The following is a 104284-nucleotide window of genomic DNA, read 5'->3' on the forward strand; positions in this document are numbered from 1 at the left end:
GCAGCTGTCCAACCACAGTTCCCCCAAGGGAATCAATCAATAAAGGGTGCCATTAAGACTGGATTATGGTTTACATTACATCTGCATACATTTAGCAGATTCTTTTATCCAAAGCAATTTACAAGTAGGGTACAAGAGTAGGCAGGGTAAGCATGAGGAGGTCTTACCTAAGGACCCCTACTGGTGGTAGGCCACGGCTGGGGGAGTCTCCCACAGTCTCCCACATGGGAGACACTAAACTAACCAGCCGCTAAAAAACTGGATTATGATTCAAGACTGGATTATGATTTATGACTGGATTATGGTTTAAAACTGGATTATGATTCAAGACTGGATTATGATTCAAGACTGGATTATGGTTTATGAGTGGATTATGGTTTAAAACAGGATTATGGTTTACGACTGGATTATGGTTTAAAACTGGATTATGGTTTAAAACTGGATTATGGTTTAAAACTGGATTATGAATTATCGTTTAAGACTGGGTTATGGTTTACGACTGGTTTATGGATTATGGTTTAAAACTGGGTTATGGTTTAAAACTGGGTTATGGTTTAAAACTGGAATATGATATGTGTGTGTGTGTGTAGGCTGGTTGGATGAAGGAGTACCGATCCCGCTGCCTGAAGGGCTTCATTTCACTCGAGGAAAGATTATTTATCATAAAGTGAGTCTACTCAGCAAAATTCTTCTCTCTCTACTTCACAGTACTCCACTATTAAACTGTTCTGTATTTCATCACGTCATTCTTTGATTCTACCTGTTTGTGTGTGTGTTGCAGGGTTTCGTGGTGGTCGGAGGAAATCTGGACTTTGGATTTGGCTCATAAATATATGAACGTTTATCTGTTGCTGTTCAGTATAAAAATAAAATTATTCCTATGAAATGTAACAAATCAGATTAAAGAGAAACAGCAGCTCAGCGATGATCCTGTTTTTCCTTTGTTCCACTTTCTACTAATGCTTTTTCATTTCAGTCTCTTATAGTTTTGATACTTTAGTAGCAGTAAAAGTACCAGTTAAGCAATGTGAAAGTATTGATACTAGTAAAAGTCCTGGATTCTGCTGCAGCCTCTTTGAGTCTTTGTCTGCAATAAAACGCTTCAGTATCACAGAGGCGGATGTTTTTAACACTGTCTGTGATGCAGCAGAGACGTGAGGGGAGAAAACTCATCACAGCAGATTCACCTTTATGTTAATTCTAATCAAATCTGAACAAGATTATCTGAAGCAAATAACCTTTTCTTTTACAGTCCCATAACTAAATACATGGAAGATTATTGGTATGTAATAGGTAGTTACCTCATGTAATAGTTATTTAAAGAAACCTATTGAACTATTAAGAAAAATCGCCACTATTGCTCATCAACAGCATTAATATTTATTTTTAACAATTCAGTGCACTCAGGCAAATGATCCAGCACCACGATTACATCTGAATTGAAGACTAAGAAACTTTGTGACATCTAACTTTTCAAAGAGGACTAGCAGGACTCTAGTTCAGAAGTCTGATAAGGGTCATCAGCCTTGACAGGGACAAACAGCTGAGTATCTACTAATAAACTAATTCCATGACTGTGTATAATTTGGCTGAAATGTGAACTGGAGACAAGTGAAGACGGAGAACAGCCCTGTATGTCATGCTAGGAAATGTTGATATATTACAATAAATAAACAGTTGTTTCAGGTAAATAGGATTTTGTCTGAATAAGGATAATTCCAGAGACAAAAAAAGTTGCCAGTCTAGTGTGTGGGTGTAGAGTACATTGATCTATGATCTACGAAGTATAGTTTCAGTGGGGAGAAGTTTCCACCTTGTCACTGCAGCAATGATTAGTGGCGGCCACGGAAATGTTAAATTGGAAGTAAATGTAGTTTATTGAATTGTTCTAATAACTTTACTGTCGTCTAACCAACTCTCTTGGTGCTCCTGCACTGTATCAAGAAGATCCAGTTGCAGCTCAGTTTGCTTGGTTAATCTCTACCAGCTTCTCACACCTGCGTTTAGTCTGTTTTTCTGATCTCCTCTGACAGATCCTCTCAATTCAATTCAATTCAATTCAATTCAATTCAATTCAATTCAATTCAATTCAATTCAATAAATTACAAAAAATTATAGAGAAAACCCAACAATCCCATTTGAGCAAACTTTAGGCAACAGTGGAGAGGAAAAACTCCCTTTAGAGGAAGAAATATATAGTGGGCGGCCATCTGCCTCGGCTGGTTGGGGTGAGTGGAAAGAGAAGAGAGAAAAGAACAGCAGGCAATAAAGACAACAACAAGCATCAAGAACATTGGGCAGATGAACTGGATTCTGGAGATGTACAGCTCCAGGCCGAGGATACCTGCAGAAAAGTACAGAGAGAGGGAGACAGAGAGGAGGAAACACAACTACAGGAGAGAGAAGACACAAAGTTAATGACATGAAATGGTAGAATTAGAATGGATAGAGGAGAAAGGAGAGAGGAGAGGAGCTCAGTTTATCAGTAGAGGTCCCCCAGCAGACTAAGCTATATCAGCATAACTAAGAGATGGTTCAGAGTCACCTGATCCATCTCTAACTATAAGCTTTATAAAAAAGGAAAGTTTGAAGTCTAGTCTTAAATGTGGAGAGGGTGTCTGCCTCCCAAATCTGAACTGGGAGCTGGTTTATTATTAAGCCTGATTATTAAGGGATTTATAAGTGAGGAGAAGAATTTTAAATTCAACTCTGGATTTAACAGGGAGCCAGTGGAGAGAAGCTAACGTTGGAGAAATATGATCTCTCTTACTAATTCCAGTCAGAACTCTGGCTGCAGCATTTTGGATTAACTGGAAGCTTTTTAATGAGTTATTGGGACATCCCATTAATAAGGTATTACAATAATCCAGTCTGGAAGTAACAAATGCATGGACTAGTTTTTCAGCATCACTTTGGGACAGGATGCTCCTAATTTTAACTTTAATGTTTCTCAGGTGAAAAAAGGCAGTTCTAGAGATTTCTTTGATGTATGAAGTGAAGGAGATATCCTTCTCAGGCTCCGGCAGACAGGATGTGTCTGTCACAGATGTTCTACATGGTTTAAGTCCGGACTGAAGCCACTTTAGTGTTGGCTGTTGACTGCTTGCTGTGGATTATTATTGCACTGAAAGGAGAACATCAGGAGCAGAGCGCTCTGTATTTAGCTTCGTTCATCCAGAGAAGGATTAATCCCAAAGCGAGTTTCAGTCATTCATCCTTCTCTGGATGACTCTGATGAATTCAGACACTGGCCTGATCTGTGCCTCATCACACAACTGGGGAGGTCTACGAGACATTCCACAGGTGGCTTCAAGAAAAGACTAATGGAAACCTGATGATGAAGATATGATGAAATGAGAAGTTTCAGTTTTAAAAGGTTATCAGAAATGTTTCATTATGTGGAGATGGATGTGCAAATTCTTCTTTGTTATTTAGAGAACTCTGTGAGCATGTCATGGATGGATCCTGTGTTGATTTATGTTCAGTTCAGTACAGGTCGACCTATCGAGGTGCTAAATGAAAGCATATTTATCAAAAATTCAGAATTAATGGGTTTTTTTGTCTAGAATTCGAGGTTCTGAGGCAGATAAATAAATACAGTTGAACATTTACATATTTAGAGTTTCAACTAATAACTTCTCACTCAATGGACTGTGTTTGAGGATATAAACTGTGTTGTGTTTTAGTACTAGTCAGCTGGTGGAGACTCAAACCACAGGTAACTGTTGCAGAACTGAATAGTTATTTCTAAGCAGATATTCCCTGTAATCACCTGTGCTGTGTCTGCAGGGCTCTGTGGTGGTTGGAGGGAACCTGAACCGGACTCCAGCTGAGAGCAAAAACCTGAAGGTGGTGAACAGTGTGAGCAGAGAAACACCTGAGCTTTAAATCTGACCGTCCAGCTGCACAAGAATCTCTCTGCTCTTCTGAAACCTTCTTTATGTTTTAGGCACTGACATTTTTCAGACCAAGTGTAAAAAGACTAAATGGTACAACTGAGATTTAAGGGAAAGAGAAGCTCAGTGATGATCCCGGGTTTATTACAGGATTCTTTCCATGCAATAAAAAGCTTCAGCATCACAGTCTCCAGGCTTTTTTTGTCTGTAACAGAGATGTTAGGGGACATAACCAATTCAGTCCTCAGTGAGAACCTGAGTGCACACGGGGCAGGAGACCTGTATGTGTGAAGGCACCATTGACTGATGGGGGGTTGATGAGATTTTAGAGAGATGTGTGTTCAGAAGCTGATCAATTATTTCACTTAGAAAACAATTAGTCGTTTCCCAAGGAGCAGGAGTAAGTGAAAGGAAAAGGAAACATGACTCAGTCCCAACTTTTTTTGTGTTGCAGCATCAAACTGTTGAGTTGAAGTGACGTTCAGACCATGTGCTTTCTGTCAGACTTTATTGTGTTTCTGTTCTACAGATGTTCACTGACACTCAACACATGACTGAACTGACAGAAGGTGCCTAGAGAGAGAAGCTGAAGGAAAAGTAACATGATCGACTAGACTAGATTCATCTCTTAAACCAGAGCTACTGAGGAAACTGGGATTAATTGTCATGGTTTCGGCCTGGCCCCGGCCGGTCTTGGATTTTCCTCTCGCTCTCCCTCTGGACTCCGCCCACCAGCCACTTCTCTCCCTCTGCTCTCAGCAATCAGCTGCATATTGGACTCACCTGTGTTCCCCTCAGACTACATAAGCTCTCCTCAGCCCTTTCTCCACTGTCAGATCGTCGTTGTTCCCCCAGCTGTTTCCAGCATCGCTCCCAACCTGTTTCTAGTTTTTTCCCATGCCTGCTCCTGTTCAACCCTGCCTGTTTCATGTCTCATCCTGTTCCCAGCCTGCTCCCAGTCTGCTACAACCTGCTTGCCACCACCTGACTGTTCCCTGCCTGCTCAACCCTGCCTGCTCCTGCTCAGCCTCCTCAGTCCTGTTTGCTTCTCCCCCCTGGAGTCTCTGTGTTAGAGTAAAAATGATTTACTCAGTGATAATTATCTAATTCTCTTATTACATTTTTGTTTGATTATTGTTTCTTACTTCTTGTCATTATGAAGGATATTTGTTTTTGATGTTTAATCCTGTCAGCAACAGGAACATGTTATACTCTGCTGATGCTGCACTCTGCACACAGACATAAAACAGGACAGGTCAGAAAAAGGTCAGCATTCTCAGAGTTGACCAGTTCTTGTTGCTATACACCTATGAGCAGTGTTTTATCCTTATATGGAGTTCTTTTTCCTTGTAAAATGATCATCCTTTAACCATACCAGCCCCCATCTGTGACTTTAGGGTGTGTCTCATTTGTAATAAAAAGCTTGCACAAAGGGGGAACGGACGGAGTTGGAGATAGGAAATCCTGGGTGAAGCATTTATGATGCTAAGACCTCAGGCCGGCTCCCCTTGCAAGTAAAAAGGCCAAGTGTCCTTGTTGTGCTTTATTGTCTCCATCTCTTAGTGTATGAAACCTGTTGTGGTAATTTTGGACCCAACACTCTGGACTTGGTTTTTCCCCCTCTGAACTTTGGACATCATTACCTGTGTTCCCCGTAAGTGTTTTCCTGCCTTTGAGCGGTGGTTTTGTTTTGTACTTTGGTTCCTGATTTGTTACTTTGTCCTCATGTTTTTGTCTATTTTTGTAGTGTCGGTTGACAGCCCCCTTAGTTTTCCTGGTTTTTGTAATTCTCAGTAATAAATCCTGTGTTCAGTTCATTCCTGCCTCGTCCCCCCTTTAATTCATGACATTAATGGTGCTTGAGGAGAGGAAAGGTCTGAGTTTCTTCCTTCAGGTGTTGCACACTTAAACCTTGAGGACAGGTTACTAACCAGAAACCAGTAACCAACTGGTTCTGGTTCATTTTCTTTCTGGCTGAGTTGAGAGAAACTGTAACAAGGCAAAACGATTTCCCTCTGGGATTAATAAAGTTTTTTGAATCTTGAATTGAATCTTCTGGTATGCTTCTGTTTCTTTTACCTGAACATCGGTAACAAAAATCATTCACTTTCATTTTCAGATTTGTTTGAGTGACAGTGAGAGAAAGTTGAAAAATGTAAAAAAAAAAATATATATTTCATCCAATTCTTATGAGTAAGAATTTTTATTTATTAGAATTATTAGTATTATTATTAGAATCTGCCAGAACTGGTCAAGAACACTGACACTGGTGTGTCTCAGATTATTGCTACTATAACCTTTGTTGAAGGGATCATTTGCAGCTCCAGAGATTTCCTCTGTGTGTCACGCCCCCTTACATAACATGAGCCGAAAGGTAATCGGCACCAGTCTGCGCCACAGCTGGACAGAACCATCTGACGCCTGACTTCATCTCGGCTGCTGTGAGTCGAACACGTTTGTTTCTTACTGTTTAGTGGTGAACAGCTGATTACAGCTGTGTTTTAAGAAGTCTTTCAATAGATTTTTACAGATTTTCAGTGTAGTAAATGTTCAGAAGGAGAAGCTCACTGGAGAAGCTTCCCAGTCTTAACTTCTTGGTAAAAACATGTCTCAGTATTTCTGAAAAGCAGAAACATGAGAATCATTAGAGCTGCAGATAGTCTGACCCTTAAAATGAAAGTTAAGACGTTGCACTTAGAGACCCTGTTGAGGTACTTGTACTTAAACGTCACTGTTCTACATCAGACAGGACTGTGATGATCTTTCTGCTGAACAACTAGAACTGTCTCAAGGCTGCAGCTCATTCAAAAGCACTCTGATGAACCATCCGATGATCTGTGACCAGTCATTACGGTTTCCTTCTTTAACCTTAAATATGTTCTCTGTATGTTTTCTGACATTTTAATTTCTCTGTCCAGGTTGAAGACACCATGTCAATCCCAACGCATCGTCAGTGCACTGTTGAGCTTCAGAATAAATGCTCTGTGTACACCCTGTGTAACCCTCAGTGAGTGCTTGTTCTATTTTCCATTTCCCTTCTTTGAGCTGCTAGGCTAAAGAATAATTTCATATACTAATATCTACATTCTGATGTTTCCATTCAGCTCATGTTACATTTTTATTATGAGCCTATTTCAACCAATTACTCACATTTATATGATTTAACAGACACATTAGGTGAGCTTAGCTGGGAGTTAGAAATAGTGGTTATGACCCAGGTTTTGGGGAAAGGAAGGTATGTAGTTCATCTACACACAACTCATCTAACAAGACTGTTCAGGGCAGCGGAGTAGTGAAACTAACATGGAGGATAGTTTCCACAGACTGATAAATGTAAAATTACTTAAAAAAACGAAGGTGCCACTCAACAGTACATTTACACTATAAATCAAAGACATATTGTTCGTTCAATGCATCATTACAGCAGTTTCCTGTTTATTGGACATGGAGCAGTCTGAATACTAGAGCCTCAGTATGATGGTAGAGTGTTGTGAGGGGCCAGATTAGTCTCTGCTCTGTGAGAGAGGAAATAACAGCGGAGTCTGTGCACCTCCTGCCGAGGCGTTGGCTTCCTGTGGTACTTCACAGGAAAAACAACAAACCCAAAAACATGTTTGGCAAGATAGAGGTATGAAGGACCAGAGCATAAAAATGAGAGTTGTATTCACAACAACTGAAACTTTAGAGCAAAGCAGCATAGAAATATAAATTCAGACAAAGGTAAACTCTGAACATAAAGAGACAATAAAACACAGATACAAAAGAGAGAGTCAGAGAAGACGCTAAGAGTTTTGACTCTCCACTTTCTCAGCTGATTCATTCTGTGTAACAGTCAAAATAAAGACAGGAAGCTGCTGATCTTCTTTTACAGACCAAGTCCTTGTCGATCTAACTCACTGATGGAGACTTTAGACCAACCTGTCACCAAAACCCTCATAACGGCCAATTGGCTGCTACATGCAGGGCTCACTACAGCTAGCTCGCTGTGCACCAGCAGTGAAATGTGGCGTGACGTTCCTTGTGTCGTTTCCATTAGATCTTTCTTTTTTCAGTGTGCACACCATCAGCGGAAGGTGCGACAAACCTTTGCCACCAAGTCTGAGTCCCTCTGAATCTGGCAGCGCTCTGTTCATCAAGACTCCTCACACAGCCTGTGGATCTGTTGGAGTCTTCACTTACGACCTCCACAACGAGTCAGCAGACAAATCTGAGGGAAGAATCGCTGTGATGTTCTCTGTTCCGTATGACTTCAACTTCTACTCTAACTGGTACGCCGTGGGAGTGTTTGGGCTGGACAAGCAGTGTGGGAAACATCTGTTTGAAGAGATGTACAATTATACCGAGAGAGGGTTTGTCCGAGGCAAAGCTAAAGGGCCCAGTCTGACTCACAAAGGCGGAGTTGTCACCGTCAGAGCCACCATGTCTGACAGTTACCAACCTGTCCTCAAGGTTCAAGTGTGCAACACCTGAAGGAAAGAAACTCAGACCTTTCCTCTCCTCAAGCACCATTAATCCCAGTTTCCCCAGTAGCTCTGGTTTAAGAGATGAGTCTAGTCGATCATGTTACTTTTCCTTCAGCTTCTCTCTCTGTAGGCACCTTATCACTGTTAGTTCTGTCAGTTCAGTCATGTGTTGAGTGTCGGTGAACATCTGTAGAACAGAAACACAATAAAGTCTGACAGAAAGCACATGGTCTGAATGTCACTTCAACTTCACAGTTTGATGCTGCAACACAAAAAAAGAGTCATGTTTCCTTTCACTTACTCCTGCTTCTTGGGAAACGACTAATTGTTTTCTAAGTTAAATAATTGATCATTGATTAGAGACACAGGTCTCTCTAAAATCTCATCGACCACCCATCAGTCGATACAGGTCTCCTGCCCTGTGTGCACTCAGGCTCTCAGGTTCTTTGCTAAATATTCTTCATAAGTGAATTGAGGTAGAATTTGTAGCCCTGTCCCATTCAAACTTAAAAATCCAGTCACAAATCATTATTTTTACAGGTGTGGACTTAAGACTTATATTAGTTGAGACCTGTCAGTGACCTGCGTTCTAAAGATCACCTGGATCCAGGTTCCGAGCAGAACAGAGGATGAGGCCTGAGCATCAGCTTCATCAGAGCTGTGGTCACATTTATTTCAGCTTCAGAACAAAAACAAAACATAAAATAATGTTTTACTTCTCATTTAATTCTGTTCTCTCTCCCTGTGTTCATTTACTGTTGGGCTCTCTTACTGAGCCGGGGAGGACGACTCAGTGCTGCTTTTACTGACAGTTACGAACAAATCATAATCTGCAACATCTGACTCTCATGACTGACTGATTCTTACTGTTCAAGTAAGGAGGAGACAAGTGAATTTGCGGCGAATCAGCGTGAAATTGGCCTTGGCTTGCTCATCAGGGACAATCTGATTATTATTGATTCATACACATTCACTGTTCATGTAAACTTCCATAGTTTCTTTGCTTGTGTAAAGCTGCTTTACGACATTGACAATTGTTAAAAGCGCTATACAAATAAAATTGAATTGAATTGAATTAAAATCAGTCAATACAGCAAATTTCATATTTCCATCAATAAATACATAAATAGAAAAGTTCTGAATACATAAATACAAAAATAAAGACGTTGTGTCATTGCTGTGGAGCTGGTTCAGAGCGCCCCCTGATCTAGACCACCAGCAGGTCCAAATGGTCCAGGTGTCGCTTAGTTTCCTTCCTGATCAGCTCCCAGGACCCAGAACTCCACCCCTGTACAAACAATACTGGAGTTATTACTACATCCCTGTACATACAGTACTGAAGTTAGTACAACAGTACAATACTTGTACTTACAGTGTGGTACAGAGTTTTTTTGGCCAGTCTCCTGTAGTATTTTCTTAGTCTGCGATCTGCTCGTTGGGTATGAGATACCTGCAGAAATACTAGAGTAAGTATTTGTGGTTTTATTCAAGATTCAACGGTTCAAAAGATTAAAACAAACTTTATTAATCCCACAGGGAAATAGTTTTGCCTCATTACAGTTGTTCTCATATGTGAGATGAATGGAAACGGGTCAATACTTATGTGAAATGACATCAATTATAAGACATCAATTGTCAGTTCCCCCACCCCTTACAGAGGGGGGAGGAATTGTAAGGATTGATGGTCTCAGGTAGAAAGGATCCCCTGTGGTTCTCTGTGGACTTAATGTTAATAAGTCTTTGGCTGAATGTGTTCCTCTGTCCAGCCAACACACTGTGTAGTGGGTGGGAGGGATTGTCCAGCAGCATGGTGCTGCAGACGTTAAAGGACCCGAGTCTCCTCAGAAAGTACATCTGACTCTGAGCAGTGCTGCTGAGTTCTTAGTCCAGTCCAGTTTGCTGTCCAAGTACACTCCCAGGTATTTGTACTCGGATACGACCTCCACCTCCTCCCCCTGTATAAAGAGAGGGATGACACGACTCCCAGATTTCCAGATTTCTGCTCTGTTATTTAAAGTGAGAGGTGAAAGGAGTTGATTTGTCTGAAACAATCAACAAATCTTCTCTGCAACACTTCTTTGTGACTTTTTCTAAATTTTCTTTTTTTTTGGTTTCTGGTCAGACTGAATAAGGGTTCCAGTACTTTTCCTTGAAATAAGGCATTTTGGACCACACCTGTCCAGAAGGCACAGCCAGCCACAGCTGGTAGTGGTGTCAGCTCATGCGCAGCCACTGAAGCAGTTACAGTGGGAGCTGAAGTGAAAACACCAAGAGCAGTTGAAGTGTGATGTGTTTACTTACACACTGACTGAGTTCGTCTGTCTGTCTGTGGATGCTCTGCAGGAAGGGATGGGTATGGTTAGTGTCCCAGGCAACAGAGGACAAGTTGCCACGATGATAAAGTTCAAAGATGTGCTTCAGACTGTCTCTGACAAAAACCAGCTGGGTCTTCACCTGGACAGAGAGAGACAGGTGTGAATTGCAGCTCTCTGATTGGCCGACAGAGCTGTTGTTTATATGTTTGCATGTAAACATGTCATAAAGCCTGTCAAAGTAACGTGGAAAATAACATACAAACATCAGTAACACAAATACAATATTATCATATTGACTGATTGATTAATTAAGTGATTGATTACCTCATTGGTGTTTCGTATGTCTTTGTAGAATTTGTACGGAAAGGGAACTGGACTCATGACGTCCATCAGTGGACCCCCCTGAAACAGAAAGAGGCCACTTCATTTCCTTACATTTCCACTGACCAAACCACCACAGTACTGTAAACATAATTCAAGGTAGTCATTTTATAAGGCTGATTGATTAGGAGAAAAAACCCTTTTGCAATTGTGTTGCTCGGCTGAGAACTGTTCTTCTAATGGAGAAAATAAGGAACCATGGCATTCTTTAGGCCCTGATGCACAAATGTGCAAGAAGACAAAGACGCCTCACAGGTCCTCAACTGGCAGCTTCAGTAAACAGTACCCGTCAAACACCAGAGTCAGCATCAACAGTGAAGAGGAGACTTCAGGATGCTGAAGACTGAGATGGGCAAAAGAGCACAGACATTGGAGACTGGAACACTGGAAGAAGGTGTTGTGGACAGAAGAGTTCAACTTTGAGGTCTTCGGATCCAACAGAAGAACATCTGTGAGACGCAGAACAAATTATGCTAGAACAGAGCTTAACACCTTTAGTCAAGCAAGGTGGAGGCAGCGTGATGGTCTGGGTGCTTTGGAGGTGGTAAAATCATAGAGTCGAAGGATCTCGAGGAAGGAAAGCTATCAGCTAGAATGTCTGAGGTGTGCCAGACTGTGACTGCTGCAGTAGACGTTTGTTTGTTTGTTTGTTTGTTTGTTTGATGAAGGAAAAGTTTGAAGATCAGATTTATTATTTTTGTCAAATCATTGTTTCTGCCTCTGATAACATCAGCATGTCCTGTTCTTTTGCTATATTTCCTATTCAGACTAATTTCATGTTTGTTTCTTTGGAAAACAATAAAATATCGAAGTGATCCCAAACTTTTGAGCAGTATACACACACACACACACACACACACACACACACACACACACACACACACACACACACACACACACTATATTATATACTGTAACGCTTCCTTCTCCTAAAATGCTCTCACACCCAAACCACTTTGTCTAATCCCTGTTCAGGACCCCAGAATCTGTGGAAGCTCCTCCAGCACCTGGAGCGATGTCCATTTGATGTACTCACCATGAGGCGGATGAGGGTCAGGGAGTTGTTGCTATGGTGATGATAGTGCTTGAGCCAATTGCAACAGAGAGCAGGAGTGAGGACGCTACAGAGGACAAAGAGCAGGGTGGTACAGGTGATCATGATGAAGATGAAGATGAAGATGTGTGTCAGTGTCTCCAACATGCTGCTGGTGTGAACTCACACTTTTATTATTCCAAACAGGAAAGAGAAAACTGAGCGGAGACCAAAAGTCTTAGAGTGTTTTCACTTTCCACATCGCCAGGTACTGGCAGTGTTACTGCAGGACATGGACATGTTGTACAAATACTCACATACAAACATTTAAAGCATCAAAAACAACAGTACTTTTTCTGCACCGTGTCATTACTGAAAATAAAAATGTGCCAACACTTAATTTCTCTTTCTTTTCTACTGTTGGACGTTTTACTGTTGTCATTTATTATAGGGCAAATTCTCTGTTTAAACAATCTGATTTGTACTGTAACTGTCTGATTGATGTACTGCGGTAGAAGTGCAAGTACCTGGAAACGGTATCTCAGTACAGTACAGTAGAATCATGCTACTTCCTACACCGATATAAAGGTTGTTTCTTCACAAATGCGGACAACAAAATGCGGAGTGACAGTTCCCACAAAAGATTTATTAACAGATATGATAACAGAAAATGCAGAACAGCCATTATATAATGAAACAAAAATAAAGGACAAACAAAAACCTCAAAAGGAGAAACAAACTACGAAACACTGCAAAAGGCAGGCAAACTAGAATCTAACTAGACTAGATAAAGAAAATGCTGTAAATGTGATACAAAGGAAAATCAAAATCACAGCGAAGCTGGAACAAAGAAACAAACCAAAAACACAGCAATACAGCAACAACAGCAGCAGTATGATGATGTCATCAACAAAAATGTCAGAATGAGATCACTGAACAAATTAGCAGTGAGATCATCAGAGAGTTTACAAAGAGAAATAATGATCAGCGTAATAAGAAAAAAGACCAATCATTGAGTTATCAGTTAGCCAGTCACATGCAGTGATTTACTCAAGTACTGTACTTAATAATAATTATAATAATAAAGTAAAGATTTACTTGCACTTTATTGTAAACCTTCAATTTTAGATTACTTTTACTCTACTACATTTATATGGCTACTTTAGTACTAGAACTCAAAGTAGTTTACTAGTACTAAAAGTAGTAAAAGTATCTACAGGATCTAGTTCTCAGATTTCAGATACCAGATTTTTTACCTTTGACATGTTGTTTGAAGTTTATGGGACAAGTGTGAAATAAATATTTTCTCCTCATAAAAAGTGTCATTTCTCTGCTGTGTTTCTAGTTTTTTATTTCTAAAGGTTCCGTTTGTGAATGTTGTTGATTTTTGTCAGTAACTGTTAAAAAATCTGGTTGTTGAAGTTTTTTTTTCTTTGAATCTGTTCATGTATTAAACTGAACATGTAGGATTTTTACATAGCTTTTTTCTTAATAATCCAGAAAACAAACAAATCTAAACTGAAACAGAAATATATTGCACTTTTCATTTAAGAGACACACGTGGAACAAATGTGGACTAGACTTTACTACGTCATACTATCACAAACAACAATGATAATATTAATGGTCTTTAATAATACACTTTTTGACGAATATTATTTTCGTATTTCTCTCTGGTGAATAAAAAAATAATAGTAAAGTTATTTAAAGCTGTTAAATAATAAATTTATTATTTAGAAACGTAATTTTATAAAAAACTGAAATGAACTGAAACTTTGAGGACTCCCTGATTGGTCTGTTGGAGATGTCGTCATTTTAACGCTTTGTTCTCATTGGTTGCCATATGAGGTTCCTCCCCTCAGCAGATGCGCGGGAATTCCGGTTTGTTTGGCTGAAACGGGAAACTGACGGTGGTGAAAAATCAACTTTATCAACTTTATCAACTTTACCGACTTTAAAACAACCGGAGACTCGTGCAGCCGCCGGTTAACGGACAAACTTACGGTGACTGGATTGGAACTTACGGTGAATGTTCGATTCTGTGGGAACATGACGCCCTGCCGAACTCCGTTCAGAAATCTGTCACTTTAACGCTGCCAGACAGTAGCTGTGTCCACACAGGACAGCGTTTCTTCACAGAATACAACTTTAGACTATGTTTAATTTTAAATGTCTCTAAAACACTTTCAATCATAACTCTTGGGGTTGGTTGTGAGTTACATTAAATCACTTGACTAATCACTGTTAAACATTCAAGTTTTCAAATGATCTTTTGTTTCGACTGTGTCTCAGGGAACAGATAAACAATCGATTCAGTAAATGTCTTTTTCTGATCCGGTTCTGTCCAAGCAGGTGAGATGGAGGTGGACATCCTGGAGTTTGTGGTTCCTGTGGAGAACAATAAGACACTGTTTGTGTGGGACATCCAACCATCGTTCACTGAGCCTCAGATCTATGTGAGTCCACCGGAGACCTGGTCTGAGTGTCGGACCTCAGCCCCGTTTAGCCTAGACTGGAAATTGGATGTATTGAAACGTGTCAGGCACATTATTGACGTGCAGAGAGAAACTCATTCCAAACTCCATTCAAAAAGCCGTCCATTTAACCCTGTCTTTCAGTCCACTGTAACTGACATTGGAAGGTGCAGGTCAAAGTTGGAAATGTTCAGAGTTCATGGTGCATTGCTGCTGGTCTCTGACTCTGTTAGAAAACAGTTTCTGCCTTGTTAGTTTGATGGTCAGGATTTTTTCAACAAATCCAGCGGATGAAAACATGCCGGTCATTATTTCTGCCATTTCAAAATATGTTGCGGATGTAACTGGATTATAGAACATGATTAAAATGCAGAATAGCCCTTTATCACTCACAGCTGATATTCAGCATGTTGGATGGCACAGTGACACGTGAACCTGAACCTGACCCTAAATCTGTTCCAGGTCAGGTTGGTGGGGGTCTTCTCCTCTTTTGGCCCTCTTTACCTGGTCAAGGTGAGTCCCAACGCCCCGCTCCACCCGCCTGGATTCTTCGCCCTCATCAAGTTTTACTCTGCTGCTCAGGCCTTGAAGGCTCAACGACTCACTGATGGATGCTCACTGTTCCAGAGCTCCCCGCTCAAGGTGCATGGTCTTCTTCTTCTGCTGCTTTCGTTTATAACATCAGGGAAACTTGTTGGCTTTTATTTTTACTTCAAGGCTGCAGCTAACTACTAGTCTCTTAGTTAGTGGATTCATCACAGCTGGAGATCAGTCAGTGTGGTAGTTGTCCAGAAACTGCAGAGTCAGTGGCTCGATTCCTGGCTCCTCCCGGCCACATGTTGAAATGTCCTTGAGCGAGACACTGAACTTTACTTTGTCATTAAAATTTTAACCAGCAACTGTTTGAAAAGTCAACAATGAATCAATTGTTAAAATAGTTTGATCTTCTAAAAAATATCTTTTAAACATCGTTAGAGCTTAAACTGGCAGGTCCAAACCCTTTTACAACAATCAGCGGATCAGAAAACATGTTCTCTCTCAAACAGGTTTTTATTGTGAAGGTGAAACAGGACATGAAAAGCTGCAGTAAATCACATTTAATCAGGTATTGATCTGTGCTCAGTAGCTGCAGTTTGTGCTGTTGGTCAGAAGGTGGCAGCATCCACTCAGTCTTTACCTGTGAGGCTCTGGTCCCCCTCTGTGAAACTGTAAGTTTGAATCTTTGAAGCAGCAGAGAAACGAACCTCGGAGCTGTAGAATCAGCACCACGTTTTAGTTTGTTACCGCAGCTGTTTTCTCTCGTTTGCTTTTTTCATCTGTTCTTTCACCTGCAACTTACCTGTGTGTATGTGTGCAGGTGAGGCTCAGCTCCAAACAGACTCCTCACTTCCTGTCTCCAAGCAGACCGCTTAGCCACACCCACTGCCTGGAGTTGGCCAATCACTGCCTGGGATTCAACGGCTGGACGTCAGACATCCTCACGGTAATGAACATCATAACTAAGGGTTAGGATTAGGGTTAGAAAAAATAAATAAGTCAGTTGTGTTTTCCCAGTGCATGTTTTGTTCTGAATAATCCACCATATTCATATTTACTTTTTCAAACTCAAAGTTTTCCATAGCAGCACTAGTAACCAGATAGTGTGACAGCAAGTGACTTCCTGTCTGTCTGTCCTCCTCAGCTGAAGGAGCTGACCAATGAAGAAGAAGAAGTAGAAGTAGGAGTAGGAGGTGAGGATGAAGAGGCTGGAGGAGGTAGGAGGATGACTCTAAGGTTCGGGTGTCTTCTGCAGCTCTCCTTCCCCTATCATGGGCAGACGACCAGAGGAGCAGCGGTGGTGGAGGACAGCTTCACCTGCACAGGTGAGGACGGCTGGTTGTTGGCTGGTCCTGTGGATTAGTTTTCTCATGTTAATTAAAGGCAACATTGTGGGAACCATAAATATTAGAATAATATTATATTAATAATAATCAGTTTATTAGAACGACTACAAACATGAGGAAGTTAGTTTATTGTGATTAGTCAGTTTATACCTGCAGACTTACCTGTGAACAAACAGGATTCTGGGACCTCAGTTTGAGTTTTAATGGGTTCAGGATGATCCTGAACCTTTACGCCCGTAACTATCGACGTGTACGTCTGTCTGTGCAGGTCCAGATGTTCTGCTGCAGAAGCGCTGTAAACTACAGAAGGTGGTCAGAGAGAAAGCTCTGGTTCAGGCCTTCACTACAGTACTGCTCATACTACTAGGTAGTACTATCTCCACGTGTCTAGAAAGGTTGTGACACTGAGAACAGAGGAATCAGAAAATATTTTAGAAGCTGTGTACAAAGACACATACAAGAATTTTCTTTTTATATTATTATATTATTATTCTATTTTATTTTATTTTCTCCGTCCATGTGTTTGTGATAAAAAATATTTCTAATGTTTCTCTGTAGGAAATGAAAAGGTGATGGTGGAGCTGAAACAGACCCCAGATCAGTTTTTACCTGAACACACAGAAGGAGTCATCCAGGTAAACTCATCTGCTGTCAGCTGTACTAGTAATGTAGTAGTAACGTGCTTCTAGTGTGTAGTAAAAATACACACCATCTGTGTGTGTTTCAGGTGAATGAATTCTCCTGGAGCGAGTTTCCAGCTGATGAAGACGAGGGTATTAATGAAGAGTGTGATTTAACTGTAACATAAACACCCAGAGGATTATGGATAGGACGCTGGTGCATGATGGGAGCCATCAGCCGGACTGATCAGTGTCACAGTTTGATATTCCTGTTTAGTTTATTAAATAAATTGATTTTACAGTGATGGTACTCTTACTGATACGCTAACAGTATCTACACTGCAAAGACTGTGGATTCTTCTAGTTAAGTGTCCAGACCAACAACAACTGTGTCACTGGATTTTAGACTCAGGATGATCCTAGGTCATGATGAGGTTTCTTTTTTTCCACTGTCTCCTGTTGCTGCTCAGTGGGGTTGTTGGGTTTTCTATATAAGTCTGTCATATTATGTTATATTCTGAATCCCATTCTAAACTGTTCCTGTTCCCTTTTTATTGAACACAATCTATTTTATTTTATTGAACAAACACATTTACTGAAGTTTTCTGTTTTTCTAGTTTCTGAAGAATTCTTTTTTGACAAAGAAAAATATTTTGAAAGGAGCGTTCTGCCATTTTCTAGTAAAGAACCATGGACTCAGACTTGGTGGTGCTGACTTTAGCTGCTTCACACTTTAAAGGAAGTCGTGTGTAATGTGCGGAAATTATTGAGAGGACTCTAACAGCTGAGTAAAGGCAGGGTGTGACGTCTGGTTTGAGTCAAATGTACAGTTCATTTCAGTAGAGAAACTTCTCCTGTGTCTGCAGGTAGAGGGCTTTATTGCTCTGACTTGCCAGGGTTGGAAATTATCTTACTTCAGGCTTCTAGACCCTTTTTAGGGTGTCTGTGTGTCAATTTCAGACTCCTTAAAATGATCAACTATCAATTTTAATTTGTAAATTAAAAAAGGAAATAATAGGACATTTTAAGATTTTTTAAGAAATGACCCAAGTTAAATATCTACAACAGTAAGACTGTTCCTGGTCAAATGCCAATGCAATGCCCTCATGCAAGTCATGATGTGCTAAAAAGTAGCCTATTAGCTCAAAGCTTGAATACATGATGGGATTCCCCGTTAGCATCCTAACAGAGATTAAAATCAGTGGAGATGTCTCTCTCTAGCATGTCTCTGAAGCTGCTTTCACACATGAACTGCAACTCTGAACATACAGTATGTGGGATATTGGAATGTGATCTCCTCTCTTCTACATTGGGGTGGCTGTGGCTCAGGAGGTAGAGCAGTCGTCTACAAATAGTGGGATTTAACCCTAACCCAGGATCCACCCGCCTCAAAAAAGATGAGATTCCATCTTATAGTGAGTGATTGGTAATGACCTGATATACAGTGAGGGAAAAAATTATTTGAACCCCAGCTGATTTTGTAAGTTTGCCCACTAACAAAGAAATGATCAGTCTATAATTTCAATGGTAGGTGTATTTGAACAGTGAGACACAACAATGACAAAAAAAATCCAGAAAAATGCGTTTCAAAAAGAGTTATAAATTAATTTGCATTTCCACGAAGGAAATAAGTATTTGATCCCTGCTTTAGTACTTGGTGGCAAAACCTTTGTTGGCAATCACAGAGGTCAGCCGTTTCTTGTAGTTGGCCACAAGGTTTGCACACATCTCAGGGGGGATTTTGGCCCACTCCTCTTTGCAGATCCTCTCCAATGTTTGGCAACTCGAACCTTCAGCTCCCTCCACAGATTTTCTATGGGATTAAGGTCTGGAGACTGACTAGGCCACTCCATGACCTTAATATGCTTCTTCTTGAGTCAGTGATTTGTTGCCTTAGCCGTGTGTTTTGGATCATTGTCATGCTGGAGTACCCAACCACGACCCTTTTCAATGCCCTGACTGAGGGAAGGAGGTTCTCACCCAACATTTGACGGTACATGGCCCCATCCATCCTCCCTTTGATGCGGTGCAATTGTCCTGTCCCCTTGGCAGAAAAACACCCCCAAAGCATAATGTTTCCACCTCCATATTTGACAGTGGGGATGGTGTTTTTGGAGTCATAGGCAGCCTTCCTCCTCCTCCAAACACAGCGAGTTGAGTTGATGCCAAAGAGCTCGATTTTGGTCTTATCTGACCACAACACTTTCACCCAGTCTTCCCCTGAATCAGTCAGATGTTCAGTGGCAAACTTCAAACGGGCCTGTAGATGGGCTTTCTTGAGCAGGGGGACCTTGCGGGCACAGCAGGATTTCAGTCCTTCACGGCGTAGTGTGTTACCAACTGTTTTTTTGGTGACTATGGTCCCAGCTGCCTTGAGATCATTGACAAGTTCCTCCCGAGTGGTTCTTGGCTGATTCCTCACCGTTCTCATTATCATTGAAACTCCACGAGGTGAGATCTTGCATGGAGCTCCAGACCAAGGGAGATTGGCAGTTAATTTATGTTTCTTCCATTTGTGAATAATTGCACCAACTGTTGTCACCTTCTCACCCAGCTGCTTGGCGATGGTCTTGTAGCCCATTCCAGCCTTGTGTAGGTCCACAATCTTGTCCCTGACATCCTTGGAAAGCTCTTTGGTCTTGGCCATGGTGACGAGTTTGGAATCTGGATTGATTGATTGCTTCTGTGGACAGGTCTCTTTTATACAGGTAACGAGCTGAGAGGGCTGCCAATGTCAGCTCGTTACCTGTATAAGATCCACCTGGGAGCTAGAGATCTTGCTGACGGATAGGGGATCAAATACTTATTTCCTTCATGGAAATGCAAATTAATTTATAACTCTTTTTGAAACGCATTTTTCTGGATTTTTTTTTGTCATTGTTGTGTCTCACTGTTCAAATAAACCTACCATTGAAATTATAGCCTGATCATTTCTTTGTTAGTGGGCAAACTTACAAAATCAGCTGGGGTTCAAATAATTTTTTCCCTCACTGTATGCCTCGTGTTGGGTGATTTCATACTTCATCATTTTAACACCATTAAAATAACACTTACAGCTACGTATGTAGACACGTGTGGCCAAAGCTGCCCTTTGTGTGTGAGTTGTTCCCTGGCCCACTGCTTTTTTCCCTCTCCATGCTTTCTCTGGGCAACATTATCCGTAAGCATGGTATTAACTTTCATTGTTATGCTGACGACACACAGTTATATGTTTCATCAAAACCAGATGAGATCAAACAGCTTATTAATGTTGAGCAATGTGTAAAGGACATAAGAGACTGGATGCTAATTAACTTCCTTCTGCTAAATCCTGATAAGACAGAAGTACTAGTTATAGGATCATCTGCAGCTAGAAGCAAGATGTTAGATCACGCCGTAACTCTAGATGACCTTTCTGTTACATCTAGTGCAACAGTAAAAGACCATGGTGTGATTCTAGATTCCAGTCTTTCATTTGAAGCTCATGTAGATAATACACCAGGACAGCTTTCTTTCACTTCAGAAATATTGCCAAAATAAGGAATATTTTGTCACTAAACTACACAGAAAAATTAGTCCATGCTGTCATCACCTCTAGGTTGGACTACTGTAATGCCTTACTGTCTGGCTGTTCAACCAGGTGCATAAATAAGCTTCAGTTAGTTCAGAATGCAGCAGCGAGAGTCCTCACTAGAACAAGAAGATACGATCACATCTCGCCTATCTTATCTACACTTCATTGGCTCCCCGTGAAATTTCGCATTGATTTTAAAATACAACTTTTGACATTTAAAGCATTAAATGGTCTCACGCCACAGTATCTAAGTGAACTGCTAGTGTCTTGTGATCCACCACGCCTACTTTGATCAAAGGATGCTGGCTGCCTGTCAGTACCTCGTATCATAAAAACTACAGCTGGGGGCAGAGCCTTTTCTTACAAAGCCTCAAAGTTATGGAATAGCCTTCCAAATAGCGTTCGGGACTCAGACACAGTCTCAGTGTTTAAGTCTAGGCTGAAAACCCATTTATTTAGTCAAGCATTTGTGTAAATAGATTTGGGAAGGACTCATGGACATAGAGCATTATGGTGCACTGGTATGTTTAGATACTGTCTTCCCAACTCTCACTGATCACTCAGGTTTGTTGATGGTGAAGTGTTCGGTTGCTCTACATCCCAGTGAGCCCTCATGTCTGTGTTTCCTTCTGAACCCACCCTTTTAGTTAGGCTGTCATAATTAGTCCTGCCGGAGTCCCTGCTGCACTATTCTACATATACATTCATCTCAAACTTTATCTGACTGTGAATACAACTAACTGCCATCTCTCCTCTTCTCTTTCTCTCCCTCTCTCTTTTCTCTCTTCCTGTCTCTCTGTCGAGCTACACGTCATTCCACCCTTTGCCCAACTTCTGGCTGGAGATCTCGTCGCCTGGATCCACCGTTTGCCCTATGGGATGCGTTTGGAGACTGGAGTTGGTCACACACTACTATGAAGTCGGTCTTGGCCTCGGCGGACGTCAGCAGCTGTTTCTCGGAGGTCTTGACTCAATGCTTGATAGTCCAGGACTGGAACAAGTCTACCTGCAAAAACTAACTGGACTCCACATTAACTTAAAAAGCAGCTTTACTTGTGTAAAGCTGCTTTGCGACAATGTCATTTGTAAAAAGCGCTCTACAAATAAAACTGAATTGAATTGAATTGAATCTGCACAATTCAATGTTCATAAAAGTCTGTGACTAATGACGTTTCATTGTTTCAACAAGTGTTAAAGAGACTTTGTGGTTAATCAACCAGATAAAGCTGTGAGGAAGCAGGTGGTGCTGAAGAAAACTGACTTCTCTGTGGACATGGAGCTGACAGTAATGATGTGTGCTGTTTGTAAAACACTCAAGTTGAAATTAAATTAATAACAGAATTAACTCAATTCATACATAATCATTTTCTCAGTTTTGGTACAGTGTAAGGTTTAAGACCTTACAGAATATAACTGTATAAAAGCCTAAAACAACATAAAAACCAACAACAGTGTAGAAAGAAACTATGCTGATGGGAACGGGGCTCGTGAGGATGAACACAGACTGTTTTGATTGGTGCACACTCATCCACAGAGGACAAGCTCACATATCGACTTCTGCAGGAAGCATGTTGGAAACTGAATTTGCTCTGACTTTATGTGCTTCTCTGTGTCCATCTCATTGTTGAAATCAGGCTGTAAAGTGCAGTATGTTGACATTACAGGACTTTCTGATTCTGACCTCAACCCACTGGTATGAGTTTCCCACAGCATCAGTTGACTGACATCTGCACGACTTACTAGAGAATGTTGTTACAGGAGATTTCACGTCCCTGTTTCAGTTAGTCTGCACAGCATTCGTGATTAAACATGAAAGATGTCCTTTTTCAAGAGAACGGCCACTGTGATGATTTTAGTTTCAAATCCAGATGGAAAGTGGAAGTTCTCCCTCTCTTTGTTCTCCTCTGCAGGTATCCTCCTCCTTGGAGCTGTGTATCTCCAGAGTCCAGTTACTGGTCCTACCAACCTGTCCAGTGTTTTTACTGCTTGTTGTTCTTGTTTTTGTGCCTGCTGTTCTTTTCTCTCTCCTATTTCCACTCACCCCAACTGGTCGGGGCAGATGGCCGCCCACCCTGATCCTGGTTCTGCTGGAGGTTTCTTCCTCTCCACTGTCTCCTGGTGCTCCTCAGTGGGGTTGTTGGGTTTTCTATAGAATTCTGTATCCAGTTATTTTTGTAAACCTTAAATACTGTAAAGTACCTTGAGATGACTTCTGTTGGGATTTAGTGCTATACAAATAAAATTGAATTGAATTGAATGTTCAAATTAATATTCATGAGGCTGAAATGCTTATTTTACTTCAGGTCAGGCTCATTCATACCCAGCTAGTTCATAATGATTCAAGACTTGCATGTGTTGCACACATGTTGTTAATGACTCTTCATCTACATTTAAATTCAAATTCAATGACTTCTCTTCACTTGTGGTGTGAACACCATATAAAACAATTATTGTTTGTGGGAGCAGGATCTGAGCTTCGGTCCACTGGGTGGGGGTTTCCCACACCACCACTGACTAGACCATTTCGACCATTTCTTACTATCAACACATCTTAAGAACAGACAAGAAAGACTAACCCATCATGTTTGCAGTTTAAGCAGCATTGACTGAACTCCTCCAGCTGGGGAAATGTGAAGTTTTTCATGAAAAAAAATTATTTGACTTGCTCATCATCATATGCCATTGCCATTAAACATTGAGTTTTAATTCTGTTTTGGTGGAGATCGTTCTCGTCATAATCGTTTCATCCTCATAATTTGGATTTGGATTTAGACTGTTTTCCCATCGTGCTTCTGCAAACTCGCATTGCTGTCCTGGACGCACTCCACTGTTGCCAGCCTCCGTTCCCAGTACTCACTGTCTCCACCTGCCTCTGTCTGCTCCATGTGCTCTCCGTTTGTCGGCCATCTTGGCTGTGACGTCATACCACCTCTTCCTGTCAGCAACTACTTCCTGTTCACACCCAGACCTCCACACTTACACTGCACCATCTCCTCTTGACGAGTGCCCTACAGAACTCATCGTTTCTTCCCTTGCACTCTTATTTAAATAAACATTTAAAACTAGTTCCTGTCTCTGGTAATAGAGTCTGTCTTCAGACTTGTGACAGACTGTAAGACTAATAATAACTCTCATCAATGCAGTCTGGCAGATGGAGTTGTGCCAGATACTTGCTTTGTTTAGAAACTGTGTTTGGTCTTTGAACCAACATGCAGTAGGACTATAACTGTAACTATGACAGAGAAGCTTGCTCAAATGGGATTGTTGGGTTTTCTCTATAATTTTTTGTATAAATATTTTCTGTAAGGTCTTAAACCTTACACTGTAAAGTGCCTTGAGATAACATCTGTTGTAAATTGGCGCTATACAAATAAAATTGAATTGAAAATTGAATGAGAGAAACACAATGACAGTTAAAATTGTTGAAATTTGTGGAAGCTGTGACTATCTGCTGAAGAATCACCTTCCAGGTAACATCTTCCTTTTCTTTGTTGAACTCACTGAGAGCCTGAATCACTTTATTTTTCAAAAAATAATATGTCGCTTTGGATTAACTGCCAAATGACTAATGTGTTAGTGGTGTGGTTTAATTTAGTTATTTTTACTCTGTTCAGCACTTTAAATAACTTTGCTATAAATGTAAAAATAAAAAATAAAATGTACTTACTTACTCAGAATTTCATTACAATTTTTAGCAAATTACCTAATAATTATATTGAAAATTCTAACTTGTTTTACACTAATTGAACTTATCTTGTTTAAACTGTGGAACAAGTGGGTAATTATTTAGTCATTAGAGGGCTGTACTTTACTAGGTCACATTTACAGGTAATTTCATTAACTCCTGGTCTTCCCAATCCACATTACTACCTATGTCATTTTGAGATGCTAGTCACGCTCTGTCCCCTGCTTTGTGTAAAGTTAAATCCACATCAGCTATGTTTAGAGGAGGAAATGGAAAGTATGATTTTTGTTAATTGAAGTTTTCTTCTTCTTGTGTTTCAGCTTTTTGATTCAGGATGACCTTCTGTGGGTTTTCCCTCTTCATCTTCATCTCCCTGTTTTCCCCCATTGATCCCCAAACTGCCCCAAAAATCAAAATCAAAGACAAAGAGACTACTGCATGTAAGAGCTAAACCTCAATGCTTTGTAATGTGTTTGTGAAAAGCTGACAAACCACACCTCGAATATAACCACAGACTCAGATACACAAACCAGAAGGTATTTGTGAATATAAATGAATGTAACACGGGTTGCAGTCACATCCACATAATAATAATAATAATAATAATAGTGCAGGGGTCAGGTTTTACCTCTTCCACCCCAATGACTGATCCAAGACAAAAGATCTGAGTTTCTTATTGAGTACTGATATTATTTCAACTTATCAATACATTAAAATATAAAGTTGTGTTTTAAATGTACCACCTTATTTACCATCTTGCTAAAATGCTTCTTTGAGCATGTGCCTCCCCCACCCACCCTCTCTTTGCAAGTCTGATGTGAGATAAGTAGAAACACTGCAGCAACACCCTATATATTCCCTATATCAGTATCAGGAACAGCAGCCTGGTACATCTGGGTGCAACATGCTCAGTATCACAAAGTAAGAAGCTACTTCAACACAACAGTTTGTTAGTGTCTCAGATATTCGGTCAGCTTTCAGATTGACAGATACTGTTCCGCTCTCTTTCTTCTGTTCAGGTGGAAAATGACTCACCTGACTGCAGGCAAAGTTGATCTGCGTTTCCAAAAAGTGACCTCTATTTTGCACATTGTGACGCAGAACGTTGGTGCCAGTTATACTTCTGAGGATACAAGGTTGTTAATCTACACTGAGAAAAAACGAATATGTGGACTTTTGATTAGTGAAGACAACTAATAGAAAACTAATGATTTGTACTAACAAAGTAAAAGAGGGAAAAGAAAGAAAATAACTATATCAAACTGTTGTAGTGAAGAAGGAGCTGATCCAATTTAACAGTCTACAGTATGTTCCAGCCTTTACCTATGGTCAGACGTGAGGTGCAACCCCTGCATAGATCCAACACAGAAGTCAGTGAAGATTCTCAGTCGTCCAGGTGAAGTTCCCTGGAAGTTGAGTCATGGCATAAATGAATGTCTCTAACCAAGTATCTTCAGACTGATGAAGCTACTTGGATGAGTAGTGAAACGTTTAGACCCAACAAGAAAGAAGTCTACATCCAGCATCGTAAACTCAGGTCTTCACGTACAACCTGTTCGTTCCAACAACACAGGTGTAAGTGAGCATCTGATGTAGTGAAACAACAGCTGTGATTTACAGACAGACTGTGAAGTACTGACCCATGAATTATCAAAAAAATACTTTAATATCGTCAACATACAGGAAAACTGACATCACAGTGAAACAGACTACTCACATATTCACATAATCTGAACAGGAAGCTGCTGTCACAAAGATCACAGTTATATTAAACACCTACAAAAATAAGTAAAAGAACACAACAACGAAAACTTTGGTTGAAGATTTGACACCAAACTGAATTTTTGTTGCAGAATCCCACAGTGCCTGAAAGCACTCGCCTAGTACGAGCAGCCCTTGAAGGCAGCATTTAAACATAACAACATCAGAGTGAACATGTCGACGCTGCTGCTGTGTTTGGTCCCTAAAGGAGAAGGTTTCCTTTTTGTTTCAGCCCTTTAGATATGAATCTTCTTCACCTACTTCTGTTGTTTTTTGAATTCCTTCATGTTTAATCTCATTTAGTCGGAACAGCCTTTGCAGTTATAAAAAGCTGTTTGTATGAAGGCTTGTTGTTGGCATGGATCATGAAATTATACATTTAAATTTCTACAGTCTCGTTTCGTCCTGTTTTAGGTCCATGAATGTAGTAGAGAAAACTGGTACCTGACTCCAAAATGGCTAAAAATTCCTCATCCTACATCCTAAATGAGGAGTAAAGTTTGACCCATTGTTTTCAGCTGCATGTAATTAAAACATTCTCTTGTAGTCTCTGTAAAAAGTGCACAAATAAAAAAAAAAACCTGCTTAGATTAAAAATCCACAGAGACAAACTGATCTTGTGTGGAGCAGAGGAGTCCTGTCAGCAGTTAAATGTAACTATGGACAAAATGCAGGTCCAGATCCTGTCGTCTCTCTGAATTGGGCATCTCCTCGGCTGGCCTAGGTTCTAACTGTCTGGTCCAGCCTGCCTTGGCAGGGGCGAGTATCCCTTTACATTTACATTTAGTCATTTATCAGACGCTTTCATCCGAAGCTCTGCCAGTCTGAGAAACCAGTCGGGGGAAACAATCATTTTAAACGTGGTGAGACAGCTTATAAAAAAAAACAATGGAAGGACATAAAATCCCTCATGACGCATTTGTGCAAGTTGATGCTAATGCTTCACTCTTTAATGAACCTTTGATTAATTCTATCATTCATGTTTTCCGGACATCACTATGCTGATGACACACAGCTCTTCCTGTCATTTCCAACAGACTCCAGTGTCTTTCTGCCTGTTTCTCGGGCATCTCCTCTAGGAAAAAAATGCATCTTCAGGTCAGTGTCTCCAAGTCATAAGTTCTCATCTGGTCTTCCCAGCCAGACCATCCACTCTGGGGTCTGATCTCCTCCACCTCTCAGGCAGCAGATTCACCCCCTACAACATCAGCTGGACCAGACCAGACCTCTCTGAAGATGCTACACAACTCCTTTTGCAGAAACCCATCATCTCTCATTTCGACTAATGCGGTGTCCTACTGACAGACAACTAACTGCATAATCAAACATCTCCAGATGATCCAAACTGCAGCAGCATCTCCTTTCTGTTCAACGAGGACACACGTCACCCCAGTGTTCATTTGTCTGTACTGGCTTCCAGGCTGCTCTGAAAGGAAACTCAACATCCGCTTTCTATCTGAGCACCCCGATTCAGGTCTACAATCCCATCTGATCCCAAAATCACACAGAAAAAGGTTCCCAAGCTAAGACAAATGTTGAAAACACTGGTAAAGACACAACTCTTAGGTCTTATTTGCTGTGGTGCAGCTCAGCTCTTAAAAGACATCCATGATCAGCAGAACAGAGGACGCCAACACTGACAAAACGAGGAGGTTGTTCCAGTTTGTCCATAAATTTCTAATCATTTCATTATATTTGATCTTTAATTCACACTAAATAATCCTCATACACAAAAATCACCAACTCTAATTCACAAAAGGCAAATATTTCAATCACATGTAGGTAGAAATCCTCATATGTCCGTGCTGTGATTCACACTCCAATGAATGTAAACAGGTCACACACACACACACACACACACACTGGTGGGCAGTGTGTCAGTCTCATCTGGTTTAGTTGGAGATTTGTCTAGCTTTGGTCGGGTTGATCAGTCCTGGTTTTGTTCAGTCACTAATGGTCTGGTCTGGTTCAGGAAGTGTTTTCATGGATATAGTCTCTCAGACATTCTCAGTCCAGGAAGTGACCCAGTGTTTTGGTGACTTCCTGTTTCTGGATGAGGAGACCGGCTCCTGGATCAGGAAACCATCAGAGTCCATGTACTGCTGCTGCTCGTCTCTACGCCTAATTCTCCCCTGGTGAAGCACCACGGTTCTCCACGCTGTCTGATGCACAAAGAACCCACACTGCAGAGAGACAGGAACCAGTGTTAGAAAAGTCATGTCCTCAGAGCAGGAAGTTTACCGTTGCCGCTGGGTTCCTCTGATTCCTGGTTTACCACAGCTCTGCTCATGTGCTTTGAAATTTAACCAACTTGTCAAATGAGCAGCAGCGATTCACAGTGAAATCTCACCAAACAGCCAAGTCAGCACCTAACCAGAGAAAACACACAGTGACAACATCAACAGCTGCGAACAAGCATCAGGGAGAATGATTTGGTTTTTGTGCTCTCCACATGTTGCGATTCTTTACTATCACTAGTGTGAATTTATTCTGCAGAACAACAACTCATGGAAATGTCCGAGCACTACAGCACGTTCCGATGGGGTTCCCCCGCAGAACGCTGGTGTCAACATTACAGTCCGTCTGGGACTGAGACACTCTGAATCCAAAGAACCGGAAAAACTGAGTTTTATCGTTACCTGCAGTTTGGTTCTATGTTCAATCAGTACTTTTTGAGAACATCCTTATTTTACTTTGAATGACTACAATTAAAAATGAGCACACACACACACACACACACACAGGAAGCAGAAGGGAAAGAGAAGCAGATGAACAAAGATCAGCAGAGTTATTGATGAGCTGTTTGATTAGGTGCAGGAACAGTTGGAAAAAGCTGGAACAGGGAAAACAGGAAGTTAATCTACAGCAAATGAAGCAGTCAGTCAGTAACAGCCAGCAGCTGGTCCTTACAGCGAGGCTCCCTGGGAGCACTGTTCCCAGCCTCAGTTGTCCTCGGTCAGCCGCTCGGTCTCAGACGGCTGGCTCTTTATGTGGGCCTTGTGAGTCTTTGCCTCGTACAGCTCTCTGGTGCCGGCTCTCTTGAAGAACCCACACTGAACAGCAGGAGGCGACACAACATCACCAAACAGGATGATTTTAAATTCATGATTCGATGGTGATGAGAACGTAAAACCTGAAAACAGTCCCACTTCTGTGAGTCGCAGTTCAGTTTACCTTCCAGAGCAGCAGGCAGATCAAAGCCAGCAGTAAGACTCCAGCCAGGACCGACACCACGATGATCCACAGGGGGATGCTGGAGTCCAACTGCTGCCCCACATCTGGATAAATGTAGACCTCCATCTGCAGAGGATGAACATTTTTCCTCAGTCTAGAACACAGGAAACTACAAGCAAATAAAAAATCTCCTGTTTTGTTTATCTCAGTATTGATGTGGCTGTGAAACCAGAAAAATCATTAGATTATTGTTAATGCAGCACTGCAGCCTGTAGGAGGCGCTAACCACAGGTACCTCTGCACTGCGAGACACCATGTTGATAGTTTGTTTGTTATTCTGCAGCTTCAGCGACGCTGAGCCCTGAACCAGCACTCTCCTCGCATCCCTGTAGTCCTGAAACACAGTGAACACACGTCTGACAGGCCTTCCACCTCTTAACATTTAAAAAAGACATTTTAAAAATTAATAAAACTAAAACCAAGACAAAGCTTCACAGACTCAGCAACAGTTCACATGTAAAGAAGGATGAGTGTGAACCTCAATCATGGTGGCGTTCCACAGTCTGGCTCTGACAGTAACAGTTGCTGAGTTGTTCATGTTGATCATCGGACAGACAAACGTCACACAGCTGGCTCCCTGATTACAGTTCTGTAAGCACAGCACATTTTTTATTGTTTTGTAGCAGTAAAACTTCAATTAGCATTTTTTCCCGCAGTGTTGAACATTATAACAACAATATAAACAGAAGCTGAGAGTGAAAGTGATGTACATTCATCAACACACCGGTCTGAGAGGGTCGGGACAGATCCCCACAAACATGCACGAGTCCTAATGTATTGTTTATTTTATACTGCTCCTGTAAAGCTGTCACACATCCGGTTCACACATCTTTCACTTCTTCATATACAGCAAACAAAAGATCACTTTGTGTCACTGTTGCTGCTGTAGGAACAGAAAGGTGTGTGGATGAGTTCGAGGGAAAGCGGCCCAATGGATAATTACGAATTGACTAGACAGAGAGGAGCTTGTCTTTTCTCCCAGAGCACGGAGCACAGTTAGAACTGCTTGATAGTACCAGAGTGTAGTCCTTCTTCTCCTGCCCCTGCAGGTGGAGGACAGGTAACGTTTTCTCAGTCTGCTCCTGCTTCTCTTCCTTCCCCTCCTCATCCATGAGGTTCCTCTTCCCCCTCTTCTTCTCCTCCTCCTTTGACAGCTAAGCAGGAAGGAAAATGTAATAAAGATAGAAAGGTCAGTCAGGCTGTGGAGGATTAGAGTTTTGATCTTAAAGATTGTTTAAGAAGTGTCAGGATTACCCAGGTCTGTCATCAGAGGAAAACTGACTGGTAGAGGAGGCGTCGCAGTTATTTACAGTGATAATCTGACTATCGTACAAAAACATGTACACAAATTTAAAGCTTTTGAATGTCTTTATAGGAACATAACAAGTATAGATACAAATATAAAGTCTGCTCAGCCGATCCCGCTAATTATCATTTACAGACCCCAGGGCCCTAGTCTGAATTTCTTTGTGAATTTTGCAGATTTCCTTTCTAACCTAGTTGTTTCTGTAGACAAAGTGTTAATTGCTGGAGATTTTAATATTCTCTTTGAGAATCCAGAAGACCCTCTGAGAACAGCATATTTGTCCATATTGGACTCGCTAGGAGTAGATCAGTGTGTAGTCGGACCCACTCATAAAGCGGGTCACACCTTAGATTTAATAATATCATTCGGTTTAAGTATAAGAAATTCACTTACGCACCAACTGTATGAAGTTATCTCAGACCACTATCTTGTTTCAGCTACAGTGTGTCATATTAATAATGTATACTCAGCGCCGCGCCATCTCATTAAACGTACATTTACATCAACTACCGCACAGAGCTTTATTAGTAATCTCCCAGAGTTATCAACTTTGATTGGATGACCGTCTGACCCTACAGAACTAGACCAGGCGACTGAATATCTAGAGTCGTCATTACGTTATACCTTAGTATAACGTAGCTCCAGTTAAAAGAAAAGTCATTATAGATAAGAAATTTGCTCCCTGGTATAACGATGACACGCGTGCCTTAAAACAGACTGCTCGAAAGTTAGAACGTAAATGGCGCCAAACTAAATTGTTAGTATTTCAGATAGCATGGAAGGAGAGCATCCTGAACTATAAAAAAGCTCTTAGTGCAGCTAGATCAACGTATCTCTTCACTCTTGTAGAAAACAACAAAAATAACCCTAGATTTTTATTTAATACAGTAGCCAAATTAACTAGAAAGAAGACCACTGCAGATATCTCCGCAACAACGTTGTGCAGTAGTGAGGACTTCATGAACTTTTTCAATAACAAAATTGTAAATATAAGGCAGAAAATTCAAGCTTTAAAACCAGACAATTTAGTTGACGCAGGTGACGAGCTAACCTCAGCAGATCAGTACCTAGATTACTTTACTCCTCTTGAAGAGAATGAACCAATTTCACTAGACCCTATACCGACACACTTTCTAAAACAGATAGTGCCAGAAATAACAGAACCCCTGCTGACAATCATAAATTCCTCACTCAGCTGTGGGTATGTCCCGAAGTGTTTTAAATTAGCAGTATTTAAACCGCTAATCAAGAAACCTGATCTCGACCCCTGTCAGCTGTCCAATTACAGACCAATATCAAACCTCCCCTTTATCTCAAAGATTCTCGAAAAGATAGTAGCTGGTCAGCTAACCTCGTATCTTCATAGAAATAACATACACAAACTCTATCAGTCAGGATTTAGACAGAACTCTGTCCAGAATCGCGCCACAAACTGAGGACCACGGTCCGAGACCACATCGCGGGGGAGGCCGTGTAGGCGGAACACGTGTTGGAGGAGTGCTTGAGCTGTTTCCTTGGCAGAGGGGAGCTTGGGAAGTGGGACGAAGTGAACCATCTTGGAGAAACGGTCCACGATAGTGAGAACGGTCGTCATGCCCTTGGAGGGTGGCAGGCCAGTGACAAAGTCCACAGAGATGTGTGTCCATGGGCGGAGTGGAACAGGAAGGGGGCGAAGCAAACCAGCAGGACGTCTGTTGGAGGGTTTATTCTGGGCACAGTCAGGACAGGCCGCGACGTACTCTCTGACATCTGCCCGCAGGGTAGGCCACCAAAACCTACGTTGCACGACAAAGCAGGTCCTAGCAGCCCCTGGGTGACAAAAGAGGCGAGAAGCATGACCCCACTGCAAGATCTTAGCCCTGAGGGCTTCAGGGACGAACAGCCTCCCCTCAGGATAGGATGAGGGACCTGGTTCAGAACATCCAATACCTCTTGTTCGATGTCCAGCCTGGCTGCCCCGAGACAAGCTGAATGAGGGAGGACAAAGGCAGGTACTTCTGTCACGGTGCTGGGATTGTGCAGCCTGGAGAGCGCATCAGCCTTGCTGTTCTTGGTACCTGGAAGATAGGACAAGGAGAACTGAAAACGGTCAAAGAAGAGAGCCCATCTAGCTTGTCTGGGATTAAGCCTCTTAGCAGTTCGAAGGTATTCCAAGTTCTTGTGATCAGTCAGAACCTGGAAAGGCTGACTGGCCCCCTCTAGCCAATGTCTCCATTCCTCCAAAGCAAGTTTCACTGCGAGAAGCTCTCGATCTCCAATGCTGTAATTACGTTCTGCTGGTGTTAACCGTCTGGAGAAAAAGGCGCAGGGGTGTAACCTCTGGTCTGAGACAGAACGTTGTGAGAGGACCGCTCCTGCCCCAGTGTCAGAGGCATCTACCTCCAGAATAAACTGGAGCTTGGGATCAGGGAGAGTGAGGATGGGAGCGGAACAGAAGCTATCCTTGAGCGACTGAAATGCTTGCTGGGCTTCTGGACTCCAAGTGAAGCGAACTTTGGCGGAGGTGATGCGGTGGAGAGGTGCTGCTATGGTACTGAAGTTGCGAATGAACTTTCTATAGAAGTTTGCGAATCCAAGGAACCGTTGGACCTGTTTTCTCAGGGGTAGGCCACGAGGCTACTGCTTGGACCTTAGTGGGATCCATCTGGACCTGGCCCGCTGAGATGATGAACCCGAGGAAGGATACCGTAGGGACATGAAATAGGCATTTCTCTGCCTTGACAAAAAGGTTGTTCTGCAAGAGGCGAAGGAGAACTGCCCTGACATGGGACGAATGCTCAGTCTCAGAAGGGGAGAAAATCAGAATGTCGTCAAGATAAACAAAGACAAATTTATTCAGCATATCTCCCAGCACATCATTGACCAAGTTCTGAAACACGGCAGGAGCATTGGACAGCCCAAACGGCATCACCAGGTATTCATAGTGGCCAGACGGTGTGTTGAAGGCTGTCTTCCATTCATCCCCCTCTCGGATTCGTACCAAATGATAGGCGTTGCGCAGATCCAGTTTGGTAAAGATCTTGGCATCCTGTAAGGGTTCAAAGGCAGAGGACAAGAGAGGGAGAGGATAACGGTTCTTAACAGTTATCTCATTGAGACCACGAAAGTCTATGCAGGGCCGAAGGCCCCCGTCCTTCTTACCAACAAAAAAGAATCCTGCTCCGGCTGGAGAGGACGACGGACGAATCAGGCCGGCTGCAAGAGATTCTGATATGTAGGAGGCCATGGCTTTCTGTTCCGGAGGCGAGAGTGGGTACAGCCTGCCCCTAGGAGGAGTGGTACCGGGGAGTAAGTCTATGGTGCAGTCGTATGGCCGATGAGGAGGTAAAGAGGTGGCCCTAGACTTACTAAAGACTGCTTTAAGGTCCAAATACTCAACTGGGACCCTGGACAGATCAGGAAATGACTCAGGTGGTTGGCAAGGTAAGTGTAGCTCTGGAACCGCCGACCTGAGACACTCGGAAGAGCACCGGGAGGACCAACCCACAATCTGACCCGAGGACCAATCTACCTGGGGGTTATGTGTATTGAGCCAAGGGATACCAAGAACAACAGGGTGATGGGGAGACCGGATCACAAAGAATTCTATTGTCTCCACATGGTTGTCTATTGTGAGAGTAAGGGGTGCAGTTTGCAAAGTGACATGATGTAATAGCCTGTCATTAAGGGACTGAACCTGAAGAGGCTGAGGTAATGTGGCAGTAGGTATATTATGGTCTTGAATTAACTTCCAGTCGACGAAGTTAGCATCTGAACCAGAATCTATGAACACTGGGACCTGAAGTGAGGTTAGCTTATAAGACAGTGAGGCTTGAACCAAGGAGCGAGAAGATGAGGGAGAGGCCATGGAGCGGCTCAGCAACGACCTCCCGAATCGTGCTGAGCCCGACCTTTTAGTGGACAGGAAAGTGCCTTGTGACCAGAAGCTCCGCAGTAGAGGCAAAGGTTACCTCTGAAGCGTCTCTCTCTTTCCTCAGGAGTCAAGCGAGATCGACCCAGCTGCATGGGTTCCGGTTCCTCCTTTGAAGGGCTAGGAGACAGCTTAGGCTCAGGTGTCCGCCATGACGAGGGATGAGATGACGTGATGGTAGGTCGGGAGGGACGAGAGGAACGGTTCCGCTCGAGTTGGCGTTCCCGGAACCGCCCGTCCAGACGGGTGACGAGATCCATGAGACTCTGGAGATCTGTGGATGGGTCGTGGGTGGTCAAGGCATCTTTAATGCGATCCGATAGACCCCGGTAGAAAGCGTCCATTAGGGCTGCCTCATTCCAACCACTGTCAGCAGCCGCGGTCTGAAAGTCTATAATGTAATCAATGGCAGATCTAGATCCTTGGGTTAATGAGAGCAGAGAATGAGAGGCCTCAACAGCAGGATTAGCAGGATCAAAAATTCTGGTCAACTCCAGCCCAAACTCCCGAAAAGAACCACAACAGTCAGCTCGGCGAGCCCACTCGGCGGTTCCCCACCGCCGAGCCCGCCCGGTGAGAAGAGACAAAACATATGCTACTTTGGCACGTTCAGTAGGGAAGGCAGAAGGTTGCAATTCAAAGACCAGCTCACACTGCGTCAAGAAGGGCCGACATTCTCCTATCTGTCCTCCATAACGTTCAGGTGGCGGTATCTTTGGTTCCCAGTCAGGTTGGTAAGTGGGCCCGGTAGATGCAGAGGTGGAGGGACTTTGCTCTGGGGAGTTAGACATGTTGGCTACCTGTTTAAACAGACAAAAGACAAGAGTGTACAGTGAGCCGACACTGAATTCATGGGAGACCAGAGCTTGTTTTATGCGTTTCTGCCAATACACAGATACTGAACTGGCTGGGTTCATTTTGGCCAGATTGTTCTGTCAGCGGCGAGTGAAACCACCCGCCGCGAGGGATGTTGAACCCAATTAAAATGCCAGTACCAGAATTCGTGGTTGAACAAGCTCTTTATTATAGATTATGAATGTATGGGTTGGAGTCTGATTGCAGGAACCGGGTAGCCAGAGTGCGTGGATCTATGGATAAAGAGAGGAGAGCTGATGATGAGGCAGGGGTAGGGAGCAATGGTGGGTCAGTGGAGACGTTAGCCGGGCACAGTGTGGTGTAGCTGGTTGGATTAGGTCCTCCTCTTCGTGTGCACACAACATACAGACAATCCAAGAGAAAGCCAGAGAGAAATCCCACAGATATACAAGGTACACGTCCAGTATTCACGACAGTCATCCACAATCCATATACAAAAGAGGGAGATCCGGTACTCACAACAGGCGTCCTCAGACAGTACTATAGACAGGGGCAAGAGCTGGAGAGCAGGTCCAAACGAGAGCAGGGGTCCAAAACCAGAAAAGGCAAAGAGAATCAAGTCACAGTCTTTCAAAGGAGCAGGCAAAACTCAGGGTCGAAAATACGGTCCGGTCTGTAACAGATGCAAACAAGATCACTAGAAACGCTGGAAAGTCAAACACAGGGTCAGGACAATCTGGCAGCTCTCTCAGGGGAAGAGTCAGAATATAAAGGGAGCTGGCACCAGGTGAAAACAATGAACACAGCTGAAAGTGATTGGATAATAAGAATCAAGCTGCCAGCAACAGGAAAGAAAAACAGGAAGTCAGTCACAGGATCATGTCCCTGTAGGATCATGACAGCCAGCAACCCCCTTGTCACACCACCCTGTACTGACGATCTGTGAAGATGAGGTGAAAAAACTCTTCTTGAAACAAAAGACCAGGAAACCAGCAGGCCCAGACAAAGTCTCACCATCATGTCTGAAAGCCTGTGCAACTGAGTTAGCACCCATCTTCACCAGAATCTTCAACCTCTCCCTGGAGCAGTGCAAAGTCCCTTCCTGCTTCAAACGCTCCACCATCATCCCGGTCCCCAAGCAACCCTCCACCACAGGACTAAACAGTTACAGACCAGTTGCTGTTTGTTCAGCTGCAATGAAAACCTTTGAAAAACTGGTTCTGACTCACCTGAAAGACATCACTGGACCCCTGCTGGACCCCCTGTAGTTCGCCTATAGAGCAGGTCAGCGGACGACGCAGTCAACATGGGACTACACCTCATCCTACAACACCTTGACTCCCCAGGCACCTACGCCCGGATCCTGTATGTGGACTACAGCTCAACCTTCTATACCATCATCCCTGAAATCCTCAACCAGAAGCTCACCCAGCTCACAGTGCCTGACTCCACCTGTCAGTGGATTAACAGCTTCTTGACAGACAGGACTCAGCAGGTGAGGCTGGGAAGCATCACATCTGGCATCAGAACAATCAGCACAGGCGCCCCCCAGGGGTGCGTACTCTCCCCAATACTCTTCTCCCTCTACACCAACGACTGCACCTCAGGACCCATCTGTGAGGATCCTCAAGTATGCGGATGACACCACGGTCATTGGACTGATCCAGAACAACGATGAGTCTGCATAGAGACAGGAAGAAGAGCAGCTGGCTCACTGGTGCAGTCAGAAACATCTGGAGCTGAACCCACTCAAAACTGTGGAGATGATAGTGGACTTCAGAAAGTCCCCCCCTACTCTGCCCCCTATCTCCATTCGCAACACCACAGTACCTACAGTGGAGACTGTCAAATTTCCGGGCTCCACAATCTCCCAGGACCTGAAATGGTCCTCACACATAGACTCCATCAGGAAGAAGGGCCAGCAGAGGCTGTACTTCCTGAGGCAGCTCAGGAAGTTTAACCTGCCACAGGAACTGCTGGTCACCTTCTACACAGGCATCATACAGTCTGTTCTCTGCTCCTCCATCACCGTCTGGTTTGGATCAGCCACCAAACTGGACAAGAGCAGACTGCAACTGACAATTCGGTCTGCAGAGAGGATCATAGGAGCAGATCTTCCCTCCATCCTGGACCTGTACAGGTCCAGAGTCAGGAAACGAGGAAAAAACATCTCTGCAGACCCCACACACCCTGGTAATGGACTGTTCAGACTCCTCCCCTCAAGAAAACGGTACAGAGCACTGTACACAAAAACAACACGTCACAAAGACAGTTTTTTCCCTCAGGCTGTAGCTCTGCTGCACACTGTGTGACAACAGGTCCTCACCAATAACTGTGTCAACAACAATATGGGCGCACCGGGGCCCTGTAAATATTTATAGAGTAAATAAGGTTATGGCTAAACGGAGACTTCCAATAGGCTCACACAAAAACACGGGTAAAAAACACAATCTGCCTCACACTGTACATAATGTATACAAAAGTTCCTACAGAGGGTATAATGTTTACAAGAAGTTCTATATATGCGTATATGCACAGAAATATTTTGTACATTTTTTGCACATGCACAACAAAGACACTTGACAGTACAGCACAATATATGTTGTAAATAATCACATTGTTTTTCATATTATGTTCCCCTTTCCTGAAAAACACTGTACCTGAGAGCGAAGTGAACCGGAGTCAAATTCCTTGTTGAAAAACTTGGCAATAAAGCTGATTCTGATTCTGATTCTGATTCTGATTTGAAGCTCATGTAGATAATATCACCAGGACAGCTTTCTTTCACCTCAGAAATATTGCCAAGATAAGGAATATTTGTCACTAAATGACGCAGAAAAATTAGTCCATGCTTTCATCACCTCTAGGTTGGACTACTGTAATGCCTTACTGTCTGGCTGTTCAACCAGGTGCATAAACAAGCTTCAGTTAGTTCAGAATGCAGCAGCGAGAGTCCTCACTAGAACCAGAAGATACGATCACATCTCGCCTATCTTATCTACACTTCATTGGCTCCCCGTGAAATTTCGCATTGATTTTAAAATACAACTTCTGACATGTAAAGCATTAAAAGGTCTTGTGCCGCAGTATCTAAGTGAACTGCTAGTGTCTTGTGATCCACCACGCCTACTTTGATCAAAGGATGCTGGCTGCCTGTCAGTACCTCGTATCCTAAAAACTACAGCTGGGGGCAGAGCCTTTTCTTACATAGCCCCAAAGTTATGGAATAGCCTTCCAAACAGCGGTCGGGACTCAGACACAGTCTCAGTATTTAAGTCTAGGCTGAAAACCTATTTATTTAGTCAAGCATTTTGTAAATAGATTTGGGAAGGACTCATGGACGTAGAGCATTATGGTGAACTGGTATGTTTAGATGCTGTCTTCCCAACTCTCACTGATCACTCAGGTTTGTTGATGGTGAAGTGTTCGGTTGCTCTACATCCCAGGGAGCCCTCATGTCTGTGTTTCCTTCTGGCTCACCCTTTTAGTTAGGCTGTCATAATTAGTCCTGCCGGAGTCCCTTATGCACTATTCTACATATACATTCACCTCAAACTTTATCTGACTGTGAATACAAGTAACTGCCATCTCTCTCTTTCTCTACCTCTCTATTTCCCTCTTCCTGTCTCTCTGTCGAGCTACACGTCATTCCACCCTTTGCCCTCTGGACCTGTCTGACTCGTCCTGATGCCCAAATTCTGGCTGGAGATCTCGTCGCCTGGATCCACTGTTTGCCCTTTGGGATGCGTTTGGAGACTGGATTGGTCACACGTTACTATGAAGTCGGTCTTGGGCTCGGCTGACGTCGGAAGCTGTTTCTCGGAGGTCTCGACTCAACGCTCGATAGTCAAGGAATGGAACTAGTCTGCCTGCAATAACTAACTGGACTCCATATTAACTTAAAAGACTTTAACTGTTATACTGGACTGCTGCCTACACAGCATGTAATCACCCATATGAGGATGGGTTCCCTGTTGAGTCTGGTTCCTCTCAAGGTTTCTTCCTGTTGCATTCTCAGGGATTTTTTCCTTGCCACCGTCTCCCTCTGCTTGCTCATCAGGGACAATCTGATTATCATGATTAATACACATTCAATGTTCATGTACTGTTCTTTGCTTGTGTAAAGCTGCTTTGTGACAATGTCAATTGTAAAAAGCGCTCTACAAATAAAATTTAATTGAATTGAAAACTGTTTTACACAGCAAAATACTGAAATCATGAATTTTTTTTACGTTGCTCTTTGAACAACACAGTAAATGACCTCCTCTGGGATTCTGACTGGTTTTCGTGTTAGGGTTTTTTTTGTTTCCTTGTAGTCGATTGTAAGTCGCTTTGAAAAAAGTGACTTACAATTGATTACAATTAATGACTAAAATGTTTTCTGATATGTTGAAGTGTGTTTTATGTGTAACGATTGACACATTTCTACTGTAGGACATAAAGAGCTGAACTGAGTTGAGTCTTTTGTGTGAATTAAAATGTTAAAATAAAGCCAATTAAATTTATTCTGTTTAAGAGTTTTAGAGGCATCAGAGTCAGGACAGGACAGGACAGGATTTTCCTTTATTCTGAAAAGAGTGTGAGGCTGATGTTGCCATGGTTACCCTGAGGTTGAGGGGGTTGATGATGTTATTGGGCGGATTACAGCGAGACTCTGAGGTGCCGTTCACTTGGATGTCTGTGAGGTACAGCAGCCACTTCCCATTGGACACGTCTCTTGGCCAACGAAATTCCACCTCCAGGGTGCCTAGACTGCCCAGCGGCTTCCCATCAATGTGCACCTGTCAGAGAAGCTTGTGGGTTACACCTGATCTGTCTACCTGTGACAGACAATCAGTCAAATATTTTGACAAACCTGGAAGGTGAAGAGCAACAGACTGCCAATGTCCTCTGTCTTCTTCACAGCTGACTCACCAACCACATGACCACTGAAGAAGATGGGACCTGGTGGATTGATGCTGTCGGGACACAAATCCAGAGACAGTCATCAGGTCACAATATTAAAATAATGAGTAGAAGCCAAGTGGGAAACATTTTTCTTCATATTTGTGTTTCCTATGACACAAACAACTACTGACGCTAACATTTGGCAGAACGACGAATCACAATAAAATCAAATTTGATTTTATTTCTACACTGTTCGAATCTCATGTTGGTTCCTGCTACTAATATGTAACACACAGAAAAGGTGAGTTAAGCTGCTGTGACTGTAAGACTAGAGTTAATAACTGTGTGTGTAATACTGTGTTTGCACTTACAGAGTGAGGGAGGTCTGCAGTGAATACTCCACCAACATGGAGACCGAGACTGGAGACAGATCGGACTGTTCACTGAGTCTGTAGACACACAGAAACACGACCTGAGTACTGAAGTACTTCTACAACACATTTAGAGAGAATGGATGGATGAGAGGGAGTAGGAGTCCTACGTGGACAGCTGCAGCAGAGACTGGATCTCTCTGGTGTCCAAACTGATCTCAGACTGAAATGTGATCAACACCTGAACCTAAAATAAAGAAAGAGAGTTCAGATCAGGTAGCTTCTCAGTTTGAGTACTGCTGTACACACAATAGCACTAGTAGCACTACAATGTCAGCAGCTCTACCTTGTGGTTGCTTTTGAATGGATTTCCCAGCTCACACAGAAGAATTTTGTCCTCAACAGAACATCCAATCACTGCTGTGACGTCACCCTGTAACACAAACACAGGACTGGATTTGAATGTTTTCCTACAGAGTTTTGCCAAGACAACAGTGATTCCCTTGAATTAAATTATACCTAGCACCAAGCAACCTTTTCCAATGACATTACACATAAAACACTGTTATTAATCTAAATGGAACTGCTTTAGCCTAAAGCCCCACAGAATATAAAGTAGGGAACTGAACAGCTGCTTTTGGTACAGAGCTGATCAGAGCCACACCAACGTTACTCTCTCACTGAACCTGCAGCTGCTGTGGCTAACTTCACGGCATCATCATGGTAATAAACGGTCAACAGACACAGAGCACTTTCTTTAACTGCACACTAAAACACTGAAAATCTTTTCTGCTGTCTCTCTGAGCACAGAGTAGAACTGAACCCAGCACAACCCACACTCATTATTTCAGCACAAACCTCTGTTCATATGCAGACGACACTTTGCTCTGCATGATCATTGTCTTATTTCTGTACCTGCTAAAAAACTGTATGACATCTTTAGTTCCATTACCTTTGTTCGAACTTTGGAGTATATGAGCGAGGACGGGATGGTAGCATTCAACACAGCAACGTGAGCGTCCTCTGCTGGTCGGCCTGATGCCGGTGATGCCGTGTTGCTGACATTTACCTCCAGAAGTATTTCGCCAATGCTCGCATTGTAGAGCAACATCTGATGGCCATTCTGCCTACAGACACATAAACAATTCTTTCACTGGGCCAAAGCTCCAGTCAGAACCCCAGTCAGATTCTCATCTCCAGTTACATACTAGCGTCAAGATCCCAGGTTCAGAGAAAGATTGTCATGGTCACTGTCTGAATTTCTGTTTTATTGTGAATGTCTCAGTAACTTCTTGTCTGGTCCTTCAATTTCCCTTCTTTAAGTAGCACCTCCAGTCTAACTTTACCAGATTATCTGCTCTCTTTCAAAAGCAGTTCTCCTTTTCCATGTTCTGAATCTGCCTGTACCCTGACCCGTCTCTACCTAAACCCATTTATCTGAACCGTAGTCTGATTCTGCTTTTCTGGCTCTGGAAACTTCTAATTTCTGCCTCTGACCCCTGTCTTCTGCCTGTCTCTCTGTTGTGGACCCCTGGTGTTTCTGGGTTGAGGATTCCTTGGATTGTGGACTTGAATTTTCTGCCTGTGTTTGTGGTTTAGATTACTACTCTGATTTTTGGTTTAAGGATTTATCAGTGTTGCTTTGTTACTCATCTGCGTAGCCGGACGACTCAGAGGAATGTTGGTGCCTGACTGTGTGGGTGTCTGTGTCTCTCCAGTGACCTTGCAATAGATGCCAACCATCTTGTCACATGCCTTCCTGCCTTCCCTGGACTCTGTCCAACTTGCTACCTTCTCCATCATCAAGGAGAGTGTTAAACCCTTACCAGAGTTTTTCCTCCTCTGTTCTTGAAGATCTTTATTTATAAGTCAAACCCCAGGTCTAGGGAAATATTCAAGACAAGTCTCAAAGCAACATAAAGCCTAAAGTTCAAGTGGTCTAACAAAACAAGTCACTAAGCATCAGGTCAAATTTCAAAAATCACTTGGAGTCAGTGTGGAACATTCTTCCCAATGAAAGACTCGGAGGCCTTACGGAGATACAAGTTGACATGGAGAAAGATTCACTTACACAGGAAAGGGCTTCTGGTTCTCATCTGTGAACTGGGCCGTCATCTGCAGGTTACTATGGCAACGATTATCAGAACCACAGGCCTTCTGGATATGGATCTGATAGATAGATAGAAATTTAACATCACTGAATGAACATTTGAAGTTTTGAGCAATTTAAGACAGAGTTTGACCTGGGTTGTGTGTGTTTTGGTTCTGACCTGTGTTCTGATGGGTTGAGGTTTCTGGCTCAGCACAGGTAGGCACTTAAGGTCCTGTACAGTGTTTCTTTTCTTGGGAAGCTTCTCATACAGAGAGCTGTTGAGGGAGAACACCAGAGGTTCCACTTTATCTCGGATCCGAGTCTAGAAAACAGAACAAAACCTCAGCGACTCTTTTGTCGACACTGTTCATTTTGTTAACTGTTAACTGTTATATGTGTGTGTCTCACCAGCAGTCCTACTCTCAAGGTTTCACATTGTTTCTTTGGCAACGATAGGTAACCGGAGTACACACTCTGCCCATTGTCATGGAAACGAAGACGGGATTTAAGGCTGGTGACATCAGCAGTCACAGTGAACTGGAGAGCTGTGAGATTTGGACACAAACCTTAATGTTAGCATTAGCTGGAAACAGCACACACTGTGACTATATTTACATTTGAAATGTTAACAGTGATTAATGCAGAATTAAAACACGTTTAACTTTTGTTGCAGCTTTAAACATGGTTTGTCAGGAAAAGAAGTTGGAAAATAACTAAAAACAAACTATAATAGTGTGGAGAACAACCGTCCTCTATGTTTAGGCAATAAAAGAACCTTGGTTGAGGTCAGAGAAACAATTAAATGTGCCAACAAAATAATATTTGGTAATATTGATATTAATTATCAACTTGGAATGGAAATTATAGAGAATACTGCAGTTATTCCCTATAAAACCTTTTTGTGATTTGTAGTTAACTATAAAACAGAGATATGATAACTAGAAAATTTGAAGTTGACAATTAAATTCAACATGCAGCGACTTGCAGGTAAATGTTGTTAAGTAACAGGCAGACAGAGAACATGCCAACATCTGATCTGTTCTTTATCTGTTTTGAATAAAATGCAGTTAAAATAAGTATTAACAAAGTGATTATATATCTACAAGCAAATAGAACTTTATTTCAAATCCAATATTTTAGATCTGTATTTTAACATGAGTAGAAAAAAACACAGGAAATGAAAAAAACTTTCGGTTTTATATCTGCACCTGACAAATATGGGGAATTTACAGACACCAATTAATCCAATGTGCATGTTTTTGGATGGTGGGAGGAAGCCAGAAAACCAGCGCAGACACAGGGAGAACATGGATTCAAACCCAGATCCTTCTGACTGTGAAGCGACATCATTGTTTTGCCAGGAGGGAAAATCTCCACAGACAAGCCAACGTGTGACTGATGAATTTCATCCATTTCAGCTCAGTAAAATTCTCAGTTACATTTACACAACCCACTGAATGAATATGTTTGCACATATGTGTGTGTGTGTGTGTGTGTGTGGTTTGGTGACATAGCAACAGTGTGACCTTGTCTCTGATTGGCCCAATTAATAAGACAGAAGCAGGACAAACATGACAAGATAAATGTGTATGTTCATCTCAGATGTAATAATATCAGTTTGTGTAATTTGATTTATCATCAGACAGATACACACACAGAGGACAAGGACACGAGGACACACAAGGACACAGTATGATGTCATCTAATGGGTGTTTGTTGATTAACAGCACTTGTTAATTGAAAGCTTCATCCTGTCAATCTATCAGGTCGATCAATTATCTGAGAGCACATGCAGGAAGCAGGTGGATGATAATGAGTTGGGGCTATAAACAGACTCACTAGCACTGTGTCCTCATAAACTCTGCATCTGTCAGGTGTTAGCATTAGTTCAGGTCCCTGTAAACATGAAGAACACAACTTCAGTTTACTAATAATAGTCTCTCTCTGAATGGTGAGCGGGATTTCCTCCCACACAGCTTTCTCTTTACTCTATTGTCCCAGAGGGAATCTGATTTGCAGAAGCCACAACCACACACAACATACAATGAATGTTTGTACGTCTGTAGAAGTCGGGTCATGCTACACTACAAGCACCGAAAACACACAACAAAATGGCTTAAGAAAAACTACTGACTTGGCCTTTTGGAGTGGCCAAGTCGGAGCCCAGACCTCAGCCCAATAGAGATGCCGTGGAATAACTTAAAGAGAGCCACCGATTAGATGTCCAAAGAATATGACAGAGCTAAAGAAGTTCTGCAGTAAGAATGGGTTATGAATGCCATGGGTTCACATACTTTTTCCAGTAGCACTATGAGGTTTTTATGGTTGTCTTAAAAAGACAATGATCTGAATTTTTTAGGCACATTATATTTGTTAATACTCTTGACTTAGATGAAGGTCAGATCACGTTTTATGACAAATTAATGCAGAAGATCTTTTATTGTTTGTGTCTGACTAAAATGTTCTTGTTGTATGTTCTGTTCACACCAACAAGTTTCTCTGAAGCTTCTTCTTGCTCAATTTACTGGATGTGTTGCTGGATCTTCAAATGTTTGATGGACTGTAGCAACTTCCCTGATCAAACCTTTTGCAGATGTGTGTTTATGAACTGTAGGCTACTCACTGATGTTGTCTCTCTCGCTTTTCTGGCCGGTGCTGAAGATGTAAGAGAAACACACCTGCACCTGAATACTGGCGCACACAGAGTCAGTTTGTTAGCTTGTTAGCAGTTAGCTCATTAGCTGTTAGCAGTTTGTTCATTTGCTGTTAGCTCACCAGAAGTCACAGTTGTTTGGGTCAACAATGTCTGGAGAAGCTCTGAGGGTTTTATTGAGGTGGATGACCGGACGAGTTCTGCAGAATCAATCATTCAATCAATCAATCAATCAATCAATCAATCAATCAATCAATCAATCAATCAATCAATCAAGCAGTTAATCAGTCATAAGTCTAAGTGCTTATCTAAAACATATTCCACTACAAGTAGAAGCACTACTTCAAATTCTTTACTGAAGTTGAAGTGCATGGTATATATAGTGTTTTAAGTGGTATTGAACTTGTTGCTGTAGATAAATAGTCTCATCTAGATTTATTAAGGTAGAAAATCTGACAAACAGCCGACAGTAAAAGTAATTTAATCTAAATACCTAATTACAATAATTAAGGACAACTATATTTTATAACTTTGTGGTGAAGCTAAAGAAAATGTTCCCGTACATGGACAATAAAGTTCCCCAACAACCTTTTTACTGAAAACTGTCCCTAGTCACAGTAGATACTGTACATTCCTCCACGTCTGCAAATTAGTTAGTTACACAGTATAAATGTAATTAACATGATTTATTAGGCTACCTATTCCTTCTCTGCCACCTACTTGTTCACTCAACCATATATTGATGAAACATACTTGGTTGATAAAACTGATTCTGACTTAAGGGACTGAGATACAAGTTAAACTGAGATGGGTTATGACATCCAGAGAAGCTGAAACTGTTCAGACTTCAGCCAATAGCATAACATCACTGGGCAGTGAAGTCACCTCTGTTTAGTTACAAGTAGTTTGACATACCTGAGCAGAGCAACTGTGTCATCCAGAGAACCAACCAGCAGATCTGGATACCGATTTCCATCAACATCAAAACCTGCAGACAGGGAGTACCCAAAACTCCTGAATCCAGAAGAGATGCTGCTTCCCCAGATCACCTGCAGAGATCAGGGTTTAAAACCACCGTTGTGAGGACATTTCTGCAATGTGAGGACATGTTGTCTCGTCAGGTTTCAGACTTGCATTTATGGTTCAGATCAGGGTAAGGGTCAGGGTGTCACCGTTTCGGCCTGGCATCAGGCCAAGCTGAGGATTTCCCTCACTGCTCCACCTCACTCTCCCTCTGGACTCCGCCCACCAGCCCATTCTCTCCCTCTGCTCACAGCAATCAGCTGAACATTGGACTCACCTGTGCCCACTTTCCCCTACAAAACTCTCCTCAGTCCTTTTCCCCTCTGTCAGTTCGTCGTCGTTCCCAACCTGTCTTCAGCGTCGCTCCCAACCCGTTTCCCGTGCCTACAAAACCTGCCTGTTCCTGCCTGTCCTCCTCAGACCTGTCTGCTTCCCCCCTGGATTCCCTGGACTTTGTTCCCCCTCTGAACTCTGGACTGTGTTACCTGTTTTTTCCCCGTGAGTGTTTTCCTGCCCTTGTGCAGTGGTTTTTGTTTCATCCTTTGATCCCTAAGTTGTTACTTTGTTCTCGTGTTTCTGCATGTTTTTGTAGTGTCGGTGACACCCGCCTTAGTTTCCCTGGTTTTTGTAGTGTGTTTAATAAATCCTGTTTAAGTTCATTCCTGCCTCGTCCCCCTCCTTAAATTGTGACACAGGGTATGTCAAACCTGATTTGGTTCTGTAGAGACCCCTTTGCTGCTTCCAGTCCAGATCATCACACTTCCTGATTCATGGAATGGAGCTCCAACTGCAAAGTCTAAAACACAACAAGTGTTACAGACTTCAGGATCACATCACTCTGCCGGATTATTGATTATGAATAACATGACATTGTCAGCGTATGGCTGCATTCTTACCCTGGAAACCATCTTGGTTCAGGTCTCCAGCAGCAGCCACAGCCATACCAAAACCAGATCTGGCTGGGCCCCTCAGAACCACTCTAGGCTGAGGGGGAAAATGTCCTCCTGAGTTTATGTAGACATAAACGGCCCCACCCACCTCCTGTTGACGATGGAAATAAAAAGGAGCGCCTACCAGCAGGTCATTCCACCTGCAAAAACAGCTTTAAGTTCATGATTTGAAACATTACTAAAAACATTTATGTAGAACAAAATATTACGGTTTAAAAACACATTAGGGAGACAAAAGCCTGTGGTGTATGAAGCATTTGTGTGCCTAACTCCTGTTTAAGGTATACTTTAAAAAATTGTGAGCCTGCACTTCAATATTAGGATGTGTAACATGTAAGAGCTGAGTCCAGGTTTCGAGCTGTGACATGGAACAAAAAGGGAACACAACTGCAGATACTCATTACCCATCGTTGTTGAGGTCGGTGGCTGCCACAGCGTTACCAAAGTATGATCCTGTCTGTTCACCACGCAGAGTTTGGTTAACCTGTAATGTTTTAGGATGTTTTGCCACCAGGAATACAGAACCACGAGCGTCGTCCTTACAGTCCCTGGGAGCTCCTGTTCATCAATATAAAATGTCAGTAATCTCAGTATATCAGTAGATCAGTACTGTTGGCTGTTTATTGGTTCTTCGCCTATCCATCACCTGTTACTATGGTTTCATCACCCTCTGAGAGAAGACGACGAGCCTGAGTAACCGAGTAACCTGAAAAAACATACACTTAACGTTAACTGTGTCTATCTCAACTCTGTGTAAAGCTCCTTTCTGCAGTGTACCACAGATAACCATCACTATTTTACTGTAATACTGAAGGAAACATAACAAGATTGTGATTGTGAAGTTCTGCAGCCTCTTTTTCTCAGTTTATTCTGGATTGAGATCAGAGATATTAATATCCTCAGTAGTGAAGGTCAAATATCTGAGAAGCAGTGGGACGTAAAAGGGCAGTTCACCCATATAAATGTGTCTGTTCTCTTTGGTTTGAGGTAACGAGCTCTTCTGGGTGTCATAGCCATCGTTTGGATTCATCCAGGAGACGTGGACATTTCCTGGTACACAGACATAATACAAAAGAAATTAGCTCGTAAAGTGTTCAGGGCAGAAAGCTTGAGAAGGTGAGAGATGAATACATTTAAACATACAGTCTCTCACCTTGCCATTCAAAGCTTCCAGGTGATCCGACAATGATTTCAGTCTGAGTTATGAAGGCTGAAATTCCCATGGTACACATGGCCTCACCCCTGAAGTCACCCTGGTAGCTAAACACAGACAAAAAGAGGTTTACTGTGGCTTGTTGGAGATAAATGGTTCCATCAAGTAGAGCTTCTCCCAGCTGAACCGATAATGGTGACGGAGTACACCACAGTAGTATACAGTAGTTGCCACGGCCTGAACTTAAAAAGGCACAGCAATGGGGAGAGGGGTTTTCAGTCTGTCATTTTTGTTTTTCTGATCAGAATTTATAAAAAAAAAACCTTATATAATAAAGACTTTTTATTCAAATGTATCATCTAAAATAAAGAATCTGATCCTGTCTTTACTGAACTCTAACATGTTCTCATTCTGCTGTAAGCTGATCTCCTTCACAGTTTCTATAGAGAGGACAGAGAACATTAGAGAGACTCTGATGTCAGTAAACTCTGTAATTAACTTAATAAAAAAAACTATTAACATTAAAATGAACTCTGTGAGGAACCTATTGGTTAAATTTTCTCTGTAGTTCCAGAAAGTCAAACATAGTGAAACGTCTTCACTCAAAAGGTTCCTGTCATGTCTTTGTCAGAGTATCATTCTTCCAGTTCTTTTATTCAGACCAAATCAGTAAGTGAAATGTCTGTGAATGTGAATGTGTATGTTTGAACCAGGAGCTGAAAACCATGATGGGTCAGATTCAGGAGGAAAAAGCTGATGTTTCACTGAGCCTCTAAATTTTTTACTGTATTTAAACAAGTAGGCCATGGGGGGTGAATGCTGGCCCTACTTGTTTACCAGCTGTTTCCCTGACACCTCCTTTATGATCTCAGGAGACTTTAACCATGCCACGCTCACTAACTGCATCACTGATTACATACATTTCTGTGTGGACACCCACGTACCCACAAAAAACATTTGCTGCTTTCCCAACAACAAGCCCTGGGTCACTCAGGACATCAAAGCCATCCTGAATGACAAAAAGAAGGCATTCAAGTCAGGAGACAGGGAGGCAGCGAGGAGGGTTCCAGAGACTGCTGTCTTCTAGGAACATGGAGGGGAAGGAGACTTACAGGAGAAAACTGGAACAAAGCCTTCAACATAACAACACCAGGGAGGTTTGGAGGGGCATGAGGACCATGACTGGCTACAAGTCCAGCAGCCAGGAGACTGTGGGGACAGTGGAGCGGGCCAACAAATTTGACAAGTTTTGAATAAATAGATACCAGGCTGAGCCGCAGAGACCCCTGTAGTTCACTAACTGCTCCTCAGTCCCTCCCCCACACGACTCAGCCACCACCCACATGATTTCAGCATATCAGGTGAGGAGAGAGCTGAAGAGGCTTCACCTCACGAAAGCTGCAGGTCCAGATGGAGTCAGCCTAATGTGCTGCAGCTATGTGGTGTTCTCCAACACAACTTCAACCTCAGCCTGCATCTGGAGAGAGTTCCTCTTAGGTGGAAAAAGTCCTCAATGACAACAGACCAGTGGCTCTGACCTCACATATTAGTCCCTCCGACCTCTGGTCAAAAGCCCTAACTTGACCCCCTCCAGTTTGAGTGTCAACCCCAAGTCGGAGTGGATGATGCCAACCTACATCTGCTCCATCAAACCAACACCTGGATAAGCCGACAAGCCGAAAAAATGCATGTTGACACTCCCCTGATTTTGTGGATCATGGACTAACTCACCAACAGCCCCCAGTACGTCCGCCTTCAGGACTGTGTCTGACACTGTGGTCTGTAGCACAGATGCTCCACAGTTCTGTATTCCTTCCTCTTCACCTCTCTTGACTTTAGGTACAACTTCTGCCATCTTCAGAAGTTTCCTAATGAGGCTGCAAATTGGCGCTATACAAATAAAACTGAATTGAATTAAATTGCAGTTGTTGGATGTATTCAGGCTGGGTCACAGAGTAAGAGGGAGTAGTGGACAGTTTTGTCGACTGGTGTGGGCTCAACTATCTTAAACTGAACATCAGTAAAACAAATGAGCTGGTGATGGACTTCAGGAAATCTGGGAGTCCAGTCACTCTCTATACAGGGGGGCGAAGTGAAGGTCATAGTACGAGTACAAATACCTGGGAGTGTAAAAACTGGACTGGACTAAGAACTCAGCAGCATTGTACAAAAAGGCTCAGAGCCGGATGTACTTTCTGAGGAGACTCAGGTCCTTCAACGTCTGCAGCACCATGCTAATGATGTCCTGTGAGTCTGTGGTTCCAGTGTCATCTTCTATGCTGTGGTCTGCTGGGGCAGCAACATGAAGGTGGCAGAAACCAACAGACTGAACAAACTGATCAGGATGGCTGGCTCTGTTCTGGGGGTGGAGCTGGACCCTCTACATGTTGTAGCTGAGAGGAGGATGCTGTCAATACTCTTCTCAATCCTGGACAATCCCTCCCACCCACTGCACTGTGTGTTGGTTGGACAGAGGAGCACGTTCAGCCAGAGACTGATCAACATCAAGTGCTCCACAGAGAACCACAGGAGGTCCTTTCTACCTGTGATCATCAAACTGTACAACTCCTCCCCTTCTGCAAGTGGAGCGGAACTGAACTGACTATGATCAATATCATTATTTAGGTCATTTATTTGTTATCATTCCACTCTGGTCTATTATTATTGACCCATTTCATCCATCTGACATTCTGTATATACAGTTTATTACTGTTTGTGTTAATGTACATCTGTTCTGATTGTGGTTCTTTTTTTTCTGTCTGAATTGAGAGCAACTGTAACAAGGTAAAACAGTTTTGCTCTGGGATTAGGTGGTCACTTGATCTGTGTGTCATGTGGACCTACTTGCAGGGCTGGTCTGGTATCTGCCAGTTCAGGTCATCGTCTTTGTCATACTGAAGGTCGTTTCCACGGAGATAACACTGACCGATCATGCTCCTCAATTCATGTGCTCCGTAGACTTTAATAAAGCGATGACCACATGCCTGCAGACACAGAACACAGTGGTTAGTTAGTTAGTTAGTTAGTTAGTGCAGAGAGGAAATAGCTCCTGACTTTATTAGTCAGTGGATTAATAATATTAGTTAAACGGTCTGTAAGCTACTTAGTTGTTTAGTTGGAGGATACTTAGCTAGTGGCTTTTTATTGCCAGTTAGTTGTTAATAAGTAAACCAGTACTCATATCACACACTGGTCAATTATATAGTTACCCTAATGTGATCACACATATTAACTTACTTAGTGGTTAATTTGATTAGTTGGTTATTTAGTCAAGTTGGTCTAGACTCCAGTTCTCTATCAAGTTGATCAATAATGAACTAAGTTTAACATTAGTTGGTTAGTGCACCTGATGGGGACATAATGGAATAAGGATAAAAAGCTCAGTCAAAACATTAAATATTAAAAATAATGGTAAAATGTTTTGTGGTAATTTAGTCCTTAAAGGTGCAATTCACCCAAATGGTTTTATTTTTCTGGGTTTCCACTCCATCAGTAGTTATCAACTCCGGGTGGAGTTTAGTTTGTGTTTGGTCACTTTTCACGTGTGATTTTTGTATTTTAGGTGAACTGCCTCTTTAAAAACATTTAATAAGCACATTTAAGAGCCTGGTGAACCAATGAGATCACAAACTTACCAGGACCCTCCCCCCAGGCCTGCCCTGACTGGCTACTGAGACACCCAGCCACATGTCTTCAATTAGGTCCTCAGGGTTCACGTCTGAAACAGGAACAAGACAGTGTTATTCTCTGCAGTTTTATGAAGCCTCACATTAAAAATGATTGGCCATTGCCATAGTTACAGCTGATTACAGCCCTCTCAGGACAAGGCTTTATCATGTCCGAGTGTGTTGTGTTTGGCAGCAGCAGATAAAAGGTCAGAAACAGACGGCGGCTGTCACTCCTCACTGCCCATAATGCACCAGGAGTCAGATAACATCGAGAAGCAGACGTGAGCTAAAACTCTTGCAGGGGCGTCTTTTCTTCCTGAGTCCTGACTCACAGCTGAATATTCCATTGTAAAAAAACCTTTATCACGTAGTGAGGCTGAATGACACAGGAAAATAATCTAATTGGGATTTCTAAGAATATTACTGTGACTTGGCCTGCAAGTTTTAAAATGAGCTTTTGTTCACTGTGCTCCTGCAGCTCTGTACTGCTCCAGTGTTGCAGTCTATACCCCAAACACTGGCTCTACAATATGGCTTTAGATCCTGCCTTGGTCAGTGTTTTGATGGTTGATCTGACTTCTACTGCAACTGGGATGAATACAAATGTTATTGCCCCATCAAATGACCATTATCAGCTGTTCACACAATTATTGGTGCGGGTTAGTAGGCCCTGCTCCACATTCCATTGGGCCGTTATCATGTCCTGGACAAAAAAGTTTGAGACAAAGACAAACAAATAAACCTAATCCCTGTTGCTGTGCTGTACATGAACAATCTAAAATGTTCTTTTTGATCTGAAAAGAAATGAAATATAGGTGAGTCTCACCTTGATCTATGAGCTTGATCCTGCTGCAGTCTGATTGGTCAGTGGTGATTGGACAGCTGTACACGCCTCCTGTTTCATTGGCTGGTACAGTTGGCTCTGCCTTGTCCCTGGGAGCTCCAACCAATAGCCTGTCAGGAGGAGGTGAGGTGAGACTGTATGTATAAGTTTTCTACAGTTGATTATACTCTGTTAAAATCTGATGTAAAAAAGTTCTATTTTAAAGTTTCATCTATCTGTCACAGAAAACACAAAACACAATTTGTTTTAGCACCTGCAGTGGTAATAAAATCATCTTATCCTAGTTCCACAGAAGACCTTCATGGATTCTGGAAAGACTTTATTTCTGACCCTGAAAAACCAAACAGCTTTTGAAGGCACAGACCTGTGATATGTTTTTGACCAAAAAACCTGGCAACCTGGCAATAATTAAATCACAACCACCAAGGAATGGTTCAATCTTTATATATCTTTCTGTTGTTGGGAGGAGTTGAGGAGATTTTTCACTGTTTCAACTGTTTGTCAGCTCAGACTCACATGACAGGGAGGAACCAGACTTCAGTCATATTTGATTCAAATCCGTTTTCTGGAACTCCTGTTAAAACTGGAGCTATGTTTGGAGGGAACCTTCCTCCTGTTTATCAGAGCTGCAGCGATAAGGATGAATCACATTACAACAAATGAGACACCAGTCCTCTGTCTGTCATTGTCTGTTTCCTGTCTTCCATGGCCTTTATTCTGTCAGTGTGTCCCACTGTGGGGACTTCATGTCCTTTTAATAATTTACCATTCTATTTTAGAGCACAGACAGAATTAACGAGAGAACATGTTCTTTGTGTTGGTTTAGTTCAGCCTTCAGGATTGTAACCTTTGTGCAGGAACAGGATGTGGTCTGTGGTAGACCTCAGCAGGATGAAGACTAAAGGCAGGTGAAACTGTTTCAGTGTCTGTACATATTTGATTAACATGCAAAGATCGATCATTCCTATTGCATCAGTGTTATCAACGTTGCATTTTTCCAACATTTCCACCTGCAGATCTTAATGTTTTTACATTCACAGATTCGTAAAGCTGTGGCAGAAACCAGCTGCATCAGAAACTGTCTCAGAGGAATGTGTCTGTTCACGTGCTTTACCATGTAACCGGAAGCTGAAAATGAGCCATGTTAGCAGGTTAGCCAGAGATGCCCCTCCCAAACTCACAGCTCCGACAGGTGTGTGAGCAGTTACTGAGCAGAGGGGGAGATGCAGGTGAGTAGGCTCTCTGACATTAGCTAGTTAGCAGCACGGCCTTTCTTTTACATTGAACGGTGTGTTCTGTCCCAACAGTTCTAGAACTGAGACCGTTCTAAGAGGTTCTAAGTTTCTCGAAGTGTGGATCTTGCTGTAATTAGCAAATTAGCCGTTTGGCTCCGTCTGCTAACGGAGGCTGACGAGCTGAGCGCCTGTCACATGTGATTAACGTTTACTGTGAGAAGGGACATTTTCAGGATGTTTCTAGCTGTGTGTGCTGTGTTTCATGTCATGCACATGTGATGGACATGTAATGTTTTAGACCGTTTGATCATTTATGATTTTATTCTCGTCTGGACATTGACGTCTGGATATTGAGCTGCTCCAGAAGGGCAGTATGACCAAATTATAGGAAGCTCTTTAAGGGAAATTATTATTCTATAATAATATTCATGTTTTAATTGTACTTTTCTCAGACATTTTTAATTTATTTTGGCTCTTGAAAGCTCCAAAGCCACACTGACCTCCTTCAGAGACCCTGAAATTATCCCTGGGACCTTTCAAAGAATCCTGGAACTCCTCTATATGACACTTGGGAGGAGGTCCCCTTTCACCTAATAAAGGTATCCTGGAAATCCTTCAATGCCTGTTGAGTCCTTAAGGACCTTTAAAACCTTTTCTTCTTATTTATTGATTAGGTGACGATTAAGAGAGGTCTCTGTTCGACCAGTCACAGATGGGCAGGACTCTAAACCAATCAGAGGGGACATTGTCCTCCTGACCCCTGAACTCCCTAAGGAAGTTTAGTGTGTGCGTGTGTGTGGTCCATTAGCAAGTAATCCAATTAAAGAACATAAAAAGATGGTTGTCATGGTGACCATGGAGACAGACAGCTGGGTGACCTCTAAGGGACCTCCAATGGGGAGGCTCCTCACATCACAGGGGTGTGTGTGTGTGTGTGTGTGTGTGTGTGTGTGTGTGTGTGTGTGTGTGTGAAATCCTGGTCCCCCCTGTCAGCAACCATCCCTCATCACGTGATCGCCCACTACTGTGATTGGATGATGGTGTAAAACATTGACATTTTTTTAATACAGTCAGTGACCAACTAACAGCTGTCACTAAATCCAACTCTGTTTACAGCAAACGTGCTGCAACATTAAACAAAACACGGATCTAAAAAACAATCAGTCCCAAAACTAGATACAGGGGACACAGTGAAAGATGTCAGCGCTGCAGGAAGCCACTACTCTCCAAAAAGAACATTACTGTCCGTTGATGCTGGTTCAGGGACATGTGGAGAAATAGAAGCTGCTGGAAGAAAGTGCCATTCTGTTTGGTGATGACCAAACTCTGCATTAGGCAGAAGAACCTGATCCCATCCACCATGGTGGTGATTGGTCATGATCTGGGACTGTAAAAAATGTGGCTTGCAGCTCGCTGACTCCATGTCGACATGATCCAGACCCTGAATAGCTGCAGGATCTCACCCTCACTGAACTGATACTGGTTCTCCACCTGGTGTGTTACATGTTTATCAGTGTGCACCGGCAGAGACGAGACGAGTCGCCTCTATCATGTCTGAGAATGAAACCGTTTTTCCAGGACCAGAGGTCAGTGTGTCCTCTGCTGCATGAACCCTTTAGGTTTTAATGACTCTAGGCTCTGCTCCACTACTGGTACATCTCTAAAAACAGATAACAAGCTCCTGGAATTTCAAGAACCACAACGCCAAGTCAGGACCTACAAAACCTCCTCAAGTAGCCATACAACCTGTAGGAACCCTTAATCCACATCCAGAAGCCAGACAAAATGTCAACATCACAATTTGTTCTCAAGGCCTCTCAAAACTGCTTCACAGACCTCTATCTGAGTCCTAAGGACTGTTACATCTGTGTTTATCTCCCTGGAGCTTCCTGAAGGTGTCCTGGAACATCCTCATGCCTCCTTCTCCCTCTGCAGCTGCTGCTCTGATGTTTTCTTTGACTTGAGGAGAATCAAACTCATTATTAACGCTGCAGGGCATCACCTGACCCACCAAGTGCGTGTGGATTCCTCTTATGTAACAGGATTCATATTTTTCATTTACAGAACACATGCATCACATTATTTTACACCACAGCACACAGCACCAAACACTTTCCTGTCTCTGTACTTGTTGACCCGCTGTTTTAGTTTCATGGGGATTAAGTGCGAAATGTATATATTTTTATTAACAGTGCAGAGTCAGAGAAAGATTCTAGTTCTGTTTTCAGCAAGTTTTTGAAAATTGAGAGTGAAGCTGCTGAGCATGCAGAGGTGGGTAGGTTGTTCCACCACTGTGGAACCACTGAGCTGAGAAGTTTACCCTGGGATCTTTTAAGGTGAAGGGAACACAGGATGTCGTTCACTGGCAGAGTGCAGTGATCGAGAGGGATTGTAGACCTGGAGGAGGGGTTAAGGGGAATAATTGCATTTATTGTACAAAACATGTGGATTGTTGTCCCACCTGACCCTCGTGTCGTTAGAATCACAAATCTAAGTGTCAGTGCCTGTTAAACTGCATGTTTCCCCAGTGTACATGTGGACTGGATGGTCTTCACTGCAGTGAAATGTGTTTCAGGGTTTGAAATATAGAACCATGACCCGGTCTTCTGAGACAGTAAACTGATGAAAACAAAGTACATCACACAATCAATTATTCACCTGGGCACACCTGAGAACACATTGGACAGACCGTTGGGTACACTGCAGTTCTGCACAGTCCTAAAACCTTTTACAGAACCAGGTCTGTACCTGTGCCTTTCAGAGAGCCTGGTTCCTGTGATTGTGATAAGGGGTTAGAGCAGCTCAGTTAAAATCTGTGACCACACAAGGAGTAATCTGATTACTGATGCACTTACAGTAACTAGGTTACTGCAGGGAAACATCCTGTCATCAATAAATAACAATGTCGTGTCAACAGAACCAGCATCAGAATCTGGACCCAAACATCAGAATTGATGAACCAGAGGTTCTGGACAAATTCTGCTCTGGTCAGCCGGACTGAGACCATCTGAAAAGGACTGAAGTGGTAAATCGGTCATCGGTTCGTTCCTCCTGCCGCCTCAGAACTGAAGTTCCAGCTCACGAATCGAACAGATCAGTTACAGCTGGGAACGTTTTATCTGATGGCTTTTAGACATTGTTATTTCTTTCAGCCGTTACCAACCATTAGCTTGTCATGTAAACACTACACATGTAAGAGGTTATACTGTTTGGGCCTAAAAATCTCAGAGACACTATGTCTAAACACATTCTCACCATTGATGACTTAGTTCTGGCCTCAAGTAATACTGTAAGAAATCTCTGAGGTATCTTTGATCAGGATATCTCCTTCACTTCATACATCAAAGAAATCTCTAGAACTGCCTTTTTTCACCTAAGAAACATTAAAGTTAAAATTAGGAGCATCCTGTCCCAAAGTGATGCTGAAAAACTAGTCCATGCATTTGTTACTTCCAGACTGGACTATTGTAATTCATTATTAATAGGATGTCCCAATAACTCATTAAAGAGCCTCCAGTTAATCCAAAATGCTGCAGCCAGAGTTCTGACTGGAATTAGCAAGAGAGATCATATTTCTCCAACGTTAGCTTCTCTCCATTGGCTCCCTGTTAAATCCAGAATTGAATTTAAAATTCTTCTCCTAACTTATAAATCCCTTAATAATCAGGCTCCATCTTATCTTAAAGACCTCATAGTTCCATATCTTCCAAGCAGAACTCTCTGTTCTCAGACTGCAGGTTTACTTGTGGTTCCTAGAGTTTCCAAATGTAGAATGGGAGGCAGAGCCTTTAGCTACCAAGCCCCTCTCCTGTGGAACCAGCTCCCAGTTCAGGTTCGGGAGGCAGACACCATCTCTACATTTAAGACTAGACTTAAAACTTTCCTTTTTTATTAAGCTTATAGTTAGAGATGGACTCTGAACCATCTCTTAGTTATGCTGATATAGCTTAATCTGCTGGGGGACCTCTACTGATAAACTGAGCTCCTCTCCTCTCTCCTTTCTCCTTTCTCCTGTATCAATGCAAATGCCACCATTTCATGTCATTAACTTCTCTCTCCTGTAGTTGTGTTTCCTCCTCTCTGTCTCCCTCTCTCTGTACTTTTCTGCAGGTATCCTCGGCCTGGAGCTGTACATCTCCAGAATCCAGTTCATCTGCCCAATGTTCTTGATGCTTGTTGTTGTCTTTATTGCCTGCTGTTCTTTTCTCTCTCCTCTTTCCACCCACCCCAACCGGTCGAGGCAGATGGCCGCCCACTATGAGCCTGGTTCTGCTGGAGGTTTCTTCCTCTAAAGGGAGTTTTTCCTCTCCACTGTTGCCTAAAGCTTGCTCAAATGGGATTGTTGGGTTTTCTTTATAATTTTTTGTATAAATATTTTCTGTAAGGTCTTAAACCTTACACTGTAAGATGCGTTGAGATAACTTCTGTTGTAAATTGGCGCTATACAAATAAAATTGAATTTGAATTTAATTGAATGTAAGACTCACAGGTGTTTCTACCCGTAGAACATGAAACACATTGACACAGATGATTGGCTGAGACAGAATCTTGTTAACTTTCAATGGAAAATTAGCTCCGGACAGACACACATGCAACAGAGACAGGTGTGCACTCACAAGTAAGTGTCTGTCTTCAGGTCCTGGTGCAGAGCGACAGATAGTCCGAACAGACTTCCATTTCTGCCCGTCTTCAGCACTGGGAATGCCGTGTCGAGGTTGAACGCCACACACGCACCGACACACAGGCCCAGCAACACACACACACGTGTTGCCATGGGGACACACACCTGATAGGACGACAGCAGAAAAGAGTAAAAAGCGTGACTGGTAGGGATGCAGCACCTGTGCAGGTGAGGACAGAAAACAAATTGCATGTTGAGGTCATGTGACCTGCTGAGCGTTCTCACCCGACATCTGTTGGTGTAAGTGAACAGGTGAGACTGACTGTGACATTAATTATTCATGACCAGCAGCATACAGCTCATCACATTAGCTACAGTTGATTTCAGTTTCACAGTTTAAATGTGATCTTTATGAACAGGAGTCTGGGGTTCCGTCGTCGTTGGTTCGATCCACCTGGTCTTTGAACAACCGGAGAGAGAGTTGTGTCCATATTCTCAGCGGGAAGGCAAACACAAATCCTGGTAATGTTTTTTTCATGGTCAGGATTCTAAGTGTCTGGTCTGAAGACCTCAGAATTACTTTGCTCTTTTTTGCAGATCTTGACCTTCAGCAGGTGCCTGAGCAGTTTGCAGCGAAGCGTGAAGCAGCTAGGATGAGGGACAGCACGTCCAAATGCATTTCTAGTTCTTTGACAGACGACAGTGGATTGCCCCCTTCAGGTTGGGAGTGAGTTCAATTCAATTCAATTCAATTTTATTTGAGTTGTCTTCACAGTGAGGGCAAAATGCAGATCGACAGGTGGATTGTTGCAGTGTCAGCAATTAAGGTCACAATTTACCAGTTGGTCCACGCTCCAACCCTCAGCTGTGCTGAGTCCTGTCATCTGGAGGAGCACCATGGAGACCCTGGGTCATATGGCTGATATCTGCAGGCTATGCACTAGGAGGTGGACTGCACATCCACTCAGTGTAGGGTTGGTAGTTCCAATCCTGGGTCCTGGTGTCCATGCACACTAAACCTTACGCTGGTCCCCCGGGTCAGGCCATAGACATGTGATGGGGTGTAAAGCGACATGAGTACAGCTAGTCAACTGTAATAAAATCTGAAGATCTGCAGTTTTTCTTTGGACTGGTCAAAACTGTGAAGGGTGGAGACTCTGACCCTGGAGTCATGAAGAGTAAACGTAACTGCAGATTTTGACTAGTCACGATTCATAATTCAGACCTCTACAATGCCATTATGCATTTGTTATGTTCATGCTTCAGCGTAAACAATTAATCACATTTAATCACAGTTCAAATGTCTGAGTCACCTTTACTGCATTTTACAGTGTCGGTGTCGATACAAAGATCATTTATCATTAATGTCACTATTAAACATTTGACTTTTGGCTGATCACTGTTTCAAATGTTTTCTCTTTGTGTGAAAAAGAATTCCTATTTTTAACATTAACAGTAAAAGTACAGAATATTTCTCTCATGCTGATGAAAGTTACTTTTTTTAATAGTATTTTTACACGGTGGTATTTGCACTTCACTATTTTTGTAATCGAACCAGAAAAACGATCAGTGAATCTGCAGCTTGAACAGAAAAAAGGTGAATTTCAAACCTTCGTCTTTACAGAACAGAAGCAGCTTCTCCTCATCCTCTGCAGGTCGTCGGTTCGATTCCCGCTCAGCTCCGTCTCACTTCTCCGTCTGCAGACGACTGATTTTCACATGCTCCCACCCCCGTCTGTTTCAGCTCTATGTCTCCGCCTCCCGCCCTCTCTCTCTCATTCTCATTCTTCGGTCGTGCTCGCTCGCCCTGAAATGAAATCACGTCTGTGTGTGTGTGTGTGTGTGTAAAAACACACACAGGCCATAAATGGGTTTGGGCGTGCGAGGGCACCTTGATTCTCTCTCTTCTCTCTTTACACGCCCTTGTGTGTGTGTGTGTGTGTGAGAGAGAGAGAGAGAGAATGTTTTACTAACATTATGAGGTCTGAACTTTGCTCTCTCTCACACACACACTGGGCTTATACAGCTTCCTGTCTTTGTGATCACTTCCTCTTTCCATTTGCTTACGCACTGCACCTTTAAATGACTTCAGGTGTTGATCTGTAAGCTAAAAAATGTTTCAGCTCAATCCACAGGGTCCAGGTCACTCTTTTATTTTATTAAACATTTCTTTCTTTCTCTCTCTTGTGAGAAAAAAATCCTTAGTTTTATTAAAAGGATTTATGCTGAAGTGAGCTTTATATCCTCTGGATTTACATATCATAGGGCGTTATAGTTCACACCTTAGTGAAAGACAGAGAACAATAGAATTTGTCTTTCACTTTGCAGATTTGGATAAAATGTATAGAAAGCTGAGAGATTTGGTGTGAGCGTTTTGAATGTTGGATTTCATTCAATTACTTAAACAGTGGTTTGGATGTTTATTCCAAACCTGGTCCTCACAGCGTTATCTCCAGTGGTGCGAGTTGCCTCGTAATGGAAAAGTCTGAACTTGTCTTTGTCAGACCGTTTATCTGATGCTGCTGTGAACACATCTACAATAACCACACTGATCAAAAGCTTCATGTTTTCTAGTAACTGCTGCGCTCGAACGCACCACAGAGACGTGACCTGCAGATAAACTCTGCACCTGAGCGACAGGAAGAGAGTAAGTGTCTCTGATCAAACATCTGCAGGATGTGTGAGATAAAGAGTTCTGCTACTGTGGCTGATCTCCTCCACTCATGCGGGACGTCAAATTTAAGAACAGTTCACCAAGCCAATCAAAGAGCTCCGTTTCAAACTCCCAAACGTCCTGTGACTCGATGCTGATACCGTTACTGTAAAACCAAATGATTTGTCACCTGTTCTGTGAGGTTAATGTGATTTTCAGTCACCAGCTGATGATGTAAAGTTTATAAATGAAGTTGCTGTTGTCAGATGGTGTTTCTGAATGCAGCTCCATGCTCAGGTCATCTAATAAAACAAGTCATATAAATATTATTTAATATTAGTTAATACTTCACTTATGTTCTATTTTACAGTACTGCTAAGTGCAGCTGAAGAAGATGAAGATAAAATTGTAACAATGCGGAATATACAGTATACAATATAGGTTATATACAATATATACAGTTTACATATAGTAAATATAGTGTATACAATATATACATATCTACATACAGTGTGTGTCTATAAAATAAAACAGTTAGATTATTTTAAAACAGAGTCACGTCACCGTGATCACAACTGCTTTTAGACTTGAGTCAGAACACCACAAACCTCGTGTCTCTCTTTCCATTGGTTCTCAGACCTGAAGAGACCAAAGACATGAGGACTGCAGATAGACCAGGTCCCAGTGTAACTGTTGATCACAACGAAAGCAGCTGCTTTATTAAGATGAATAAATCAATAAGTAATCACTAAATAATTAAACTTTTACATTTGCAGATTGTGCAGATTAAGCATTAAATGTGCAGCAATGTTGCTGGTTGTGCTGCAACAAAATAAAATAATTGTCAGCATGTGTTGATAGGAATACAAGTATTTTAGCATGATGAAGTCCTGCGAAGGTAAAGCTAAGTCCCCACAGTGTAAATCATGAAACGGTTTTGCACCAGTGACCATGTGTGAATGTGAGTTAGTGCAGGTCCTGTCTCCAGTGTTTGTGTCACTTCCTGTTGTGAGTCAGTCAGGAAGTCCCTGGTGCAGGAAGACACTGATTGTTGTTCTGTGGTATCAGAGAGCGGGAAATGAAGGAGCTCGGAGAACGCAATCAAGCCAAAAGACTGCAACAAGCAACACAGCATTTTTACGCATTTACAGCAGTACATGGAAAAACAGTTAGAGCATCTCATGATGTCAACACGAGGCAGAGATAGTGACTTACGTTGTTAGTCACTTAAACTCAGACTTTCAAACAACAGCTAACGAGTCCCACGTGGACGACAGATCCCCTGTTGCTGTTCAAACACTGCAGTAGTTGGCGTAGTTTCTGAGGTTCCCGCACTTTATGACACAAGTTTGGCTAAATGAAAGAAACAGAGTCGTATCTCTTTATCCACTCTGGGCCCTCTTACAACAGCCACAGAAGAGCACTCCCTCAAGCACCAGCCCCCACAAACATTTCAGCACCTTCATGGTGGACGGGTTCTCTGCTGCTGTAGAAGACATGATTTTTTTTTGTGTCCTGTCTGGATAGGAGCAGAATTTGTCAGCTGACATAGAAATTATTAATTTTTTGTTAAAGTCAAAGCAGACAGAATCCAGTTTATACCTGTAGATCAGTTCCACAGATGTTCCCCAAGTAGCTATGTTGTTTAAAACAACACCTTCTTGTTTTTATGCATTTTACAGTGAAAAACACAAAACCATCATCTTTCACAGCCTTCTGAAATTGTCTAGACCAGCAGTGCAGCACTACACCAGAGTGGCAGTGTTTTTACTTTAGTTCCGTTCAGTTTCTGATCTTTGACTTCAAAGTTTCCCACAAGCCTCTGAACTGCTTTTACTAACTATCTTTGAGCAACACACCTGCTTGGAACCCATCTTTGTCATGATTTTGATGCTGGTTCTGTATATTTTAAACCTATATTTTAAGCCCCTTTAAGACGTGCCCATCACTGCTACTGAACAGCAGGACAAGGAGAGTGCTGCTCACCCTCCGAGTTGACGGCTTCTTTGTTTGCTTCTTTCTTTACTAAATCTATCTGTCTTTGCTGAAGCTGCTTTTCTGTCTTCTCGTGAACAGAGTCAGTTGTGTTGATCTTCTGGTGCTGTCTGAGCCTACTGTGGATTAAAATGCTGTGCAGCAGCTTCTATAGCTCTCTTTACTTGATAGTGCTGCTATGGAGTTGATTCCCTGTGTCAAATATCTCAGGATATTATCAGCAACAATCTCACTTGCAGAAACAACACTGCAGGCATCATCAAAAAGGCTCAACAACATCTCAAGGCAGCTGAAGAGGGCAGGACTGAACACCTCCGTTCTCACCTCCTTCTATAGGTGTGTTGTGAACAGCACTCTAACCTCCTCCATGACTGTATGTGTGTGGTGAAGGCTGCACATTGCCAACACTTTTGGACATTGATACCAACACATGCAGAGGTCTGTCACCACTCACCCTGCACACGAACTGCTCCTCTCCCTTCAGGTGGGAGACTGAGCAGCATCCAGGTTTTTTTTTTTTTTTTTTTTTTTTTGCATTGACAGTTGTTTTAGAAGGTGAAACTAGGATAAACTCCTTTCTGCACTTCATACGCCTCACTCCCTATTCCATACTCTCATTTACAATTAGTATTTTTCACGTCCCAGTGTGCATGCATCTGAACTTATGAAATCACTATTCCATTTTTAATTTAGAAAATTAAAGTATTAATAGACATTTGTCATTATTCAGCAGGGACATCACAGGGTATTTTAAAGAGTTCAGCAGAAGGTTAATTATTATCTGCTGTCCCAGGATAGATCTGACAGTGTCACAGGTCAAACATGTAGTCCTGAAGTAGTATACTTCATTGAGATGACCAGTCATGTGTCACATTTTTTATTATTTAGTACAATAGGTGTATTACATATTGTTCCTTCGAACTGTGAATCAGCTATGATATTGGGGAGTTACTCTCCCCAGAGAAACACCCCTCGGGGCTGTGTTGGTGCTTCGATCATTCCTTTCTTCATATTTAAGCAGAGACAACAAACCACATACCAAAAACCAAATATTTGTACCAAATATAAATGTGCAGTGAAACGGAGGCTGAACAAGTTTCAGGTCACAGAGCTTTTACTGAAAGGGCCCTAACATTTTTCTTTAATCTGTTGGTGTAGTTCTCAGTGTCAAGCAGAAAAGTTCATTTAAAAGAAAGGCTACAGGCAGTAGAACAATCATTAGAACTCAGCATGAATAAGCATCTTAAAGAAAAAAGTTTTACCAGCATAGTTTTTAGAACAGTTCCAGCATCTGTATGACTAAAGTGAGACACACATGAAATGATGGAGAGAAGTCGTTTTTATGTTGGACGTGACCTTTGTTTAATACAAGCACAAACAGCTGAGAGGACGACAGGATGAAGAGAGACAGAGTCATCACAGACAGGGGGAAACGTCCGACAGGTGTGTGTGTGTGTGTGTCACCTGGTTAACCTGAGGGAAAGGTAGACAGAACCTGAACCAGCACCGACACTCTTCTGCTTCCAGTGTAATTCTGGTTAGAAACATACCAAAAACTAAATACACTCCACAGCAGACCTATAGGTGGCGCTACAACACGTAGTTCCTGAAATCTGTGAATTCTACACGTTTTATTGAATTTTAATTATTGAATAAAATTGCATTTTAAATTTAATTTTGATTTCTTTTCATTTATATAATCTCTTTGTTCAGTTGTATTTTACTTTTTGTTTTTGTGTTAACCAGGGATTTCTAGTGAAACATTTTAAATGCTGATAAATAACATTTACTCAAGTACTATACTGAAGTACAAGTTTAAGGAACTTTACTGGAATATCACATAAATGACTCTCTGTCAGGTTATGCTACTGTGTGTATTTGTTGCTGTACCATAGCAGCCAAGATTTTATTTCATCCATTTCATTTGTTACAAATTTAACTGTGTAGAGATCCTCATCCTGGCAGAGATGTCAGCTTAAGTGTCAAGCAGTATTCAATTCAATTAAATTCAGTCTTATTTGTATAGCGCCAATTTAAAACAGAAGTTATCTCAAGGCACTTTACAGTGTAAGGTTTAAGGCCTTACAGAGAATAATTATACAAAGAATTATAGAGAAAAACCAACAATCCCATTTGAGCAAGCTTTAGTCAACAGTGGAAAGGAAAAACTCCCTTTAGGAAGAAACCTCCAGCAGAACCTGGGTCATAGTGGGCGGCCATCTGCCTCGACCGGTTGGGGTGAGTGGAAAGAGAAGAGAGAAAAGAACAGCAGGCAATAAGACAACAACAAGCAGCAAGAACATTGGGCAGGTCAACTGGATTCTGGAGATGTACAACTCCAGGCCGAGGATACCTGCAGAAAAGTACAGAGAGAGGGAGACAGAGAGGAGGAAACACAACTACAGGAGAGAGAAGACACAAAGTTAATGGCATGCAAAGGAAAGGAAAGAGGAGAGGAGCTCAGTTTATCAGTAGATGTCCCCCAGCAGACTAAGCTATATCAGCATAACTAAGAGATGGTTCAGAGTCACCTGATCCATCTCTAACTATAAGCTTAATAAAAAAGGAAAGGTTTAAGTCTAGTCTTAAATTTGGAGAGGGTGTCTGCCTTCCGAAAGATTTTTAGGCCCAAACAGTATAACCTCTCTCTTGTCTGGATTTAGAAGAAGGAAATTGGAGGACATCCAGGCCTTCATGTCTTTCAAGCATGCTTGAAGTTTGACTAATTGATTATTTTCTTCTGGTTTCATAGATAAGTATAGCTGGGTATCATCTGCATAGCAATGGAAATTTATAGAGTGTTTCCTAATAATATTGCCTAAGGGGAACATATATAAAGTGAAAAGAATCGGTCCAAGCACAGATCCCTGTGGAACTCCATATCTAACTTTGCTGTGGAAGATTCATCATTAACATGTACAAACTGAAATCTATCTGATAGATATGATTTAAACCACTCTAGTGCTGTTCCTTTGATCCCTGTACACATACATACCACATCACCATACCTGTCAACAATGTGTAAAGATTTGAATTAGGCAAAGAACAAAAGATGTTACAGGAACTTTTACTTTTTGTGGAGTTATTTATTTAAAATGACTGATGTCTGTTTGTTACAGTAATTCACACAACTTCTGGACATAATTGATACAATAAATTATGTTGAATGACCAGCATCAGCATCAACTGTCGTAGACAGTTAATGCTGATAAGACTCCAGTTAACAATAAAGATATAAAATTCAACGTACCAACTGTGGTGTTGAGGTCAAGCCCTGGTGGTAACCCAGCATTTCCTTGGTAGATGCAGTTCTGACCACCATTAGATTTGTTATTTTGGCAAAGCTATTATGACCATATGTATATTTTGTATTAGAATATAACTAGAAAATGCGGTTTAGGAAACGTAAAGTTATTTAAAAAACTCTGAATGTGATCTCTGGGATAAAAATAGGAGGGGAAGATCTGTCAGAGTGTGATGGAGAAGTCCTGAAAGGACCTGGATCAGCATGTGGCAGCTTCATCTGGATTCTGAGTTGATCCAGAGTCTGAAGAAGCTTTTTGTGGACAAAACCACTTTTGGTGTTTCTAGTCGTTTTAATGTGAAATAACTGAGAAATAAATATATTTAAATATAAATAAATTCAAATCCAATAGTGGACTAAGTCTTTGGCAAAGGAATATATATAGAAAGTTATAGTAATGTAACGGGTAATTACTACACAACCGTTACAATAGAAATAAACTACAACAGAAATACCAAGAAAATCCTTCAACACAAAAAAGTACCTTAAATAAGTTGGTAATGACTCAAATAGAATTGTGTAACAACACAATCAGCTTGAAAAATCATGGTAAAGGCTGCATGGAGAAGGAGGAAAAAGCCATTACATTATAAATTTCTATATATAAAGGTAGTAAAGGTAAGGTAAGTAAGTCAGAAAGGTGTCATGTGGCTGGATTGTGTAATAGTAACATCGCCGCCCTAAATGAGGGAGACTGGGGTTCGATTCCCAGTTGTGGTCCACCTCCAGTAGGGGGTCCTTAGGCAAGACCTTACACTTACCCTGCCTTTGTACCTTGTAAGTCGCTTTGGAAAAGCATCTGATAAATGACTACATGTAAATACAGTGATCGTTCTGGTTGCAGTATAAGTAGTAAGAGGGGGTTTCTACGGTTTGTGATTTGAGGACTGTGAAAGAATCTGTTTGTTGCTTTTTTAGCATACAATAATAATCCTGCTTGGCACGGTGTCTATCTTCACCTGGGGTGTCCCAGACAAAAGTGAGATGGATTGTTTGCAACCCTCAAAAAAGTGAACCAGTTCCCAAGGTGTGTGTGCAGCATGGTTTGTTCAAAGCCTTTTCAAGCATTACTGTGGGGACTTTCAGCTCTTCCAGTTCAGTTCGGCCTGTCAGACATTGGGTCGGATCTCAGCATAGTTCTTGACAACTCCAGAAAATCTGATGATGTGAACTTCTGGATTTCTGGGTTTGAAGTCCTGCCACAGGTACTCAGGTGACAGAATCTTACTGGGCTTGTTGATCCACATGTACCTGAACATGCAGGAACAGGATGTTACATAATCTGAAAACACAACCAGGGTCAACACCTGTTCTGACTCTGCCTACCTGTTCAGGTGGCTCTCCTCTTGCCAGGCTGCCTCGATGCCCTCCTTTGCATCATTCACGAAGTTGGTGTGGCAGGTTTTGGCGAGCTGGTGTACTTCCTCCAGGAGGCCTCCAAACGCCCCTCCACAGTAATAGAAGTCCCCCTCCTCAGGAGCCACATAGGCTCTAGAGCTTGGTCTCCGCTCATATGGGAACTTGCTACGGCTGTCTCTGTAGTAACCTGCAGACACAGAGGTGGGACAAATGTCGCACACACCGACACTTTACCTGGACAAGTAGGACCAAGTGGTCCTGTTGGCTCCATTCAGAGAAAAACGTGCTCTCATTTCAAGGCAAACATCAGCATTTAGGAATAGATTGACAATAACCGAACTGAAAACTGAAGAAACAGTGTTTGTACCTCACTGCAGCTCCACCTCCTCAGGTCTCTATTCTGGTAGCAGGCCTATATTTTCCAGGGCTAATAGCTAATAACAGGCTAGCTGTTGCTGTGCCTCCTTTACCATTAATCTACATTTCAATCCTCAGCTATGTTCACGAGCTTTGCAAACAAGAAGAATGGAATAAATTTACTTTGTGGGGCGGTAGGGTTTGAAACATCCAGAAGGAACTTAAATTAGAGACAGTTCCCAGTTGTGTTGAAAGGAAATCAATTAAGGTGGTTCTGCACCTTGGGCCTTCAATCAGAACAACATGAAAGACTTTGGACCTGTCTGCACAGCACCCACACCCCTTACAAGTTTACCAGCATTATCCCACCTTACAAATATTTATTAAACATGTTGGTGGAGATTCTCAGTCATCCAGGTGAAGTTAGCTAGCTTCCTCCGACAGAAGAAGCTGCTTGGATGAGTAAAGAAACATTTTGACAAGAAGGACGTCCAACTACCATGACTCAACTTCCAGACTTAATCTACATGTTGGTCATCATTATTAAAATACTTGTGTTGTTTCACTTACTTTTCCACCATCACTCTGTGAGTTTAATGACTGTGTTCGATAAAGACAAGACAAACATTTAGGACCTTTTGTGTGTTATCAGATTAGAAATATTACAGGTACGTGGTGGGTGTGTGACAAGTAAAACTTGAATCTGATTAGGAAAGCTGTGCTGGGGAGGGATTTTCTCATGAGCAAGCTGCTGAGGGTGGACAGCTGCTAATTGTGTCTCTAGAATGAAGCTGCTTTTCTGTTTCCCAGTGAACAAAATTTGATGTTTTGACCTTCAGAAACGTTTTCATGTTTAGGATAAAACTGATGCACAGCAACAGTTCATGGCTCCACAGAGTTTATGTGTCTGCCACTTAAAGCCACTCAGTCCAGTTGGGACTGATCCAGTTTCCACAAAAAGTCCTGTGAAACATGGTTTGTGATGTACTCTATATGGGTGTAACCTCCACTTTTTAAATGTTCGAATACTGTGACAGAGATCCAAATCAGTCAAAAGAACCTTTGTTATTTTAGAATAAATCTCTGGTATTTAGTTATTGTACAGGTGATACTCGACAAAGCTCTTTGTTAGAATAACAATCAGACTTAGTTCTGATAGTTCTGCCGAGTCAGCATCGTTCTGCTGGCTGTCATTTCATGTAGTTTATTGAATCTCTTGTATCGTACAACCAGTACTGAACAGCTGTAGAAGAAGGAAGGATTTTTTTCACTGACCAGGATGTATAACAGCTACTAGTCCACCTAGTGACTCTGTTCCCCAGCGACCGTGAAACTGGGAGTCGACGTCCAGACAGAAGATGTAGTCGATGTGGTTCTGGAGCTTCTCTTCTATCAGCATCTGGACGAGCTCCATCCTCCGAGCTGAGATCTCCTGCCAGCGATTGGAGCTGGGCACTGAAAGCACCATCAGCTGAAGGTGGAACAAAAAAAATAACGTTTAGTAAATACAGATATAACCTCTTAGGACCTGGCGTACACATACGTGTACAACACATTTTGGGCTCTTGTGTGTGCAAGCTGATCACAACTGTTACACAGCCTTTCACAAATAGGTGTGTAAAGAAAAGGGCATTGCTAGTTTTTAATGCAAAATGTTGTTATACGTGTGTTATGTGTTGATAAAAAAATGTGTTATAATTAGGTAAAAATGTAAGCATATGATGTCTTTTCTGAAAATGTTTGTGAAAAGATGATGCTTAGTTTTTATACTTATCCGGTTCCAATAAGCCCAAATAGCAAAAAGTATTTAAAAATGCATATCAAATTAGAGCTTGGGTCTTAAGAGGTTAACTCTGAAAATCAGTCTGACTTTAAAAAGTGAGGTCAGCGTTGTACGTTGCTTTTATCTGTAATAAACTGTTCACCTGTCTGCCAGCGGCCATGTTGACATTGGGAACCTCGTCTGGTCGGTCTGTGAACACGTAGACGTGCACTTTGAAACCAACGAAGAAGTGCTGCTCTGCCGTCTCCAGGAATTTTTTCAGGAACCTGATGTACCTATAGTGAAGATCAGAGGGGTCACCTCCAGCTCAAAGCTCAAGCTACAAATGCTGTGTTCAGGGAGGAATGAAAAGCGAACGATGAGATTCCAGACATACTTCCCGACAGCGAAGACGGTGGCTGCGATGGTGATGTTCTTTGGTTTGTAGATGCTGTCGAGTAGGAGGGGGTTAAAGGTTCCCTCCCAGACAACAGGAGCCAACCAAGGTGTCACCGACACCACGTCAGTACGACTACGATTAAAGACACAGGTTTCAACGATGAAAACAACAAGAGAGCTGGCACAGTCGTTCACAACTAGTAAGTAAAAAGTACTCACCCCTGAATGAGGCTGGGCTGTTTATACACGAGACTGAAAAACAAAGAATTTCCACATCAGATAACAGCAGCATTTCCTGCAGACTGCAAAGGTCATTACAGCTTCAATGTCAACAAACATAATATAAAGTGTTATCATATCTGATCTGACAAACATTATCCTCAGGACTTCTCTGTTCTCAGGTTGGACCAAAGGAACAATCACAGTGCTGTTGAAGAGCCTTTTGCTGTCATTCATACTACTATTACATTCTTACTAACAGTTCACCTGTTAATTGTGGCACCTTTTGCCTTTTCTTATTATTTATTAATTACAGCAGTGATTCTTCATGACGGGGTTCAGGAGGAAGGTGCATGACCAAAGACCAGAATTCACATCCAGAGTCCCACAACACCACTTTGGTTCAGGAAAGATGGTGGTTTTCGTACAACGTGCCTGAAGCCACTGAAAACGTTCTGTAAAGGCTGAATAGAGCCAGAAAACCGTTCAATCACACTGAAGTCACTACTGGTGAACCTTGTGGTGCCAGGTCCAATCTGAATCCATACAATGTGTAAGTATTGCTTGGATGTAAGTATTAAGGATACAGCAGTGATTCCATTACACAGGTCTGCTGGGCATCTGATAGTATTATTATGCATGAAGCAGTAGTTAAAAAAAACTGTAACCTCTGTACAACAAAACACATTTCTTTCTGTCTCATTATTACAAATTATTCTTTGTGACATTTTTCAGCAGTCTACAGCACAAATGAGAACTATGTCCATAATAAATATTTTCTCCTTTTAAAAAGTGTCCTTTCTCTGGTGTGTAGCTTCAACACTGGATTTTTCATGAACTAAAACTCTGTTTGTGAAAAGACCTAATGAACTGTCACACAGCAAACCAAGTGCTGAATCTGCACCTACACCTGCTGCCAGGATACCAGCCATTGAGCTGTTAGGATGACAGTAAGCAGTAAGCTGGAGACAGTGTCTTTGCTGATTAATCATTCTATGTGCTCAGGGAAGCAGGGTCAAACAGCACAGGTAGGTAATCAGACCACAACCCTCACGTTTAGTTTGAAGGTTAGCAGAGAGGCTCAGAAACTACTAGATAAACTAGAACAATGATGGTTGTTAATCCAAAATGCTGCAGCCAGAGTTCTGACTGATTAGCAAGAGATATCATATTTCTCCTACGTTAGCTTCTCCCCATTGGCTCCCTGTAAAATCCAGAATTTAATTCAAAATTCTTCTATTCACTTATAAATCCCTTAATAATCAGGCTCCATCTTATCTCAAAGACCTCATAGTTCCATATTTTCCCAGCAGAACTCTGTTCTTAGACTGCAGGTTTACTTGTGGTTCCTAGAGTTTCCAAATGTAGAATGGGAGGCAGAGCCTTTAGCTATCAAGCTATTTAGCTAACCAGCTCCCAGTTCAGGTTCTGGACAGACACCCTCTCTACATTTAAGACTAGACTTAATACTTTCCTTTTTTATAAATCTTATAGTTAGTTAGAGATGGATCAGGTGAACCAAGAGATGGTTCAGAGTCACCTGATTTGTGTCTCCTCTCCCTGTAGTTGTGTTTCCTCCTCTCTGTCTCCCTCTCACTCTGGAGCTGTACATCTCCAGAATCCAGTTGACCTGCCCAATGTTCTTGCTGCTTGTTGTTGTTTTTGTTGCCTGTTGTTCTTTTCTCTCTTCTCTTTCCACTCACCCCAACCGGTTGAGGCAGATGGCCGCCCATTTTGCACCTGGTTCTGCTGGAGGTTTCTTCCTCTAAAGGGAGTTTTTTCCTCTCCACTGTTGTCTAAAGTTTGCTCAAATGGGACTGTTGGGTTTTCAGTATCATTTTTTGTATAATTATTCTCTATAAGGTCTTAAACCTTAAACACTGTAAAGTGCCTTGAGATAATGTCTGTTCTGTGAATTGGCGCTATACAAATACAAATAAAACTGAAGTGAATTGAATTGTAAAGTGAATTAATCAAGTCTAATTCAAACTGAATGTGCGTCGTGCACCTGGATGGTTTCATCAAACAGCTGATTAATGAGACTCCCTGTCTGCAGGTTTTCAAATGTCCACAGTTCAGTTTCTGGTTCTGTCCAGCAGCTTTCGACAGTGTCTTAGTCACAGACTAAACACCAGCACCAACTTAAAACCAACTGTTATAAATGCAACCTGTGAAACTGAACAACTATGAATAAGTGTGCTGATTTCCAGTTAATAAAAGAAAGGTTGAGAGAGAAATCTTACTAATGGTGAAGAGCAAATAGCTAAGTGTGCTCTTATTTCCCAAAAATAAATGCTGCATCGGTTGCTTGCGTGTGTCTGACTAAAACCGAAACCTGAAAAACACTCAGATGACAACTACAGTATGTACTTAAAAATAAGCAGAGTGAATGAATGAAAGAGTGTGGACAATGTGACAACTGATGGTTTCTCTCTTTAGACACATACTGTGTATGTATTTGAAGCAAACAAACTAGTTGTGCTGTTACAACCAACCACAAGAGAACATAATCACAAATTCATAGGAGCTCATTACTGACTCTTGTCCTTGAGGATTCCCCAACTTAACACAGCAGGTTAAGTTTGTTTGGTTCATCACTACGATCCTAAACTCAACAACTGACAGGGGAGTTCGGTTACTAAAACAACACTTGATTACGATAGACTGTTCATTTAATAGTTTCCCCCCCAAAACCCCTTTTAATCTTTTATCATTTTTAATAACATCTGAATTTACTGTACTAAACCTTACTTCAAATTGTTGTTAGTGTTTCCTAATTTATATATTAGGATTTATTTCCCTTGTGATTTAGCGCTATATAAGTTAACTAAGTTAAATTCAGTTGATGATGACAATAGTGATTATACTTACTGATCAGGAGCTACAAGGTGAAAGTCACAATCCTTGACAGCGAATTTAGGAGCACATCTGCAGAAACACACAGAGTCGTTTTTAAAGGTGACTCAAATATTCACAACACACAAATCATTACTTTCATTTCACAATATTTTTGCACTGTGGAAGACACATTCCACACACAACCAATAATGCATGTCATTTGGTGAGATATGACGTAGCATGCATGGTAATGTTACAAGCTAAACAGTGTGTGAAAGAAAGTTTGGCTCCACTTCAGAACAACAAGCTTATTATGTGCAAGTGTAGCTGCACATTAAATTTGACCAAACATTTAAAGCAGCAGACACAACATCTGTGGTGAAAGGGCTACATCCTTTATCTGTTGTTGAATCTCTGTCATTTAGGCAACGTTAGGCAGGTAGGAGAAAAAAAAACATATGATACTTGTGATTTCCTGCTGTAATGTTTGCTTAAGCAGACACATTCTGCATTGACTGTTCAGTGAACAGTTAAAGAAAGAATATCAATATCAATAAGAACCAGAACTGATATAGTTCATGTTGAGGTGCGCCACAGGTGTGTCTCTGTGTTTTTGCAGTAGTTATAATGACGGAGAGAATCCCAGAGCTGAAAGAGGCACAGTCTGACCAGCTGATATAGATAAAATGCTAACAAAGACATTGGCTACAGATACAGGGTCTGTTGTTTGGGTGAAAAACATAAATTCTCAAGCGGCTGGAAGGGTTAGCCTAACCCTAACCCTAACCCTGCTGTAGTGGTAAGTGGTTTAAATTAACATACAACACTGCTCTGTACTGTTTTCTGATTATGATGGACTATGAGATCAGTCAAATATGATATAATATAGTCACACTTATCAGTGTTGGAACACTGACCTGTCCATATTGTGTTATTGATGTTAATGATTAGAGAAGTTGTGTCAGGACAATGTACCAAATAATTTCACTGCTCTAAATACAGTGAGATAACAAAGTAACTTCCCACAGTAAACCGTTTACTGTGACCTACGGTAAAATGAAAATACATCAACCTCTCTGATGCAGTGTAGGAGTCGGTGTGTAGTTCACATAGATTTTACTGTTACATTTGGGAGAATATTAACTTTGTGCAAGGTACACTCACTTTGGAGATGTTCATATGGATCATTTTACTGAGTGGTGGCTACAGGTGTTTAATAAACAACACAACAATACTTTGAATGGTGAAGAGCAGCAAACATCAGCAGAGCCTGCCATGTGTCCTGATCAGGTCTTAAAATCAGCTAAGAACCTTTCTTTATTAATCCTTCCATATAGGTAGACAAAGAAACAGTTTGTGGTTTCAGACTTGTCAACTGTCTGGAGACACACCTCTTCCCTGGTGTGCCACAGGGCTCAGTTATTGGTGCTCTACACTTTTCCATCTATACTACATCCCTAGATTCCATCATTCAGTCGCATGCTTTTTCCTGTCATTGCTATGCTGATGACACACAGCTCTTCCTGTCCTTTCCACTGACTGTCTCATTACATATCTTTGCTTGGATGAGAGAGAAGCATCTTCAGCTCAACCTCTACAAGACAGAAGTTATCATCTTCCCAGCCAGACCTTCAATACAACACAACATCAGCATCGACATAGGTCAATGATTGTTCTATAAGTCTGTCAGGAACCTGGGGGTGATCACTGATGATCAACTGTAGCCTTACCAAGAACATCTCTGTCTCTACATCATGCAGATTTGTCCTTTTCACCGTTACAAAGATCAGACCCTACCTTTCAGACTATACAACACAAGTCATTGTTCAGGCTCTGGTGATATATCTTCTTGCCAGTTACCAGCTGAACCATCAAACCTCCACTGCTACTCCAGGAGGCAGCTCCTCGTGGCCCGGGCCGAACAGCTGATGACTGTTTCCCAAACAATTCTTTGAGCATATGTGAGGAAGAAGAATAAAAACAGCTGTTCCTGTGATTTCTTTAGCACTGTTCATTTATCCCAATAATGTATTTTACTGCCTCCAACTGTCGCATCTCCTTTAGTTAAGGAGTCCTGGTTCCATTTTTACTATTATCATGTTCTGATGTGTCACATATACTGTTGTAAAGTTGTGTGTCCATGTTCCATACCGTCAGAGAACTAAAACTAGAACATGTGTTTTCATGTTTGCTGGTAGTGAAAGGCCCAAGTTTCAGTCAGAACCATTTACTGTGTGCATAAGAGTCGATTCATCAAACCATCAAACACACCATCTCAGGTCAACTGTTGTAGCTTCAGGACACAGTAGGTACCAGTGAAAATGCAGCAGGAAGATAGATAGAGCTGGACAAAGCCCTAGTACCTAGTAACATGTCTGATGTCAGTTTACAGTTACACTAAAGTTACAGTGAAATAACTGAGAAGGGAACGCCCATTCATAAATCATGAGGCGTATCACTTTCAAACACACCCATACAGTAAGTCAACAACTGGAACAATGTCCTTATGTATACGGATGTGTGCATGTGTCAGGTTTGTCCTGTTGGCACATGGACGTGGTAAAACTCAAATCAGAGACAGAATATGTGAGGATTATTGTTTTGTTTTTATTACCCCTCACCCGATAAAACCATGTACAGCTGCATGTGTGACACCAACTTATCAGCCTGCTTGAAAATATAAACGTGTAAAAGATCCTGTAAAGGTCTGTTGTGATGTCTGCTACAGCTACACCAACCTGTAAACAGCTATTGGAGCCCATCACTACCCTCAGCAGCGACAGTGACAGATTTCAGACACAGACAGAGATTTTCTTCTGCATTAAGAAAACATACACTTCTCCCCAGAACTATATATTACACCCTTCTTTGTGTCTCCTTGAGTTTCTGTTGTGGTACAGGTTATGTCCTGAATTTGCTCTGGAAAATATTTTGTTTATCTACAAGTTTCAGTAAAACAAATTATAGATTATGGCATGTTTTTAAAAGTCACAGTGTCTTTGGGATTCTTAAAATTTCCTGCAGCCATCAGTGACGCTCACTTATCTGTGAGTCAGGTCGTTCTCAGAAGCATGAAGTACTGCAGTTGGAGTACTTCTTACTTCTGAATGCAGAATAGAGTGAAGGTGAGAGGAGTTTAAAATAACTGGTAATCTGCAGCTTTGGTTTGGGGACTAGGACAAATCCGATAAACGTATCAGACTACACACAGGGAAAACACAATGAGGTTACAGAGTCTGTGTTACTGACCCATTGTCTGGTGTTGTCTTCATCTGCTCGAGCAACCATCTGCAAAACAGAAACACACAAAGACCAGATCTCAGTGTAGAAAGACGCTGCAGCCAGTGACTGATCAGTTCATCACAACAAAAGTCATCAACCCTTGTACGTCACTTTGGATAAAAGCGTCTGACAAATGACTAAATGTAAATGTAAATCAAAGAGTTACTTATTCATTCAGTTACACATTTCCCCGACTCTGGATATAGGGTTTTCATCTCATGGCCACTAGAAGTTTTTTTGTTTGTGGTGTTGGGCTGTGAAACAAACATTTTTTTTTTATGATAATTCTGGACTAAGACTGCAGAAAATACCAGAGGAAGTTTGTTTAGCTACTGAAGACACAGACCCTCACCAACAGCAGGTATCTATGTATCTCTGTACGTCTATGTTAAGAGAGAATAGGTCATTTGGGCAGTGAGTCAGAGGGATCACTTCTGACTCTGCGTGTGTGAGTGTTACCTGTGGCGCTGGAAGAGGTAGTACACAGCTCTGTGGGTTTAAACAGAAACACCTCAGTTAGCAACAAATAACACTTGATTTGTGTAACACAGAGCAGAGAAGGATCCAACATTACAAATGAATATAAGTTTAAATATTAAAAACAACTCTCTCAACGTTGGATGAGTTTGCACACGTGTCTTTCTTTACGTGAGAAAAAACTTGAAAGTAAAAACTCCACGGTGGCAAAAATATTTCATAAGTGAAGCGTAAACTAAGGGCCTTTAATCTAGCTTGTGTATTGTAATATCTATAATTTTCCTTCTTCTGTTTTTGCGACGTGTTCTTTGTCCGCTGCCTACATGATTGATAAAACACACCCTGAGATCCTTATCTCCACATGTTTAACACAAACGATTAAAGACACGTGTCCAAAGCTCGTCGTTGGTTCCTGTACTAACACAGGAAGGAGGCAGTGTGGTTCAGTCTCCACCTGCAGTGACGAGAACACACCAAGCAGTTTGTAAAAAACTGTTATTGCAGTTTATTTCAGCAGGAGCTTTACTGGCACTTCTGTTTCTAAAGCAACATCGCTCTGCACACACTTATCAACAAGAGCAAACTCCATTCTAGCAGCACACGCACACAGATCCCAGGAACACAAGGATTGCTTCTGTTTCATGGTTTCTGTGGGAGTGTGCATGAAATCTCTGCGGTACAGATGTGTTGATAAATCTGTAGCCACAGCTCAGCCAGTCACACTTGATGGTTTAACTGAATTAAATCAAATTAAATCATAAGCAAATAACACCGGGCTACTGCAAAAACCACACAGTGTACACACACACAAGACTGCTCGGTTCTTGCGGTTAGACAGGAGATGCTCAAGTTTTCGTTGCAGCAGTTCAGAATCTATTCTTGGATCAAAGTGATCATATGAACATCATATCACACTGGTCGGTGAAGTGTGACTGGTTGACATCACCTGAAGCTTCCATCCACCTTTTGCAATTGAGGGCATCTGCAGAGTTGCTGTACGGCTCAAACAAACACGTCCACTTATTTCTCAGCTTCAAAACCATTATACGCTTTGATGAGTCACTCATTCGATCCATTCATATGCTACAGCCCAGGTCAGTGGCACAGGGCAGGAGACATTCAACTGCAGGCGCAGCCACAAATGCAGGAAACAGAGAAGAGCCATGACTCAGCAGTCCACCTGCACCTGAAAGACAAGGGCTGCTCCTCTGAAGACATCACGGTTCATATTCTGGACAGAGCAGACAGGTGGGATGAGAGAGACAGGAAAGCAATTGTTCATCATCTGGATGTGGAACAACCCTTGCTTAACAGAGCAGCGGACTAAGGCCACACGGTCACACTTGACCTCCTGAAAGCCACAAGTGGCCAAAGTGCCTTATGCACCTCACAGCCTTAAAAACATGCTACTCCACCTACTCTGGTCACTTTCAGACGACACTTCAAACATCTCCTAAAACGTACACCACATCCAGTTGCCCTGAACAGCAGGTCACTATAAATCAAAGTCACCTAAAGGCCAACTGAAAAAGAAACAAAGACAAAAGTGTGTTGTACAAATCTAATTAAGTTGCAGACTGTAGATTTGTCTTATTCTCTTCACAGTCTCTTCCAGTCTCCTCCTGCACATGAACACAAAACACTGTCACAGTTAAAACCTCCTCAGTCTGTGGCCACGCTTCCAAACAAGTCCGACAGGACAGGAAGGGCCAGAGCCCACCGCGGCCTTCAGGGTGAAGAGGGGAACTCCTGAGGACCTTCTATGACTCTGTGGTGGCATCAGCCATCCTGTACGGGGTGGTCTGCTTGAGCAGTAGCATAGCAGTAGCAGTCGGACTCTACAACAAACATTGTACATTTGGCTTCCATCTGCTGTAATCGTGTGCTACACTGTATTTTAAGGTGGCGGCCGGTTAGTGTAGTGGTAAGATCACTGCCTTCCATGTGGGCGACAGTCCTTCCAAATGTGATTATTTACAGTATAATACTGTGATCGAGACAAAAAGTTTATGTGACCAGATTACTGAAAATACACATAACGCCTGGAGCCTCTGGTCCAGGTCGAGGACACACCTCTGGGTAGAGGATTTACTCTGTATCAACTTAACATGGTTCACAGATATGTATTATATATGTATTAGGTCACATCAAGCTGCAGCCAATCCTGTTCCCGTGTTTAATGCGGTGTTTAGTAAGGTGTTTACTGCTCTCTGACACTTTTGTTCCCAGATCTCAACTAGTCTGTCAACTCGTCAACAGCAACCCTTACATACAAACTGATCAACTCAGCAGCACAGTCGTACCTGAACCCCCTCATCCTGGTCTACAGTCCCAGGCTAAACTTTTCAGCGCAATGGTGGAACGTTTTACCCACCTCTGCATTCTCAGCTGCCTCAACTTTTAAAAATCTGCTAAAAACAGCTCTTCTGAACCTTTCTCTGCATTTACTTTAAAAAATATTGCACTTAACCTCACAAAGCGTAAACTGCTCTTTCTAGAGCACTTTACTTTAAAGTGCTTCTCCTTGGTTTAGAAATTTTGTATTGTACCTCACTTGTAAGTCACTTTGAAACGAACTTTGACTCATCACCCGTCCCTAAACATCACATTTCATTTGTGGCAGATGCATATTGGCGATTTCATTCTCAATCAGAAAGTGACGAAACTTTCATCTGAGGAATATTTCAGAAACAGTTGCTGATGCCTGAAGTTAGGTAGGGGATTTTAGGACTTGGTCCTAATGTTTAGAATGGCCCCAAAGTTTATAGTGTAGTTTTTTCCAATTTCCCGTATGGGTATCTATAAGTTTATATAGGTTATTGTAGTGCAAATGTTCTTTGGTTGAGCCGGTTCACGAGCTGTTGGCAGATTCTAGTTGATGATGTGTGCAGTTTAGTGTCAGCTGAGTAGTGCATGTCTGCAGTTGGCTGGTACCGTAATTCCTATCGGATGCCATTTGTGTGTGAATGATGAGAAATCAGATTAATCCCAACTGAGGAATTAAACTGCCTTCATTTTAACTCTGAACTCCTTATTTCATACTCTGGGAAATCTGGCCTTAAAAGGTGTTCTGGCCAACACACCAAAGTGATCATAGTGCCAAATACAGAATCCGTGACTACATACTACTACCGAGGTACTTCTACTATGTTCAATGCAATAAGGCCACAGGTTATTGCAGCTGGACTGGAAAAACCAGCAGAACAAAAAAAACAAACAGCAGTTATTTTAGTTTTTACATCTACACCTGAACTCAGGTAAAAAAAAAAAAAAAAAAAAAAAAAACAGGATTTAAACCATGTTCTGGAGGTTTTTCCATTGACTGTTTTAAACTTTGTGTAAATGTTTGTGCAGCTTTGTGAAACTGTCGTAGCGTTTGAACTTCGCTCCGATTAGATACAAGAGTTCAGGAGGGTGAAACTGCTTAGAGGAGTCTCTCAGAAACAGCCTGTCCTATTCTCACACTCAGAAACACAACTTCAGGGAACACGCACGTTAACTGGGATTTAAAAAATCTAAAACCTGAGATGGGAAAAAAATGATACGTACTTCACTATAGTACTGCTAACACAGCAGTAAAGTGTTAATACTTAAGTCATAGTACTAGTAGTAGTAGTATTTGTGTTTGCACTCACCCCAGCACCAGAGTCGTTATCAGGATTCCTGTCACAGTCTTACTGTTCAGCTGCATGTCCCAGCCTGAGCCAGATCAGGATCCAGAGTCCTGATCCACAGAGTCAGAGTCCTTGAAACAAGATCCTTGGAAAACCAGATCTAGCAGCCTGTTCAGGTTGGTAGCAGATATCTTCTCTGCGTGGGCAGAAGGGAGCTGGTCTGCGTTAGTCTTGGTCCCAGTCAGACCTCAGCTGGTTCAACTGGTTCAGCTCAGTCTGATTGGCACCCTGCTCTCACACAATAAGGACAATAGTCAGGTGTCAGTCACGTATCCAGGAAGTAGCAGCCGTTCAGAGAGAGAGCAGATGTAACAGCATCATTCTCTCAGTACGCGTTGTGGATTTCACGAGACCCAAAGTAAAATTTATTTATGGGAGAACTTCAGAAGAAAAAAAAGGATCATAGAAACATCTTATTGATAAAAAGAAAAAAAGGAAGGTAAACGGCACGATGGAAAACGATCAGTGAAGTGAGGATTTAAGTAAATACAGCACACAGTCAAAGTCAGAGACAGATTTATTATGGCCCAAACAGTCGAGCAATACGTCGACACCTGTACTGAAAAAAATCAGAGAAAGAGCTCTTCCATGTGTTAAATAATGAATTAAAGTACAAATCTGTCCGAACGTGTATATATATAGAAATTAACAATAACTCACAATGACTTATTATTATTGACTGAATCTGGCTGAATTATTGTGTTTTTTTTAATGGAGGTTTTTCCGACATTAAACATTTCAGGTATGAGAAGGAAGCAGTTCACTGCTTTGTCCAGTCCTCACATGAAGACTTTAATCATGTGATGTGTGCAGATGATTTAAAAACACTCAAGATCAAGACATTTTAGATCCGCAGGACAGTTGGATGAGCTGTAACAAAATGGTGTTAAACGTATACTGAGAGTCACACGGGACAAAAGATCAAATAACTAATAACTAGTTATTTGATCATTACTTTAGTTTTTGTTTAGACTGATCAAATATACGAAGGGAACATTTCTGAATCTGTATCTTAGAAACCCGAGGTTAAAAAATCTTTATAAAAACAGAGGGAACTAATAAGTGTCCTTACTTCATCTGGATCCAAGGTCAGCAGAACCAAAGAGAACAACAGTCTGAGAGGTTCTGTTGTAAAAAGACTATTTCCTGTTGGACACAGTCACTTGCACTGTTTAACCAAGTGGATTTGGTGGAGGCTGATTCTGCGCTGACAGACAGGTGTGATGGTGATGAGACTGTTACTAGAACCTTCTAACTATTGTACCATCAGCAAAGTCGCTTTGGTTAAAAGTTAATATTAAAGCGGAGACTGGCTGCAGCGCCATCTGTTCATTTCTGCTGCAAACCTGTAAAGTCCACAAACCTGTCCTCTCACAAGTTTCATTCCTTATGTTCACTCAACTGAAACTACCTGCACCTGACGTCCCCGCATGGTGACAGGCCACCTGTCACCATAACAACTGTCCCTGTTCCTTACTCAGGGCCAAGAATCTGGATTCTATCGAATCTAAACGTTATTTAAAAGTTTTTTATTTTTTATTTTATTGCATTTACTGGATGTTCCAACCAACTCGGGTGTGTCCCAGCTTTACCTGCTCACGATCACACCAGACTCCTTAAAGAAAACGCTGGATTTTAGAATGGGGGAGACTCTTGCAGTTCAGACTGTCACACCTAAATATCAGAGACAAATAACCGATGATTCACCGATAAACAGCGGGTAAATGACCCGATTACCAACAATCTACCCAACTCTACTTATTTCCGCGTCTGCGCAGCGGCCCGCCGTCCACCGCGGAATCACCTGAGCCTCACCGGGAGTCGGTACCGAGACCAACGACCAAAACAGAAAACCGTGCGACTCACCGTGACACTGAAACAGGAAACGTCTTCTTGCTTGTCCGTCAAATCACCAAACATCAAGTCTACCTGTCTTCACACTTCCTGTTTCCCCCGACATCTACCCGAGGCCCCGCCCCCTGCCCTCACCTGAGACAGGTTTACACGTCACAGTCGGGGTGGGAGCAGACCCCAGCCTTCTGTTTCCGGGTTCCAGTTCCGGTTCTCGTCCAGAACAAAGGCGCAAAAAAGAACCTTTGTAGCCAGTTACAGTAACAGGTCCTGGTTTAGTTATAGTTACTGTTTTAGTTTCAGTAACAGGTCCTGGTTTAGTTATAGTTACTGTTTTAGTTATAGTTACTGTTTTAGTTACAGTAACAGGTCCTGGTTTAGTTATAGTTACTGTTTTAGTTTCAGTAACAGGTCCTGGTTTAGTTATAGTTACTGTTTTAGTTTCAGTAACAGGTCCTGGTTTAGTTATAGTTACTGTTTTAGTTATAGTTACTGTTTTAGTTACAGTAACAGGTCCTGGTTTAGTTATAGTTACTGTTTTAGTTACAGTAACAGGTCCTGGTTTAGTTACTGTTCCTGTTTTAGTTTCAGTAACAGGTCCTGGTTTAGTTATAGTTACTGTTTTAGTTTCAGTAACAGGTCCTGGTTTAGTTATAGTTACTGTTTTAGTTACTGGTCATGTTTTAGTTACAGTAACAGGTCCTGGTTTAGTTATAGTTACTGTTTTAGTTACAGTAACAGGTCCTGGTTTAGTTATAGTTACTGTTTTAGTTACAGTAACAGGTCCTGGTTTAGTTACTGTTCCTGTTTTAGTTACAGTAACAGGTCCTAGTTTAACTAGACCAGTAACTAAAATAGTTACTGTTTTAGTTACTGGTCATGTTTTAGTTACAGTAACAGGTCCTGGTTTAGTTACTGTTCCTGTTTTAGTTTCAGTAACAGGTCCTGGTTTAGTTATAGTTACTGTTTTAGTTACTGGTCATGTTTTAGTTACAGTAACAGGTCCTGGCTTAGTTATAGTTACTGTTTTAGTTACAGTAACAGGTCCTGGTTTAGTTACTGTTCCTGTTTTAGTTACAGTAACAGGTCCTGGTTTAGTTATAGTTACTGTTTTAGTTACAGTAACAGGTCCTAGTTTAACTAGACCAGTAACTAAAATAGTTACTGTTTTAGTTACTGGTCACGTTTTAGTTACAGTAACAGGTCCTGGTTTAGTTACTGTTCCTGTTTTAGTTTCAGTAACAGGTCCTGGTTTAGTTATAGTTACTGTTTTAGTTACTGGTCATGTTTTAGTTACAGTAACAGGTCCTGGTTTAGTTATAGTTACTGTTTTAGTTATAGTTACTGTTTTAGTTACAGTAACAGGTCCTGGTTTAGTTACTTTTCCTGTTCTAGTTACAGTAACAGGTCCTGGTTTAGTTATAGTTACTGTTTTAGTTACAGTAACAGGTCCTGGTTTAGTTACTGTTCCTGTTTTAGTTACAGTAACAGGTCCTAGTTTAACTAGACCAGTAACTAAAATAGTTACTGTTTTAGTTACTGGTCATGTTTTAGTTACAGTAACAGGTCCTGGTTTAGTTACTGTTCCTGTTTTAGTTTCAGTAACAGGTCCTAGTTTAACTAGACCAGTAACTAAAATAGTTACTGTTTTAGTTACTGGTCACGTTTTAGTTACAGTAACAGGTCCTGGTTTAGTTACTGTTCCTGTTTTAGTTTCAGTAACAGGTCCTGGTTTAGTTATAGTTACTGTTTTAGTTACAGTAACAGGTCCTAGTGTAACTAGACCAGTAACTAAAATAGTTACTGTTTTAGTTACTGGTCATGTTTTAGTTACAGTAACAGGTCCTGGTTTAGTTACTGTTCCTGTTTTAGTTACAGTAACAGGTCCTAGTTTAACTAGACCAGTAACTAAAATAGTTACTGTTTTAGTTACTGGTCATGTTTTAGTTACAGTAACAGGTCCTGGTTTAGTTACTGTTCCTGTTTTAGTTTCAGTAACAGGTCCTAGTTTAACTAGACCAGTAACTAAAATAGTTACTGTTTTAGTTACTGGTCACGTTTTAGTTACAGTAACAGGTCCTGGTTTAGTTACTGTTCCTGTTTTAGTTTCAGTAACAGGTCCTGGTTTAGTTATAGTTACTGTTTTAGTTACAGTAACAGGTCCTAGTTTAACTAGACCAGTAACTAAAATAGTTACTGTTTTAGTTACTGGTCACGTTTTAGTTACAGTAACAGGTCCTGGTTTAGTTACTGTTCCTGTTTTAGTTTCAGTAACAGGTCCTGGTTTAGTTATAGTTACTGTTTTAGTTTCAGTAACAGGTCCTGGTTTAGTTATAGTTACTGTTTTAGTTATAGTTACTGTTTTAGTTACAGTAACAGGTCCTGGTTTAGTTATAGTTACTGTTTTAGTTACAGTAACAGGTCCTGGTTTAGTTACTGTTCCTGTTTTAGTTTCAGTAACAGGTCCTGGTTTAGTTATAGTTACTGTTTTAGTTTCAGTAACAGGTCCTGGTTTAGTTATAGTTACTGTTTTAGTTACTGGTCATGTTTTAGTTACAGTAACAGGTCCTGGTTTAGTTATAGTTACTGTTTTAGTTACAGTAACAGGTCCTGGTTTAGTTATAGTTACTGTTTTAGTTACAGTAACAGGTCCTGGTTTAGTTACTGTTCCTGTTTTAGTTACAGTAACAGGTCCTAGTTTAACTAGACCAGTAACTAAAATAGTTACTGTTTTAGTTACTGGTCATGTTTTAGTTACAGTAACAGGTCCTGGTTTAGTTACTGTTCCTGTTTTAGTTTCAGTAACAGGTCCTGGTTTAGTTATAGTTACTGTTTTAGTTACTGGTCATGTTTTAGTTACAGTAACAGGTCCTGGCTTAGTTATAGTTACTGTTTTAGTTACAGTAACAGGTCCTGGTTTAGTTACTGTTCCTGTTTTAGTTACAGTAACAGGTCCTGGTTTAGTTATAGTTACTGTTTTAGTTACAGTAACAGGTCCTAGTTTAACTAGACCAGTAACTAAAATAGTTACTGTTTTAGTTACTGGTCACGTTTTAGTTACAGTAACAGGTCCTGGTTTAGTTACTGTTCCTGTTTTAGTTTCAGTAACAGGTCCTGGTTTAGTTATAGTTACTGTTTTAGTTACTGGTCATGTTTTAGTTACAGTAACAGGTCCTGGTTTAGTTATAGTTACTGTTTTAGTTATAGTTACTGTTTTAGTTACAGTAACAGGTCCTGGTTTAGTTACTTTTCCTGTTCTAGTTACAGTAACAGGTCCTGGTTTAGTTATAGTTACTGTTTTAGTTACAGTAACAGGTCCTGGTTTAGTTACTGTTCCTGTTTTAGTTACAGTAACAGGTCCTAGTTTAACTAGACCAGTAACTAAAATAGTTACTGTTTTAGTTACTGGTCATGTTTTAGTTACAGTAACAGGTCCTGGTTTAGTTACTGTTCCTGTTTTAGTTTCAGTAACAGGTCCTAGTTTAACTAGACCAGTAACTAAAATAGTTACTGTTTTAGTTACTGGTCACGTTTTAGTTACAGTAACAGGTCCTGGTTTAGTTACTGTTCCTGTTTTAGTTTCAGTAACAGGTCCTGGTTTAGTTATAGTTACTGTTTTAGTTACAGTAACAGGTCCTAGTGTAACTAGACCAGTAACTAAAATAGTTACTGTTTTAGTTACTGGTCATGTTTTAGTTACAGTAACAGGTCCTGGTTTAGTTATTGTTCCTGTTTTAGTTTCAGTAACAGGTCCTAGTTTAACTAGACCAGTAACTAAAATAGTTACTGTTTTAGTTACTGGTCATGTTTTAGTTACAGTAACAGGTCCTGGTTTAGTTACTGTTCCTGTTTTAGTTTCAGTAACAGGTCCTAGTTTAACTAGACCAGTAACTAAAATAGTTACTGTTTTAGTTACTGGTCACGTTTTAGTTACAGTAACAGGTCCTGGTTTAGTTACTGTTCCTGTTTTAGTTTCAGTAACAGGTCCTGGTTTAGTTATAGTTACTGTTTTAGTTACAGTAACAGGTCCTAGTTTAACTAGACCAGTAACTAAAATAGTTACTGTTTTAGTTACTGGTCACGTTTTAGTTACAGTAACAGGTCCTGGTTTAGTTACTGTTCCTGTTTTAGTTTCAGTAACAGGTCCTGGTTTAGTTATAGTTACTGTTTTAGTTACTGGTCATGTTTTAGTTACAGTAACAGGTCCTGGTTTAGTTATAGTTACTGTTTTAGTTATAGTTACTGTTTTAGTTACAGTAACAGGTCCTGGTTTAGTTACTTTTCCTGTTTTAGTTACAGTAACAGGTCCTGGTTTAGTTATAGTTACTGTTTTAGTTACAGTAACAGGTCCTGGTTTAGTTACTGTTCCTGTTTTAGTTACAGTAACAGGTCCTAGTTTAACTAGACCAGTAACTAAAATAGTTACTGTTTTAGTTACTGGTCATGTTTTAGTTACAGTAACAGGTCCTGGTTTAGTTACTGTTCCTGTTTTAGTTTCAGTAACAGGTCCTAGTTTAACTAGACCAGTAACTAAAATAGTTACTGTTTTAGTTACTGGTCACGTTTTAGTTACAGTAACAGGTCCTGGTTTAGTTACTGTTCCTGTTTTAGTTTCAGTAACAGGTCCTGGTTTAGTTATAGTTACTGTTTTAATTACAGTAACAGGTCCTAGTGTAACTAGACCAGTAACTAAAATAGTTACTGTTTTAGTTACTGGTCATGTTTTAGTTACAGTAACAGGTCCTGGTTTAGTTACTGTTCCTGTTTTAGTTTCAGTAACAGGTCCTGGTTTAGTTATAGTTACTGTTGTAGTTACTGATCCTGTTTTAGTTACAGTAACAGGTCCTGGTTTAGTTATAGTTACTGTTTTAGTTACCCCCTCCCTGAACTGCCACCTTACTGTGGTGGAGGGGTTTGCGTGCCCGAATGACCCTAGGAGCTATGTTGCCGGGGGCTTAAGCCCCTGGTAGGGTCTCCCAAGGCAAACAGGTCCTAGGCGACGGGCCAGACTAAGAGCAGTTCATAAACCCCTCATGACGAGTGACAAATCAAGGTCGGATACGTCGCCCGGATTGCCGTCACCGGGGCCCCACCCTGGAGCCAGGCCTGGGGTTGGGGCACGTAGACGAGCGCCTGGTGGCTGGGATCTCTCCCACGGGACCCGGCCGGGCGCAGCCCGAAGGAGCGACGTGGGACCGCCTTCCCGTAGGCCCACCACCCGCAGGAAGGCGCATAAGGGGTCGGTGCAGTGTGGATTGGGTGGCAGCCGTGTGGAGGTGCCTTGACAACCCAATCCCTGGACAAAGAATCTGGCAATTGGGACATGGAATGTCACCTCACTGGGTGGAAAGGAGCCTGAACTTGTGCTGGAGGTTGAGCGGTACCGGCTAGAGATAGTCGGGCTCACTTCCACACACAGTCTGGGCTCTGGAACACAACTCCTTGAGAGAGGTTGGACTCTCTTCTACTCTGGAGTTGCCCATGGTGAGAGGCGGCGGGCAGGGGTGGGCTTGCTTATAGCCCCCCAGCTCAGCTGCCATGTGTTGGAGTTTTCCCCGGTGGACGAGAGAGTTGTTTCCCTGCGCCTTCGGGTAGGGGATAGGTCTCTCACCGTTGTTTGTGCCTACGGGCCAAATAGCGGTGTAGAGTACCCAGCTTTCATAGGGTCTCTGGAAGGGGTACTGGAAGGTGCTCCGACTGGGGACTCTGTCGTCCTACTGGGGGATTTCAACGCCCACGTGGGCAATGACAGTGATACCTGGAGGGGCGTGATTGGGAGGAACGGCCTCCCTGATCTGAACCCGAGCGGTGTTTTGTTATTGGACTTCTGTGCTAGTCACAGCTTGTCCATAACGAACACCATGTTCAAGCATAAGGGTGTCCATCAGTGCACGTGGCACCAGGACACCCTAGGTCGGAGGTCTATGATCGACTTTGTGGTTGTGTCATCTGACCTCCGACCATATGTCTTGGACACTCGGGTGAAGAGAGGGGCTGAGCTGTCAACTGATCACCACCTGGTGGTAAGTTGGATCCGATGGCGGAGGAGGGAGCTGGATAGACCTGGCAGACCCAAACGTATTGTGAGGGTCTGTTGGGAACGTCTGGTGGAACCCTCTGTCAGAGAGGTCTTCAACTCCCACCTCCGGGAGAGCTACAATCAGGTCCCGAGGGAGCCTGGAGACATTGAGTCCGAGTGGACCATGTTTTCCACCTCCATTGTCAATGCGGCTGTTCGGAGCTGTGGCCGTAGGGTCTCTGGTGCCTGTAGTGGCGGCAATCCCCGAAACCGGTGGTGGACACCGGAAGTAAGGGAAGCCGTCAAGCTGAAGAAGGAGTCTTATCAGGCCTGGTTGGCCTGTGGGACTCCTGATGCAGCTGATGGGTATCGGCAGGCCAAACGTGCCGCAGCCCACGCGGTCGCAGAGGCAAAAACTCGGACCTGGGAAAAGTTCGGCGAGGCCATGGAGGAGGACTATCGGTCTGCCTCAAGGAAATTCTGGCAAACCGTCCGGCGCCTCAGAAGGGGAAAGCAGTTTCCTGCCAACACTGTTTACAGTGGAGGTGGGGAGTTGCTGACTTCGACTGGGGACGTTGTAGGACGGTGGAAGGAATACTTTGAGGATCTCCTCAACCCCGTCGTCACGCCTTCTGTTGAGGAAGCAGAGGCTGGGGACTCGGAGGTTGATTCGTCCATTTCCCTGGTCGAAGTCACCGAGGTAGTCAGTAAGCTCCTCGGTGGCAAGGCACCAGGGGTGGATGAAATTCGCCCCGAGTACCTTAAGTCTCTGGATGTTGTAGGGCTGTCTTGGTTGACACGCCTTTGCAGCATCGCGTGGGGATCGGGGACAGTACCTCTGGACTGGCAGACCGGGGTGGTGGTTCCTCTTTTTAAAAAGGGGGACCGGAGGGTGTGTTCCAACTATAGGGGGATCACACTCCTCAGCCTCCCTGGGAAAGTCTATTCCAGAGTGCTGGAGAGGAGAGTTAGGCCGCTAGTCGAACCTCGGATCCAGGAGGAACAATGCGGTTTTCGTCCTGGCCGTGGAACACTGGACCAGCTCCATACTCTTGCTAGGGTGCTCGAGGGTTCATGGGAGTTCGTGTCCCTCGTGGCATCCTGTGGGGGGTACTCCGGGAATACGGGATTCGGGACCCTTTGTTAAGGGCCATTCGGTCCTTGTATGACCGGAGTAGGAGCTTGGTTCGCATTGCCGGTAGTAAGTCAGACTTGTTCCCGGTGCATGTTGGACTCCGACAGGGCTGCCCTTTGTCACCGATCCTGTTCATTACCTTTATGGACAGGATTTCTAGGCGCAGCCAGGGGTCGGAGGGAATCCGGTTTGGGAATCACAGGATTTCATCTCTGCTTTTTGCAGATGATGTTGTCCTGTTGGCCTCATCAGACCGGGACCTCCAGCAGGCACTGGGGCGGTTTGCAGCCGAGTGTGAAGGGGCTGGGATGAGAATCAGCACCTCCAAGTCCGAGGCCATGGTTCTCAACCGGAAAAAGGTGGCTTGCACCCTCCAGGTTGGGGGGGAGATCCTCCCTCAAGTGGAGGAGTTTAAGTATCTTGGGGTCTTGTTCACGAGTGAGGGAAATAGGGAGCGTGAGATTGACAGACGGATTGGTGCATCGGCAGCAGTAATGCGGTCGGTGTACCGGTCCGTCGTGGTGAAAAAGGAGCTGAGCCGAAAGGCAAAGCTCTCGATTTACCGGTCAGTCTACGTTCCTACCCTCACCTATGGTCATGAGCTTTGGGTCATGACCGAAAGGACAAGGTCGCGGATACAAGCGGCCGAAATGAGTTTCCTCCGCAGAGTGGCTGGGCGCACCCTTAGAGATAGGGTGAGGAGCTCAGTCACCCGGGAGGAGCTCGGAGTAGAGCCGCTGCTCCTCTGCATCGAGAGGGGCCAGTTGAGGTGGCTTGGGCATCTGTTTCGGATGCCCCCGGGACGCCTCGTAGGGGAGGTTTTTCGGTCCTGTCCCACCGGGAGGAGGCCCCGGGGAAGACCCAGGACACGTTGGAGGGACTATGTCTCTCGGCTGGCCTGGGAACGCCTCGGTGTCCCCCCGGAAGAGCTGGAGGAGGTGTCTAGGGAGAGGGAAGTCTGGGCATCTCTGCTTAAGCTGCTCCCCCCGCGACCCGGCCCCGGATAAGCGGAAGAAAATGGATGGATGGATGGATGTTTTAGTTACAGTAACAGGTCCTGATTTAGTTATAGTTACTGTTTTAGTTACAGTAACAGGTCCTGGTTTAGTTATAGTTACTGTTTTAGTTACTGGTCATGTTTTAGTTACAGTAACAGGTCCTGGTTTAGTTACTGTTCCTGTTTTAGTTTCAGTAACAGGTCCTGTTTTAGTTACAGTTACTGTTTTAGTCACTGGTCATGTTTTAGTTAACGTAACAAGTCCTGGTTTAGTTATAGTTACTGTTGTAGTTACTGATCCTGTTTTAGTTACAGTAACAGGTCCTGGTTTAGTTACTGTTCCTGTTTTAGTCCCTGTAACAGGTCCTGTTTTAGTTACAGTTACTGTTTTAGTTACTGATCCTGTTTTAGTTACAGTAACAGGTCCTGGTTTAGTTATAGTTACTGTTTTAGTTATAGTTACTGTTTTAGTTACTGATCCTGTTTTAGTTACAGTAACAGGTCCTGTTTTAGTTACAGTTACTGTTATAGTTACTGGTCCTGTTTTGACTTTACAGCACAAACCATGATGCTGACACTCACAGTGGTTTTTCATTTGCTCTGATGTCAAACAAATCGTACACTGTAGGACACAGTACACAGTAATTTTTAATCAATTTAATCTAAATATCTAAGTTGTATATTTTCAAGCTAACTCAACTTAAAACCTTCGTTCTTCTGCCTTAAAGTCTTAATTCATAACTTAACTTAAAATTATGAGTTAAATGAATGTAGAGTATGAATTAGTTTGCACAACTCTTTAAATTAAGTTGATAAACAAATTAGCATATTAGCAGATTTCCCAGCATGCATTTGTCAAATTAAACCTCCTAAATATAGTTCTTAGTAAATAGTCATGGAGGAAACTTTTTGCGTGTCTTTAATACACACATACATTAGATCCTGTTTTTTTTTCACACCAGTTTAAACTATGTGAACCATGATAGAGGTGGGTGGGTGTTGAATTCGGTTCCTACCACAGTACAGTTATCACTGTTTAAAACCACATGCCACAGCTTAAACTGATTGTTATGTTCTCATTAAACTGTATTCAGCAGAAGCAAGAATGTCATGTTAGCTGTCGTACTGTGGTTGTGAAGAGTTGGCAGGTTGTGTAAAATAAGAAAATTAGGATTATTATTATATATAATTATGTAATATTAACAAACATTGATGTTAGTACAACAATTCAAACGAAGCTAATTTTAACAAAGACTAACTAGTTCAATGAACTAATAAATCTAAATCAACCAAACCAAAAACATAAGTTTACACAGCAGACAATATTTAGTCAAGATAACAAATGGCATTTGTTGGCGTAACATTTTAAGGCAACCAATTGACTTGAGTTTTTAAGTTGAAACACGTTTTACAGTGTAGGGAAGAATTATCCCACCGCTATTGTATAATATGCTGCAAGTAGACAAGTACAAGCACATGCTGGGAACCTACAGAAATAATTAAGCAAGTATTTGTCTTTAAAAGTTTGACAAACATTTGTAGTAAAGTTAAGATAAACTGAATGTGTGTGACCTTTGACCTCTCAGTCTGAACTGCATGAGAAACCGTCATGCTAAGTAGACATTTCAAGTATCTGTACTGAAATCTAAATACAAATACTGAGTTTTCATTTTTTTCAAAATGTAACACATATAAATTACTTAACAATCAGGATCTATCTTATCTTAAAGACCTCATAGTTTCATATTGTACCAGCAAAACTGTTCTCAGGCTGCAGGTTTACTTATATATGTAATACTTCAAATTCTACCATTTCATGTCATTAACTTTGTGTCTTCTCTCTCCTGTAGTTGTGTTTCCTCCTCTCTGTCTCCCTCTCTCTGTTCTCCTCTGCAGGTATCCTCCTCCTTGAAGCTGTAGATCTCCAGAGTCCAGTTACTGGTTCTACCAACCTGTCCAGTGTTTTTGCTGCTTGTTGTTGTTTTTTGTTGCCTGCTGTTCTTTTCTCTCTCCTCTTACTACTCACCCCAACTGGTCGAGGCAGATGACCACCCACCCTGATCCTGGTTCTGCTGGAGGTCTCTTCCTCTAAAGCAGAGGTGTCAAACTCAGGCCCAATAATTATATTATTAACGTGTCAGTCAAGACTGCCAAGCGCCCCGTCCTTTTCTGTTGACAATCATTATCATCTATGCAACCAGTCACATCGGACAAATCTAATCTACCCCTCCCCAAAAATGGCCAAATGAAAGTAAAAAGTAAATTATTTTTATTTTTTGGTTGTCTTGTTGTTGCCCTTTGAGAAAAAAAATTTTATTAGAAAGGAATTTGAAAGACTACAGATAGATAGAGACATAATAAGAAAGAAATACCACTGATGTGTGTTTTATTTCAAATTAATTTCTAATTTCTTTATAATATGAAGCTTTGCTTGCTCCAGATTCAATGTTTATGCAAAATTAAAGTTTTTTTCCATATGAAAAGGTTCAACATTACATATCTAACATGCACAATTGCAGTACATTTTTCAATATATATTGAAGTTTTTAATTTTGGCCCACTGTGAATTTGAGTTTGACACCCCCCACTCTAAAGGGAGTTTTTCCTCTCCTCTCTCTTGTTGTTGTTGATTCTTGTATATAATTCAGTAAACAGTTCTATTCTGTAAGGTCTTAAAGACACAGGTCAACACTTCATCATACAAATAATTTCTCATGCACCAGGCCCTGCCCCCACACAGGTAATCCGCTCCAATAGAAAAACTCCACAGAGTCTCTATGCAGCCTGCATCAGATCCCAGGGGTCTGCTTGGGGGACACGCCCTGGACAGAGACAGACCACACCAGTTAAAATGAATCTGTGGTTTTAATATATGTGGGCGAAACATTTAAAAAGATAAAAGTACATCAATACTTAAAATAAATGTGTAAACACATTTCAGTATGATAGGAAGGAAAGACTTAAAATACATGAATCTGAATCTCCAGCAGGAGGCGCTCTGCACCAACTCTACACAACACACACACACACACTTTCTACTGTCAATCTGTTTCTGATTTCTATTCATCAACCAAATTTGTTTGTATTTATTTAATCAATCCAACACCTGGTGTTTACTGATCCATAAAGTACTATTTCCTCTAGTACTGCACTAAAGAAAAAAATCAGAACTCTGAATGTGACGAGACGCAGAGTGAAGGAATAGTTCAGGTTCTTAGTACAGCATTGGTGTCGTCGTAGATCTGCTGAAGTAGCTGTTAGTCACTATTGCTGTCATTTCAAATTGAACCTCAACAGTCCCGCTGAGCTAAATTGAGTTCGTTATACGTACACGTACAAGCCGTGTCACACAAGCTTCCAACTATAGCTCTACCTACTGAACAGTGTAATTCCTGCTCGCTTTTCCCTTTGTTATTTTCAGGTGGTTCTCGTTGAGTTCTGAAGCGACGTTATGCTTCATGTCATTTCAAATTAGAAAATCAAGAATGTAATGGTCGAAACCACTTTAAAACGATACTTTTTCCATGTATTCGTACTTTCTTAACCAATCTTCAGCCTAGCTGTAACCAGGAACCTCTACACATGCACTTTTCCATTCAAAAAGCAAAAACAACAAATAGACATTTTTTGCTTCAGTTTAGTTCAGAGTCAGGGAACGTGACTGACATCATTTCATATCAATTATTAAGAAGTTAGATGAGATTCGAGCAGCTTCTGTAACTGAATAACGACAAAAAGCTGAATCATCTTCAGCGGTTTTTCCCTTTTAAAGTGGAAAGTGAGTGAACACTGAGGACTTTCCTTTTCTGTCTCTGCATCATTACATTTCTTTACCAAACCATTGAGAAAACACTGGAGTAGTAGCAAAAGCCCTGAACAGTGGTTACGTAGTTTCCTTCCTCTGTTCTGACTAAATGTAAACTGAAGCTGAACTTCCTGTGGCCGCCTCAGCTTGTTCTCTTTCCTCCATCTCTCTCTTTCTTTGTAAATGTAAACTGAAGAAGCTACAGCCTGAGCTTGAGCTGTGATGACTCAGACGAGCTTCGGTTCACGCAGAGCGATAAAAATGCAGTGTGGAATCGCAGTGTGGCCAAAACCATACGAACAGCTCTGTCTTCATATTTTATGGGGAAACTGCAGCAAACAGCGATGTTTAGTTTCCAACTTGTTCATATGTTAAAATAAAGCTGAGTCCCTGTTTCAGGAAGAAAATCTGGTTTTCACTAATCATCAGTTCAACTGGAACTGACACAGTAAAAATTATTTATTGGGATTTGACAAGAACAGATGTAGGTGTTTTAATATTGATCATGTTTATATGGAGTAAAAAACTGTAAATAACAGTTAGCAGCTCTTAATCCTGTTTTTAGTGTTTCTTTCCTACACACAATCAGTCAATGATTGTTTTTCCATTATTGATAATAATCAAGAAAACCTCACAATTTATATCTCAGGCGATAAAAAAAAGATGATTTGTAATGTTTTTTAAATGCTAAGGTGTATTTTGTTCTGTTCTAAGATTTCTATTCTAATCTATGGATGTTTCTGTGCACTGTAAAATATCATTCAGGTAAATGAACTACCTCAATACACTTAAGCTACTGGGTGCAGCTCAACATGATGCATTGAACTTATTTTGGTTAGTTTTGCTCAAACTGAGTCAGTTCATTGTGTTAGCTGCAATACCGTGGTTCTTATACTCGACTTGAGAGGTTATCGCTTTAATTAAACAGAGAACATTCCAGTTTATGTCTGAATCAACAAATGTGTCACTGATGTAGCTATTAAACCAAACAACACTGACCTTTGTTCAAATTAAGCTCAATTTGTAGGTCCAAGCAACTACCAAACTTGTTCCATAAACTAATAAATGTTCAACAATTTGTATTTTACAGTGTGAAGAAAACACCTGAAATAGAACATTCACTTCTCATTAATTAGCACGAGATAATGTGACAGTATATCACTGTTCAGCTCTAACCAGTATGGTGACCAACATTTATGGATACACTTCCTGTACTCTGAGTTCACTGTTGTCTTTTACTGTGAAACAGGAAATTTCCAGATTTAAGTTTTTAGTTCGATTTTGCTTTGAAAACATCCCAGTTTCATTTTTCATTATACAGGATGAAGCTTTATTTAAATGACAACATGACAGATGCTCATCAGAACCACAACAGTTACCAGCAAGAGGGTCATCCAGATCAGTACCAGGACCTCCAGCACCTGCACCTGCTTGTGACCTGTGAGTTTATGTCATGTTTTGTTTAAATGAAGTGAACTTTTCTTACTTCTTGTGCATTTTACTCTGAATTAATCTGCATGTCAGAAAAAACAAAACAAAACAGAAAAACCTTAATTCAATTTAGTTTTTTCTGTTTTCTGACTTCTGCTAAAGAAAGAAAACCTGTCAATAAAGGAACAATTCTCACAAATTTAACAGCTTTTAGAAAAAACATTTGAAAAAATGTGGTTCAAAATATTTTTCTAAATATTCTCATCTTTTTATTCTTACTAAACTACTACTTAAACTTTAGTAAATGCCATTAAAGAAATCATCATTGAAATCAAGTATTGAAGTAATCACAAAAACAATGATTGATACTTTGTTAGGTGTCAAACAACCAACAGGACATGGCTGCTCTCTGCTCTCAACAGTCATAACAATAATAACAATAATAATAAAAAATCATTATCATCATCATAGTAATGACTAAAGAGCTCATTGCTCTGAGTTACTGATAGAAACAAAGTATTTGAATCAGTGTTGAACTTGATGCTGTTGATAAAGTGAATTTTTAAGTCTGGTACAAATTTGAGGTTTCTGCTGAAATCCAACATGCTCAACAGGAATAAACATAGATATACTTTTTTGTTTTAGGTAACAAAAACTGTTACCTTAAAATCGTATATAATATAATCGTATATGAGTACACTTGTTAATTAAATGTACTTGGTAACTTATCATCTCCACTGCCTGTTTAAAAAAGCTGAAGTGAAAACTCAAACCGAGTCACAGAACAAACTCTGAGACAAAACAGCTGAAAATGTTGTTATGAGAACAACAAAGTATATTTTTGAGTCAGTAAATCATCAGTACAACTCGTGTTCAACCTGCAGGTGAGTTATGGTGACGCGGTTTGCACTTAGCAACTTCTTTAGGTTGACGGTGCTACGGGCATCGACAGCAACTCTGAAAAAACGGTGAAAGCTCTTCTCACAGAAATACTAATGCTTAAGTTTCATTTCAGAGCTGGCTGACAGCTCAGAGTGGAAGCTACTGAAAACTCGCTCCTGGTCTCAACCACTCTGGGAATCACTGATCGACATGACTCATAAGGTTTGCAGCATTTGATTAGCAGACAGCCTGCATCATGTATGAAGTCATGGTTAACGTGCTGCTAGCTGGCACTAAAGCAAATGAAACTTCCGCCTCTGAATTCATGGTGACGAATCACCTTTCCATGTTACGCTCGATGTTTCTGACCGCTTCGAATGGGGGGAAACCTGCTGATGGAAAATCTGCTGCGTTATTATGACAAACGGCAACTGTGTCACATCATAGTTTGTCGCGCCGATAAATATTAACGCATCTGAAAATAAGCTTCTAATGAAGCTCGAAGGTTCTGTCTGGTCCGCAGCTGCTGCCGTAGACTCTCAGGTCAGAGTGCGTCTTTGATTTTATAGAGAATCTGTCTAATAATTCTGCAGGTTTTGTCACTGCATTCAGAAGATTAGATCAATATTTAATACCAAGACAGTTTATCTTTCTCTGTGTAAAAACCTTCAATGAAAAGTTTTATTTTGCAGTTCAGAACACATAAGAAGATGCTGGAAGTGGAAGTAGTAAAAGTAGTTTGTGTGACGGACACATAAATTTCTCAAAGGTCAAAACGATGTTTGATCGGGTAAATTGTTGGGTTAAAGAAGACGTGAATCCAGACGACAGACGTTTAACGTGATGTGAAAGTTGTTTTCATCAGGTTTCGCATTTTAAACGTCACTGGCAGCACATTGGAGCAGCAGCAGCAGTTTACTATGGTAACAACAGAAATGCTGATGTTAAGAAACAGGGCATTTGCAGTGGACACAAACAGGGAGATGTTCAAACTGTCACTGAAGCTGTTCTCATGTCAAACTTCACACAAACAAGCTGGTATTAATTCATCTTTTAAAGGATTGTGAAGAAGAATGAACCTGCAATGACTCACCTGGTCCAGGTCTCTGCTGATGTGGTCTCAATCAGACTGCGCGGAATGATGATTCATGGAAGTAGACAGTCTCTGATTGGCTGATTAATCCAGCTGCTTCTCTTTACTCCAGGTTACCTGAACTTACCTGGCTGTCAGCTGGCACAGCTCACCTGAACCATCTCAGCATAGCTCTGACCAGATCAGCACCAAGACGAGATCAACAAAGAACCAAGATCAGGATCACCTCCACTTCAGGTGAAGATTTTTAAAACTCAGAATGTCTGTCATCTTTGTGTAAAGCTTAAACTAAAACCGAGATCAATTTCAGAACCTCTGGACCCTAGAAAACAGGATTAGGACCTGCTAAAGACTAGCTGAAACAAAAGCCACCCAGACCCTCCAGAACCAAGACAATCTGACTAAGAACCATGGTGCTGCCTGTTGTAATCATCACCATCCTCCTGAAGCTCTGCAGCCTCCAGATGATGGTTTTGAGCAGTCCAGTGTGCCGGCTGCAGGGAGTCCTGGTTCAATCTGCCCACCACCTGCTTAGAGACCTGGTACAATACCGAACCTTTAAACCCAACACGCCTTTCTCTTTACTGCAGCATCTGACGCTTCAGCTGCTTTCACCTGTTACAGAAGAAGTTGACAGAAATTAAAAAAGAAATTTAATTGTTTATCAATTTATGTAAATCTACTGAAAGTCATAGTAGCAGTACTGCTGACATTGCACACATACAAACTCACTGTGCGTGATTTTTCCTTTTCTTGCCTGACACTTGACAACTGCTTACCATGCACAGGCATGAACTATGCCTTCACTTTTAATTTTCAAACCCTTTTACATCTCAAATCTTCCCTGAAAACATTAACAATAAACCTTCACTGTTAGTACTTTCACAACTCTCTGCAACTGCTTTCAGCGTTTAGACTCTTTTAAATATCACATTCCAGTTTGCACTCCTGAAGGAAACTTCTTCCAATGCTTTGTCTCATCAGACGATTTCAGGGTTTTCATTTGAAATGCTGCTTCAACTTCTTTCAGAATTTAAATGTTCTTCCAAAAGCTAAAAATTTTTCATTAAGCATTAGCTAACGGTAACCAGGTCGAGCTTTGTCTGTCTGTAGAGTTAGCTGCTTTTAAGCAGTCGGTTGCTGATGCAGTTTGTACTGTTTCCTGTCTGTCCAACAGGGGGGGCCATTTCCAGTTCACTGTGTAAAGTACAACGCTAACATCTCCTTCCCAGACTCTGTCCTCACTGCTGTCGCAGCCAGTCATGCTCAGGTAATCCTCTGACCTCACCAGAGCCATGTTAGCCATGTTTAACATGTTTTCCACCAAACTTTAAAACTGCTTAATAATGCAGACATCTGATTGGTTCGCTGTAGTGCCACCAGGTTCTGTGGGTGCTGAATGAGTCACTGGATGGAGCGCGACAAGTGTTCGAGAACCACAGTTTACCTGAGGATGGGCTGGAGTGGGATGAAGTCAAATTCGACAACTTCCAGAACCTGCAGTACCAACTACTCGGCGAGTGGCGCTGCGTGAGTGTCACATGATTTAATCATTTATTCACTGTGATTCTCAGTTGAATATGTTATATTCATTCAGACATTTCTGTCTGCAGTCGTCCAATGTGGAGAGTTCTGATGTTCTATCGTCGTACTTTAAGAACGTAACGGCAGTTCTTCAGCAGCAGGTAAACTCACAAACACTGATTTCACCTGTATGCAGCTTCTGATTTCACGTATGATGTGTCTGGATATTGAGTGAGGACCAATTAGAGCTGATGGGGGGGGGCCTCTCTGTGTGTCACTCAGGACAGCGCGGCCTGTGGTTGGATGGCTCTGCGGAGAGATCTGCTCTGTGTCCTAAAGTCTGCCCTGCAGCAATACCACAGCTGTTTCACCTGGAGACACGCCCGCCACCAACACTGATAGATAATCAATATTTCTTTATTTATTTTCCTATTTATTTATTGTCCTATTTATTATTAATTTATTTGTTTGTTTTTTATATGTTTGATATAATATTTGGTATATTTATACTTTTTCTACTGAGCTTTTACTGGCTATGTTCTTTTCTAATTTCTGATTAAAGCATCATGAAAACGCTGACGCTGTAAATGTTAATACACACATGGGGACATTAATGGTCAGGTTGTGTCCTCAGTGAGGCAGATACCTGTAGCCCTGACAAATAGTCAGGGCTACAGTAAAGTAGTTATTAGCAATTAAAGTATTAAGTATTAAAGTAAGCAATTATGTGACCACCTGCACAGAAATATATTACACAGACTGGAACATGTCATTGGGAAGCACTAGGGTGGTTTAAATATATATATATACGTATCTATCAGATAGATTCCAGTTTGTTAATGATGGGTCTTCCATACAAAAATTTGTTACAGAGTTCCACAGGGTTCTGTGCTTGGATCGATTCTTTTTACTCTATATATGTCCCCCGTAGGAAATATTATTAGGAAACACTGTATAAATTTTCATTGCTATGCAGATGATACCCAGCTATACTTACAGTGGTGTGAAAAAGAGTTTGCCCCCTTACTGATTTCTTATTTTTTTGCATGTTTGACACACTTTCTAATCATCAAACGAATTTGATTATTAGTCAAAGATAACACAAGTAAACACATCATGCAGTTTTTAAATGAAGGTTTTTATTATTGAGGGTAAAAATAAATCAAAAACTACATTGCCCTGTGTGAAAAAGTGTTTGCCCCCTAAACCTAATAACTGGTTGGGCCACCCTTAGCAGCAACCCCCCGCAATCAAGCGTTTTCAATAACTTGCAATGAGTCTGATACAGTGCTGTGGAGGGAGTTTGGCCCACTCATCTTTGCAGAATTGTTGTAATTCAGCCACATTGGAGGGTTTTCGAGCATGAACCGCCTTTTTAAGGTCACGCCACAGCATCTCAATTGGATTCGGACATTCTCCTTCAGGATACTTTGGTACACAGCAGAATACATGGGTCCATTTATCACACCAAGTCTTCCAGGTCCTGACGTAGCAAAACAGCCCCAGACCATCACACTACCACCGCCATATTTTACTGTTGGTATGATGTTCTTTTTCTGAAATGCAGTGTTACTTTTACACCACACATAATGGGACACACACCTTTCAAAAAGTTCAACTTTTGTCTCGTCAGTGCACAGAGAATTGTCCTAAAATTCTTGAGGATCATCAAGATGTTTTCTGGCAAAACTGAGACGAGCCTTTATGTTCTTGTTGCTCAGCAGTGGTTTTCGTCTTGGAACTCTGCCATGCAAACCATTTTTGTTGTGTGTTTACTTGTGTTACCTTTGACTAATAGTGTGACAAAAATGCAAAAAAATAAGAAATCAGTAAGGGGGCAAACTCTATGAAACCAGAAGAAACTAATTAATTAGTTAAACATCAAGCTGCTTAAAAGACATAATGGCCTGGATGTCTTCCAATTTCCTTCTCCTAAATTCAGACAAGACAGAGGTTATTTTATTTGGACCCAAAAATCTCAGAGACACTATGTCTAGTCACGTTCTCACCATTGATGACTTAGTATTGGCCTCAAGTCATACTGTAAGAAATCTCAGAGTTATCTTTGACCAGGATATCTCCTTCACTTCATACATCAAATAAATCTCTAGAACTGCCTTTTTCCACCTGAGAAATATTATTAAAATTAGGAGCATCTTGTCTCAAAGTGATGCTGAAAAACTAGTCCATGATTTGTTACTTCCAGACTGGACTATTGTAATTCATTATTAATATTATTAAAAAATATATATCATTAAAAAGCCTCCAGTTAATTGAAAATGCTGCAGCCAGAATTCTGACTGGAATTAGCAAGAGAGATCATATTTCTCCTACGTTACCTTCTCTTCATTGGCTCCCTGTAAAATCCAGAATTGAATTTAAAATTCTTCTCCTCACATATAGAACGTCAGTTTTGCCTCTCCACTGTCTCCTGGTGCTGCTCAGTGGGGTTGTTGGGTTTTCTATATAATTCTTTATACAATTATACTTAAACTGTAAAACTGTAAAGTGACCTCTGTTCTGATTTGGCGCTATGCAAAAAAATTGAATTGAATTGAATTAAAAATTGACATTTTTAATTATTAGCTTTACATTGTAATACCATGTTTTAACTATATTCACAATATGATATAGAAAATAATCCAATAACTCGTTTCAAGATCATCACGCTTTTAATCTGTGTCTTCGATGTGTCTACTTCACAGACCATCTCAGTCAGAGCAACTGTTACTAATTCGAGCCTTTCACTTACAGCTGTCCTAACCATGCTTTTATGAAAACTGGCTTTACAGATGCTGCTCATCACATCTGTGACATAAGGCTAAATTTGTATTAAACTACAGACTCCCTGAGAACATGAATTCAACTGAGGATGCTGCATTCTCATTATGATTTTTTTTTTAATGAACTGTGTCTCATCCTGTGATTACAACTACGGGGAGAACTGAATGTAGATAAGAGAATAAAAATAGATTGGGAACATTTACCCAATACAAATGTCCCTTCAGCTGGTGGAACCCCAAGCTACTACTAAGGTGGAGTATGCCTAAAAGCGCTGAGCTGTTTTGTGCAGTAACTAAGCAGAAACACAGTGACTCAGCTGTATAGTGACTCATCGGGATCACCTTGTTTCTATTTTTATTTGACACATCTGCAGCAGAAACATTCTTGATGAATAGAGTCACATTCAGAAGTTCATGATTAAAACACTGATGAAACCTCTTTAACTATACTACATTGTGAACTGGACTGAAAGTTTTGGACTTTTTCGTTGGTGCTGACTCATTTATCTACACTGACTTTACTCAGAACAGCAACAGTTAATGTGACTAAACTGTGAATTGTTGGTTTGACACAAAATATGTTCATGTACCACGTCTTTCAAAAGTCAGTGCAGAACAGAGGACAGAAAGTGACTCAGGCTACAACTACAAACAAAAGTGTACATCCACTTTCTCTGTAATATTGGCCTTTATTGATTCCTCTGAACTGGTTCATAAATGACTGTACAACAAACATCTTTAATAAACAAAAAATCCAAGAATTTGATGCACAGGGTTTAATTCATGAGAGGTGTACAAAACTGACTCTCAGCAAGTTTTTCCTTTATCAGATGTTTTGTTGTCCATCAACAAGCTTTTGGCAGAACTCTGTGCAGCAGGTCAGCCTCAGGTCATGATGCTGCCACCATGGTGTTTACCAGCAGTTACACTGTTGAAATTATCACCTTTACTACTCCAAACATTACTCTGCTCACTGTGGCCCAACAACCTCATCTGGCCATAAAACCTTCCTTGTTTTTACCATGTGATTAGCTGCAGACTTTATTGAAGCTTGGAGTTGTGGTTTTTTCCAATGATGTAAAACTAACTGTGAGAATGGTCTTCCAGCAGCAGCTAGTTCATGACATCAATTGATCAATTTGTTCTGTTTAGGTGTTGTTTAGATATCAGTTTCTGGATGTCAGCTTAACGGCTCAACCAGGTGAGAACCGAACTGAATCATCATCATCTGGCTCTTCGCAAAAGATTTCTGCTGCTGGTCGACCATACAGTTAATCAGTTCCCACCATCTCCAACAATTTTGCCTCACTGTTACAATAAACGAACTTATTGTTTCTCATAATTGGGTCCACAATAACAGAGAATAATTACAGGTTACGGTTTGTTAAGAAACTATTCTAATAAAGTTAATTCAGTTAAAAGGTCTGAGTCCCCAGTGTTGACAAAAGGAGAAATGGAAGCTACCCTTTCTTTATTCTACGAATATTGTGTGATTCCAACACTTTCCAACTGATCCATGAGGTCATTGATCAGGACCTCAAACTGCACATTCAATGACCCTTGTCTTTCTGATGAACTGCAGAGGCTAGTGCTGTTCCAACTGGATGCATTTATACAG

At 41.7% G+C, this 104284-nt stretch overlaps 7 protein-coding genes across 13 annotated transcripts in view; 4 read left to right on the top strand and 3 right to left on the bottom strand.

The window, feature by feature from the left end:
• The window catches only part of LOC113153016 (phospholipid transfer protein-like), an 11616-nt gene extending 10710 nt beyond the window's left edge, over window positions 1-906 (top strand). Inside the window, exons 14-15 of the mRNA XM_026346545.1 lie at window positions 591-667; window positions 782-906. Coding sequence (XP_026202330.1) covers window positions 591-667; window positions 782-829 — 125 coding nt within the window. The 3' untranslated portion in view covers window positions 830-906. The remainder of the gene's footprint in view (window positions 1-590; window positions 668-781) is intronic.
• Window positions 907-6257: 5351 nt separating this feature from the next.
• Window positions 6258-8584, top strand: LOC113153106 (bryoporin-like). The gene is made up of 3 exons (XM_026346575.1): window positions 6258-6337; window positions 6815-6903; window positions 7949-8584. Exons 2-3 carry the CDS (start codon window positions 6827-6829, stop codon window positions 8364-8366), a joined length of 495 nt encoding a protein of 164 aa, XP_026202360.1. The 5' UTR covers window positions 6258-6337; window positions 6815-6826; the 3' UTR covers window positions 8367-8584.
• Window positions 8585-9368: 784 nt separating this feature from the next.
• Window positions 9369-12904, bottom strand: ifnphi1 (interferon phi 1). The gene is made up of 5 exons (XM_033326097.1): window positions 12092-12904; window positions 10999-11076; window positions 10605-10813; window positions 9785-9809; window positions 9369-9695 (listed from the first exon to the last, which is right to left on the bottom strand). Exons 1-5 carry the CDS (start codon window positions 12254-12256, stop codon window positions 9567-9569), a joined length of 606 nt encoding a protein of 201 aa, XP_033181988.1. The 5' UTR covers window positions 12257-12904; the 3' UTR covers window positions 9369-9566.
• Window positions 12905-13956: 1052 nt separating this feature from the next.
• Window positions 13957-18510, top strand: rdm1 (RAD52 motif containing 1). 5 transcript variants are annotated; one of them, XM_026346549.1, is made up of 8 exons: window positions 13957-14092; window positions 14441-14544; window positions 15025-15204; window positions 15920-16045; window positions 16244-16424; window positions 16714-16812; window positions 17004-17080; window positions 17173-18510. In XM_026346549.1, the coding sequence occupies exons 2-8, from the start codon at window positions 14446-14448 to the stop codon at window positions 17251-17253; spliced, it is 843 nt and encodes a 280-aa protein (XP_026202334.1). In that variant the 5' UTR covers window positions 13957-14092; window positions 14441-14445; the 3' UTR covers window positions 17254-18510. The 5 variants fall into 5 exon arrangements, with proteins under 5 accessions (XP_026202334.1, XP_026202333.1, XP_026202332.1 ...); XM_026346548.1 differs by having other exon boundaries at window positions 13964-14113; window positions 14438-14544; XM_026346547.1 differs by having other exon boundaries at window positions 13964-14113.
• Window positions 18511-28135: 9625 nt separating this feature from the next.
• LOC113152946 (integrin alpha-3-like) lies at window positions 28136-60849 on the bottom strand. 3 transcript variants are annotated; one of them, XM_026346491.1, is made up of 29 exons: window positions 60438-60842; window positions 58823-58992; window positions 52954-53081; window positions 52095-52177; window positions 51304-51443; window positions 48460-48566; window positions 48261-48356; window positions 47953-48012; window positions 47711-47864; window positions 47253-47446; window positions 47064-47152; window positions 46249-46382; window positions 45456-45533; window positions 45304-45371; window positions 43089-43225; window positions 42859-43002; window positions 42660-42757; window positions 41541-41715; window positions 40935-41021; window positions 40759-40835; window positions 40589-40666; window positions 40186-40288; window positions 39935-40111; window positions 30315-30452; window positions 29777-29887; window positions 29534-29632; window positions 29239-29364; window positions 28975-29117; window positions 28136-28247 (listed from the first exon to the last, which is right to left on the bottom strand). In XM_026346491.1, the coding sequence occupies exons 1-28, from the start codon at window positions 60471-60473 to the stop codon at window positions 29007-29009; spliced, it is 3198 nt and encodes a 1065-aa protein (XP_026202276.1). In that variant the 5' UTR covers window positions 60474-60842; the 3' UTR covers window positions 28136-28247; window positions 28975-29006. The 3 variants fall into 3 exon arrangements, 1 of the variants encoding a protein (XP_026202276.1); XR_003297944.1 differs by lacking the exons at window positions 28136-28247; window positions 28975-29117; window positions 29239-29364; ... (1 more) ...; window positions 29777-29887; window positions 30315-30452 and adding exons at window positions 31947-32413; window positions 32534-33632; window positions 33746-35314 and having other exon boundaries at window positions 60438-60849; XR_003297942.1 differs by lacking the exons at window positions 28136-28247; window positions 28975-29117; window positions 29239-29364; ... (1 more) ...; window positions 29777-29887; window positions 30315-30452 and adding exons at window positions 31947-32413; window positions 32534-35314 and having other exon boundaries at window positions 60438-60849.
• Window positions 60850-66530: 5681 nt separating this feature from the next.
• Window positions 66531-83123, bottom strand: LOC113153032 (globoside alpha-1,3-N-acetylgalactosaminyltransferase 1-like). The gene is made up of 11 exons (XM_026346546.1): window positions 83013-83123; window positions 81108-81374; window positions 77455-77484; window positions 76963-77001; window positions 73747-73803; window positions 70876-70908; window positions 70655-70789; window positions 70421-70553; window positions 69771-69966; window positions 68106-68325; window positions 66531-68030 (listed from the first exon to the last, which is right to left on the bottom strand). Exons 2-11 carry the CDS (start codon window positions 81161-81163, stop codon window positions 67889-67891), a joined length of 1041 nt encoding a protein of 346 aa, XP_026202331.1. The 5' UTR covers window positions 81164-81374; window positions 83013-83123; the 3' UTR covers window positions 66531-67888.
• A 15356-nt stretch (window positions 83124-98479) lies between these two features.
• On the top strand, window positions 98480-100282 carry ifnphi3 (interferon phi 3). Its single transcript, XM_026353602.1, has 6 exons — window positions 98480-98596; window positions 98670-98901; window positions 99537-99629; window positions 99734-99889; window positions 99973-100044; window positions 100166-100282. Exons 2-6 carry the CDS (start codon window positions 98770-98772, stop codon window positions 100280-100282), a joined length of 570 nt encoding a protein of 189 aa, XP_026209387.1. The 5' UTR covers window positions 98480-98596; window positions 98670-98769.
• Window positions 100283-104284: the final 4002 nt, after the last annotated feature.

The sequence above is a fragment of the Anabas testudineus genome, chromosome 8 (assembly GCF_900324465.2).
Source record: "Anabas testudineus chromosome 8, fAnaTes1.2, whole genome shotgun sequence".
Taxonomy (NCBI): Eukaryota; Metazoa; Chordata; class Actinopteri; order Anabantiformes; family Anabantidae; genus Anabas; species Anabas testudineus.

Excerpts from the sequence above, each read along its gene's own strand:
- LOC113153106 (XM_026346575.1), top strand. The coding sequence starts at position 6,827 with ATGTCAATCCCAACGCATCGTCAGTGCACTGTTGAGCTTCAGAATAAA. Across the intron at positions 6,904-7,948 it reads TACACCCTGTGTAACCCTCA|TGTGCACACCATCAGCGGAA; the intron begins GTGAGTGCTTGT and ends TTCTTTTTTCAG.
- ifnphi1 (XM_033326097.1), bottom strand. The coding sequence starts at position 12,256 with ATGTTGGAGACACTGACACACATCTTCATCTTCATCTTCATCATGATC. Across the intron at positions 11,077-12,091 it reads TGACCCTCATCCGCCTCATG|GGGGGTCCACTGATGGACGT; the intron begins GTGAGTACATCA and ends TTTCTGTTTCAG. Across the intron at positions 9,810-10,604 it reads TTTTCACTTCAGCTCCCACT|GTATCTCATACCCAACGAGC; the intron begins GTAACTGCTTCA and ends GTATTTCTGCAG.
- rdm1 (XM_026346549.1), top strand. The coding sequence starts at position 14,446 with ATGGAGGTGGACATCCTGGAGTTTGTGGTTCCTGTGGAGAACAATAAG. Across the intron at positions 14,545-15,024 it reads TCACTGAGCCTCAGATCTAT|GTCAGGTTGGTGGGGGTCTT; the intron begins GTGAGTCCACCG and ends AATCTGTTCCAG. Across the intron at positions 16,046-16,243 it reads GGACGTCAGACATCCTCACG|CTGAAGGAGCTGACCAATGA; the intron begins GTAATGAACATC and ends TGTCCTCCTCAG.
- LOC113152946 (XM_026346491.1), bottom strand. The coding sequence starts at position 60,473 with ATGAGGAGAAGCTGCTTCTGTTCTGTAAAGACGAAG. Across the intron at positions 51,444-52,094 it reads GGCCTGGGGGGAGGGTCCTG|GCATGTGGTCATCGCTTTAT; the intron begins GTAAGTTTGTGA and ends CTGTGTCTGCAG. Across the intron at positions 43,226-45,303 it reads AAGCGAGAGAGACAACATCA|CTCTCCAGTTCACTGTGACT; the intron begins GTGAGTAGCCTA and ends CAAATCTCACAG.
- LOC113153032 (XM_026346546.1), bottom strand. The coding sequence starts at position 81,163 with ATGCAGCTGAACAGTAAGACTGTGACAGGAATCCTGATAACGACTCTG. Across the intron at positions 77,002-77,454 it reads TACCTCTTCCAGCGCCACAG|ATGGTTGCTCGAGCAGATGA; the intron begins GTAACACTCACA and ends TCTGTTTTGCAG. Across the intron at positions 68,031-68,105 it reads GAGGAGAGCCACCTGAACAG|GTACATGTGGATCAACAAGC; the intron begins GTAGGCAGAGTC and ends CTGCATGTTCAG.
- ifnphi3 (XM_026353602.1), top strand. The coding sequence starts at position 98,770 with ATGGTGCTGCCTGTTGTAATCATCACCATCCTCCTGAAGCTCTGCAGC. Across the intron at positions 98,902-99,536 it reads ACCACCTGCTTAGAGACCTG|GGGGGGCCATTTCCAGTTCA; the intron begins GTACAATACCGA and ends TCTGTCCAACAG. Across the intron at positions 99,890-99,972 it reads TACTCGGCGAGTGGCGCTGC|TCGTCCAATGTGGAGAGTTC; the intron begins GTGAGTGTCACA and ends TTCTGTCTGCAG.